General features: G+C 44.8%; 2 protein-coding genes and 2 pseudogenes across 7 annotated transcripts; 3 read left to right on the forward strand and 1 right to left on the reverse strand.

Moving 5' to 3' along the window:
- The first annotated feature begins 928 nt into the window (after nt 1–928).
- RAB35 (RAB35, member RAS oncogene family) lies at nt 929–17597 on the forward strand. Of its 3 annotated transcripts, XM_028116548.2 has the most exons (6): nt 933–1097; nt 6475–6525; nt 9086–9209; nt 13699–13823; nt 13917–14041; nt 15296–17597. In XM_028116548.2, the coding sequence occupies exons 1-6, from the start codon at nt 1046–1048 to the stop codon at nt 15422–15424; spliced, it is 606 nt and encodes a 201-aa protein (XP_027972349.1). In that variant the 5' UTR covers nt 933–1045; the 3' UTR covers nt 15425–17597. The 3 variants fall into 3 exon arrangements, with proteins under 3 accessions (XP_027972351.1, XP_027972350.1, XP_027972349.1); XM_028116550.2 differs by lacking the exon at nt 13917–14041 and having other exon boundaries at nt 929–1097; XM_028116549.2 differs by lacking the exon at nt 6475–6525 and having other exon boundaries at nt 932–1097.
- Nucleotides 17598–19109: 1512 nt separating this feature from the next.
- Nucleotides 19110–114103, reverse strand: BICDL1 (BICD family like cargo adaptor 1). 4 transcript variants are annotated; one of them, XM_028116539.2, is made up of 10 exons: nt 113659–114103; nt 105672–105887; nt 43675–43791; nt 40704–40850; nt 35026–35205; nt 34186–34404; nt 32988–33131; nt 27077–27207; nt 22416–22536; nt 19110–19737 (listed from the first exon to the last, which is right to left on the reverse strand). In XM_028116539.2, exons 1-10 carry the CDS (start codon nt 114085–114087, stop codon nt 19576–19578), a joined length of 1866 nt encoding a protein of 621 aa, XP_027972340.1. In that variant the 5' UTR covers nt 114088–114103; the 3' UTR covers nt 19110–19575. The 4 variants fall into 4 exon arrangements, with proteins under 4 accessions (XP_027972340.1, XP_027972342.1, XP_027972341.1 ...); XM_028116540.2 differs by lacking the exon at nt 19110–19737 and adding an exon at nt 21512–21603; XM_028116541.2 differs by lacking the exon at nt 32988–33131.
- Nucleotides 72010–73753, forward strand: LOC114219098 (chromobox protein homolog 3 pseudogene; annotated as a pseudogene).
- Nucleotides 89681–90136, forward strand: LOC114219099 (small ribosomal subunit protein eS25 pseudogene; annotated as a pseudogene).
- Nucleotides 114104–127055: the final 12952 nt, after the last annotated feature.

A 127055-nucleotide genomic window follows, 5' to 3' on the forward strand; every position in this document is an offset into this window, starting at 1 on the left:
AGTAGCATCTCACTTTTAGGGCAGGTGGGAACTTACTCTAAAACAGGGAAAAAACTGGAGTTGATGATAAACCCAATCCCGCTTAATTCCTGGCGGCCCAGGTCTTCCTAACCACACGCTTTTGAGATGTGACTGTGTAGGCGGTGTAAAATCGAAGCCGAAGGAGCTGCTGCTTCGGGCTCCGGGTGCCGCTCACACCGGCTCGGCGTCAGGGTGGACGAGACTCTGACTCTGGAACTGCCCTCCCCATTTTACCAAGGAGGCAACCCAGGCTCCATGGGGTCACGGGGCTAGTGGTGATTCAAAGGCCACACTCCTCTCACGCTCCGCTCCGCCGGCAACTCGTGTCCCTCAAAACTGGGCAGCCAGCGACCGCCTGGGCGTCCAGTCCGCGGGCCCGGTACCAGCACCCCGGAGGCGGCGTCCGTGCGGAAGGGGGCGGAGTGTCCGGGTCCCGGGTCTCGAGACACCGGGAGCTCGGCGTAAGCCCCGCCTCCAAGGTCACTGCATGCCGCTCTTTCCGTCTCCGCAGCGCCTGCGGCTCTCGAAGATGAAGGAGCCAATCCGTCCCGGGCCACGGCCGAGCTTCTCCGGCGCTCTCGGCGTCCTTGAAGGCTCCACAGCACCCAGGTTCTCCGAGCCCCCAGGCCCGCGCGCGACTGCGGCAACGTTCGCCGACGAGACGCAGGTAAGGCAAGCCCGCGCCCGCGGGCCTCCGCCAGGGCGCCTGCGCGGTGCGCGAGCGCGGAGAGGGCGCGGCTGGCCGCGGCTGCGGCTGCGCAAAGGCGGTGTCAAACGCTGCGCCTGCGCACTGGCGGGGCGGGGCGGGAAGGAGGGAGGCGGTGGCAGCGGCGGCGGCTGCTGAAGAGGAGGAGGAGGAGGAGGAGGAGGAGGAGGAGGGGGGGGAGAGGAGGGAGGTGTTTCTGTCAGTTCCGGCTGTTTGTTCGGGAAGTGGATCCGCCGCTGCCGAAGCAGCCCAGAGGGAGCTGCGGATCGCGAGGCCAGCACCGACCCCGCCCGCCCGCGCGCGCCTCCCCCGCCCGCCATGGCCCGGGACTACGACCACCTCTTCAAGCTGCTCATCATCGGCGACAGCGGTGAGGGCCGCGGCGGCCGGAGGCGGCGTGGGCCCTGCCGGGCGCGGCCCGCGGGGGCCTCGGGGCGGGCAGGCGGGCGGGGAGGTGCCGGCCCGCGCGGGGCGGGGCTGCCCGGCGGCCGCCGGCTCTAGGGACGCGCCGAGGGGCTGCGGGCGGCCTCGAGGTGAGGTTGGGGCACCCGGCTTCGGAGCGGAGGGGCTGGGCGCGCGGGGCGCACGGGGGTCGGGGCTGGGGCGCCCGGTTCTCTCGCCGCGCCTGCCCCTGCCTCACGTGTGACCTTGGTCAAGTCGCGCGATGCATGGAGTTGGAGAGACCCTGGTTCGAGTTCTGGGACTACCAGCTTCCTCACTCTGTGACCTTGGGCAAGTTGTTTCGCCTTTGTGAGCCTCAGTTCCCTCATCTGTGAAGTGGGGACTTGCCTCACTGGGTGGTTGACTATTTGATGAGATAAAGCTGGGAAAGTGCTTAGCGCCCAGCCTGGCGTAAAGTCAGCCCTGGGTAGATGCTAGCTATTGATGTGATTGTTAGTGCCCTTTGTAAGCCTCAGTTTCTTCCTCTGTAAACTGGGGATAATCCCAGAACCTGTCTCATGGGATTATCTCGCACAGGGCCTGGCACATTCCTGCTGAATTATTATCTGTATGGTTCCGTTTCCCCATCTGTAAAATGGTGCTGATAGTAGAATCTGCCTCTCAGGGCTGAGTGAGTATTCAGTGAGATAATGCACACGTAGTGTTGCATGGAGAGTGTGCTCAGTACGTGTTTGCTGCTACATACTGTATACTAGATCTGTACTGGAGTTGGGTCAGCCAGTATTGCAAAAGGGCTCTGACCACGTATACACTCTTGGAGAGCTCCTAGCTCCCTCCGTGCACTGCATCTTCTCCAGGGCCTGGTGCAGTGCCTTGCAACCAGTAGGTGCCTAAAACACATTTGTTGAATGAATGAATCAATGTTAAGTTTCTAGAAAAGACAGGTTGGTTTCTGGGAAAGGGTGGAGGGTTTTAGAGGTGTTTGTAGTGTGGCAGGTAAGCAGGTTTATGGGGTGACCACGAGGTCAGGGAGGCAGGCCCTGGGAGGTTTATGGGAGCATAGGTGAGGCGCTAGGATTATATGATGGGGAAGGAGGCTTGGGAGCATGCCAGGTTTATAGACCAGACCTGAGTTGAGTGTGGGCAAGGCAGTCATATGACTGAAGGCAGAGGCCAGGTTGGTGGTAGAGCCCATGGAAAGGGGGTTAAGAAAGGGGAGTAAATCAAAGGGTTGTAAGACATTGATGGAGGAGTGTTGGGTGACACTGGGCCATAGCTGGCCATGGAAGTGAGTGGGTTTTGATCTCACTGTGAAGTTAGATTGGGATGTGGTTGGTGGTTTGGATCCGGTGAAGGATGGCTGAGGTTTCTGTGGTTACTGGTGGAAGGGAGTGGTAAGGGGAAAAGTTAAGGGCCAACAAGGGAGATGCAGAGTAGCTGTGGTCAAGGAAGGAGTTAGATGGGTGGAGGATGGATTCGTTGTGGTTTGAATGAAAGAAAACCAGATGAGCTGTGTAGACTCACCCTTGGAGATGGACTCTGGTTATTCCCTAGGGTCCCGAGGCTTTCGCCTTTACAGGATTTGATTTCAGCCCCGGCCTTCGTTCCCAGGGGCTGACACCAGAATAATTTCTCTCCTTTTGGAGTTAAAGTAAGCCCACCACCGTCAAGGGTCCTTATCCCTCTAGGGCTTGTGTATTGATATCCAAAAATGAAAAGCATAAATTCTGCAAGAAGATGCAGCTTGTTGGCTTTTCTCTCTAAAACCCAGGGGATGGTTCTGGCCCCCTTTCTCACAGTACCTTTTGCTTGGTGTATTGATTTTTCACCCAGAAGTCAGGTGTGGGAGAAGACTCGCTAAATTATGTGGCTGGCTCCTAATTCAGTCTGAGCTTGTCGAACTACATCAGGTACAGGAGTCAAAGCTGGACCCTTCTGAGCCTGGGAGGTGGAAGTTCAGACTGAGCGTGGCAACTGAGGGAGGAGAACTTCAGGCACCGCCCGGGACCGGCGCCTTATGGGGAGGCTTTCTTAAGGTTTTTCAAATGATTTCACAGACGCTTTCATCTGGTTCTCACCTGCTGCCTGTGTGATTTGTCACATAAGGAAACTAAGGCTCAGAGGCACTGCCTGACTTGCCCGAAGTCACACAGCTCATCATAGGCAAAGCCAGGAGTTAATGCTCATCGGTGCTATGCGTGAGCAGCTGATGTCAGGCCTGTTGGGCCCTCAATGAATGTTCGTTTCTTTCTTTATAAATCTAGAGTTCTTCCCACTCTGCCACATCGTACACGCTTCTGGGATACATTCCCTCAGCTTTGCAGCTCTTCTTTATGGCTCAAGTTCTACACTTTCTCTTAGGTTCTTCTGATCGGCTCAGAAGTGTCACAGCATTTCATCTGAACTGTGGGGCCAGCCATCCTCATTCTTAGAACCTGGAGGCTGGAGTGGCCATCAGAGAACTAGTTAAAGCCTTTTACTTTACAGATGAGTGAGCTGAGGCTCAGAGAGAGGAAGTGACTTGCCTGAGGTTGTACAGTGAGTGGGTGACTGAGCCAGGATTAAAATCGCGAACGCTTTACTCGAAGGTCTAAGGGTCTTCAACAGTCCAGAACTGATGCCCAGACGAGTGAGGGAACTAACTATAGCCCAAGGGAGGAGCAGGGCTGAGGGTGGGGACTTCTGTGGGGGCTTTCTGAGGACCAGAGCATCTGTGTAGGCCGAGAGGCAGGGAGCAGGGGAGAGCGGTGAGGGCTGAGGGACACGTGCGGTGTTTGCCGAATAAATCGGTCTCCTGGCTGCCTGTGGTCTTCGCAGGGTAGGAGGTTGGGGCAGGACCGGTTGGGTTTCGTGCCGGGTGCGGCCCTTGGGAAGCTCTTGACTTCCGCTGTGGGGAAGGTAGATTGGTACTTATCACTTCCTCCCTTCGGCCAATGCTGTGGAATGAATGGAAGCAGCGCGTTTTCCCGAGGAGGCCTCTTCCAGGGATATTTAGGAGAGGTCATTTCTCAGGGCGGGTTTCTCTTCCTTTCAAAGGGAAGAGCAGTGCCGGAGCTTGGTGTCAGGCCCAGAGCAGCAGTTACGTGGTGACCGTAGTGGTCGTTCTGCAGCCTGGTGGTTTTCAGCAGCTCTGCAGAGCACTGGGGTGAGTGCAGGGGACTGGGAGAGGCCAGGTTGGAGGGCACACTGCTGCTTCCTTGCTTCTTGCAGAGAGCAACTCCCCCTTACCTCTTGGATTTTTTATTTTAATTTTTTTTTTAGAGAGAGAGAGAGCAATCGGTGGGGAGGGAGGGGCAGAGGCAGAGGGAGAGAGAGAACCCTAAGCAGGCTGCATGCCCAGCGCAGAGCCCAACGAGGGGTCACGATCTCACCTGAGCTGGAACCAAGAGTCAGATGCTTAACTGACTGAGCCACCCAGCGTCCCCCACCTGTTTTAGATATATGGGATCCAGATAAAATTTAATTTTAAAGAAGGATTCTGCTGCCCCCTGAAAGTTTGAAAACCATTGCTTTTGCTTCTGTGAATGCTGCAGTCAGAGCATCTGATGGTATAGCTGTCAGTGCTATTGGCATTTGTTTGGCCCTAAATTCATTAAGCCATGCTTTGTTGGTGTCGACTAAGTGCTGGGCCCAGCTTCCAGCGCTGTAAATATCCAGGGCAAGGGAGGCAAGATCTCCTTCCTAGAGGAACTCACAGCTAGTGGCCCAGACACAGTTTTTAGCTGAGTAAGCGAGCCCAGAAGGCTCCAGGAGGAAGCCAAGGAGCCGGCAGGCCTGATGGAGTGTCGGCGCCAGGCAGAGCGCCGTGGGGACCCAGCCCAGGGCTTGGGCTCTCCTTGGGCTCAGCAGGAAGCCTCGCAGAAGCGGCGATGAGGAAGTGGCTCTGAGCAAGAGCACTGCGGGCGCGGGGGGCTGAGCAGCAGGTACCGAGGGTGCAGCACCCGTCTGCTCAGAGCCGCGCCACTGTCCTTGGGAAGGGAAGCCCCAGGTTCACTCCATGAAACAAGTTCTGGGTATCTCCGGACCACTCATTCATCGGAGAAGTCCCCAGAAGAGAGCATCAGAGAGGACTGGCCAGAGAGGTTGTCTGGGGTTGGTTAGGTTTCGAGAAACTGCACAGGAGGGGGGCGGAGGCAGCGCCCTCTCAGGCTCTGATGGCTGCTTGTGGGCTCCTCCCCACCAATTTGCACTTAGCTTGGGGACACTTGAGACCCTGGTGGAAATCTCCCGTCTGCAGTGGCAGCACTGCTGCTGCAAATCTAACAGGAGTCAGATGCAGGAGCCCCTTTGGGGTCTTTTTGTTCCACTTTCTGAGCCAGACGCAGGAAGACTGCCTTCGCGGTATATATTGGAGAGAGTGCTAGGGCCCTGGAGCAGACAGCCCCCGATTCCCATCTCAGCCCCGCGCTTCCCTGCGGAGGCCCCGAAGGCCCGCTGCTTGGCTTCCCTGGCTTCCCGCGGCCTCAGGTGCCTCCTCTTCAGCGACATAGTTGGAATGACAGGGGCGTCCAAGTGCCCATCACACACACAGCTCTGTGTGTGCCGATTCTTCCTTCTGGGTTTGGTTCACCCAGTGGGCTTTAGGCTTGGCAGGGGTAGGGGATGGGGTGGGGGAGATAGGGCAGATGCACAGGCTAGAACTGCTCCTTTTGAGATAAAGGGAAGCCAGGCTTATGGGGTTCTGCTTGTTCTTGGGACAAGTATGTTAAGGGGCTGCCGTGCTAAGTGAAATGGTCTGAGCATGTGTGAGCTCTTGGGCTGACAGGTGTAAGGCAGACACCCCCTCCTCACTGATCCAGCTGGCAGTGACATCAGCAGGGGGAGGATGGTTGGCAGTTGGTTTGTGTTGTCTGGGCCTCAGTTTTCTCATCTGTAAAATGGCCTTGATGATCTCAAGGGTCCCTTCCGGGTTCACAATTCCTCATCTCATGCTGTGCACAAACTGAAGCTCCACACACGGTGTATACTTTTCTAGGGACCGTGTGTTTTAGACACACTTTGGGGCCCATATCATTTGGCTGACCTTCCCCCTGCTTTATTTCTGTCGTCTGGTATCTTCCTCTGGGTCTCATCAGCACAGGGCCTGGGCACAAGCCCCTTTCTCTCTCCCCGCGGGACTTGGGGCAGCTTATCTCACACCAGGACAGAGGAAAAGGTCAGACATTGAGTGGGAGAGATGTTCTTGGTGTGTGGCCGGCCGGTCAGAGAGATAAAAAGCAGCATTGAGGTGGGAGATGGGTCTGCTGAGCTTCTTAAGAGTTAGCATTTGGGTGCCATCTCCCTGAAGGACTGGGTTAGAAGGAGGGACCCATGCCCCCTCTCATCTCCTGCTTTCTCTCCTGCAGGTGTGGGCAAGAGCAGTTTACTGTTACGTTTTGCCGACAACACTTTCTCAGGTGAGTGTGCCCCCTGGGATGCTGCTGGAGTATTCTGGGTTTGAGATCCCTTTACCTGGCCAGGCCTTTGCCTAATGTCTGTCTTGTTCAAAAAGTCCTTTTGTAGGCCCATCCCTTTTCTACCCAGAGACTTTTTGTGTCCCAACATTTAAGGGAGGGAAAAAAAAGTTAAGTATTACAAGTTAGTACATGCCTGTATAAAATGTCAAACAGGCAGACTCAACGGGTGAAGAATAAAAGCTGTCCCTTCACCTGCCCCTACTCTGGTGCCCTGGGAGCTTCTGTTCAGCATGGTGTGTGTCTTCCTGACTTTTTTCAACTCTACCTGTGATGGTTTGGCAACTGGCCTTCCCCTCAGCATATCAAGGACCATCCTTGCCCATCTCTAGCAGACCCCTGGTTCTTCTGAATGGCTGTGGATTTTCCTGAGCTGTGCATGGATCTACATCATTCATTGGCAGTGCTCTTGATAATGTGTGTGCTTTCTGGCTGCTTCTATTTTAAGTGATGCATTACTTTGGGTGCATTGTATGTTTATCCTTGTATAGAAGTGGAGTTACTAGGTCGGGGTATAGGCTTTTGAAACTGCCGTCTTGCCTTTCAAAGAAGCTGTGCTAAGTGACACTCCCACTGAAGGGGTCAAAAGTGCCCCTTGTCAACTCTGATTAGCGCTGCATCTTAGTCTTCATTTTTGCTAAGCTAATAGGCAGAAAGTGCCATCAACTTAAATGTGTATTTTCCTGATAGCTGGTGAAGTTGGACACGTTTTTGTTCGTTGAATGTCATGTTCATTGCAGAGGTTTCTGGTTGGCTTGGCCTCTCTGATCAAGGACTGAACGTGACTCTGTCGTTGGAATTCGTGTGCTGTGGTTGAGCAGCGAGCTACAATTAGGAAGTGATTACGTGGCGAACACTTGCCTCTTGGTAGACAATTGGGTTTTGCCCGACGGTAGCCCTGCAGCACCCCTGGTGGTGTGATGTCGGGAAGAGTGGTCTGCCCTGTGTGTGCCCTTGGGCGCCACTAAGTCTCAGCCCATCTGTGAAATGGGACCACTCGGCGTCCGTCCCGCATAGAGTGATTGCGAGGATTACCCGAGATGCCCCGAGTCCTAGTGCCTGGACTAAGGAATCCCCCCAGAAGTAGCAGCCGGGTGGTGTTGCTGTTCTGTTCCATTCAGGGATGGTGCCTGTTGGCAGCTTCCCAGGCCCAGGAGTACCGCTCTTCCTTGTGTTCCTCTTGCTGTCTGCCCAGGAGCTTTCAGCTCTGGTCTCCTGGGCGGTGTCTCCTTTCCGTTTCTACCCCCCGCATCTTAGTCGAGACCCCGTTGGTTCTGGCCCGAAGCGTCACAGCAGCTTCTGCCCATCCCATACCCGACGGCCAAGTTCATCTTGCCCATACGGGGTCTCTGGCCGGGTCTTTCCTGGGGTGGCAAACCTCAGCGGCCTTCTCACGTGAGCAGAGTTTATACCGGGGTTTCTCCAGCTTGGCACCATCGACACTGGGGCCCTGTGCTTCCCGGGGAGGGGAGGGCCTGCTCTGCGTGTAAGGATGTTGAGCAGCATTCCGGGGCTCCACCTGAGAGACATTGGTTGCTCTGACTCCTACCTTCTCTCGGCCTTGGAAATGGTGCCTGTTCTTTGAGCAAGGCCCAAGTGTGACTTCCTCCCCAAAGCCTTCCTTGATCTCTGCCCCACCCTGAAGTTTGACCCCTCCTATAAGCGCACCGTGTAGTTGGGTGTGTGTGGTGGGACTTGTCTGCAGCACCGTGTTACACAGTCAGCCCCAAACAGAGCGTGAACGTGTGCCGTTTGTCAGCCTAGGTGGGACTAGGGCATTGGCTAGATTTTCTCTTCAACTCCATCTTTCACACAGATGCCTGAATGAACTGCTTACAATGCGGCTCAGGCTCTGATTCAGACCCTTCAGTGCCGCCCTGCCACACACCAGAGAAAGTCCAAGCTCGTGGAAATGGCACAAAGGCCCTGAGACCCGGCCTCCGGTCCCCCTACCTGCCTCCCACTGCGTGCCCGACCTCACGTGACCCCCCACCCTCCCCCATTGCTATTTTTGCTACTCTCTCCTCTGCCTGGAGCAGTGTTTTCCAAAATGCAGGTCGTGACTTGTGTGTTAGGAAGTTAATGTTGTGGGTCATTTACAGTGTTGGGAATAGCACAGGAGAAAAAACCCAGAGTGTGTCCTGGGTCCCCCAGCACACTCAGGCCGCTGCTGACACATGCGTGCCGGCCCTTCTAATGCAAGGAGCCTGGCCCCTCCCCGGTCTCATCCTGGTTTAATTTCCTTTGTGGTGCTCCTCATTCCTGAAATTGTGGTCTTTATCACTGTTTCATTATGTCCTGTCTCTTGCCCTCCACCAATGAGGGCTCCATTGGGGTGAGGACCTTATCTTTTTTGTTCAGGGCTGTGTCCCTTGGACATCCAACTGGCTAGGCACAAAGAGCCAGCGGGGAGGGATCTTGGAGGCTGGGGTCCCCTGTGCGGGTGAGGATGCGTCCCGACGGGGGCGCCCCACGGGCCTGGCTAACGTGCGTGTGTGTGCAGGCAGCTACATCACCACAATCGGAGTGGATTTCAAGATTCGGACCGTGGAGATCAACGGGGAGAAAGTGAAGCTGCAGATCTGGGACACGGCCGGGCAGGAGCGCTTCCGCACCATCACCTCCACGTGAGTCAGGCTGGCCTCCCCCTCGCCACCTGCATTTGGATCAGCATCGGGTGTCCCGAGTCACAGAAATGTCATGGGGTGGGCTCCTTGCTGGCCACAGTGGCTGGTGTCGCGCGAGGGGAGGAGGTGACGAGGTGACGAGGTGACGAGGTGGGTACTGTCAACGGGCAGCCGGTGGCTGGGGGCCCTGGCCCTGGGGGCTGCCAGGACAGTACGCGTCAGCCAGCTTGCCCTCTGGCCTTCAGTTCCTCAGTATGTAAAATGGGAGAACGGGGTTGTGGCTCCCTAGGTGGTCACTCGGTGAGTGAGTGACTTATTCGGCCGGCTGTGCAGGCTCCTGTCACCCACCCCGACTTGGGAGGAGGCTTCCCTCTTTTGAGAGGCCTGGAAGGAGCACTGGTACATAGGAGGCCCTCGGGAGGCCTCTCCTCTGCCTCCCCAAAGCCATTTACCAGGAGCCTGGTTCACCCAGTGGGCTGCCCTCCTTTGCAGCTGCAGCACCTTTGTGGTCCTTAGCTGTACAGAGGGGGACCCAGCTGGAGCCCCGGACAGCAGGAGTCCCCTGGAACTGTGGAGGGGCTCTTGGTTCTTGGGCTGTTAATAGAAAAGCTTCCAGGAAGGAGCAGGGCTTTGAAGACAGTTCGGAATTTATATTTCTGTTTTACTGTGTGACCTTGGGCAAGTTGCCTAAACTCTCTGTGCTTCAGTTTCCCAGAGGGTTTCTCCTTAGGATTGGCTTTAATGCTGAGTCCCCTGCGCCAGGTGCTCTGTGCTTGGGCTCCCCACGGGCGACCTGGTTGCGCTTGCTGCCGTCGGTACTGTTGCTTTCCCCATGTTCCAGATGAGGGGACTTCTGAGAGCAGTCCTGCTCCCAGTGAGTGGCAGAGCCCGAGCTCCACCCCGTGACGTGTGCAGAGGAGGAGCTGGGGTCTGGCCTGCAGTAGTTGCTGCTTTGGTAGGCCTCTCCTTTGCCTCCTCCCAGAAGTTCCTCTGTGACTGGGGGCTCTTGGGAAAGTGTGTGAGTTTTACTGGCCAGAGATCCCTTTCTTCCCTTCGGCATGGAAATGGGACAGACCCCAGGCTGCCTACCCATCTGGAGGCTCCTCAGGGTCTTGGGAGCGATGGGACGCTGAGGGGCAAAAAGCCCCCACGGTGGTGGTTGGGAGTGTCGTGGGGGGGAATCTCGGGGGTGCTGGCCAGGCAGGCAGAGGGGCTAGGCCAGTGGGTGGGCTGCCCTGGTTCGAGGGGCTGGAGCCTGAGCAGCCCCTGAGCAGGAGGGGCTTCTGTCACCGGGCCAGCCTTGGTGAGCACACATGCGCCATGGCCTATGATGCCACAGACCCCACGGGTCCCCGGGCCTGGGCGCCGCCCAGTGCAGCGCTGACTACTTGCTGATGAGCTGCCTGAATCCCCTTGTGTCGTAGCAGTTAGCAGCAAGGCCTTAGGGAGGGCGAATGGGTCAGAGGCTCCTTGGGGTAGGATGGATGGCATGGGCAGCCCAAGGGTCCAGACCTGAACAAGACCGCTTGTCCAGGTCAGGAGGTCTGGACACTGACCCCAGATGTCCTTAACTCTGAGCTGGGACCATCGCTAAGGATTTTACTGTATTTATTTCATTTAATTCCAAATAAAAAAAAGTCCTGTGATTATTTCCATTTTATGGATGAGAAAATTGAGGCCCAGAGAGGGTAAAGTGACTTAGTTTGGTTTGTTAGTTAGGAGTTGAATTGAGGCCCGTTTGATGCCAAAGCTCTTGCCTTCTGGCTCGGTCCACGGCTCTGCTCTCTGCTGGCCCCCCCCCTGAGGGCCCGGGGCTGAGGAGATGCTCCAGTGTCTCCTGTGGGTTAAAACCGCTTAGGGAATTGAGGGTGGCCAAGAATACTGGGCTTGTGGCCGTGAGAAGGGCTTTGGGCAGGGCAGTGGGCTGGGGTGCAGAGGAGTCCGTGGCCACCTCGAGGTCAGCTCCTTTCAGGTCAGGGTGGAAGAGGTGAATCGCCTCCTTCATTCTGTTGGGGACACTGGAGTAGCTCAGCTACCAGAGGGCAACATGTGGTGGTTCCGGGGTGCTCGAGAAGGGGGGCAGTGCTGCACCGTGGTGGCCAGGGAGCCCGGGCTTGGCCTCTGCTGGCCACCTTGCCTGTGTTGGGGAAGCTGAGGCAGCTCCGGTGGCTGGGGGCCCTGGCCCTGGGGGCTGCCAGGACAGTACGCGTCAGCCAGCTTGCCCTCTGGCCTTCAGTTCCTCAGTATGTAAAATGGGAGAACGGGGTTGTGGCTCCCTAGGTGGTCACTCGGTGAGTGAGTGACTTATTCGGTCCCCTGCTGCGCGCCTCATGAGGCAGGAGGCGCACACACCATGCGGGGGGTGGGGGGCGCGGAAAGACTCCGCGTCCTGCTGGGGCGGGTGGTGAGGAAGGGAGCCTCGGGAGAGTTCAGGAGTTGTTCTCGGGGATCGGGGCGGTCGGGCTGTAGTAGTATGGCCTTTTCTGATTCAGGGCATTAAGAGAGAAACTAAAACTGCATCCTGTTAGCCTGACGGGGAGCCCTTTTGTCACCGTGTTTCCTCTGTCTCTGAGGGCGGGGTTTGCTGACCCTGAGAGGCGCAGCTGGGGTGCAGGTCGGGGAAGGGTGAGTAACGAGCTGTTGGGTGGTGAGGAAGGGAAGCCCTTTTGATACCTGGCCCTGGCCCGGCAGTCCGGCCCAGATGCTTTGACTTCAGCAGGTCATTCCACGTGGCCTCATGGCCTCACTGGTCAAAAGGGGCGCCCGTGTCTGTCATGCCAGGTCGCTGCAAAGATTAATAGGGCGGTGGATATAAAGTGTTGGGCGCCATGCCAGGCACAGAGCTGGGCAGGGGTGAGTGGGTGTGATTACTGGTGGCGGTGGTGACAGGAGGTCCAGAAGCACTGGTGCGCCCCTCCTCAGAGCTCTGAGCCCCGATCTCATCCCCAGACTAGTTCTCGCCCTTTCGGCACTTCTTGGCATTTCAGTAGTCTTGAACTCAGGAGAGCTTGGAAATGTGTTCCTCGCTCGCACTGCCTTTGCTGGCTGGGGACAGTCGTTTGTCGCCCTGGCCCTGGCGCGCACTCCTGCCCGGTTGGGCGAGGACCTGGCGCTCCCAGCAACAGCTGCTGGGGCACTGCCGAGACTGGTCCCGAGGGCCCGGCGCCTGCCCGGCTTCGCGGTTCGGCCTCCCCAGGGCAGGGACACTGCGTCCCTGGAAGGCAGAGCTGTGGCAGAATGAAGCCCCCGGGAGCCCCCAGCAGGTTTCTGAGGGGGGGCAGAGACGGGGTAGGGGAGACAAGCTGGGCTAGACCTGGGGGCACAGCACAGACTGCTTCTGCCCGCAGCCCTGGTGCCCAGCTCGGGAGAGTGGGTCACCTGCTGCCTTGCACGCTGTCCCTCGGTTTTCTTCCACCTGGGTCAGGGGCCCCAGCTTGTCACTGAAGGAATATTAATAATGGTGAGGAGCCACCATTCCTTGAATGTTGACTACCGACTGGCCCTTGTGGAAACGTGAGTTCTCTCCTTTATTCCTCGCAACCGTCCCAAGAGCAGGTACCATCATATAGTTGAGGAAAGAGGTGCGCCGGGGTGCCTGCTGTAACCTTCCCGGGGTCCCACATCCTTTCAGAGTTGGTGCCAGCGTAGCCTTTGTCCTGCAACTGGGCCTAGCAAGTGAAGAGTTGGCCAGAGCGCTGCTGAGCTGGTCGTGAGAACATCCCCATCCCCCTAAGGCTCTGGTGCCAGGCGTGGGGGCCGAGGGTTCAGGCTGTGATAAGCGGGGGCGGGGGGGCGGGGGGGGGCGGCGGCAGGGGTGTGCGGTCCATGTCCTCCATCCTCCTACCTTCCAGACCTTCTGGCTGACCTCAGGCCATAGGGTCTGTACGTTTGGATGGTGGCACCTCTGGGACACCTTCTTCCCACTGTGCCCTGGGTGCCCATACCGTTTCCATGCGCTCTCTGCCACCAGCACAGATGAGCCCAGAGAGGTGGAAGGGAGATGTCCACCTGCCCCCAGTGGGGTGAATGAGACGTTGGTGGGACTTCACAAATGGTGTGTCTTCTTGGAATGGCATTTTACTAAGAGATTTGAAGAGAGAAATTCTTTCAATGTTAAAACAAGGACAGTGATAATAGGACATCAAATACAAAAATTACTTGGCATTTTAAACCTAAAACAAGAACTTCAAAGAAGGTTCAGGCTAGTGGCAGACTCGAACAACTTGACCGGCCACCTCAGGGCTGCTCCCTCTTCACTGGTGCCTTGGGGACAAGCGTGAGCAACGGTGCTGCTGAGCATCCTGGCTGGTGCATGGTTCCAGGATGTCCAGCCGGGGTCAGACCGAGAGGAGATGCTGGGTGTCTTGCAGGAGAGCATGTGCCCCATCACCATCTCCCTGGCCGCTGTCCGGACACGGGCAGGCTCGGTCTTAGTGAAGGGGCCACTCTTGTCTAGGCTGAAGCTCTGACACAGATCCTGACCCTACAGGTATTACCGGGGGACCCACGGGGTCATCGTGGTTTATGACGTCACCAGTGCAGAGTCCTTTGTCAACGTTAAGCGGTGGCTTCATGAAATCAACCAAAACTGTGATGATGTGTGCCGAATATTAGGTGAGGCTGGACCCACCGGGGTGGGGACAGTGGCCTGGGGGGTGACTGGGGGGTGCTCCTGCAGGGCTGGGCTGACTTTGCTTTGCCTTGAAGTGGGGAATAAGAATGACGACCCTGAGCGGAAGGTGGTGGAAACAGAAGATGCCTACAAATTCGCAGGGCAGATGGGGATCCAGTTGTTTGAGACCAGCGCCAAGGAGAATGTCAATGTGGAAGAGGTGAGGCCTGGGCCCGAGTGGGGGCAGGGCAGGGAGTGGGGCCCAACTGTCCCACCGCCACAGTCCTCTTCTCTGCGTGTCTAGCCTGCCCAGAGTACCCGGGCGGCGGACAGAAAAGCTCCTAGTAACTGCCGTTCCTCAGGGCCTGCTGGGTGCCAGGCATCGTGCTAGGCCTTTTGTAGGTGTTAGCTCATATCTCAACAGTCCTCTGACCTGAGGTTCCAAGTTGAGGACTATCACCCAACTTGTAAGAGGCCAAGTCACCTGGAGCCCAGCCACGCTCAGTCTTCAGCCTCACCGCCCTCCCTGGCCCCACCTGTTACCCCTTCCTGCTCTCAAGGCTTTCCTTGGGGCCTTGGCCTCCCTGCAGACACCTGGTTGCCTCCTTGTGGCCTCCAGAGTTCGGGTGGGCACCTGCTGCGAGTCCCCCAGAGGCTGTTGGGGAGACACGTCCCCCGCAGAGCAGCTGAGCTTCTGGCCCGGGGGCAGCTTCCCTTCCGCTAGGCCTGCTGGGAGGTAGTTGTGAGCCTGTGGGAGAAAAGTGGGACCTTTTGCCACAAGCCCAGGCAGGCCATGCTTGTAGCTTTAGGTGAGTCCTGCCCCACAGTGTGCGGAATCTGGAGACCCAGGGAAGCCAGGATTCCCCACTGCATCCTGGACACCCGATGCACAGTGGCAGGGAGCCCAGGTGCCTCCGAGTCAGGCTGGGATCACAAGACAGGCCTTACGTGTGACCTTGGGCGGTGACTTACCTCCGTAGGTTGCACCTGTTCCTTCTGTAGATCGGGGTGGGGTGAGGGTCCCTGCCTCCTGGGTTGTGAGGAGTAAGTGGAGCAAATTATGTCAGGTGCTTGATACCTTTCCTGGCAGAGTGGAGGAGAGGACTGTGGGTTGGCAGGTGGAGTTCCACTGGATCCTGGCACCGCAGGGACATCTTGGGGGCCTGGAGTGGGCAGGCTCTGGATCCCTCTGGCCCGACACCGGAGCTGGGGCGCCTTCGTCTTGTCCGGATTCCAGCTGGAGAGGTTCTTTCTCTCTTTTTAAAAGAAAGGCTGGAAAATTCCTGAGATTGATTTCCCCAAGACACAGCTCATGGGGCTTTGATGTTCCTTTCTGGCCTTTAGAACTGACCAGCTCCTTTTGGAACGGGTCTGGGGACATGTGTACAGAAAGCCCTGAGGGTAGAAAGAGCAGATGGGGAGCGGGGCCTGGGTGCCGGGTCTGAGGCCCACCCCACCTCCTTCGTCCTCACAGATGTTCAACTGCATCACAGAGCTGGTCCTCCGAGCAAAGAAGGACAACTTAGCCAAGCAGCAGCAGCAGCAACAGAACGACGTGGTGAAGCTCACGAAGAACAGTAAACGGAAGAAGCGCTGCTGCTAGGCACCCCCCCTGCCCCCGGCCCCCCGCAGAGACTGCGCTGTGCCTGCTCCCCGCCCGCCGCTCGCGGGGCTTCTCGGGGACAGTCGCATCTTCGTGCCGTTATTTAAAGAATTCTCTCCCCGTTTTTGTATTGGGAGGCGCCGTCGGCACTTCCTCCCCTCCCCCCTTGAGTGCCAAGAAGGTGTCGGACGACCTGCCCTTCCCTTCTGGTGCCCCTGGCCCGGGCACCTGGGCCCGGCGACGCTGCGGCCAGCCGAGCGGAGTGAGGAGCCAGAGTGTGTACATACGTGTATTGCTTTAACCAGCCGCGTCACCTTCGTCCTGCTCTGGCTTTTGCCTCCTTCACGCCAGCCCGCTGCGGTAGACCCTCCCGTCCGCACCCCTCCGCACCCCTCCCCATCCCATCTTCCGACCCCGCGGCTTCCTGAGGAGACAGGCTCGAGTTCTAGCCACACCTTTAGCCAACCTGGGCTGGTGGAGCGGGCCTTCTTCGTTACATGTTCTCTCCTACAGGCTGTCACCTTCTGTCCCTGGCACATCGGGTTGCCCCCTCTCTCGGGGGGCCTGTGTTGTGTCTCTTCCCGGCCCAGCTCCCTTCCCTCCCCTACCCCGCCCCACCCCCGTAACCATTCTGGCAGCTGGGGGAAACCTGGCCTGGAGGTAGGCCTGGGGGTTCCCATTAGAGGCCTAGCCTTTTGGTCACCAGATTTCTTGTCCTGCCTTCTAGATGCCTCTGAACTACAACCCCAGGGAAACCGTGGCTTTTAATTTATACCAACCTGTTTCAGTTCCAACAGAAAGGTAGGGGTGTGTTTGTGCAGGGAACGGGGCTTGCAGGGGCACCGAGGAGCGTTATTTTAACACATAAAGAAAATGAAGCCAAATCAAATGAATTAAATTCCTCACACTTTCTCTTCCTGAGGTTTGGTTGGCACAGCAGCAAACGTTGTGGCCTCTCCACTTTGGGTCCAGTGTTTTTAGAAAAATTGAATGGCTTCCTGTCATTGTGGGGCTGGGCTCTTGGCAGAGCAGCCTCGCCTTCCTGGCCGTTTCTTGGTGGGAGAGGAGAACGGGCCTCCTGCCCTCGTCTCTGTCGGCCCAGGGCTCTCCACGGAGCTCCCGGGTCTCTGTCGCAGCACCAGGCAGCCCTGGATGTGAGGCGTGGGTGCCAGGCACTGCTGGGCGGTGGGGACGCCACCTCAGAGGTGGATGGCAGCCTACCCTGATCACTGGCGGGACTGTTTCAGTGCGGAGGCAGTGGGAGGATTTGTTAGCGGCTGGGAAGGGTGGCAGCCCGGGGCTGGGAGCCGGCCAGCTTTGACCGTGGTCCCCTGGAGGAAAAAGCCAGGGTCATCTGCACTTGATTACTGTCCCCCTCGGGACACTTCATCATTCACCTTTCCCCTAAAAGGATCACGTAACCTGGGAGTAATTTATTTCAACACCACGATGTGTTTTATTAGATTTCCTTTCCTAGGCGAATTCCAGGCAAAGCCCTGATTGGACAATCACATCACAGATCACACTGCAGATTTTCCATGTTATCACTGTTGATGGGTTTTCAGCCAGTACTGACCTGTCTCTCCACTTCCCCAGACTGCCAAAAGCCTGTGGTTCTCTGGGAGCAGGCCTTCACTGGAACTACCTGACGAGGTGGGGGAGCTCGGGGCCTAGGGAAGCGGGGCTGCGGAGGGTGGCTGTGGGGCCAGGAGCGAAAGTGTGGTCTCCGTCCTCAGGGCTGTGCTGGGTGACCAGAGGTCCTGTGCAGGACGCAGAGAGCTCGAGACCCCTGGGCGGGCAGCGTTCTCAACTCTGAGCATTCACGTGACGTCAGTGTGGCAGTGCTTGCAAATTCAAGCAATAAGGGGAAGGGGTCCTGGAAGTTTCCAGCCTGGGCTAGAAGACACTATGGCTCTGGCCACTGGACGTCCAGACCCAGGTGGTGGGGTGATTTTGGTGACGACAGTGTGCCTGTCCCACTGAGTGTTACACGCATGAATGGGGGGTGGGGGTGGGGGGCTCACAGGGCTGGACTGACGTCCTGGTGGACCTGATGTGAAATTCCTGTCGAACAACAAAACTTTTAAATGGTTTGCTAGGATTATTTCTGTATTGAAAGTTTCTAATTATGCTTTTTAAAAAAATACTAAAAATAAAGGTTCAAGCTGCCAAATTTTCTTCCAGGGTCTGTTTCCTCTCCTCCAGCTGTGCTCAGGGTGGGCCTGCCTTCTTCCCACCCACGGTATCCAGCTCTTGTTTGTCCTGGTCTGAGTCCAGCACAGGTGCCTGTTGAGGCCGAGGGACACTTTCAGGAGCGAAATTTGTTTTCTCCACAAAAGGTTGGTCCAGGTTGAGCTCCCCCCCCCCCCCCCCCCCGCCCCAGTTCAGCAGAGGTTGGGCGTGCACGTGGTAAGATGGCAGGGGAAGCGCCGTGTTTATTCTCCGCGCGGCCGGAAGGATGCAGTGATTGCTCTCTGGCTCCAAGTTCCTGCCAAGCCGTATGGCCTGCTCGAGGCTCGGGAAGCAGGGCGGGTGTGGAGGCAGGCCCCAGAGCGCTGTCCTGCACAGGATGCTGTGCCCTCCGGGGGAGGTGCCCCCCCCCCCCCGGCTGAATCCACTCACCGGGGACCAAGAGAGGAGGTGACCTCCCAGAGGCGTGAAGGACTCCCTACCGCTGCCCCTTCAGAGCGGCGGCTGGTGGCTCTGAAGTGGGAGCTGCATTCTGAGCAGACAAGCTCTCCGGGTCCCCAATGATTGAGGCAGGAAGCTCTTTAGAAATTCATTTTATTCTCAGACTATTTTCAAAAGAAGCAGTGGTGCGCTGTTTTTCTAAAAATATGCCTTTATAGATTTATATATAATATGTATATTATAAAATCCATACATATATTTACATGATTGCTACATACAAAATTACAGCACTGTGGTATGTACATATCTATAGGTACATTCTTTCCGCTCATCCCTGCTGTGCTTTTCCCATGTGAGGGAGGGAGATGATCCTTTGTAAAGCAGCTTGCGGGCAGGCTCAGCCTGGGGTGCCTCTGAGTGAGGGCCTCAGCAGAGGGGGAGAGGGGAGGGCCGCCGAGGAGGGAGCAGAAGCAGCAGGTTGCAGGATTCATCCTTCTGCAGGCCTGGGTGGCAGTTACCTGGTGGCATCTGCCCTGTGGTGCCAGTGCTGCCCTTGAGGTGGAGGTGGTTGACCGCAGACCCCTCTGGGGCCATTCTGTGGCCTGGACTCACTTGGCCGAGCCAAGAACTTGCATGTGTGAGGGGAGCCAGGGGGCCGTGGGCAGAGGAGCAGACCCCCTCCCCAGCTCTGGCCCCATGAAGGGGAAAGGACTGGCTGGCTAATGCCTGCAGAGGGCCCAGGAAAACACCGGCGGGCCTGGAGGCCAGGGAGGGAGAACAGTGGCGGCTGGGGGGCTGGGGAGATGGGGGGGTTGGCAGGGCCCTTCTTCCTCCTGACCTTGGGATGGTGACAGCCAAGCCTGGGTAAAGCCCATTGTGGCCGAATGCAAGAGAACAGCTGCGGCCCGTCAGGCCCTGCAGGCTGGGCCCCCTGCCGCAGAGGTGCATGCACGTGGGTGAGGAGCCGCCTCCCCTTCCTCCGTGGGCCAGAGACTGCGGGTGAGGCGGAGGCTCAGCCTTGGGCCTGCTGTCCCAGAGGACTAGGCCACCCCCCCCCCCCCCCCCCCCCCGCAGCTGAGGCTCGCTTGGGGCCGCGACGGCCTCCATTCTTTCTGTTCACTGTATTCCCAAACAGGAGGGCAGCGGAGCCTGGGGTGGGACGCGGGAGCCACTGAGGGGGTGGGCGGGGTGGGCTGTGACCCCCTGCGTCTGCGCCGCAGAGCCCAAGGGGCTGCTCTGGAGGCAGCCTGAGCCCTGCTCAACAGCGGATCTGGGGGAAGCCCAGGCCGGCTGCGGCCTGGTGGTGGGGACAGGGCTCCTGCCTGTCCCTCTGTCGAGGGCTGCCATCACAGGCCACGTGGGCCCTTCTGGAGACTCGGCCCCAGCGTGGGTGGGCAGTGCAGCTGCGGAGCTGGCCCAGGGGAGCCCTCGTGTACAAGCATGGTGTGCTGAGCCCTCGCACGCACCCCGTTTCAGTCACCTCTAGTCCACCCATCCTTGCTGGCCTGACTCCTCCTGACCTAAATTTTCCTGAAGAATGAGAAGAGCCGCTTGCCTTCGGCGGGGCCGGGCTCGTCCGCACGCCCCGCGCTGTGGGCCCTGGACAGGGCGGCAGCAGGCCGGCTCCGTTCCTTCAGGTGCGTGTCCATCAGCTGCCGGTCAATGACCCTGTGCATGTCATCCTGCGGAGGGCAGAGCGGAGGGGCTGAGCAGGCTGCTGATCGGGGCCCGGGTACGGAAACGTCCGCAGGACGCGGGGTGAGGATGGGATGAGATGACTGAACGGCTGCAGCCGGGGCAGGCCGACCACGGAAGCAGCAAGTGTAGACACAGCAGCCGCCGCCGCCGCCGCCGCCGCCGCCGCTGCCGCCCCGCCCCGCCCCGCCCCGCCCCCGGCCTCCGGGCTTCTTGCGGGCAACAGCTCCTTGACTGGCCCCGCCCCCGGTGTGTCCCTACAAGCCCAGAGCCCGGCAAGCCTGTCTCCACCCGGGCCTTGCCGGTGGCCGGCCTTCTCTGCCCTGCTTCCCTTTCCCTTGGCACCCCTCCCCGGGCCCTAGGGCGACCTCTGCTTGCCAGCTCTCTGGTCCAAAGGGTCAGCCCCCTTCAAGTTTCTACCAGGCTGCGCCGCACGGCCAGGACACAGGCTCCCTCGCCTACGGGCAAGCACACGCTGCACCTTCCGCTGGCGCGGCTCCCGACCTGCGCACAGGCCACAGGCGCCGCTGTCTTCAGGGCCTGCCTTGCTCCTGCTCAGGCCCATATCCCTGGCTTCCTCACTGGGGTAGCACCTTTCCCCAGTTTGGTAAAGTTGCCCAGAAAATGCCCCCCTCACCCCGACTGCCTCAAGGCACAGCAGCTGCACCCCACAGAGGGGCTTCTGGACACAGCAGCTCCGCCCTCTCTCCATTCTAGTGGTAGGATCCCGACACTGCACAAGATTCCGCTTGGCAAAGGCATTCTGCCACTAACAAAAGTATGAAAGCTACTGCTTTGGATATAGAAACAGCCCTGTCTAGTTAACATCAGCAGGAACATAAAAAACATCCACCTGATGCCTTCACCCCTAAACCCAGTGGGTTCTGGGGTGCCCTGGTCAAGACACCAAACCCTGGCTTAACCCCTGGGGTGAGTCGGCTGATTGTGTCCTGCTTGAGCGCCGGACAGCGAGGGCTGCGCTTGGGCGGCCACTCACTTGACAAGGGCAGGAAGTGGGGCTGGCGCCCCCCGCCCCCATCCATCACCTCCTGCGCTCACACCCACGCTCCTGCCGCTGTAGGTTTTAGTGTGAAACAAAGGGACTTTCCTTAGCCCACACCAGGTAGCAAGCACGGAGTGTGGACCTCCCGCTCCCTCCCTTGCTCAAGTCCTGCTTCCTCACACCCTGCTTCCTTCCAGCGCCTCTCCTCCCCCTCACAGAAATAGGGGACACGCTCCCTACCTCCGAGGTCCCAGAGCCAAATCCTGGGCACAGCGCTATGCGCTTAGGGCCTGCTCCATAAAATCTGTTACCTGCAGCACTAGGAATGTTACAGGGCCCTTCAGAAAGAAACCCTTTCAAAGCACGAGGGCTTTTTCTGGGACACTGCAAACTGCCTCTTTTATACCTTAAAATTCATCAGAACAAAGCCCATGAAATAGATCACTTGAGAACTTCATACACATACAGGCGTGAACCGCTTAGAATTCCACACCTGCCTACACTTCTGTGGGCACAGGAGCCCAGTGATGCGGAGGGAGCATCAAAGAACCAGGGCGGAGGCGGTCCGAAATGGGCCGTGGCGGTGGCGGGAGGTGCGCTGCGGGGAATGGCACGACACACACTGCAGAGATGACACTGGATGCGGGCACATACAACACGGCGGGCCACGGGAAGGCGGGGGGGGCAGGACGGTGATGGCAGCGGGGGGACACGGTGGGTGGAATGGGGGTTCAATCTCACCTCAGAGGCAGGAGGGGTGTACAACTAAAGCTGTTGATACGGGAACTGAGAAAGGCCACTAGATCAGAAACCAAAGGAGCCAGATAGTAAAAAGCCCTGAGGAAGCAAACTGTAGCCGGGAGAGAAGAGAGAAGAATGGGCGGTGAGCCGGGGACCGGTCAGTTGGTGGTGGGGCAGAGCCCGGGAGCCAGGGACCATCTCCCCGGGGCGGGGAGGCGAGTGCTCCTGTGGCCGGGCCGGCTGGGTCCTTGGAGGAATGGTCACTGCTAACCTGCCCGCCATTGGGGGGAGCTCTTCACCTGTCTGCTTCGGATTTCGTTGGGAGAGACACGAAAGGCTACACCCATATCCTGAAATTGTCCTTAACAAAAAGCAAGTACAGCCCTGGGCCAGGGGAAGCTGAGCTGGAGCTGGGACAGAGCAGGCTGACTGCACTCTGAAAATAGTGGTCCTAGAGAGAACATACTGACTCATTTTCCCCCAAGGTAGTGCTCTTTGGAAAAAGGAAGCTGGCCTTCGAGAAAGGGAAGGGCAGCAGCTGCTGGTGGCTCCGGGGCTGGGGAACTACATCCATCGGGCTGTGAATTCTTGTCCCGCCATGTAGGGCTTCCGGGGCCCTTTGTGTTAACAGCTGTTTCTTTCCAGCTAATTTAAACAGAGCAGAGATGACCAGTCGAAGGAGGCCACCGCAGCCCTAAATGGCACAGCCTGGGGTTCACCGCTCTCGACAGCATCCTCAGGCCTTCTTCCCTGGGGACTGGGGAAGCACAGGCTCTGAATCGCACCAGGTGAAGGCAGGTTACTACTCACCCACGTGCACAGGACCCTCTAGTGACAAATTCTCCTTATGCTCTGCCTGGGTTCAGCCACTCCTCCCAGAGCCTCGTCTTCCCTCACCCTGGGTCTCAGGGCTCTCCTTACCTGCCAAGCCTCAAGCTGCTGCGAGAGGTTCAGTTTCTGCTGAATGGCATCCAGCAACTGGCTGTTCAGAGACATCATGTCCATCTTGCACTTGGCGAGTTCCAACTCCACAGCATTCTTCCTAAAAACAGACAAGCCAGGGTGAGCATGGACGCCTTGTAGCAGAGGCATCTGATTCTTTACCTGGGGCACCTGGAGTCCACAGGATGAGGAAACGGGCTCTGACCAAACTCACAATAGGAACCGTGACAGTAACTAGGATGTTCCTTGCAGAGGGCTGGAAAGTTCCCAGCATCGGTTCACATCCATTCTCTCAACTGTTGTAACAAGGTGTGGGTGAAGGGATCTGTCCTCCCCATCTCACAGATGAAGAGGGGGCTCAGGGAGGAGGGTAAAGGAGGACTGGAGCCCAGAGGACATCAAAGGCCTCACAGGGCACTAAGGAGCTGCTAAACCTTCCCAAAAGGCCAGTCCCCATGGGAGGTAAGGACCTTGTTCTCTCAGCCCCTCCTTCTCACTAGCAACCTCCCCCCACTTAAGGGATCGGTCCTAAGGGCACACAGGTGTGCACAAGTAGCCACACAGTGGTGATGATCACAGCCTAGCTAGTCATGGTCGCCAGCAATTAGGGCACTGGTGGTAAAGTATGCGACGGGACACAGTCACCAGTAGCAACCATGACGCTGAGTATTCATTATTCACGGACGATGGGGAAACACGAAGAATTGCTGAGTGGAGAGAAGCACCACAAGGCAAAGTCTGGTACGATACTAGCTTTGTCGAAGAAAAAACTGCCCGGTGTTTAAAGGTCATACACAACAATGTCTACGTGGCTCGCTCTGAATGATCAGTGATGGGCTCCCACATACTTCTGCATTTTGTCTTTTCACATTTTAATATGTTTCATATGTTACCGTTTGCCTTTCCAACATTCCTAAATCATAGTTGTTCAATGCAAAAGAAGTTTTTTTTCTCAGAGGTGGGGGAATGGGAGTACGACGTGTGAGAGACTATCTGGGCAGCTTCTGCCAAGGAGGCACTGGTTGCCCAGCTGCCAAAATGGGCATTACTCAGCCCCTGTCATCAACTGCCTCTTGCATTCGAAACGGCAAAGCAAAATGCCTCACGCACCGGGCCGGCGACCACCGTGCGCGTCCCAAGGACGGCTGGAGGACCTGGCTGGAGAGGCCTCAGGGACGCCGGCCTCAGCAAGCTAAGTGCGGCGGGGAGGCGGGGCAGTTGGGGTAAAGCTCTCGGGGCCAGCGCGGCGACCGGCACTTCCTCTCCAGCCTCGAGTCCGACCCGTGAGTCACCTCCCCTGACACCTCAGGGTCGCAGAACGGCGCCCCGCCCGCCTTTCCCAGAGAAGCCATCCGGACAGCTCGCCTCACCCGGGTCCGCCCGCCGCACTGCGGTTGAGAGGACCAGAGCAGAGACCGTCCAATGAGCGCCAGCGTCTCAGATGCCTCGGGCTCCCTGTCACGCCCGCTGCCATTGGCTGTCAGTGAACGGCGGAAATCCTTGCGCGGCCGCGGTTGCCATGGACGCCCAGCCGGCCCCCCCCCCCCCCCCCCCGCGGTCCCGGAACAGCGGCGCAAACCCCTGGCAGCCTCCCGAGCTTCTGGGCGTCTCCCGGCAGGTGGCGCCACGAGAAGCCCGGAGACCCCGGAATGTGCTGACCAAGGCCTCCGGGCGGAGGTCCGGCAGCAGCTGTGTCGCCGGGCTCACAGTGGGTCCCCTTCCTTCCCGAAAACCCCCAAAGCGGGGCCCGACTTGCCGAAATCCGCATTCCAGCCTCGGACTGCACCCCAGAGAACGTTTGCTCACTAGAGAATCTTGGTGCTTTTCATTCAGGAGAAACCCCAGACCAGGAGAGCTAAGCCGCAGAGGCCGCTGATAGATATATTAATCAGAATTTTAAAAAGGAGTATCTCAAAGGGCTGGAAGAATTCCTTATTTAAATGAAACCACTAGTAACGGACTCCCTTCTGTTTTGGGGAGGCAGATTGCTAGCCCCAGATTTTTGCTTTTAGTGAGGGCCATTTACCTGCAAGATACGAAATTGTTACTTAACTTTTCTGAAACTCACTACTGTGCAGGATAAAGAACACCTTAAGGTTTTTGTAGCCCAGTGAGGAGAGGAAAGTTATTTTTCCTGGGGGTTCTCACTCCTGACTACGCACTAGAATCACAGGGTGGGGTAGGGACACTTTTAAGAAGAAGCTCCAAACTAGGAGATTCAGACTGAATTGTCTGGAGAGGGCCCCTGCATCCAGGGAGTTCCCCAGATGATTCTAAAGTGCAGTCAGGATGGAGAATCAGAGATGAGGTGTATGAAAGCATCTTGTAAAACCCTTAAGGTCCTATACAAAGTGTGCTTCCCCCACATTTAAATGATTCTGTAGTCTCAATTCTTTATACCAAGAGTTTAATTTCTAAGGGACAGAAAAAGAGCTAACCTGTGCTGGAGTGATCTAACCCCTTCCCTCAGCACCAGCCTTATTTTGTAGGGTCCATGAAGGACAAGGGCTTCACTGCAGAATTCTGAGTACTCACAGAGGAGAGTCTGCTCTGACACCAGGAGGTTCACTGGGCCTCCTTTGGCAGAAGGCAAAGGCCTGCATTTCAAGGTTTCATGGAGACTTGCTGGCCTCCTTGGTCCCCCAGATGTCACAGCTAGGTTCCAATTATTTTAAAGGAGGGGACTAGACAAGTTCTGCTGCTTCTTCTCTCCTGCACCCTGGTTCTTTCTCTGGTTGTATCTCCCACCTCCTGTGCTGATGGCAGAATATGGTCAGAGCTTGATGTTCAGCTCTCGTATGCTTGTCCAGCTGAGAGACAGCTAACTTCATTCTGCTTTTTATTCCCAACAGGCTTCCACAATTAGCACCTTAATTTTACCATTTTTATTCCCTAACTGTATGACACAGTTTCACCCTTTGTTATTCATGAAAGTATGCTCCCACTCCAAAATATTATAGTGCCATTCAAGTATTCGCTAATGAATCAAATATTCACCAGGAATCCAGTGGCAGAGATGCATAGGTTTGTAAGCCTCACTGAATATACTTCCTAAATGAACTGGAAACTGTCAGCTTCACAGAAGGTCCTGGCCAGACAGGAAAGGGGACCCATAGGTAAAACTAAGTAATGGAGATGATGAAATGATTAGAGCAGAAGGGAGCAGACAAGTGTGTGTGGAAGTGAGAAGGGAAAAGGTGTGGGGCATTTTAAAGTCAGAAATTAAAATGTGTCCTATTACTTTTTAAAAGGTATATAGTATCTATTTACAATTTGTTTCAAATGAGCTCCTTTTAGTTTGCTGACAAGCAGCCTGTGTTACCACACGGGAAAGGATGCGCGGACAGGGGGCAAGAGACCTGAGGTGGAGGCGTGATCACCACTGGCTGTGGAACTGGGGAAAGTATCTCAGTTTCCTCATCTGTAAAAATTGGGATTAAAATTTTTACTTCTTGCTGTGGCTGGGAGGATTAAAGGATGAAGTGTTTGTAAGCAGTAAAGTGACAGATGTTATGAGTGTGCTGCGAAGTGCCTCCTGAGCAGACAACATATTCAGTACCTTTTATCTCCTCACAGTGAAGAGGGTAGATTGAATGCACGATAAAGAAATCATTTGAAGGGGGATGGGGAATATGTACGTATGTTTTTTTGCCTATGCACTTCCAAATTTTTTGAATGCAAGAGAATGCATTTCTTCTCTGTTAAAGAAAACCCAAAACATTATTAAAATACGACCCAGTTTACTAGGAACACAGGTGAGAGAAAACTGTTGAATGACACTCTGAGGATGCATCAAACCCAGAATGTAGAAAAACTCTAGGAGACAAACGATCAGTTTCTTCAATAAATAAATGCAATATGGAAAAAAGATGGAGGGGACTTACGTACATATCAACTAAATGGGGTTTGTGGACTTTGCAGGCTGATTCTAATCAATCATTAAAAGACATTTATGGGCCAGCTGGTTACTATATGATATTAAGAAATTATTGTAAGTTTTTTCAAGTGTGACAACTGTATTGTGGTTGTGTGTTTTCCAGAAAGAGTCTTTATCTGGTAGAATCTATACTGAAGTGTTTATGAATGAGATAAGGGATCTTGTGATTTGCTTCCATACAATCCAGCGGGGAGGGGCACGAGGTGGGTGGGGATATAGATGAAACAGTCGGCCATATGCTGATGAGGGTTGAAACCAGAAGACAGGTAGGTAGGGATTCATCTTATTTTTTTCTACTTTTGTGTATGCTTGAAAATGTCCATAATAAAAAGTAACAACTCCCCTAAAAAACCCTAAAAATAAAGAAGTTGAGGTAGGTCTATATAATGAAATTGAAAAGCTGAGATAGAAAGCTAAGATATACAAGACACACAGAGCATCATCCCACTGATACTTAAAAACCCCAAACAACTCTATTGCACGTACAGCTGCAAACATACAGGAGAAAGATCTGCAGCAAACAACCCCGACCTCCACCAGTAAGTAGCGTCTGTCTGAGGAGAAGAACCAGACTGGGGGTGAGGGTGGGTAGCAGGGCAACACTTTCACTTTTGTCGTCTTCTGTAGGGTTTCACTTTTAAAACTGAGCACATTCTCATGTTGCTGTGACGACAGTCAGCTTCGACAAGCCCTGTCCACTCACTTTGCAATAGCCTCGTCGCGGTCCCGGACGGCCTTCTGAAGCTGCTCCTTTGGCTCCTTGGCCTCGGACGTCACTCTGAGTCGGTCTCTCTCCTCCTTCAGGGCAGTCATCTCGACACTCAGCAACGTCACCTGACGGGAGACCACAAGGATGAATGGGGGGGGAGGGGCTGCCACTGCTGCTGGCCTGGGGGCGTGCCCTTAAAGAGGCAGAAAGGAACAAGCAGCTCCAGGCGGGGTGCCTGTAGCTTCCTGAGGCCCCTGGCTCTGAGAGACGCCCATCTCTTCTGTAGGAAGGATGCCACACGCTAGGCTGGAGCCCACGGATGGTGATGAAATTCAGCCCCGGACGGCAGCCACAGGGCTCAGATCCCTTTTGGACGCAGCACCCCACACCACCACCTCCATTTCAAGGCACTTGCGGGCAACTAATGAAGACCACACATGCATCAGGGCTCTGAAACACATGGTTAGGGGTAGCGACTCAAGTTCTGTTTCCAGCCATCTTCCACTGAGCATGGAATGCTGCTATCCGCAGGGCCCTGCCTCCCACTTCTGTGACAGTACTTGGTGCAACCTGACCAATTCCCTGGTCAAAGCCATATGGAATTCAGACACCCACGTGATATCATCTTTCACTTCAAGCCTGTTACCTTTTCTGTGGGCCATGCCTCAGTGAATGGTCCCACAGCCCATTTATTGGGGGCCATTCTTTGGTGGTAGGGTGCCCTTCCTAGTGGCTCCCTTGGTGACCGCAGCTTACCCCATCCTTTGTATAGGAACCCTCTGTACACCTAGAGCTCTGCAATGGCAGGAAGTGTGCCTTACTCATCTGTGCATTTCAGAGCCTGACTGTATGATGCTTAATCCCCAAATGCTTGTGCAGTAGACAGTTGTCTTTTTTTGGCTAGTCATCCTCCCAAATGCTTTCCTATTTGGGGGACATTCCTGGTTGCATGAGTCTTGGTGGGAAACAGGGGATGCCCTCCCACTAAGGAAGCCAAAGGAGAGAGACATATATCCTTTCCTAAGCACAGAGGCATAGAAAGGTGACCTAGATGTGCCAGTCACACCCCCCTACCTGGGACTGCAGTTCTTGAGGGTTCAGCAAAGCCACAGGCCAGGGGGCAATTATTACACTGACAGCAGATTGCTTCTGTGGCCCCACTTCCCATGGCTCCTTTCTGCTTTGGAGCTTGGTTCTCCAGCCTTCCTGTTGATTCTGTTAGTGATCAGATTTAATTCCAATACAGTCTCTCTCAAGTTAAGCAGAGAGAGTTTGGGTTGTTTGCAACCAGAAACCCTGCTTGGTAGAATTTTTAGTAAATATTTGTTGAATGAATGGAAGGGTGGGAGCCCCTTCTCAGTAAATAGGCTCAGACTGGAGTCAGGATGACCGGCCCTGCCCTTTTGTTAAATATTACACATACTTGGACATTTTTCCAAGGGAGGATCCATCCATACAGGTCTAGCCTTCCCATAAGGGGACAGACGCCACCCTTCTGTGTACTCCCTGACTCAAATTCCAGGCCTAAACAACTTCAGACTGACTGAAATTGAGCAAAGACCCCAGGAGCAAGGCTGAAGATCAAGCTTCCCTGAAGATGCTTTGGACTCCCCAGACTAGACAGCAGAGTTGCCAACTCCTGGGGTAGAGGCACTCGGGAAGAAATCAGAGGACGCCCCACAATGAAGAGGCATACAGGACAATCTGTTGTTACTGGGGGCAATGGATTTCGTACTCTTAGATGCCTGGTAGGACACGTCAAGACCAGGTGCTCTGTGCTTTCATGGTGGGGACAGCTGCGGTGACAGGGCTCCAAGCCACAGGGAAGAACAGGCTGGGGCTCTTGCAGAGGCCACAGGGTATAGCTAGTCCTGAGGCAAGCAGGCAGCGGTGAGAAACCCAGCCTCACCCTACTTAATAGCAGGTTCTGTAGCCTGGTAGGCCAGAAACTCAAGACCCAGAAAGTACCTGGCAGAGAGAGCGCCAGACCTCCTCTGACCACATCAGCCCTAACATGGCCCCGGGCTGGCTGTGTGCCAGACAAGGGTTTTGCCAGCTGAGTAAGCTACAGATAAAACCACATTCCAGGCAGGAAATGCCAACATTTAATAGGCTCCCGAAAAAAACTCTGTAAGAACTTTTTGCTTTGGTCTGGAAAACTTGGTCAAAGTAGAGACCATCAGCTATCTGCCTTAGAAGTGACAAGGGACTTACCTTCTTTGAACTGCATATACTTTTCATAAAAAGCAGGAATAAAAATAACTAGTTCCCACCATCAAGTTGTTGTGAGGCTCAAATAAGGTAACTGACATCAAGGACAGAGCTCAGTGCCTGGCGCCTGGGGGCAAGCTCTGCTCCTTTCTCTTCTCCGCATCGGTGTGGACCTATGGCTGGGGCTGTCATGAGGACTGGCCCAGCCTGTTTATACACTGACTTAGGTTGCAGCCACCCCTAAATCCACTTTTCCCACATAAAGTAAGTGTCCTCATGATTGAATAGGATCAAAGAAAACATCCTGAAGTCATATATCTAGGGCTTTCTTTGCCCTTTCATTTGGTAATATTTTTGTGCCTACTCTAGGTGAGCCCTGTGCTAGATGCTTTAAGAGAAGATAAAGAGAAGTTGGACCTCAAGCTTGTCCTCGTGGAGGTATAAAGTTTAACTGGGAAGATGAGATGTGAGTGAGGGTAATCATGACAAAGCAGGGCTGGGGGCTCCAGGAGGAAGGGAATCAAGAGTTTCAAGGAAGAAGTGAAACTTGAAGGATGAGTAGGGCTGATACATGCAGGTGGCCGGGGAGAGTCTTCTGGGCAGAGGCAAAGGGCCGGAGAAAAGGCCCGGATGTGGGGAAGCACAGGGAGTGTGCGCCATGCCCTTTCATAGTCTATGTTCAATTGACTAAAGCAAAGGAGGGGAGATGCCAACAATGGGGAAGAAGGCTGGATGGCTGGCATGCAGCCCGTCTGTAGGGCCATGAGAGTTCGAGGCTTCCCACCATGTGACAAGAGGAAGTCAATCCAGAACTTGTAAGGGTGTTCTGTTTCCAAGCCGTGCTTCAGGAAGATCAATCCAAATCGTGTGGGGGTAAGTGGGCTGGGGGGAGTGATGACCAGAGCCACAGTGTGAAAGAAGGAAGGTCTGAAATAGGGCAATGGCTAGGAAGCCGGAGAAAAGAGAACAAAGAGAGATTTCACCCAGGAGGAGTCACCAAGATTTCCTCAGTGAAGGCCTTCCGTGTTCCCAGTACCTGCTCCGCTGTGCTGTCATGCCCCTTGGGGGTAAATGGCTAGTGCTGCAGTCAAGCCCTATAAAGGAACCAAACACAGGACTGGGACTATTTGTTTCTTTCTTTTTAAAGATTTATTTATAAATAAATCAATACTATTTATTTGAGAGAGAGAAAGAGCACACATAAGCAGGGGGAGGAGCAGAGAGGGAGGGAGAGGGAGAAGCAGGCTCCCCGAAGAGCAGGGAGCCCCACGTGGGGCTCCATCCCAGGACCCTGAGATCATGACCTGAGCCAAAATCAAGAGTCAGCCGCTTAACTGCCTGAGCCCCCCGTGCTCCCCAGGCCTGGTTCTATTTCTCACTGTACTTCCCAAAGCCTGGTTTACTGGCCTGGGAATTGGTAGAGGGCTCCCCAGATAACTGGTTTTCCTATTGTTCAGAACGTCCTTCCTGCCTCCCAGCAGCAGATCCAGACCCCAGTGAGCCCTGACCAGGAGGGAGCAGGAGTCTGCAAAGCTGTGGGGACTGAGAGGGGGCTCTCCATGGCATAAGGGTGTGGGGCGCTCTTCAGGTCTGGTTTTAGATTCTTGTCTCAAACATAAGTATCAGTTAAAATTAAACCTGGGCTCTCTTTTATTTAAAAATTTGGATAGGCTTCAGAGGGGCTGGTCACTTCACCTTCCAGGTCCCACACCTTTTACCTGTGGCTCAGTTTCCAGGAGAAAAAAAGAACACTCTTGGGTAGGAAAGCAGTGGGCTTGGAGGCTGGATCATCCCTTGGATGAGGCTGCACTCGTCTAGGAGCTATCTGCTGCAACTTCGGTTTCACATAACCTTGTCTGGGCTCTGCCCTTCCTCCCCGCAACCCCTGCCCCCGCTCCCCACCCCGAAGGGAACAGAGCTAGTCTGACTCGCCTCACAGTTCTAGGAGAGGTTGTGGAGCATGAGCGCGCAGTCACATCCATCCTGAGCGTCTCAGGGACTAGTGTAGTACAGTGCAAGTGCACGGGGAATGCTCAGGAGCTGCTGCACGAACTGCATGAGGAATGCTGGGCCCGCTCTGAGGGCCACCGTCTCCACTGGCATGCTGCAATTCAATCTGCGTCCTACCCACTGCCTTGGGAGGTCAGGGTTACTCTCACAGGATGGTTCTGGATAGATGTAGTTTGGCTGAGAGATCTGCTGCTTTGTCTGAGCTTTTGGGAAGAGATGACCCACTCAAGAGGCCCAGTTCTATACCCCATGGGACTGAGCGCTTAATGAGCTGAGAGGGAATGCACAGGAAATGGCATTAACCACTTATCAGCTGAACTTTTCAGGAGAATCCCCTGGTGGAGACAGGCTCCGAAAGAGCTGTGTCCAGACCCTCAGCAACATGTGCCTTGCTCTTGTTTCTCAATGATGCCCTCTGCTGTTTCTAGTTCTGCTATCCTGAGAAGCAACAAAACCAGCCAGCCAGTATCAAGAGCTGATAAGAAGCACCCCACAAAAATTTAGGCTTTAAAGTAAATAAACTTTTATTAACCCAAAGAACTTTTAGATCCACTTTGTCCTGTTTTGATTCTTACAGTTTGAAGACCTGTGCTGGTGTCTGAACTACTCTCTGGCCAAACGACCGCCTGAGGGACTTTGGCTTTGGGCATGACAATGTCTTTGGCTGCCCAATCCCATTCTTCAGGGCTTGGTCGGAAATAAGCTACGCTCTCAGGAGCATCTTTCTACCCTATCTGGTCGCTCCCAGAAAGGAGAGCACACAGCAATAGCTGCAGGAGGGTTCCCCAATATCTTTCAAGAGGATTATGTTGGGGTGTCTCATGGGTATGACCCCCAAAAGGAGTTTATTTCTATAAGGTCCTTTAAATTTAAGAAATACTGACTGAAGCAAAAGCCAGGCTTAACTTCCATCTCTCAGCGATCTGGTGCAGCAGGAAGGGATGACCAGCTCTGGACGAGGGAGGAAGGGGGCAGGCTGGGTGGGGGCAGGGTTTAAAATGCTACCTGTTTGGTGTCCCCCACAAGTGGGACAGAACACTACACATGGCCCTTGTCAAAAGGAAGCGCCTTATCTATTGCCTAAGACAGAATTTAGAAGCTCCTTTCTGGGTGGGGGCTGCTCCTAAGCCCTTTAGAACTTTTCAGATAGGAATATAGATGCCCTTCTCCAGGATTCTCGAGAGAGATGAAATCATGATCAAACAGGAATGGAACAGCAAGAGAAGCAGTAAGTGCTTCTAAAGCTGAAAATCAGGCTGGCAGAGGTGATGGCATTACAAAGAGAGAACAGGCCTACAAAGATCAATTGCTTCTTGGTTTGCAAACTTCCCTGCTTAGAATCTGCTGGAAAAACATCCGAGAACGTCCTGAGAGCTAAGGCACTTTAAACTGTCAGAAGCCAGGGGATAATCTGGGCTCTGTGGAAGGCAGCATGTCACTGGAGGAAATGGAGGGTCAGCTATTCTTATCCCTATCAATTTTACTTTGGGATAAACCAGAGGGTTGGCTTCTTCTCTTGAAGACGCCCAGCTTACCTCAACTTCAGGTCACCGTCCTTCGAGGATCTGTCAGAGGAGAGCCACTTCTCAAATAGACATAGGAGAGGGAAACTCATGAGGGTCCCAAGAAACCTTGGGGGGCACATGCACATTCCCTGCTCGGGACTGAGGATTGGGGTGCTCACCTGACTGTGGAGTTGCTGTAGCTCCTCTAGGCTTTGCCTCAGTTTACCCCTCTCTCCCTCCATGAGTTCCCTTAGGGCTCTCGAGTCCTCACTGGTCTGCCTTATCTGTTCTTCTAAGGAGTCATCGTCAATTCTCCGGGAGCTCTGAGAGCAAGAGAGAAAGCCCTCAACCCGAGAGATGGTGCAAGCAGGGGTGGGTGTGGTGAGATGGTTAGTGGGAGAGAGGGAGAGGGGAGGTACGGGGAGGGAGTAGAGATGGGTCGGTTTGGAGGAGAGCAGTATAGAGGAGATGGGGGCGGGAAGGTGGAGGGAAAGGGAGAGAAAGAGGAGAGACACAGGAGGGAGGAAAGAAAGGGTCAGAGGAGAGAGGTTCTCTCGCCCAATCTGGATCTGCAAACATCAGCTAGATGTTTATTTTTCTTTCAGGCTTCAGGGGAGGGAATTTTCGTGGCGTGAACAGCACACCTCATTCTGATAGCTCCCATTCCCCACGACTACAGCACATTCCACAAATCCACGCGGCATGTTCAGGTAAGGACAACCACCCTCTGACAGGACTTCATCTAATATGGGTAGAAAGATGGTAGCTATTCTGTAGGAGGTTGGGCCCTGAAGACAAACAACTGCCTGCCAGCCGGGGTTGCGAACAGAGAGGAAGTCTGGCAGAAATTGGTCACGGAGCTGAAAGAGATGCCCATCTGCCCCGGAGGCCCACAGGAATATTCTCCTCCATAAGGGGAGCCACATCTGGAATTCTAAAACGCCCCTGTTGATCTTCTCAACTTTCTGTTCTTGTATCATTTTAGCAGAAGCTTCAGGTCTTTCAAGTTTGCCTATTTGCAGCTAACTCCACCACCAGGACCAATGAGCTACAGAAAAACGCAGTTTGCACCTAAATCCCTTCTAAGGAAAGTCCTTGACCTCGAGGCCACCATGGCCTGGACTTAACTACATGGAGAAAGGACTCCACTTGTACGCCAGTGTCTTCAGGAAGATGACTTTGGAACTTCCATTCCCTGACACTGTCCCTCTGCCCGGTCACCAGTATATGGTGCTCTCAGACAACAAGGGCTCAGACGGCATTCTCACCGACTCTGCAAGTTGCCCTTCCTGGGTTAACCTCATCCCCCACACTTGCTTTTAGCCTTCCACCAGCCAGGCTGTGTGGGGTGAGGAGCTTCTCGGCCTGGCTGCTTACCGTGGGCTCCATGCCATCCACAATGCTCTGTATCAGCCTCTTGAGCTCGCTCAGGGCCGTGCGCAAGCTGCCAGCCGGCACATCCTTGGCGGATGAAGTTTCTGAAGACTCGTCCATTGAGGAGTCCGTGGAGACGGCCGAGTCGGCACTGTCATTCCCTCGGAGGTGCGCGCAGAGGTAGCGAACCTGGCAGTAGGCCTCCCAGAGCTGCAGTCTCAGCTGCTCCACAAAGAACCATTCTTGATTACGGACTCTAGAGAAGCCTGCCACCCGCTCATCTTTTTCTAGTGTAGGAACCCAACATACTGACACTCAAGAGACTAGTTTTAAGAGAAAGAGTTTTTCTTTTTTAAATCACCTGTCCAGGAAATACTGGTCCTTATTCTGGGCCCAGTACATCTATCCAGACTCTAGCCCTCTACTCCCCTCCCATTTGTCATATAAGCCATTCTTTATATAGTTGGTTACTTTGACAGGAGTCAGGATTAGGGGAGTAAGTGGTTAGGAGTAGTATGAAAACAAGCCTTTGGTTGGACTGTGAGTGTTCTAGAGCCCAGTCAGTGTAAGAGGTATGAGGCTGAGGATGAGCCAATAAGCATCTCCTAAGAGGCACCGGGGCAACAGTGAGCCCGGGACAGGCTTTGGGCAGGGCCTGCTTCCCGACGGCTCTGGCCAGCAGGCGTAGGCTTCTGCAGGTGCAGGGCCACAGGCCCCCACCGGGAGGAAGCTGAAACGGTAGGCACTGGGGCCACAAGGAGGACGGAGAGGCTCCCGCGGTCCGGGGCCTGCCCCCGCGATCCCTGGGCAACCTCGCATGCCAGAGGGACAGGACGTCAGCACCTGCTCTCTCTCTTGCTCCAGCTCCTCAGCCTCCATGCTCTGCTCTATCTCGGACAGGAGAGACGTGCTGGTGGCGGCGGAACTGTGCAGGCTCCTCTCCTCCGTGAGCTCTTCCACCTTCACCTGCAGCTGTCGGGAGGAGAGCCGCGCCTCCTGGAGCTCCAGCTGGCTCTGATGCAGCTTTCAAAAGATACAACGGTGGGTGGGCCGCTCGGGAGGCTTCCCCCAACCAAAAACAAACACGAAAAACTGACCCCAAACCTGATCATGCTGCTACCTCCAACCACCAATGTACAGAAACACACAGAGGAGAGAACATGCTAGATTACATCAGGGGTGTGCAGGCAGTAAACTCCAGATTTGGGAAATTCTGCGAGACAAACAGTTCAGCTTCTTCAATATATACATTTTAAGAAAAAAAGAAAAGATAAAGGGGGAACCTATAGATTAAAAGAGACTCAAAAGACTTATTAACCAACTGCAATGTGTAGGCCTATTTTAACTTGCATCTTGATTCAAGTAAAAAATGTAAGGACACAATTATGACATTTATAAGACAATTAAAAATTTGAACACTGGCTATTTGATATTAAGAAAATATTGCAGGGCACCTGGCTGGCTCAGTCAGGAGAGCGTGCAACTCTTGATCTTGGGGTCATGAGTTTGAGCCCCAACTTGGGCATGGAGCCTAATTAGAAAAATTAAAAATTTTTTAAAAAAGAAAATATTGCTTTTTTCCTTAAGTATAATAGTCCTGTGGCTTTTTTTTTTTTTAAGATTTTATTTATTTGAGAGAGAGAAAGGGAGAGAAGAAGCACAAGCAGGGGTAGTAGCAGAGGCAGAAGGAGAAACAGACTCCCCACTGAGCAGGGAGCCCAACACGAGGCTCGATCCCAGGACCCTGGGATCATGACCTGAGCTGAAGGCAGACACTTAACTGACTGAGCCACCCAGGCGTCCCCTGTGGCTATGTTTTTTTAAGTTCTTATCATTCTTTATTTACAGATGAAATTATAAAAATTCTGGGATTTACTTCAGAATAATACAAGAGAGAAGTAGATGTAATGATACCAAGTGCTGATGAGGGTGTGGAGCATCCGGGACTCTCACTGCTGCTGGGAGTAAAGATGTACAACCACTCTGAGAAACCGGCAGTTTCTACTGGGTGAAATACACAGCTGTCCCATGACCCAGCGGTTCACTTTTAGGTGCAGATCCAACACAAATGGCTGTGTATGTGCACGCAAGACAAACAGGATGTCTACAGCATCATTATTCTTGAGAGCCACAAATGGGAAACAGTCCAAATGCTAACAGAGAATGGAGAGAGTCCCATGCTGGAATACTATATAGCAGTGAAAAAAAGAACACACTGCTACTCTATGCCATAACATGGATGGATTTCAGAGACATAATGTCAAGCAAAACCAGGCATAAAACAATATGGAATTAATTTATAAAATATTCTAAAACTTCATTGAGACAGAAGAGATGAAGGTGGAAGAGGCAGTGTCAGGGTACTGACTGGGAAGCATGAGAGGGAGGCCTGTAGGGTGCAGATAATGGGCTTTATCTTGATCTGCATCTGCTACACAGGGATGTACATTTGTAAAAATTCACTGGGCTGTCCACTTAAGATCTGTATGCTTTACTGTATGTATGTTGTATTTTAGTGAAAAAATTTAAGGGGAAACGGGTTGTTTGGAAAGAAGCTGAGGGTAGGATTTGGTATAACATTTGGGTAGAAATACCAAGAATTCCCAAACCCATGAGAAGAGAGGTCTCTGTACTTTCTGTGTCATACCTCACAGTTTACAGAGAAGGCCCAGGCCTGGGAGAGGCTTACGGGGCGTGGGAGGCTCAGAGAGGGAGAGGGGTGCCAGCAGTAGAGGGGACAGCAAAGCAGCTATCACAATGTAAAGGCCAGGGCTCGTTCCTCTCTCTTGCTGCTGCTACTTCTCTCCTCTCTGCGTTCTCTGGGGTCCCATCCCCGTGGAATCCAAACAAGGCCCCATTACCTGGTGAGCTTACTACTGCTGAAAGTTGACGCCACCATGGCTGCTAAGCGCTGTATGCTCCTAGTGCACTCCACCACTACACTAGCTCTTAACACAACAGACCCTACCTGCAGAATCTTCATCTGCTCACCAACCGCTATGCACATGTCCACAGATGACACCTGCACAAGAGCAAAGCTTCCTACTCCTGTATTTGTGGACTGCCCACCCCTTTTAAAAGATTTACGGGGGGGGGGGGCGAAAGAATTTCCTAGGATTTAAATTAAACTAATTTATCCTTTCATAACACAGGATTTCTGGAGTCACCCCTGTTCATTTAAAATAGAGCAGACACGGTTCTGTCTGTTCCAGACTGCTGGCCAGATAGGCTTGTGGCTCCTGCAGAGAGGCAGACACTGGGCAGCAGTGGGTAGCAACCCTGAGCTCTGTAGTTCCCATGAGTGGAGCAAACTGCCTTGCAGAACCTCCAGCCCATCCTTTAGGTGCCCTAGGGCCTTGCCTCTGCTGGTCAGTATCAGACAAGGGCTGGCTAATAGCACCAGTGATCGGATGCGCCTTTACTAGGAAGAGTCTGGAGCCTGGCTGCTCAGAGAATGAAAAAGGAATGGGCAAGCCTGCTCTGTCTGCATGGATCCCATGGATCAGCAATACCTGCTGGTCCAGTGGGAACTCCTCCAGCCCCAGTTTTGAGAAAACTTAGAAGAAATTAGGGTTAAAAAAAAAAAAAAAAGAAGACATTCCTAGGAAGCATTTGGCACAATTACAAATGGCATACTAAGTTGGCAAAATGCTTTACAATTATTTTCTAGGCAACTCCACATACATCTCAGCAGGAGAACTTCAGCACAGACAAGTTCTTATGCACTGGACAAAATTAGTTCAATTACTCATGTACACTCGAGGGTGCTTAATTAATTATAACAGCAAGAGAACAAAAGACCAGGACAGGTCTGCCCTCTCTGGTCAATATGATCCACAAGCATATGCAGAAAAACCAAACCAGAGGAGTCTATTAAATGTAAGAAACCTCTAAAATAAGAAATATCATCCTTTGTATAACAAAGATGACTAAATAAATAAATAATAAGGAAGACACCAAATGCCTTACTTAGTTTAAGCTTACAATACTCATGCCCCTCAAGTTGATGGAGGTGGGAGCACCCTCCCATTTCTCACTGAGGGAACTAAGATGCTATGGTGTTAATTGTCAGAGCAAAGTCTATACTGCAGGCCATCTGCTTCCTGGGTCACCCCACAGAGTGGAGCCTATGCTTTCTGTTGATGAAATCCTGGGACAAGACCCCTGCACACATCTGTAAGATGCCCAGGTGGGTATGAATCGTACAGGGCAGTTAAGTGGTCCTTAGAGGGACAAAATCCTTTACTGGGTATTAAGAGTTTAGCAAAATGTCCAGTTTTTTAATTTATTGGGTATTCAACAAATAATAATTTTTATACCTACTGTCAGTCTGAAAAAAAAATGAGAGCTAGAGTTGATCAGTGATTTAAAAATCTGCGCTAGACAGTAGAACCCCAACTACATGGTGGACTAGATTTAGGAGGGGCTACCCTGGTTGTGCAGGCCTGACGCCCTGCCTACTCAGCCTTCTTCTCATCCTTTAGCTGAAACAAAGGATTAAAATCATGGAATTATACACATTCCAAGGACACAAGCTCTACATTTTGCAAGTCTGATTGAGACCTCTCAACTACCACCTAAGCAGGCATTTTTATTTCTGTATCAGTACAGGCCATTTTAGCAATAGCAAGGGCTTTCTGGAGGATACTGGTAATTAGCAGCGGCTTAAGGAAAATTTCATATGAGCTGAAGGAAAAGAATCACAGAAAGGTGGGAAAGATAAAAATTCAGCCCATAAACACAGATTCTCCAAATCAAAGTGTGCACTGCCTGACTTGATATAGGCCATGCGGGGAGTGACACCCTCTCGTTCTTGAAGAAGCCCAGTCGGAAGACAGCGGATGTGCAGATGGCAAGGTTGTGAACGTGGTGTGACCTGGGGCTCTTGCTGCAGAGAGCGCGCAGCCCATGGCATCAGCCAGGGGGACACTGGTCCTGCTCTCCGCTGTACTTTGGTCCCCAATTCTTGGTTTGAAATAAGGACTTATCATTTGTGAATTCAAGCGAGACTGAAAAGGTCTTTTAGGCAGGGGTCATTTCTGCATTTTTTTGTATTTCTTTTCCTTCTCCTCCATCTTCTACCTCAGTAACCTCAGGAGAGTGCCTTAAGGGGATAAGAAATGCTGGCGAGACGCTGACTTGCAGAGGCAAGGGATGCGCTAGACGTTGTCACTGAGCACCACGTGAAGAAGGTGGGAGGCTCTAATTTTAATTCTAACAAGGACTTACTATACTACTTTGGTAAATGATTCACTTTTTTCTAAGCCTCAGTTTTAGAATGTTTATAAAAGCACTCTGTACCCTGTACAGAAGTATACAAACATTCACCACTATTAACCACCGTCAACCTTAGAATATGAGTCAACTCCTTTCCATCTTGTAAACAGCTGTGAGGCTTTAGCCAGCATCATTTTCTATTCAACATTTACGGAATGTTGCCTGCAACGTTCCAAGCTGAAGGTGCAAAAAACTTGGAGGGTGGAAAACTGCTCATTTGCCCTTAAGGAGGTTAATCACTCAGGTGGCAGCTTAGCTGATGGTGTCAATAACAAGTGATGTTAGCCTAAGATGTTTCCTTATCCCACATCCTAGAGTCTTCCTCAACAGCCAACCACTGAGCCCAGTGGGGCCTGCCATGGCCTGGTCTTTGGGGAGGAACCTGCCTGATGCTCGCACACATTTGGCTGACCACCCGCACACAAACGACACTGTTGCAATCTCCCCCACTGCCTGGCACCCTCAGAGGGTGCCCAAGGGAAGCGGTGCACTCTTAGCCACTGGCCCCAGGTGCTCCTAGGCCACTCTGGCAAAGCCGCCTTTGTAGCACATGTCACACTCTGTTTCTGGGGAGGCTAGGGGCAATTATCTTTTTGTTTAGGGGGTTGTCAAGTGTGAGCCTGGGGATTCAGCTGAGGACTGGTGGCAGGTCCCAGATAAGGACAAATATGGCCATGAAGTGATTTCCTTTAGGAAGGAAAAAGAGGCCAATTAGGTTCACAAAGGGTCAGCCTATGCCTTTTCTAGCAACCGTTAGAAGCAGGATGTAAGTCCTGCTGTGTTCAGCGGGCAGCTTCTTGATTTCTGCTCAGTGCAAGCTGACTAAATGCATCAGCCTAGGAAAGCAGCAGCAGAGAGAATTGTGAGCAAGCACAGAAAGTCACAGGCTCCCTCTGAAACCTCTGGCAGATTTCACAAACCCTAGGAGGCAGAATGACACTCCTCATGTTCCAGTCATGTTAATAGCCCAGAAAGAACTCTCTGAAATTGCTCCAGGGGCCAGTGGCTCAGAACAAATTGGAAGGATGACCTGTGGGTAGTGATGCATTTGTTTTCAGCAGAGCCAGACTGGCCAAGTTTGTGAGTGCCCAAGGAGAATAACAACAGGGCCAAAAGAGAGACCTCGGCTTTATCCCTCCTGAGCCCTACGGTGGTGCTGGCCCCTCAGCTTTCCTTCTGGCTAGGCAGCTACATGCTCCTTTCCTCTGGCCCGGCTCTGTAGGGCAGCTTCTCTGCCTCAGTACCTGTAGGTCTTTGTCATGGCCTTGCCTCTCCAGGATCAGCACCCGGTCCTGGAGCTCCTCCACAGTCCCCTGGAGCAGGTCGTTCTCCTCTAAGGTGGTCCTGAGACGATGTTCCAGCTCCCGTTTCCGATCCGACAGCATCTTGATCTGAAAGGGTGGAGTCACAGGGGTGGTGTGCGGTTACACCCAGGCTGATGAGTAGGAAGGGAGGGACTAGCCCCAAACATGAAGGCAGGTGTCTCCCCAAGTGCTCTGCCCAGCGGCCTGGTGCCCCCATCTCTGACAGAACAGCTGTGACTCCCAAGCTGCAGAGAAAGCCCCTCCCTCCTAGAAACCTGTCTGGGAAGGGATGGGAGATGAGCTTTGGGGAAGCTGGAATGTGGGATGCCAGGCAGAGGAAGGGAAGGTCAGTGTTCTGGAAATTCCACAGATAAGACACAGAAGGGCTCCACCTTGCCAGCCTATAACTTCACCTCAACCCCACAATTTATGGGGGAGTGGAACCCAACCTGCGGTTCCATCCTTCCTTCTCAAGTCACAGGCGCAGGAAAATGCCTGAGACAGCCTCTTGAGCCACAGTCTTGTCATACTTTTACGGGTCTCTTCTGTACTTTCCCCCACTGCTAACAGGTCTGGCTCTAGAGGTTGCAGTTCAGAGCCAGTGTCCCAAGTTAATGGGGGAGCCGGCAGGGTACAGAAACAAAGTAGTGCCTGCCTCAGCCTTTGTCTTGGAAGCAACAGGACACAGACACAAGTGAGTAACTGATTTTACTCAAAGCGTCTTTTTGCCTGAGCCAGTCATTTGTGAATAGGAGCAATTTCACTCCTTTTATTAAACAGGCTGGTGTGTTTGTACACTGCATATCTAGCCAGTCTCAGGAGATATAAATCTTTTAGGAAGGCCTGTCAGTCTCTTCAATGTCAGTGAGAAAACAAAGGAAAAGAGGAAAGAGATGCCAAGTCTTCTGGCTGCGAGGTCTGTAGGCTCAGGGGCTGGGCTGGCACTCCACAAGACCAGCGACGCTTCACCCCAAGAACACTGCCTTGCTAAGGGGCCACGGGAGCCTTCCCAAGTCCTGCATGAAGATCCCACTGGCTCCTCCCGTCTATCAGTTCCCTGCTGGACTCATCTCTCACCCGGCTTCTTGCTCCCAACATGGTTAAGATGTTCCCCACGCTCTCCAGTTTGGCTTGGAGAACAATCCATTAAGGAGACCCACCTCCAACCCTTTCCTGGGGAGATTTTGAAATGAATGTGTAATATGTCTGAGGTTCTCTGAAATCCACCTTTCCCTCTGTTTTTTGTCTGTTCTCGTTTTCCACGCTAGAATTCTGTTCAGAGGGCACAGATCTTCCCTGGCCACCAATCAATCAGATAGGATGCTGTCCTGGGGAAATGAAGTATGTGGCCTTTGTCCAGAGAGATCAGGTATCTGGCCAAACAAAGAAATACTGTCTCAAGTGTGCACCTGGGTGAGGGACAAAAAGGACTAAGTCTCTTCTGTGAATGGGACCACTATTCCCCACACTGAAGCACGTTACCTGCGTGAAGGAATTCTTACTCTAGTTGATTTTCATTTAAATACCCTCTGACCTTTATATTTTCCTTCCATGAATAATCTTTCTTTCTCAAGTTCCACTCAGTGAAATAATGAGGTAATACAGTTCTGATAGACAATCCTGGTCCCTTAAAAAAAACTTAGAAGTTCAGAGCTACATGAAGTAACGTGCTTAACCAACTTCATAGATTGGCTTTTTAAAGTAGCAGTGTTACCGGATGAAGCAAGGCATCGACACTCCATCACCCCACCCTATATACCCTGAAGCTTGTGACCAAATCTGCCAAATTAACATTCCTGGGAATGACCCTGAGTCACGAGGGTCTGAAAATAGTAAGCAGAGGGGAGAGGAAAACAGGCAACTCGAAGGAGTCAGAGCTTGGCAAAGGCAGTTGAATGGCAAGTCATGCACACAAGTGGTCACAGACAGGCATGCCAAACCCCACCAGAACCAACTACTTACTTCAAGAACCTGCTGCTCAATACCAGTAGTATTTCCAAGGGAAGGGAGAAAGGAAGGGAATGACAGGCAGGAGAAAAGAGAAGATATTGACAGACTTTAGGAAAAACATCTTCAGGTCATTTCCAAAGCAGGGGAGCAGCCATCTGGGCTTCTCTGGGCCTGACCACACCTACTGATTCCTTAACCACAGTGGGGATGTGATTCAGCTGGCCCTAGTCTAGCCCTTCAGGTGTAACTTAGCCAAAGGTTTGCTGTCCAGACAACCAGCTTAGGAGCCCTCAGGATCAGATTAGGCGGAATCCTCTGGGGAAGGGGGAGGCCCCCCCCCCCCATTTGGGCTGGTGATAGGACTCCCCTTTTCTCACCTCCCACAACTGGGTTCTCACAGAGTTGTCCCCTAAGTGCTACTTTTTCTTTCCCTCTGGCCCACTGAGGGCCATAGACCCTGCCTGCCGTGATCTGGCTCATACACTCTGCACAGAGTGCTTTCCATGTATTAACTTGTCAAACACAACAACCCTATGAAGCAGCTACTTCTATTACTCTCATTTTGTATGTGAGAATATAATAGGTCCCAATAAGGTGGACTGAACTGGACCTAAATAGAATGGAGCAAGGGAAAATTCTCTTTCCCATCTTCTATTTAGGATTGGCAAGAATGTTTTTGGACCGATCAACATATTCAGTAAAAGTAGGTCATTCATGATTTCAACACACTCAGCAGTAACTCTGAGCAACCTTATTCTTCCAGACAAGAGGCTACCCAGTGGAACTTGAATCAAGTGCTCCCCATTTAGTTTCTCACAGATACATCTCTCTTTAGAGATTTTTAGATAGAGCAGGGTTTTGTTTCCCAATTCAGAGGACTCCTTATCCGAAAGATCTAGTGGAGTGCCTCATTGAGAAAAGCACTTCCATCTCCAAGCACCGCCACACGGGGGAGGCTCACCTCAGCCTGAAGGCTTTCAAGCCTGATGATGTGCTGGTTGGTTGATGAGTTTTTCTCCCGAAAGTCTTCTCTGAGGGCATGGACTTGCATGGAGAGTTGTCTCTCAACTTCTGATGCCTGCAAACAGAGGAGACCTTCAGGGTGGATTCAGAGGCTGTGCAAAGGGCATCTGTTAAGATTTTTCTGCCTTTCGTTTCCCAAGCTTCTCTGCAACTTGCTACTCTGTAAGGACTATAGGATGAAATGCTGGCTTCCCACCCCTGGTCCATGTGTTCCCTCGTGCTCAAATAAGACCAACCCCCATCTCTACTTCCACCACGGATGAGTCTGTCTCGGTAAAGATCGCTTTGCTAGTCAGAGGAAACAGGCTTAGAAATAGTAAGCTCCCAAATGTTCGATATCATCATTATTACTCTGTACACAGCAGAAGCTCAGCAAACATCTACTAAATTGAGAGAAAGTCTCAGTGTTTTACACAAAAGAGTAAGAGATAAACCTACTACCTTAGAAACTCCTTTATTTCTCTCTTAGAAATTTACTTACTTATATTCTCTCATTCCTTTATTTCCTCAGCAGGGCCAAGGTAAATCATCCCTCTCTCCATTTCTCATTTCCATTCAACATGGGCACTATTTGAAGTTCCCTGTCATGTCTGTTAAGATTTTTTTAATTTTTATTTTTAAAAGATTTATTTTATTTTGATTTTTTGATTTTTATTTATTTATTTGACAGAGAGAGAGATACAGTGAGAGAGGGAACATAAGCAGGGGGAGTGGGAGAGGGAGTAGCAGGTTTCCCGCCGAGCAGAGAGCCCGATGCGGGGCTCCATCCCAGGACCCTGGGATCATGACCTGAGCCGAAGGCAGACGCTTAATGACTGAGCCACCCAGGCGCTCCTTACAAGATTTTTATTTGAGAGAGAGAGAGAGGGAGAAGCAGACTCTCCACTGAGCATGGAACCCTACATGGAACCTGATCCCAGGACCCTGGGATCATGACCTCAGCTGAAGGCAGATGCTTAACCGACTGAGCCACGCAGGCGCCCTGTTAAGAATTTTTTTTTTTTTTTTTAAGATTTTACTTTTAAGTAATCTCTATACCCAGCATGGGGCTTGAACTCACAGCCCTGGCATCAAGAGTCGCACACTCCACCAACTGAGCCAGCCAGGCACCCCAATGTCTGTTAATATTTTTGCCATTCAATCCTCAAGGACATCTTTTGCAACTTCTAATTCTCTGGGGAACACTGGCTGAGGCACTTATTTCTCACCCTAATCCATTTATTCTCTAATGCTCCAACACAGCAAAACACCTAATACATTTAGTGTATCAGCACCTTCTCTTGAATATACAGGAGAGTATTTTGAAAGAATGCTTCCTTGATAAGATTTGAACTCTAGTCTTTCTCAAGGAGTCCCAGCCCAGCTCCCAGTGTGCACTGGCCCTGAACACTGCCCAGGAGACAAGAGCCACAGGATAGGTTAATTAACTGCCTCAGTGCTTTTTTGAGGCCAAAAAGGGGTCAGTAAGCTTTATGAGTTCTTGGGAGAGATCACTGTGTGCTGAAATGGTTAGGAGGTGGGATGGTTAATAATGTTGATATGGTAGGCTAGCTGTTCAGTGAGGCTCTCACATTAAGAGATACGTGTCCAATAGTTGTTCTTTTTCTTAAACTTAAAAAAAAAAAGATGTATTTATTTATTTTAGAAAGAGTGAGCGAAGGTTGGGGGAGTGACAGAGGGAGAGAATCCCCAGGCAAACTCCCTGCCGAGCATGGAGCCCATGCAGGGCTCAATCTTATGACCCTGAGATCATGACCTGAGCTGAAACCAAGAGTCAGACACTCAACTGACTGAGCCACCCAGGTGCCTCTCAATAGTTGTTTTTATCTTCAAGTGCTATATAAGCAACTGTCCATCTTCGCTTTGGTCCCATAGATTCAATAAATGTTGCTCCCCTGAACTAGATGGCAACGTAAGAATCTCAGCCTAAAGTTCAAATTTTTCAACAGTTACAAAACACACAACAAAATAAAACCAAACCACCTCTTTTTCCTTATTCTAAATTTAATTTCAGACACCACCAGCTTGTTTTAGTTTTCTTAATCACTTAGAAACACAATGTTAGTCATCCTTGCCTAAAATAACAGTGAGGGGTGCCTGGGTGGCTCAGTTGGTTAAGTGACTGCCTTCGGCTCAGGTCATGATCCTGGAGTCCCGGGATCGAGTTCCGCATCAGGCTACATGCTCAGCAGTGAGTCTGCTTCTCCCTCGGACCCTCCCCCCTCTCATGCTCTCTCTATCTCATTCTCTCTCTCAAATAAAAAAAAAATCTTAAAATAAAATAAAATAACATTAGTGATATGTACTGTGTACTTACTATGTGCCAAGAATTGTGCTAGATGCTTTAAATGCATTATCTCAATTGTCATAACCAAAGTAGTGCCTATCATGCTCAATTTACTAATGAGGGAACAGGCTCAGGGAAGTGAAGGAACTTGCCAACTTCTCAGTAAATGATGGCATCAAAATGGTAAACTTGTCAAAATGGGTTATCTTATCTCCAAATTAGGACTTCAATATAGGAATACCCTTTTGGCTGCACTTTGCTTTATTGTACTCTGCAGATACTGTGTTTTTTCCAAATTGGAGGTTTGTGGCAACCTGCATCGAGCAAGTCTACCATTACTAGTTTGCCAACAGCATTTGCTCACTTTGTGTCTCATGTGTTGCATTTTGGTAATTCTTGCAGTATTTCAAACTTCTCCATTATTATTATATTTCTTTTGGCAATCCGTGACCTGTGATCTCTGATGTTACTACGGTAGTTATTTTGGGGGTGCCACGAAACATGCCCGCAGGAGACGGCGAACTTAATCAATAAACGTTGAGTGTGTTCTGACTTCTCCACTGCTCTCCTGGCAGCCACTCCCCCGTCTCTCGACCTCTCCTCAGACCTCCCCATTCCCTGAGAGACAGCAATGTTGACATCAGGCCTCTAAGTGCACAAGTAAAAGGAAGAGTTGCACATCTCGTCACTTTAAATCCAAAGCTAGAAATGATTACGCCTAGTGAAGAAGGCACGTCAAAAGCCAAAAGGGGCCAAAAGCTAGGCCTCTTGCGCCAACCGGTAGCCAAGTGGCAGATGCAAAGGAAGAGATCCTGAAGGAAATGACAAGTGCTACTCCGGGGAACACACGAATGATAAGGAAAGAAAACAGCCTTCCTGCTGACCTGGAGAAACTGTGCGTGGTCTGGATGGAAGCTCAAACCTGGCACAACACTCCCTGAAGCCAAAGCTGAGCCCAGAGCAAGGTCCTAACTCCCTTCCATTCTGTGAAGGCTGAGAGAGGTGAGGAGGCTGCAGAAGAAATGTCTGAAGCTAGCCGAGGTTGGTTCACGAGGTTTAAGGAAAGAAGCCATCTCCATAACACAGAAGGGCAAGGTAAAGCAGCGGGTGCTCATGTAGAAGCTGCACCAAGTTCTCCAGAAGACCCAGCTAAGACCATCCACGAAGGTGGTCACGCCCAACAACAGATTTTCAGTGTCGATGTAAGAGCCTACTTTTGGAGGACGATGCCATGTAGGACTTTGGTAGCTAGAGAGGAGAAGTCAGTGCCTGGCTTCCAAGCTGCAAAGGACAGGCTGACTGTCTTGTGAGGGGCTAATGCAGCGGGTGTCTCTGAGTGGAAGCCACTTACCATTCTGAAAACCCTAGAGCCCTGAAGCATGATGCTAAATCTACCCCGCCCGTGCTCTGTAAATGGGATAACAAAGCCTGGGTGACAGCACATCTGTTTACAACAAGACTGCCTGAATATTTCAAGCCAGCTGTTGAGACCTGCTGCTCAGAAAAAAAGAGATACCTTTCAGAATATCACTGCTCATTGGCAGTGCACCTGGTCACCCGAGCGCTCTGATGGAGTGGAGATGTACGAGATTAATGTTGTTTTCATGCCTGCTAACACAACATCCATTCTGCAGCCCGGGGACCAAGGAGTCATTTCAACTTTCAGGTCTTATTATTTAAGAAATACATTTGAAAGGCTAGAGCTGCCGTAGATAGTGCGTCCTCTGATGGGTCTGGGCAAAGTAAACTGGAAACCTTCTGGAAGGGGTTCACCATTCTAGATAACACTAAGAACATTCCTGATTCACGGGAGAGGTCAAAATAACAATGTTAACAGAGCGTGGAAGAGGTTGATCCCAACCTTCGTGGAGGACTTGGAGGGGTGCAAGACTTCAGTGGAGGAAGTAGCTGCAGATGGGGTGGGAACAGCAAGAGAACTAGAATTAGACGTGGAGCCTGAAGATGGGACTGAATTGCTAGAAACTCGTGATAAAACTTGAAGCGAAGAGGAGTTGCTTCTCGTGGATGAGCAGAGAAGTTGGTGTCTGGAGATGGAATCTACTCCTGGTGAGGATGCTGGGAAGACTGTTGACACGAGGACAAAGCACTCAGAACGTTCCATACACTTAGTCGATAAAGCAGCAGCAGGGCTTGAGAAGACGGACTCCAAGTTTGAAAGAAGTTCTGCAGTGGGTAAAATGCTATCAAACACCATTGCCTGCTACAGAGAAATCGTTCGTGAAAGGGAGAGTCAACTGATGTGGCAAATGTCGTGCTGTCTTATTTTAAGAAACTACCACAGCCTCCCCAACCTTCAGCGACCACCACCCCCATCAGTCAGCAGCCATCAACAGCGAGCAAGACCCTCCACCAGCAAAAAGAGGACTCGCTGAAAGCTCAGATGATGGTTAGCATTTTTTAGCAATAAAGTATTTTTAAGCTGAGATACATAAATTTATTTAGACAAAATGTTACTACACACTTAACAGATTATGTGTAGTGTAAATACAACTTTTATGTGCACTGGAAAACCAAAAAAAATTTATTTGGCTGGCTTTACTGTGGTATTCGCTTTACTGTGGTGGTCTGGAACCGATCAGCAATGTGTTCACAGTCTTCCTGTAACATAAAGTTTAGGTAAAGAGCAAGTTCCATGTGTCTGAACAAAGATAGGATGAATTAGTAAAGCAGCACAGCAGATGTCTACAGCCACACCGTCATCATGTAACAGCAAACACTTTATGAGAACCCAAGAACACAACATGGATTATGTGGATAAGCATCTGCCTTTACAGACATTGAACTTTGGGTTTTTCAGAAAAACAGATTCCTATTAAACATTAAAATGAAGGGCTTGGGGGCACCTGGCTGGCTCATTAAGAAGAGCGTGCGACTTTTGATATCAGGGTCGTGGGTTTGAGCCCCACGTTGGGTGTAGAGATTACTAGAAAATAAACGAAATTTGGAGTGCCTGGCTGACTCTGTTAGTGGAGCATGAGACTTGGCCTCAGGGTCATGAGTTTAAGCCCCACGTTGGGCATGAAGCTTACTTAAAAAAAAAAAAAACACAAAGAGTTTAATAAAATAAAATGGGGGCACCTGGTTGGCTAAATTGGAAGAGCACGCAACTCTTGATCTCAGGGTCATGAGTTCAAGCCCCACTTTGGGTGTAGAGATTACTTAAAAATTAAAATAAAATGAAAGTCTTGAACAAAACTGCATTTTATTCTGTTAAAATCTTTAATTTTTCACTTGAAAGAATTGTTAGATGTATCTGTGTTTGCTCTGGCTTGGTAGTAAAGTTATGCTTTGCAGAATTTAAAGAGGATGCTCTGTATTATAAAGTGAAAATTAACTTGCTAGGAAAACTGATTTTCTAATCAGAAAATATAAATCATTCATTCTCCAAATATGCTCCAGACACCAATGATGTGCTAAATAATGTCCTGGATACCAGAGCTCAAGGTCTGGTAATCTGTCAAGGAGACAGATTAAAATAATTAGTAGAATATGCTTCACACTAGTTGAAACCTAAGATGAGAGACCAGGAAAAGAAAATGCTTTCCTTTGGGCGCCTGGGTGGCTCAGTTGGTTAAGCATCTGCCTTCGGTTCAGGTCCTGCTCCCAGGGTCCTGGGATAGAGTCACATATCAGGCTCCCTGCTCAGCGGGAAGTCTTCTTCCCCCCTGCCCCTCCCCCCTGCACGTGCTCTCTCTCTCAAATAGATAAAATCTTTTTAAAAAAATGCTTTCCCCCCAATCAAAAGACACAGGCTATCAGATTGGATTAAAAAACAAGACTCATCAATATGCTGTCTGCAAGAGACTCATTTCAGACCCAAAGACACCCCCACATTGAAAGTGAAGGGGTAGAAAACCATTTGCCATGCTAATGGACACCAAAAGAAAGCTGGGGTGGCAATCCTTATATCAGACAAATTAGATTTTAAAACAAAGACTGTAATAAGAGATGAGGAAGGACACTATATCCTACTTAAAGGGTCTATCCAGCAAGAAGATCTAACAATTGTAAATATCTATGCCCCTAACATGGGAGCAGCCAATTATGTAAGGCAATTAATAACAAAAGCAAAGAAACACATTGACAACAATACAATAATAGTGGGGGACTTTAACACCCCCCTGACTGAAATGGACAGATCATCTAAGCAAAAGATCAACAAGGAAATAAAGACTTTAAATGACACACGGGACCAAATGGACTTCACAGACATATTCAGAACATTCCATCCCAAAGCAACAGAATACACATTCTTCTCTACTGCCCATGGAACATTCTCCAGAATAGATCACATCTTAGGTCACAAATCAGGTCTCAACCAGTACCAAAAGATTGGGATTATTCCCTGCATATTTTCAGACCACAATGCTTTGAAACTAGAACTCAATCACAAGAGGAAAGTTGGAAAGAACTCAAATACATGGAGGCTAAAGAGCTTTCTACTAAAGAATGAATGGGTCAACCAGGAAATTAAAGAAGAATTAAAAAAATTCATGGAAACCAATGAAAATGAAAACACAACTGTTCAAAATCTTTGGGATACAGCAAAGGCAGTCCTAAGAGGAAAGTATATAGCAATACAAGCCTTTCTCAAGAAACAAGAAAGGTCTCAAATACACAACCTAACCCTACACCTAAAGGAGCTAGAGAAAAAACAGGAAATAAAGCCTAAACCCAGCAGGAGAAGAGAAATAATAAAGATCAGAGCAGAAATCAATGAAATAGAAACCAAAAGAACAGTAGAACAGATCAACGAAACTAGGAACTGGTTCTTTGAAAGAATTCACAAGATTGATAAATCCCTGGCCAGACTTATCAAAAAGAAAAGAGAAATGACCCAAATCAACAAAATCATGAATGAAAGAGGAGAGATCACAACCAACACCAAAGAAATACAAACACATCTCTAGGAATGCATCCATTTCTTCCAGGTTATCTAATTTGCTGACATAGAGTTGCTCATAATATGTTCTTATATTTATCAACTACCAAAATTGAACCAGGAAGAAATAGAAAACCTAAACAGACCTATAACCACTAAGGAAATTGAAGCAGTCATCAAAAATCTCCCAACAAACAAAAGCCCAGGGCCAGATGGCTTCCCAGGGGAATTCTACCAAACATTTAAAGAAGAATTAATACCTCTTCTCCTGAAACTGTTCCAAAAAATAGAAATGGAAGGAAAACTTCCAAACTCATTTTATGAGGCCATCATTACCTTGATCCCAAAACCAAAGACCCCATCAAAAAGGAGAATTACAGACCAATATCCTTGATGAACATGGATGCAAAAATTCTCACCAAAATACTAGCCAATAGGATCCAACAGTACATTAAAAGGATTATTCACAATGACCAAGTGAGATTTATCCCTGGACTACTAGATTGGTTCAACATCTGCAAATCAATCAACGTGATACAATACATTAACAAAAGAAAGAACAAGAATCATATGATCCTCTCAATAGATGCAGAAAAAGCATTTGACAAAGTACAGCATCCTTTCTTGATCAAAACTCTTCAGAGTATAGGGATAGAGGGTCCATACCTCAATATCGTAAAAGCCATTTATGAACAACCTACAGCGAATATCATTCTCAACGGGGAAAAGCTGAGAGCTTTCCCCCTAAGGTCAGGAACGCGGCAGGGATGTCCACTCTCACCACTGCTATTCAACATAGTATTAGAAGTCCTAGCCACAGCAATCAGACAACAAAAAGAAATGAAAGGCATCCAAATCGGCAAAGAGGAAGTCAAACTCTCACTCTTTGCAGATGATATGATACTGTATGTGGAAAACCCAAAAGACTCCACCCCAAAACTGCTAGAACTCATAAAGGAATTCAGTAAAGTGGCAGGATATAAAATCAATGCACAGAAATCAGTGGCATTCCTATACACCAACAACAAGACAAGAGAGAGAAATTAAGGAGTCGATCCCATTTACAATTGCACCCAAAACCATAAGATACCTAGGAATAAATCTAACCAAAGAGGCAAAGGATCTGTACTCAGAAAACTATAAAATACGCATGAAAGAAATTGAGGAAGACACAAAGAAATGGAAAAATGTTCCATGCTCATGGATTGGAAGAAAAAACATTGTGAAGATGTCAATGCTACCTAGAGCAATCTACACATTCAACGCAATCCCTATCAAAATACCATCCACTTTTTTCAAAGAAATAGAACAAATAATCCTAAAATTTGTGTGGAACCAGAAGAGACCCCGAATAGCCAGAGGAATGTTGAAAAAGAAAAGCAAAGCTGGCGGCATCACAATTCCGGACTTCCAGCTCTATTACAAAGCTGTCATCATCAAGACAGTATGGTACTGGCACAAAAACAGACACACAGATCAATGGAACAGAATAGAGAGCCCAGAAATGGACCCTCAACTCTATGGTCAACTCATCTTTGACAAAGCTGGAAAGAATGTCCAATGGAAAAAAGACAGTCTCTTCAACAAATGGTGTTGGGAAAATTGGACAGCCACATGCAGAAGAATGAAACTGGACCATTTCCTTATACCACACACAAAAATAGACTCCAAATGGTTGAAAGACCTAAATGTGAGACAGGAGTCCATCAAAATCCTAAAGGAGAACACAGGCAACAACTTCTTCGACCTCAGCCGCAGCAGCTTCTTCCTAGAAACATTGCCAAAGGCAAGGGAAGCAAGGGCAAAAATGAACTATTGGGACTTCATCAAGATAAAAAGCTTTTGCACAGCAAAAGAAACAGTCAACAAAATGAAAAGACAACCGACAGAATGGGAGAAAATATTTGCAAATGACATATCAGATAAAGGGCTAGTATCCAAAATCTATAAAGAACTTATCAAACTCAACACCCAAAGAACAAATAATCCAATCAAGAAATGGGCAGAAGACATGAACAGACATTTTTCCAAAGAAGACATCCAAATGGCCAACAGACACACGAAAAAGTGCTCAACATCGCTTGGCATCAGGGAAATCCAAATCAAAACCTCAATGAGGTACCACCTCACACCAATCAGAATGGCTAAAATTAACAAGTCAGGAAATGACAGATATTGGCAGGGCTGCAGAGAAAGGGGAACCCTCCTACACTGTTGGTGGGAATGCAAGCTGGTGCAACCACTCTGGAAAACAGTGTGGAGGTTCCTCAAAAAGTTGAAAATAGAGCTACCATACGATCCAGCAATTGCACTACTGGGTATTTACCCCAAAGATACAAATGTAGGGACCCGAAGGGGTACGTGCACCCTGATGTGTATAGCAGCAATGTCCACAATAGCCAAACTGGAAAGAGCCAAGATGTCCATCGACAGATGAATGGATAAAGATGTGGTATATATACACAATGGAATATTATGCAGCCATCAAAAGGAATGAGATCTTGCCATTTGCAATGACGTGGATGGAACTGGAGGGTGTTATGCTGCGTGAAATAAGTCAATCAGAGAAAGACATGTATCACATGATCTCACTGATATGAGGAATTCTTAATCTCAGGAAACAAACTGAGGGTTACTGGAATAGGGGTGGGGTGGGAGGGATGGGGTGGCTGGGTGATAGACATTGGGGAGGGTATGTGCTATGGTGAGTGCTGTGAAGTGAGCAAGACTGTTGAATCACAGATCTGTACCTCTGAAACAAATAATGCAATATATGTTCAGAAAAAAAAAAGAAGAAGATAGCAGGAGGGGAAGAATGAAGGGGGGTAAATCGGAGAGGGAGATGAACCATGAAAGATGATGGACTCTGAAAAACAAACTGAGGGTTCTAGAGGGGAGGGGGTTGGGGGGATGGGTTAGCCTGGTGATGGGTATTAAAGAGGGCACGTTCTGCGTGGAGCACTGGGTGTTATGCACAATCAATCATGGAACACTATATCAAAAACTAATGATGTAATGTATGGTGGTTAACATAATAAAAAATTTAAAAAAATTAAAAATGCTTTTCTTTGAATATTTGCAAACATCAGTATTACTCCACTTGCTATGCCTCAGATTTTTTTGTATTTTGCTTACTTTTTACTGGGCTTCTTAAGGATTGAATTGGTGTATTCATCAGTTAGATTATCAGCAAGTATCTTCTCTCCTATTTCCTCTGCCCTTTATGGATCTGGAGTTTATACTTAGAGAGCATATGCTGACCTATCTTCTGTTTCCCATCTCTGTCTCTGTACTGTTGTCTGAATAATGCCTTCTGACTAGTCTTATTCCTTCTGATGAGTTTTTTAATTTGGTAACTTGCTCTTCAGTTGTTTCATGTGTTCTTAAGCTCTGTTCATGATGTTTTAAGAAGCCGCAAGGCTTTTGTCCAAAGTGGGTTTTGACATTTTATACTCCCACCAACAACGTATGAGAATTTTAGTTGTTCCACAATTGCCGGCATTTTGTGTTGTCAGTCTTTTTAATTATAGCCTTCTTAAGGATGTGTCAAGTTATCTCATTGTAGTTTCAGTTTACATTTCCCTGGTAACCAGTGATGTTGGGCATATTTTCATGTACTTTTTGGCCATTCATAGGTCTTCCTCTGTGACATGTCTATTCCATTTCTTTGCCCATTTGAAAAATTAGGCATCTTTTTATAATTTAGAGGTTTTTATATATTCTGGATACAGGTCTTTTGTCAGATGTAGGTGTTGCATATCCTTTCTCCCAAACTGGACCTTACAGATTTATTTTTTTAATGATGTCTTAGAAGTCTTCAATTTTTATATTACCCATTGGGTTTTAATTTCAATTATTATTACTTTTTCTTTCTAGACATTTGCCATTGGATCTTAATCTTTTATGTATCTAAACAAAATCAACAAAGTTGTCTTATAATTTATATCTGATAATTCTAGGATCTAAAGTCTTTGTGGGTCTGTTTCTGCTGGTTCTTGCTCATGAGTCCTTGTTTTATGGATATGTTTGGCTTTGTTTTTATTTTACTTATAATCTGATTATTTTATTAGAAAATTGTGGAGATAATTTGAACTTTGGATGGAGGTACCATCCTCCAGAGATGATTTATTTTCTTCTGCCATGTGTCTGGGGGCACTATCAATCTGATTTTGTTTTTTTAAATAGTGTTAGACACAGAGAAGTTAGAAAAACAATATAGAAATTTTAATGGGGTGCCTGGGTGGCTCAGTTGGTCGAGCATCCAACTCTTGGTTTTGGCTCAGGTCATGATTGCAGGGTTGTGAGATCGAGCTCAGCATTGGGCTCAGCATGGAGTCAGCTTGGGATTCTCCCTCTTCCTCTGACCCTCCCCCCACATGTAAACACACGCTCTCTGTCCCTCTCTCTCAAATAAATGGATAAAATATTTTTTTTAAGATTTTATTTATTTGACAGAGAGAGACACAGCGAGAGAGGGAATACAAGCAGGGGGAGTGGGAGAGGGAGAAGCAGACTTCCCACAGAGCAGGGAGCTTGATGCGGGGCCGATCCCAGGACCCCGGGAAAATGACCTGAGCCAAAGGCAGATGCCTAATGACTGAGCCCCTAGATAAAATCTTTTTTAAAAAAAATTCTCATAGATCCTTCATCCAGCTTCCCTTAATGTCAACATCTTTTGGATCCATAGTACAGTACAGGAGATTAACACTGAGACAATAATGTGAACTAATGTGCATACCTATTGGGATGTTGCCAGTTTTCCCACCAGTGTTTATTTTCTGGCCCAGGATCTAGTTCACGCTCCCCTATTGCATTTAGTTGTCATGATGTTGTGTTGTTTTGTTTTGTCTACCTCCTTGTCTGCAAAAAAAGGCCAGCGATTCAAATAAGAGATGTAGGTTAAAAGCCTTCCCTGGGCACATCGGAGGAGTCAAACATTTAAAGGAGACACATTATAGCTTAGTGGTTAAGAGCTCAGACTCCGGAGTCAGGCTACCTGATAGGAAAAGACCATTTTTACCTCTAGGAAGATCACTTTGAGAGGAGACTAGTGTCCAAGAGAGTCTCTAATATAGCTTGGGCTACCTGACCGCCTTCAGACCATCTTGGCCTTAGTTAAATCTCACGATTCCTGTCAAGCTGGTGATATTCAGAATAAGGTCAGCTACCTGAATTACCCAGTGCTTTTTGCAAATCTAAACCTATTTGAAACCTTGACAGCCAGGTGAATTCAGTACAGGCAATCAAATTGCAGCATCTGTTAGAGGGAATTTTCCTTATGAGCCCTAAATTCTATTAGAAGAAATTTCGAGAATCTTAAAATTCCTTAGCATTAAAGAAGAAGGAGAAAACAAAGAAAAAAAGCCTTCATAACTTGGACTGGTTAAACTGTTAAAAATTTGGTTTTAATACTGGGACATAGAAACAGGAAAAACTGTTTTCAAGGTACAAAAAAGCAGTACAGGCCTACCTCAGATATATCACAGGTTCAGTTCCAGGCCACCACAAAGAAGCCAATACCACATTGAAGCGAGTAAAATGAATTTTTTGGTTTTCTAGTGCACATAAAAGTTGTATTTACACTACACATAATCTATTAAGCGTGCAGTAACATTATGTCTAAACAAATTTATGTATCTCAGCTTAAAAATACTTTATTGCTAAAAAATGCTAACCATCATCTGAGCTTTCAGCGAGTCCTCTTTTTGCTGGTGGAGGGTCTTGCTCGCTGTTGATGGCTGCTGACTGATGGGGGTGGTGGTCGCTGAAGGTTGGGGAGGCTGTGGTAGTTTCTTAAAATAAGACAGCACGACATTTGCCACATCAGTTGACTCTCCCTTTCACGAACGATTTCTCTGTAGCAGGCAATGGTGTTTGATAGCATTTTACCCACTGCAGAACTTCTTTCAAATTTGGAGTCCGTCTTCTCAAGCCCTGCTGCTGCTTTATCGACTAAGTGTATGGAACGTTCTGAGTGCTTTGTCCTCGTGTCAACAGTCTTCCCAGCATCCTCACCAGGAGTAGATTCCATCTCCAGACACCAACTTCTCTGCTCATCCACGAGAAGCAACTCCTCTTCGCTTCAAGTTTTATCACGAGTTTCTAGCAATTCAGTCCCATCTTCAGGCTCCACGTCTAATTCTAGTTCTCTTGCTGTTCCCACCCCATCTGCAGCTACTTCCTCCACTGAAGTCTTGCACCCCTCCAAGTCCTCCACGAAGGTTGGGATCAACCTCTTCCACGCTCTGTTAACATTGTTATTTTGACCTCTCCCGTGAATCAGGAATGTTCTTAGTGTTATCTAGAATGGTGAACCCCTTCCAGAAGGTTTCCAGTTTACTTTGCCCAGACCCATCAGAGGACGCACTATCTACGGCAGCTCTAGCCTTTCAAATGTATTTCTTAAATAATAAGACCTGAAAGTTGAAATGACTCCTTGGTCCCCGGGCTGCAGAATGGATGTTGTGTTAGCAGGCATGAAAACAACATTAATCTCGTACATCTCCACTCCATCAGAGCGCTCGGGTGACCAGGTGCACTGCCAATGAGCAGTGATATTCTGAAAGGTATCTCTTTTTTTCTGAGCAGCAGGTCTCAACAGCTGGCTTGAAATATTCAGGCAGTCTTGTTGTAAACAGATGTGCTGTCACCCAGGCTTTGTTATCCCATTTACAGAGCACGGGCGGGGTAGATTTAGCATCATGCTTCAGGGCTCTAGGGTTTTCAGAATGGTAAGTGGCTTCCACTCAGAGACACCCGCTGCATTAGCCCCTCACAAGACAGTCAGCCTGTCCTTTGCAGCTTGGAAGCCAGGCACTGACTTCTCCTCTCTAGCTACCAAAGTCCTACATGGCATCGTCCTCCGAAAGTAGGCTCTTACATCGACACTGAAAATCTGTTGTTGGGCGTGGCCACCTTCGTGGATGGTCTTAGCTGGGTCTTCTGGAGAACTTGGTGCAGCTTCTACATGAGCACCCGCTGCTTTACCTTGCCCTTCTGTGTTATGGAGATGGCTTCTTTCTTTAAACCTCGTGAACCAACCTCGGCTAGCTTCAGACATTTCTTCTGCAGCCTCCTCACCTCTCTCAGCCTTCACAGAATGGAAGGGAGTTAGGACCTTGCTCTGGGCTCAGCTTTGGCTTCAGGGAGTGTTGTGCCAGGTTTGAGCTTCCATCCAGACCACGCACAGTTTCTCCAGGTCAGCAGGAAGGCTGTTTTCTTTCCTTATCATTCGTGTGTTCCCCGGAGTAGCACTTGTCATTTCCTTCAGGATCTCTTCCTTTGCATCTGCCACTTGGCTACTGGTTGGCGCAAGAGGCCTAGCTTTTGGCCCCTTTTGGCTTTTGACGTGCCTTCTTCACTAGGCGTAATCATTTCTAGCTTTGGATTTAAAGTGACGAGATGTGCAACTCTTCCTTTTACTTGTGCACTTAGAGGCCTGATGTCAACATTGCTGTCTCTCAGGGAATGGGGAGGTCTGAGGAGAGGTCGAGAGACGGGGGAGTGGCTGCCAGGAGAGCAGTGGAGAAGTCAGAACACACTCAACGTTTATTGATTAAGTTCGCCGTCTCCTGCGGGCATGTTTCGTGGCACCCCCAAAATAACTACCGTAGTAACATCAGAGATCACAGGTCACGGATTGCCAAAAGAAATATAATAATGGAGAAGTTTGAAATACTGCAAGAATTACCAAAATGCAACACATGAGACACAAAGTGAGCAAATGCTGTTGGCAAACTAGCAATGGTAGACTTGCTCGATGCAGGTTGCCACAAACCTCCAATATGGAGAAAATTCATTAATTTCAAATTGCAATAAAGCAAAAGCATAGTAAAATGAGGTATGGCTGTACAAGGATGTTCCGTATAGTATTGTTTTTAATAGTAAGAAGCTGGAAGCAACCTAAATATTTGCTATTAGCTGACTCGATTGAAAACATTAATCAATGTCGTGGAATGCTATATGCATCTACCTGTATTAATATGGAAAGATTTCACAATGTAACCTAAAGTAAAAAACATAGCACATTCGATTCTAGCATACAAAATTATGAGTGTGTATTTATATGTACACATACCTATAAGAATGCACACTTGTATAAGAATGTCTGGAAAGCCATTCATCAAAATGTTATCTGTGATTACCTCTGGGGGACATTAGATTCCTATAGATTTTCACTTTGGAAAAAATTATTTTTCTGTAATGTTTGAATATTCTATAGAAATATGTATTAATATTGGGGAAAATAAAGCTATTTTTATTTTCTTAAAATAAGTAAATTCATAGGATGACATTCTAGGGAGAAAAGTGAAAGAAAGAAAATAATATTGTAAACATCAAACCAAAGATCAGTATCTTCAGTAATATGAGGCTGGGGAGAGTGATCAGTAATCACAGGGAACCTCAGACAGCATGAACTTAGAAAAATTGAGGGGGGAAGAGAAGATATCTATTTATTTATTTTTTGACTTTTAAGTTTGAAAATTGACAAAGTTTCAAACCCCTATGAGGAATATAAAGAAATATAAGATGCAATCTCCATCCACAAATAGCTGAAGGAGAGGAGATGAATACTCATGAAGCAGCCAATATAAGTCACAGAATAAATATTTGTATATATGGAAGATGGTATGAGAAGTACACAAGTAACTTGAGACAAAATATAGTAAGTCTTGAGAGGAGGAAGAACAAAGTAAACAGCTTGGTGACCTTGAGAGATTATATAACCACTACATCTCAGCTTCCTCATCTGAAAAGTGGTAATTAAAAGACTTTTAAAGTTATGCCAGTATTAAAATGCAATAACATGGACAACACGTTTAGCACAGATTAAATATGTAGTGTGTTAGAACTATTACTATTAATTCTAATAAAGTAAAAACTCCAAATAGAACATGCATTCATTCAAAGGAAAACATGCAATTTGGAAGTTAAAACCTCAGAGACCTTCTGGTTTAAACCCTGAAGACAGCACATGATGAAACAGAGGCGCGGGTCAACAAAATCAGGCCTACCAGGACACGATGTGAGCAAGTAATGGCAAGGGCCTTACCTAAGATCACAGAGTTAGTTAGTTCTCGACTCCTCTTCCAGTTTCTTTCCATTTTATTACCATTTTTATAAAAGACAAAAATTAATAGTCACATAGCCAACAATTTTTAGGGACGCTGGAATGAGGCAGGTCTGACGCTACTAACAATGTTTATTACTCATGTGAGGAGATGCCTGATAAAGTCAATGCATGACTGTTGGTCCTGCTTATACCAAGTATGTGCTCTTTAACATTTAGAAGGTGCACTGAATGAGACAGGGACAATGCTAATTTTATTTGAACTAACTTTAAAATTAGAGCATTATAATGGTTTTATTATCATCCTTTTAATCATGGTCACAAACATAATCCCTCAACATCAAAGACCAGCAATTCTGGCAGCACAGGATTTAACTGAAAAAGAAAAATGGACAAATGTCAATCTACTTTTGTTGCTGAAAGAGGGTCATTATTCAGTGTCAGATCCCTACTACCAGTTAAGAAAAAATGTTTCAGAAGCCAGAGAGAAGAGACTAAAAAGTTTTTATTTTTAAATGTTCTATGAGGACTCATAATAAAATAGGCCCAGATATTCCCAATATACTGTATTCACAGAGTTTTGATTCACTCTTTGTCCTCTTTTTTTTTTTAACCAAAAGGACACAATCCTCTGTGTTAACTTGATGGCCTGGCACTTGGCGCTGATTCCAACATGGATGGAACATTTGTTTTTTATACTCTGAATTGAGGATGCAGAGATGAGTAAGACTCAGTTCTTGGGGGAAAACTGCCTTGCTAACTCAGGGTCTGAAACGGAACGTGGTCCTCCTCTACCAAATACCATACTGTGTGAGCTCAGGCAGACTGCTTAACTCTTCATGCTTTTGTTTCTTTACCTGTGAAGTGAGGATAAAGTGGCAGCTATCTCAAAAAGCTGTTGTGAGGATGAAATGAATTAAGAGAGGTAAAGTGCTTAGGACAGTGTCTGATATAGAGTAAGTACTCTATGTGGGAGCGCTTGTTGCTACTGCCGTCATCACTAGCTCTAATAATCTCAAAGATCAACCCTGACTGGAGATCTGATGTTTAAGTTATTGGCACAAAAAAGTCTAAAAGATTAAATGTAAATGAGGGAGGATCTTAAAGAGCCTAAAGAAAGAGACCAAGAAAATTTGGCAGAGGGATTGATGGAGGGTGGGGAGAATGACAGCTCAGAGTTGCCAAAAATTTAGGCACTCTCTTTCATCCGTGGATGGTGGTATGGTAATAATAGAGACAACCTGAAAGTTCTTAGGGGCAAAGGGAGGAGCGGATATGAGAAGGGAACCAAGGTAAAGATGAATTACTATCTAGATAAACCGAGGCACTGTGAACATGTGTATTTTGGACCAGGCTTTCCTGCTCCCTCAGGGCTGAAAATACTGAGTACCAAGGATTTCCTGCAATGTGAAATATTTATGCTTTCAAAAGAAAACTGCTTGAAGATGCTTGGAGAAGAAATGGAGAACCTTGTCATAATAAACAGGAAGGCTGAGGAGAAGCCAGCTACTTTGAATGATGTTCTATTTAGCAAAAGTTTAATTTAGGACAGTGATGGGAATAGGCTGGGGTAAACTGTTGTGTGTCTTTCACTAGAAGACAAATGGTGTGACAGGGACCCATTCAGGATGCCCCTAGAAAATAAATGTCATGTCTAAGCCTAAGAAAGAAAGAAAATTCCAGTAATTTTAATTAATTTTTGTTTATTTATTTACTTATTGGTCTTTTGGTCAGATGGCTCACCAGGGAACTCATCAAGACCTCAAAAGGTTAGAAAGTTAAAATGTTCTTGTTTGGAGCTGGAGAAGGGTTAGGAAAAAAATTGCTTTCCAAACTAGTAGTCACTTTCTCCTTCCCACCACCACAAAAACAAAACTACTATATTAATCAAATTATGCCTTTTTCTTCTTACCCTGAAGATACCTCCATGATTTTGCTTACCGTGTGCTCCCTTTTTAGAATTCTTTACCTGAAATTTTTTACTGGATCAATTCTAAATCTTAACAGCCCAGTCCAGAGGTGACTTCTATATTGCTTTTATAATCTCCCAGGGTAAAATGACTACATCACTTTCAGTATTTCAGCACTCAGCATACACTCTATTTTATTTGTTTACATGTCTGTTTTCTGTCTTATATAGTGAAGAATTTAAGGAAAGGAGTTATACCTTCTAGTTATCATTGTTTCCCTAAAGAAGTACATGGCACATAGTAGGTGCTCAAATATTCATTATATGAAATGAAATGTGAACACCTTAAGTGAGTACTTTTTGAGACAGTCAAGCTATGATTATAGAAAATAGAAGTGGGATTAAGCTAAACCCCAAGAGTGTCCCATTAGTAAAGTTCCACTAGGATCATCAGGGAATTAATGAGATAATTCCCTTTGATTTAAGTAGTCCAGCCCCAGTAAAGGGCACTATTTCCCTCTATAGGTCATCACCATGGCTCATGCGGAGTTACTTAGGCTTTGATGTAAATTACCCATGACTGATCGGTGGATTTGCAGCCTGGTGCTTCTACCTGTACCATCACTGCTTTTGTATGTGAAACCTTTTAATACTCAGAACCTACAACTTCTTTCCCTGTGCCTTCTATAAACTTCACTGGAATTCCTTCTTTTAAAAGATTATCATTTGATAAGAAATAGATTTGAAATCCCTTTTGGGGAGATTGTTATTAAATAGGCACCACCAAAAAAGCATATGTGGGAGTAGGCTTTAAGTTCAGATTTATTTTATCCTGGAAGAGAAGCTCATGTTCTATATTAGTTTGGGTTGAATGCAAGAAACTAAACCTGAGGGGTGCCTGAGTGGTCCTGGGATCAAGCCCTGCATCGGGTTCCCTGCTCAGCGGAGAGTCTACTTCTCCCTCTCCCTCTGCTGCTCCCCTTGCTTGTGTGCTCTCTTTTTCTGTCAAATAAATACATCTTAAAAAAAAAAAAAAAGAGAGAGAGAGAGACTAAACCTGAAAAAGGGGAAGATAAATATTTATTAATGCACTTCCTATGTCCAAGCACTGCTCTAGGTAATGTACAGTTATTTCATTTAATCTTAACAATACTATGGGATGAGTCCAATTAACCCATTTTATAGATGAAGAAACTGAAACTAGAAGAGATTAAGTCACATAATTGAGGTCACTTAATTAGTAAACAAAAGAGCTAGTATTCAAATGCAGGTCAATGAAAATGCCACCACATGACCATGCCTAAGGGAAAAGACCCCTCATATCTACTTCCGGTTAGGTTTAGCAGCAAAAACCAGATATCCAGTTGGCACTTCTTCCAGAATGCTTTGAGACTTCTTTTGTAATTTACCTCCAGCACTGACCTCTTCTCTGACTTTAAATTCAGATATCCAACTACCTACTCAACACATCCACTTGGATAGCTACTGTGCATCTTAAACTCAATATGTACAAAAACCAAACTCCTGATTCCACCCAAACATGCTTCTCCCAAGTTCACCTTTTTTCAGGAGAAGGCAACTCCATTCTTAGGAGTTTTAGTCCCAAACACAGGAACCATCCTTGACACCCTTTCACCCCTTAACACCCACATCCAGTCTATCTACAAATCCTGTGGGCTATACCTTTGAAATCAACGTCAGAGGACTGTTATGAGCATGTATGAGCTGGTGTCTAAAAAGCTGTTAGAACAGTGCCTGGTTTATAATAGACACTGAATGAGTACTTACTGAGAAAACTAAATATGCAGCAACCCACCATTTCTGTCTCCATTCTTCCACCCTAGTTCCAGCCAGCATAATTGCTCACCTAGACTACTGACCCCAGCAATCACCTAACTGGTCTTTCTGCATTCAGCCTTGTCCTTCCACAGCTCATTCTCCACACAGCAGAGCAATCCTTTAGAAACCCAAGTCAGATCATGCCCCTGCTCAAAACAGTCTAGAAGCTTTCATCTTACTCAGAATAAAGTATGATAAAGTTCTTATCATGGCTTAAAGGCTCTACAAGATTCCTTCCCAACACCAACCTCATCTCTCATCTACTCTTATCCACTGTATTCTTTCTGTTCCACTCACACTGGCCTCCTTCCCGTCCTCAGCCCTGTTGAGTATGCTCTTACATCAGATGTGCGTGTTTGCTATCCCTCTGCCTGACACTCTTTTCCCTTAGCTATTCACAAGCTGTTCAGTCATGCACAAAGGTCTCGTCTCAAATGTCATCTCATCAGAGAGGTCTGCTTTGTTTACCCTACGCTACACGTGTCAGTCTCTATTCCCATCCTCTGTTTAATTTTTCTCTATGGCACTTACCTGACATATAGCTCTTTGTTAATTGAGTTACTGCCTCTCTCTCTGCCCTTGATGTCAATTCCAAAAGGGCAGGGCCTCTGTTTCATTTGCTGCTCACAACCCCACTATTGAGAACCGTACCAGGCACGTAGCTGACAAATTTGTTAAGTATAGGGAAAACATGCATATATTCACTCATGTTCAACCTTCAGGTTGTCTATAACACACTCCTGAATGTCCCAGGGAATAAAACAAATTCTATAAAATCTGCATATTACAGAATGAGTTCAATTTTCAGCAGGAAATTTTTATTTTTAAATATGAAGAATTATATTTTTAAATCTTTCCTTTTGTTTAAGTAAAATGGACAGAAGACAAATCATTTTTATCTCTGTCCCTAATTACTTACCAAGAGTCACAAAGACTCTATGTAAATTAGATATAAAATCTTTTCTTCCTCTCAGATTTACCTTATCTGTTATGTCTATTGTGTAAAAATGCTATTTCCTTATAAAAAAATTCATGGTAAGATTTTTTTCTGAAAAAAATATCTCCTACTAAATTTTCAAACACGAAAATGTGGAAAAGCAGGGTTTAAGATTCTGGAGACAGCAGCTAAGTAGTTGGGCAATCTCCCAGTGGGACATTTTACCAGTAAATTTGGGCATTTGTTGATGAAAATATTTCTCACATCTTGCCCCAGTAACATACATCATCTGATGGTTGCCATGGAAATACTAGTAATGCTAACAAGGATTAGCCCCACAGGGTTTTACCACTGGGTGCAGAATTACTTTCTGAGAGGTCACTAGAGAAGCAACACAGATATTATGTGGGGACAAAAAGCTGGTGAAACCCCCTGTTAGTGGGGGAGTGTCAGAGTGGGGGAGGGCCTAACTCTTCCCCCAAATCAGCAGCTCCACTTCTTACCCTAATACTACTACAGCTTGATCATCTAAGTTCTGAGCCTCTTTCAATCCTACATCTTCCATGAAGCCTTTCCTAATACACTCTAGCTATCGGTTCCTGCTGTCTCTTAATTCACACTTTAAAAAAAGGGCCCTCAGGGGCACCTGGGTGGCTCAGTTGGTTGAGTATCTGACTCGGGTTTGGCTCATGTCATGATCTTGGGGTCACAGGATCGAGCCCCTCATGGGGCTAGCAGTGGATGCAGAGTTTGCTTGTCCCTCTCCACCACTCCCGTTCTCTCTCTCTCTCAATAAATAAAATCTTTAAAAAACCAAAATAAAAAATGTCCTTCATATCATAATTTAAGACTCTAATGATAGTGCCCTGCATGGTTCCCTACATCCAAGTTGAATGAACAGTAGTTACTGAGTGCCTACTCTGAGCCAGGCACCAGTGCTAAGTGCTCTTACATGAATTATTTCACAAAGTCCTCATAATAATGCCTGTTAGAGAGGTATTATTAACCCACTACCTAGATGAGGAAACTGAACTTTGGAGAGGTTAAATGACTTTCCCAATACAAGCGATTTCCTAAAACAAGCCTTATCACCAGCACTAGACTACAGGCTCCTTAAAAGAAGGGCTGGCTCGCCATCTCTTGCCAGTTCTCCAGTATTCAAAAAGGGCATGGTTCACAACAAGCAATCAACTAACAAAAAATGATTTTTTTTAAGTTTTTTTTTTTTTTTAAAGATTTCATTTATTTGACAGAGAGAGACACAGCGAGAGAGGGAACACAAGCAGGGGGAGTGGGAGAGGGAGAAGCAGGCTTCCCGCAGAGTAGAGAGCCCGATGTGGGGCTTGATCCCAGGACCCTGGGACCATGACCTGAGCTGAAGGCAGATGCTTAACGACAGAGCCAACCAGGCGCCCCTAACAAAAAATGATTTAAAGAAAATCAACAATGAAAAAAATACAAAGAACTACATTTTAATTAAAAAAAAAAAAAAAAACTTTTTTGGGGTGGTGCCTGGGTGGCTCAGTCAGTTAAGCGTCTGCCTTCCCTCTGCTTGTGTATGCTCTGTTAAATAAATAAAATCTTAAAAAAAAATCTTTAAAAAAATTTTGTTTGAGAGAGAGAGAGAGAGCACACACAAGAGTGGAGGGAGGAGCGGAGGGAGAAAGAGAAGCAGGTTCTCCGCTCAGCAGGGAGCCTGATGGGGAGCTCGATCCCAGGACTCTGAGATCATGACCTGAGCCGAAGGCAGATGCTTAACTGATGGAGCCACCCAGGTGCCCCCAAAGAACTACATTTTATGTGAACAGGTGGAAGGCCAGAGATTGCTGTGTGTGTGTTCTTAAGAAATCAAATGTAGCAAGAGACTTCTAACAAAGCCCATCTACTATTTTGAAAAACAAAAATTTTTTTTAATCTTACATAAAACTATAACTATGAACATTATCTGTGTTTGGTCATGATCAGTTGTGAGATATATGTTGCATGTCACTTGTTATTACTAATAAAACAATGAAGTAAATACTTCAGAAATATCAATAATAGCAAATTCAAAATGTTCGCTTACTATGTTTTCTCCAGTAGAAAAGGAAAAGTATAGTCACAGCTAGCCCTCTGGGCAAGACAAACACTGTGTAAGCATTTTGAGCATGTGTCTTGATGGAAAAAAGGTTAGGAACCACTAGTAAAAAAGTATTAAGACAGGGATCACCCGTCACTGGACCCCATTCCTAGCTGTTCCTGGCTCACTGGTTGAATATAAGCAATTCAGGTAAGCAACATGGCCTCTATCTCCTCAGGACTTCAAAAACATGGGACAAACCAGTTCCACCTATTGCCAGACTATCTTTCAGGGGCAATTAGACATTACTTAGTGTTCTGAGCTGGCGTTTGTTCTATTTTCTTGTTTCTCCGGATGGTAAGGGGGCAAGAGTAGCTTACTACTTGTGGAAACTGCCTAGTGGATTGGCTTTGTGAAAAGGAAACCAGTAAGCTCGGAAGCAGACTCAGTTGTCTCCCTCTGAGAACATGGAAGGTCTAAGGATGAGTCTCTTTAAAAAAAATCAGATTAAAAAAAATAGAATGTATTATGTAAACCAGTTTACAAAAAATGTCTCTATGATTTTAAACAGAGTAAGCTGTTCCCAAGTGAACATTAACTTCTCAGAGAGAGTTAAGAGATTAAAGGCATATAGGCATATCTCACTTCCTCAGCTTTTGATACATAAAACTCATTTTCTACTTCTCCAAGGTGCTAGAAAATTGAATAGTTAATGTCTGTGAAGGCTTTCAGGTATACAGTGCTATCTTACAGCTAAACACTATTCTATTTAAACTTGTTTCTGCTTCCTTTCTGTCAGTCAACTACCATGTCTGTCTGGGATGCCACGAAGGAGATTATTAATTAACTGCAATCATATAAGCTTGAAAATTCTCAGAAATTCTCTATTAAAAAGATAGAAATGAAAATTTGGGGCACATTCAGACAGAGGTTCATTTAAATGCCAGAATAATTATCCCAAGCCAAAGAGAATTCAAATGACCTGTCATCTCAGAGTTCCTAGGTGGGAGAGAAGGTGCTCCGTAAATCAAAATGATCATTCCTTAATAAACCTAACATATTAAGGAAGAACAAAAATACAACAGACAACAATTCAAAATAATGTAGTATTCCAATACCATTTCAACATACAATTACTGAACATCTACCACAGGCAAGGCAATTATGTTAGGCACTAAATAAGATGCAGAAAAGTCATGATACACTAGGGATCACATTTGTTAAAGTAAAAGCAACAACACAGAAGCACTTATATTAAAACATTCAATTGGTAAAACTTAAGTTCTGGTTAGTGAATCCTCAAAGCATACTGAATCAATGTCTTTATGTTTGATCACTGTGAATTTTGACATATGCTAATTTTATACAATGAGATTCACCAACAGTTTTAAGCTTTCCGGACAATCAGCCATAACAATAGTCTATAATGCAGCATGAAATACAGCGTCTTAAATTAATTAATTTATTTATTTTGAGAGAAAGAGAGCCAGAGCCCGTGAATGGGGAGTAGGGGCAGAGGGAAAGAGAAAATCTCAAGCAGACACCCCGCTGAGCGTAGAGCCTGAGGCAGGGCTCAATCTCACGACCCTGAGATCATAACCTGAGCTGAAATCCAGAGTCGGACACTCAACCAACAGAGCCACCCAGGTGCCCCATGAAATACATTTTCAAATGGCTATAGAGAAAAGCAAGTCTGATGCTCCCAAGTATAAGGAAAATGCTTACTGATTTTATAAGAGTTTGTTTCCACAGAATGAACAAAGTGTAGCTGGTCTACATTGCAGCAGAAAGAATTAAACCTGCATAGAGCTTATCCTACCGATTACGGAGTAAATTCACAGAAGTCCTGAAACCTCCCCATGGTTACACCTTCTGATCCATTAATTTTACTACTAGGAATCTATCCTCAGGAATAAGCAAAGAAGCTGTCAAAGATTTACATACCTAGCAATTTCCTAGGTGTACAGCCTACAGAAATGTGTGCTTATGTTCACCAGAATATATGGTCAAGATGATTTATTGTAACAGCATTATTTGCTAATAGCTAAAACCTACAAACAACCATTACCAGTAAACTAGGTATGTTACATATTCCTTCAACAGAATACACACCAGAGCAAATGAATTATTTAAACTATACATATCAAAGGGTGCCTGGGTGTCTCAGTTTGTTAAGCGACTGCCTTCAGCTCAGGTCATGATCCTGGAGTCCTGGGATCAAGTCCCACATCGGGCTCCCTGCTCAGCAGGGAGTCTGCTTCTCCCTCTGCCTCTCACCCCTCTCATGCTCTCTCTCATTCTCAATCTCTCAAATAAATAAATAAAACCTTAAAAAAAATAAAAAAATAAACTATACGTATCAACAAGGATAAAATGTAAAAACAAAATGTTAAGCAAAAGGAGTCAGACACAAAATAATCCTCACTGTATGATTCCATTTATGCTCAATACCAAAACAGGCAAAACAGAACAGTATTATTTATGAATGAACACTTAGGAAGTGAAAGACACTATAAAGTAAAGGGCTGATTTTCATAAAAGTCCTGGATAGTGACTCCTCTGGGAAGAAAGGGGTTGTTGGGCTTTTGAGACCATGCAGAGGACTCAGTTAAGCTGTGCCCAATTCCTAACCACCAGTAAAAATGGTATAATAAATAAAAAGTTTGCTGATCCCTGTATCCCTTGAAAGAAATTGGCATATGAAGCCAACTGGATGATCTTAAGTCCCAAACAGGGTCATAAAGTCACATGTCATGCTCTCTCCAGGGATCAACTGCCCAGGACCAGATGCTTCTATTCAAGCCCAGCACTCCCAATCTAGGGAAGGAGATGCACTGGCAGACTGAAGCTCTCAAACCCCTTTGTATTTAGTTAATTGTGGTATAATTTTAGTTAAAAATGTAGTCATGTCTTCCTGAAATTACACTTAAGTAGCCTTGATTGAATTTTATATGTTCCCAAACCTGTCCTATTAAAAGACAATTCTTGGGACGCCTGGGTGGCTCAGTCAGTTAAGTGTCTGCCTTCAGCTCAGGTCATGATTTTTGGGTCCTGGGATTGAGTCACCCAACAGGCTCCTTGCTCAGTGGGGAGCCTGCTTCTCACTCTGCCTGATGTTCCCCGATTGTGTGCGCTTTCACTCTGACAAATAAAATCTTAAAAAAAAAAAAGACAGGGGCACCTGGGTGGCTCAGTCATTAAGCATCTGCCTTCGGCTCAGGTCATGATCCCAGGGTCCTGGGATCAAGCCCCGCATCGGGCTCCCTGCTCAGCGGGAAGCCAGCTTCTCCCTCTCCCACTCCCCCTGCTTGTGCTCCTGCTCTCGCTCTCTCTCTCTCTCAAATAAATAAATAGAATCTTAAAAAAAAAAGACAATTCTTGGTTTATTTCTAAAGAGGGCACATATCATCTTCCTAATTTCATTATTAGACATAAAGTATAATTTCTATTAGTCTGCAACTAATACTGACTCATTTTTGAAATCAGAACAGTTAAGTTATATGGACCAAAAGCATGTAGGAAAGTTACAAAGTTAGTTGCTGATATGCTATTTTCATCAAGATGCTCAATGACCACAAAGGATGAGAAATTGTGTTCCAGTATTTGGTGGTGTTGGAAGAAGAATCAATGCATGAATAAACCATGGAGCACTTTTCTTGACAAAAGGGGGAAAACATAACTGAACAATGGAGAATCAATCTCACATCACTGCCATAGTCCAGGTTATCAATGTCAGTATCATCGATGGAAGGACAACCAGCTATGTTGTAATACATTCGATGTAACACATCGTAAGTGCACATTTTCTAGCCAAAATCCATCAAGCTTTTAATATATAGCCTCCAGTTACAGGAAATGCAGGGAATAGAAGAGTGAACTAAATGTCAACTATGAGGGAGCAACCAGACAAATTCAGAAGCTGGAACTTTCTACAGGGCAACTGGCCCAGTTTTTTCAACATGTCAATGGAAAAGAGGAATTGTACTAAAATAAATAACACTCAAGGGACCAGACATAACGCAACAGATATAATGCATGGTCCTGGACTGCATGCAACTGGATTTGCAAACCAAATGTAAAGGACATCTTCTGAGGTCAACTGGGGAATTTTGAATATGGACTTGGATTAGAATAATGAAAAGTTACTGGAGTGGAAAGGTGGAGATCATGGATTTAAAAAGCAGGTTACAAAATAGTATGTGCAGTATATGATATGATTTATGTTTAAAAAATTATAGTTGCTTTTACATATGTCTAGGAAAAAGGTCCCTAAAGATTTGCACTGAACTGTTCCAATGGTCATCTCTAGAAGGTAAAAATTTTTAATTATTTGAATTGTTTCTATTTTCTAACTTTCTTCAGAGCACATGTACTGCTTTTGCAATAATGAAAGGTTAAAAAATAAAACAAAATCTCCAAGGCAGTGAATATTAAGTGCCAATAAGTGATAGTTGAGTTGAGATGAAGCAATCACTGTGCTAGCATGGTGACGGAAGCTTTCGTGGTGGAGATGAAGTATCAGCTGGTCCTGGAAAAATGGGCAGTTGGACAGGCAGAAACTGCTACTTCTTTAACCCATCAGTCAGCCTAAAAGTGACAGGTATGTATGGAGGACAGCTTGGCTAGGCTATGAGATACTTAGGCCAAAAAGCCCTCTCCCTTCAAATTCTAGTCAGCTGTTTCTGGTTTCTGCCATTGCTCATGATCCAAAAAGCCACTGCCAAGAGACGAGCACTGATTTATCCTGGCCTCATTTTCCCAAAAGATGCCCTCTTTCTGGCTTCTGAGAATGGAATGTTCTCACACAGGCATGTGTGGGGCTCTGTATACATGCACTGGGCTGAAGAGAAGATATGGCAGAGGGAATTTTGAGACTGTCACGACAGCAGACATAGTATGGCCTTGTGGAACTGTATAGGGTTCTACCACTTTTGTGAATGTGCACCCTCCAGTCTTCTTTCTCTTCTTCGTGTTTTGACCTGATTGAGTCATTTACACATTCAACAGACATTTGAGAAGCACCTATCATGTGCCTGGCACATAAAAAGTTACACACACAAACACAAAAGGAACTGTAAACAAATGCTGAACTCTAGTTAATGATATATATTCTGAAATATTAAGGAATAAAGTGTACTGATGTCTCCAACTTACTCTGAAATGCATCAGAAAATAAGATGGAGTGATATAGCTTTTACTTCCAAGAGCATGTTAACCAAGTGTTGAAGAAATATTAGTTCAAAAGAAGGTTGGTAGAGGCAGACCCGGGACCTGGAGCAGCTCGGAGGCGGTGAATAATAGCTCTTCAAGTCTGCAATAAAAAATGGCCTCCAATAAAACTACATTGCAAAAAATGGGAAAGAAACAAAATGGAAAGAGTAAAAAAGTAGAAGAGGCAGAGCCTGAAGAATTTGTGGTGGAAAAAGTACTGGACCGACGTGTAGTGAATGGGAAGGTGGAGTATTTCCTGAAGTGGAAGGGATTTACAAATGCTGACAATACTTGGGAACCTGAAGAAAATTTAGATTGTCCACAGTTAATTGAAGCATTTCTTAATTCTCAAAAAGCTGGTAAAGAAAAAGATGGTACAAAAAGAAAATCTTTATCTGACAGTGAATCTGATGATAGCAAATCAAAGAAAAAAAGAGATGCTGCTGATAAACCAAGAGGCTTTGCCAGAGGTCTTGATCCTGAACGAATAATTGGTGCCACGGACAGCAGTGGAGAATTAATGTTTCTCATGAAGTGGAAAGATTCAGATGAGGCAGACTTGGTGCTGGCAAAAGAGGCAAATATGAAGTGTCCTCAGATTGTAATTGCTTTTTACGAAGAGAGACTAACTTGGCATTCTTGTCCAGAAGATGAAGCTCAATAATTGTTTGCATTGTTTTTTATATATATTTATATATATATATATAAAATCTGGGTCTTTGTTTTTTGATTTATTAGTGTGAAGAAATAACATTCTAATGAAAATCAAGTTCGATATGTTTGTTTTGAAGTAGTATTGGCGGAGTTGTTGGGGTTTTTTTGCATCTATAGCACTGGTTACTTTGAACAAATAAAAGCTTTCTGTAGTTGCTTCCTTTATCAGAAAAAAAGTATTTGAGACCATGGTATATTATCCCCCTGCATTAGAGAACACCTTTTCTAAATGTTGGGGGAAATCTTCATAGTCGTTACTCAGTCAGAATTTGTGTTTAACTCCTATATGCCTAAGGACCATTCTGGATTTTTTATTTAGGGGGTTTTTGTGTGTATACTTAAAATACATACATAAATGGTTTTTGTTTTTTAACATTCACCAAAACAAAAACAGCATTTATAACCATGGATAAGCCCGTGTTTCCGGGATGCTATCATTTTCAGCAACTTAAGAAATAAATTACTTAAAGTTAAACTGAAGTTTTTCCTGAAGCCTTAACCTTTCAGATTTTTAAATTGGACAATTTAAAAGCAGCCATATCAGAATCCGTATTCATATCTACAGTCATAAATGCAAGTTCATTTGCAAGATCCCTGAAAGGAAAATTTTATCACCACCAACAACCTCCCCACCCAAATGACAAAACTAGACAAGTCCTGGTGTGTTTTAATTAGGTAAGCAAAACTTAGTTAAATGGACATTTAAAGGTTCCTTCTAGTGAACCATTCCTTTTCAAGAAGTTGAAATCTCTGTGCTGTATTGACTAAAAGGTCATGATTCATGGAATGTCTAAGACTTTGTTCATGGAAACCTAATCATAATCAGATGGTTAGAGATGTTGGCAATTTAGCACCTGTTGGAATAAATGGGTGAACAGACTTGTATAATCCAAATTCTTAACCTGCATGTATTTTCTTTACCCCAACTCGTTCCTGACATGTAGGCTCAGTCTTCTCAGTACTTGAGTTACTGGTTCAGCAGAAACCAGGAAAAACAGTAACTTTGTAGTCAGAATGTTATCCAACTGTATATTGTTTACTTTATTGTAAATACTGGTAAACAGTGGTCAATAAATAGTTTTATATTCCTTTAAAAAAAAAAAAGAAGGTTGGTAGATATTAGTGACAAAAAATTCCAAAGTTAAAAAAATTTGGGAAACACTGGATCAAAGAGATTTCTTTACTGTAAGACTCACAAAAATCTTTTAGCTTACTAATAATACACACTGCAAATCTTCAAGAGAGGGATATAGTATTAAATGTTTCCTGGACTCATTTGACCATGGAATCTTTTTTATTCCAATCTTTTTTATTTTCTTGGGACTGATGCTATAATGGCACACTGGGGAAAGCTGCTGTAAACACTGGAAAATTCTAAACAGATTTACATTTCAATTCAGGGCTCCACTGATTGCAACCAAGTTAAAAACAAAACAAAAAAACCCCACTCAATTATAATAATGACAATGTCAGAGACTGTTTTATAGAATGAAGCTGAGCAAACTCTGTCCTACCTATTGAGAGGAAAAATGCTGCTAACCTTTAAGTGAAATTACAGCTATGCAATTCAGGGCACAGAGAATATTGCCCTGGGGGTTCTACAGTACACTCTGTTCTGCACCTGTTGTGATCTTAGCATGCCTACCTTGTATGCCTTAGAGCAGATCCACTGTGAGCCTCTGACCACAAGCATTAAGAGCCAGGGTTCTAAGGCCCCACATTCTCAGCCCCTTTTTCAGTAGGCTTTACTAGAGCCTCCTCATTGGCTTCTTGAATCAAGATCACCTTAGCTATCTTTTTTTTCTCCTTTCCTTTTACACGAAGGCTGCTTTTTCCTGTTAGCTGGCTGCCCTCTGACTTGACTCCTTGTTTACCTGTAACTATGGAATCTGCAGACTCTGTCTCAACAGCTAGGCTCCTGGCCACTCCTGTACCATTGCTGCCTATTTCATAAAACAATATATTTTCTTATTTTCAATATTCATCATTTTTGGGGGAACCAGTTCTCAAATAGGTGACTCACAATGGGCCTTTGAAACATTTGGTGAAGCCAATGAAATAGAAGAGTTAGAAGGTAGAGAGCAAAACCCAGAATTAGAGAGGTTTTCTTATTAATTAATTAAAACTCTAGTAAGAATGAGACTGGGAGAGACCACCAAAGTGGTATTCCTAATAAAGTCTGTAGTTCCAGATAATGTTAGAGCTACATTCCAATTCCAGAGCCTTGACTAAGTGAATAGTCATGACCTGGTGATCACATATTAAGAGAAAAACAAAGTCATTTAACAGCTAGTCTTCCAAAATAGCCAATTTCCTGAATGAATTCTGAGTTAACAGCTTAGTGTTATGGTAAAGCAGGGTGAGATTAATACCCACCACTGCCTCGATTAAAACTGTCTTAAAAACACCCAGTTACAAACATGACAATCAACATTTTAGTGCTTCTGAATCTGAATCTTCTTGTTGTTTGCCTACCTTGTATTATAATTGCAAATTTAGAGTAAACAAATCTGCTAATTAGGAATAGTGGTGTTAAGAGATGTTAGCCTTTGTCTTGGATGAAAAAAAGCTAAACTAGTCCTACAGGGACCAAAGATATTTTGGATACTAGCTACACTACGCCCAAGAGAAAATTCTGGGGCATAAATTGTTCCACAAAGAAAGTCATATTTTCAACAACACCTGGGGAGTGCAAATTAGATTTTTAAAGACTCAAAGAAGTCTGAGGAAAAACAGCAATGATAGAACACAGAAAGTGATAATAATATGACAGTCTGGGCAGGAGCTAGCTGATTGACTGTCTGGGTCTCAGTTTCCTTATCTGCAAAATAGGGATAATACATAACTAACTAGGATATTATTCCTTTTTATAGAAGAAGAAACTAACAATACAGTTTTGAGTCTCAAATTAGATAGCATGAAAACAGACCAAACTTTAAAGCACAAAAATGTTTTTGCTAAGCAATTTCAAGGTAAAAGTGGTACTTGAACGGAATAGGATAAGATTCAACCTTTATTTCAAAGGGATGTGATCCATCATTCTCATCTCATATCAAGCATTGACACAGCCAGTAATTCATATTCTTTATATGATCCCAATTTCCTCATGGAATTCCCACTACAGTCTAATACCAACTCCAACTGAATTGGATGTGGGGAAAACAACTTTTTGTAGCCCCAAGGCTCTGTCAGGCCATACATAGCACAGGGATCTCATACCAATGAGCACATTCATAGACAGCAAGTAAAGCAAGAAAGCTGAGTAGCAAGCTAAAGCCTAGTGACAATGCAGCAGAAACCACCTTCTCACACCCTTCTCACACACACAACGCAATGTTGGGAAGTCCAGTTGGTTACTACTCCTTGCTTCTAGAGAAATCCATAAAATCCCAAAGGTGAAGTAGCCCTTTGCTTCTGTTAGTAGTGTATTTCCTTGTTATAGGTGCTTTACATTTATCTTCTACTGTTTTTGCCCTTTTTATTTTTTTCCCCTTTAAAACATTTTGAAGCCATATGAACAAGGCATATAATGCCATTTATTAAGTTCACTCATCAGTGTTTTGTACTTTTTTCTTAAAGATTTTATTTTTAACCAATTTCTATACCCAATGTGGGCTCGAGCTTACAACTCCTGAGATCAAGAGTCACATGCTCTACCGACTAAGCCAGCCGGGTGCCCCTTGTACATTTTGATATACAGGTCTTCCGCATCTTTCATCAGATTACCTAAGTATTTCACATTTTTTGATATTTTAAGTAGCATTCTGAAAATTCAATTTCTTATTGGTATTGTTAGTATGCTAATTACTCTTTGTATATTCATCTTGAATCTTGCAATCTTCCTAAATCAATTTTTTAGTTACTCGTAGCTTTTTTGTAGTTCCATCAGTTTCTACATGGACAATCACATCATCTGTGAAAAAGACATCATTACTTCTTCCTTTCTTTTCTGGATGCCTTTTATTTCTTTTTCTTTCCCGACTGTACTGGCTAGAACCTCCAGGACGATGCCAAATACAAGTGGTGAGAACAGACATCTTCGTCTCATTCCTGACTTTAGAGAGCGGTCTTTCACCATTTAAACATAACCTTAGCTGGAGGTTTTTTTATTTTGCAAATGTCTCTTATCAGGCTGAAAAAGTTTTCTACTCCTAGTCTTCCTGAGAGTTTTCATCAGGATTGGAGATTAGATTTTGTTCAGTGTTTTGTCTATGTCTATTGAGATAATCAAATAGTCTTTAATTTTTAGTTTGTTAAAATGGTGAATTATATTAATTTTTGAAGGTTACATCAACCCTAAATGTGTGGGACAGATCTTACTTGTTCATGGTTTTTACCCTTTTAATATATTGTTGGTTTCAATTAACTAAAATACTTTTTAATGTTTTTGCATTTATGTTCATAAGGGATATTGGTTTGTGGTTTTCTTGCAATGCCTGTCTGGTTTTGGTTATCAGGTTAATACTGTTCACATACAGTGAGTTGGGGATATTCCCTTCTCTTAAAGCTTTTGGAAGAATGTGTGTAGAACTGGTATTATTTCTTCCTTAAATGTTTGGTCCTGGACTTTCCTTTGGGGAAAAGTTTATAATTTCAATTTCTGTAATAGATACAGTTAAGACTGCTCCTGAGTGAGATCTGGTAGTTGGTCTTTCAAGGAATTTTTCCATTTCACTTAAGCTATCAAATTTATTGGCATAAAGGTGCTCATCATATTCCTTATTTTCTGGAGCACCTGGGTGGCATGGTTGGTTAAGCCTCCAATTCTTGGTTTTAGCTCAGGTCATGATCTCAGAGTGCTGAGATCTAGTCCCACATCGGGCTCCATGCTCATCACGGAGTCTGCTTAAGATTTTCTCTCCCTCTGCCCCTCCCTGCCTGTGCTCTCTCTCTTTAGAAACAAATAAATAAATCTTTTAAAAAATTCCTCATTTTCCTTTTATTTGTAGAATCTGTGGTGATGGTGCCTTTCTTATTCCTGACATCAGTAATATGTGTTTTCTCTCTTTTTTCTCTGCTCAGTCTGGCTAGAGGTTTATCAATTTTATTGATCTTTTTTTTTTAAAGATTTTATTTATTAGAGAGAGCGAGCGAGAGCAAGAACACAAGCAGGGGGAGTAGAAGAGGGAGAAGCAGGCTTCCCACCGAGCAGGGAGACCGATGCGGGGCTCCATCCCAGGACCCTGGGATCATGACCTGAGCCAAAGGCAGACACTCAACTGACTGAGCCACCCAGGTGCCCCAAGTACCAGCTCTGGGTTTTACTAATTTTATTTGCTGTTTTTGTTTTCTATTTCACTGATTTATACTTTAATCTTTATCTTCTTTCTTCCACTTACTTCAAATTTCATTTATTCATTTATTAGTTTTTTTTTTCCTAGTTTCCTAAGGTGGAAGCTAAAGTCAATGATTTAAAACTTTTTTCCTTTTCAAATACAGATCTTCCTCAACTTATGATGCGATGTCCCAATAAAACCACTGTAAGTTAGAAATACTGAAAAAGCATTTAATACACCTAAACTACCAAACATTATAGCTTAGCCCAGTCTACCTTAAATGTACTCAGAACACTTAAATTAGCCTACAGTTGGGCAAAATCATCTAACAACATAAGCTTATTTTATAATAAAGTGTTGAATATCTCATGTAATTCACTGAACACTGAACTGAAAGTGAGAAAGAGAATGGTTGAATGGTTGTGTGGGTACAGAACTGTTGTAAGTGTATTGGGTTGTTTACCCTCATAATTGCATGGCTGACTGGGAGCTGTGGCTGGCTGCCACTGCCCAGTATCACAAGAGAGTACTGTATCACATCTCACTTGCATGGGAAAAGATCAACTTTCAAAATGTGAAGTATCATTTCTACTAAAAGTGTATTGCTTTCACACCATCATGAATTTTTTTTTAAAGATTTTATTTATTTGACAGAGAGAGACAGCGAGAGAGGGAACACAAGCAGGGGAAGCGGGAGAGGGAGAAGCAGGCTTCCTGCTGAGCAGGGAGCCTGATGCGGGGCTCGATCCCAGGACCCCGGGATCATGACCTGAGCCGAAGGCAGACAATTAACGACTGAGCCACCCAGGCGCCCCTCATCATGAAGTTTTTCAATCATAAATTGAATCATAAGTCAAGGACCGTCTGTATAGGCATTCAGTGCTATAAATTACCCCAAGTACTGCTTTAGTGACATCCCACCAATTATGATATGTTTTCATTTCATCCAGTTCCTAAAACTTTCTAATTTCCATTTTGATTTACCCTTTTATCCATGGGTTATTTAGAAGTATTGTTTACTTTCCAAAGGTGCCTGGGTGGCTTAGTCAGTTAAGTGTCCGACTCTTGATCTCAGCTCAGGTCTTGATCTCAGGGTCGTGAGTTCAAGCCCCATACTGGACTCCACACTGGGCTGGAGCCTACTTAAAAAAAAAAAGTATTATTTACTTTCTAAATGTTTTTGGATTTTCCAGAGATCTTTCTGCTACTGATTCCTAATTTAATTCCATTATGGTCACAGAACATACTTTGTAGGACTTGAATCCTTTTAAATTTATTGACTTTTTTTAATGGCCCATAATAATGGTCTATCTTGGTAGGATGTACACTTGAAAATAATGTACATTCTGTTGTTAGGTGGAGTGTTCTACCAGGTCTAGTTCTAATTAGGATAAGCTGATTAATAGTTGTTTCAAATCGGGCACCTGGGTGGCTCAGTTGGTTAAGGGACTGCCTTCGGCTCAGGTCATGATCCTGGAGTCCCGGGATTGAGTCCCACATTGGGCTCCCTGCTCAGCAGGGAGTCTACTTCTCCCTCTGACCGTCTTCCCTCTCGTGCTCTCTCTCTCATTCTCTCTCTCAAAATCTTAAAAAAAAAAAATAGTTCTTTCAAATCTTCTATACCCTGGCTTATTTTCTGTTTACTCGTTCTATTAGTTGAGAGAGTTGTATTGAATTGTGAATTTATTTAGTTTTGCTTGTAGTTCTATCATTTTTTGTTTCATGTATTTTAAAATTCTGTTATTCAAGCATAAACGTTTACGATCACAATGTCCTCTTGATTGACCTCTTCACCATTATGAAATTACCTTCTCTATTGCTGGCAATATTCTTTGTATTTGATGTTAAACAATGTTTCTACTACAGTTTTTTACTATTGTTTTTTCTTAAAGGTTTATTTGAGAGAGAGTGCGTGAGCAAGAGAGTGAGAGAGAGCATGAGCAACAGGGAGGTGCACAGAGAGAAGCCGACTCCCCGCTGACCAGGGAGCCCAACTAAGGGCTTGATCCCAGGACTCCAGGATCATGACCTGAGCCAAAGGCAGAGCCACCCAGGCGCTGACTGAGCCACCCAGGTGCCCCTTGATTTGTGTTAACATGGTATAATTTTTCATTTATTTATTGAAATTGATATTTTTGATATGTTCAGGTTCAAGTCTGTCATCTTGTATTTGTATTCTATTTGAGCCATCTGTTCTTTTTTTTTTTACTGCCTTTAAAAAAATTAATGGGAGTATTTTTATGATTCCATGCTTATTAGCTATAATTCTTTGTAATTTAAGAGGTTGCATTGAAAGTGTATAGTATTCATCTTTAACATATCATACCCCTTCACATATAGTATAAGAACTTTATAATAGTATACTTCCATTTCTCCCCTTCTGGCCTTCAGGCTATGTTGCCATGCATTTTATTTATGTTATAAATCCCATAATACCCTGTCATTTTTGTTTGAAGAGTCAATTACCTTTTGAAAAGATTTATATAATAAGAAAAAAACATTTATCCGTATAGTTACTATTTCTAGTCTTTTTCATTCCTTTATAAATAAGAACTAGATTTCCAACTGGTATCATTTTCCTTTCACCTGAATGGCTTCTTTTAACATTTCTGGTAGTGTGGGTCTGATGAATTATTTCAGCTTTTTTTACAGCTGAAAATGTCTATTTCACCTTCACTTTTGAAATATATTTTTATTGGATATAAAATTCTAGGTTGACAGGTTTTTTTCCTGCTCCCAGTTCAGAACTTCAAAAATGTTGCTCCATTATATTCTCACTTGCATTATTTTTTATGAGAAATCTGATGTCATTCATATCTTTGTTCCTCTTTAGGTAGTGTCTTTTCCTCTGGCTGCTTTTAAGATTTTCTTTTTATTACTGGTTTTGAGCAGTTTGTTATGTGCCTTGGTGTATGTAGCAGTTGGGTCAAATCAGGAGACAGAAATCACACAGTAGACTAAAAGGAGAAATTTAAGACAAAGGATTATAACTATAACAAAGAGTAACTAAAAGAAATAAGAAAACCCTATAGGGTACCCATAGCTGACTGAGAGTACCCATAAAGGACAAAGCTGGAAGGGTTCAGATCTCATTGGAAGATAGTATGATTTAGCCCCCCTGGACAGCAGAGAAGTTTGCTGGTTTGGTCAGGCGAGAGGTAGTCCCGAGTTCCTGGGCAAACAATAAGCTACCCTCTGGAGTAAATGGGGAACAGGTAATCAGAAGGAATGACATGCATGGGGGTGGGGGGGTTCTGAATGTCAGTGGGGGCAGGAAGCCTTCAGAGCACAGGGCCACAGTGAAGTTTCAATTTATATGCTGAGAACACTGAAAAAAGGAGTGCAAACACTACAGAGAGACCATATTCTGGGGAAGGCTCCACTGGATATCCTCACATCCACTCCTCCAACACCCAGCCTGCACTAGAAACGAGAGCTTTTGTCTCCGATAATGTCCCTCCAGCACCAATGCCCTATACTAAGAAAGCTTACATCATGCACTCAACTTTAAAGAAGAAAAACTTAAAAGAATTCCTTTTTCTCAGAGCTTGATATTGAAGGATGCATCTGGAGCCAAAAGTCAGTAAACTGATAAATGAAAGTATAGTTTTCTTCATGTTTCTTGTGTTTGGGGTTCACTGAACTTCTTAGATCTGTAGGTTTATACTTTTCATCAAGTTTGGATAATTTTCAGCCATTATTTCTTCAATATTTTTTCTCTACCCCCTCTTTAGGAATTCCCATTACACATATATGAGACCACTTAATGTTGTCCTAGAGTTTACTGATGTTTTCTTTCTTTCTGCATTTTATTGTGGATAATTTATATTACTATGCCTTCAAATTCCCTAATTTTTTCTTCTGCAATGTCTAATCTGCCATTAATTTTATCTAGTGTATTTTTCATCTCAGACATTGTAGTTTTCATTTCTAGAAATTCTACTTGGGTCTGTTTTATACCTTCCATGTCTCTACTTCCTTTTGAACATACGGAGTGCACATTATAACAACTCCTAATATTCTTCTCTAATTCTAATATCTGTGTCAGTTCTGGATGAGTTTCAATTGACTGATTATTTTCTTTTTTATGGATGTTTTCTTGCTTCTTTGCATGCCTGATAATCTTTTATTAGATGCCAGACATTATAAATTTTACCTTGTAAGATGTTGGATATTTTTGTATTCCTACAACTCTTCTTGAGTTTTGTTCCATGATACTGTAAAGTTACTTGGACACAGTTTGATCCTTTTGAATCTTGCTTTTAAGTTTGCTAGGCAGGTCCAGAGCAGTACTCAGTCTAAAGCTAATTATTCCTTACTATTAACTCAAGACCTTCCCAAGTACTCTAATGCCTCATGAATTACAAAAGTCTCCAATCTGGCTGGTAGTAACAGTGCCTAATAATACCACTGGTGTGAGCACAGTATATCAATCCTTCTAATCTCTTTGAACCCCCTTGTCTTGAGTAGTTTGCTCAAATGCTTGTGTTGATCAGTCTCTTCTGAGTGCTCAAGGGAGACCTTCTGCAGATCTCTGTGGTTCTGTGTATCTCTCGTCATTCTGGTATACTCTGTCCTATGAACTGTAGTCGCAGGGGTCTCCAAACTCACAGCTCCATGTCAACTCAGGGAGTCTTTTGGGTTCTCCTTCAGTTCCTGCTCCTGATACCAGAGTCTGGAAACTCAAGGCAGAATGGGGCAATTTCAGTACAGGCTCACTTCTTTTGTTTGCCATCTCTCAGGGATCACTGTCCTTCATTTCCTGATGCCCAGTGTCTTGAAAACCATAGTTTCATACAGTATACTATTTTGTTTGTTTGTTTTTTTAAGTAGGCTCTATGGCCCAACATGGGGCCTCAACTCACGACCCCAAGATCAAGAATCACATGCTCTACTGACTAAGCCAGCCCGGAGCACGAGTTTGTCGGGTTTTTTTAAGCAGGAAGGTAAATCTGGCTCCTGTTATTCCAGCTTGGCTGGAAATGGAAGTTACCAGTATATCTCTTAAAGCTAATTTGTTCAAATTAGAATCCACACATTGCATTTGACTCTTATGTCTCTTAAGTCTCTTTTAATTTTGAATAAATTCCCACCCTGTACCTCTTCAGTTTTTCTATGAAATTGAATAGAGCCAGCCAGTTTTTGCTGTAGGATGTCTACTTTCTATATTTGTCTGATTGCTTCCCCTTAAAGTCACTTAACTTGTTCCTCTAACTCAGGGCTGGCAAATTTTCTTTAAAGATCCAGAAAGTAAGTATTTTAGGCTTTTTGGGCCACATAATATCTCTGTCATATACTCTTTTTTGTGTGTTTTACGTTGTTTTTATAATCATTTAAAAATGTAAAAACCATTCTTAGCTCAAGAGTTATACAAAAACAAGCCTTGGGCTGGTTTGGCCTGAGGGCCGTAGTTTGCCGACTCCCGCTTCTGTAAACTCAAAGTCACTCTAAAAGCCCCGAATTAAGTCACGCAAATGCATCACAGGTGAAATTGTTTACCTTATAATGCATCTCAATGAGAAGCACATAATGTCTAGTTGTCCCACTATTCATGATGCCAAGACAGATCACTAGGTGAAGATGATCCTTCTATTGTAAAGTTGAAGTAATCAAGTAATCTGTGGGGTGATATGTCCGGTTCTCTACCTTTTACCTAATTATTTTTATCATCTATAAATATTTTTGCCTGAATCAGTTATTTTCTTAGGAGTTGAAATGGTGATTCTCTATATCATTACTTCTACAATTATTAGCTGGCATTCTTATGAAAGAGCATTCCATCATCACTTAGAGTTACTCAGTTGCCTTAAAAAAACTGTTCCTGGAAAAACGCTCAATTATTTCCTTTTATCAATATTTAGAGTAATGAGCTAATATCAGAGGAATTTTTAATGCTGACAATTGTGTGTGGGGGGAGCTTTCTCTTTTCTGATTATGGACTCCTTTTTTTTATATTCATGTGTATAAGTTAATTACAGCCATTATTCTCCCTAATGCTCCAGTTCTCCCAACTTTTGCCAGTGGGAGTTCCTTCAAACAGATTTCTGTGTCCTTCTGACAAAACTCCACTAGTTTATTTTGAATTGAAGTATAATTATGCCATTAGACTTTGAAAGCGTTCTTATATCTAACACAAGATGTCTCGGGCTCACCCTGTCAAGTTCCTACTTTACTTGGAATTATTTTTCCAAAGAGCCCTAGTTTTTTTGTTTTTTTGTTTTTTTTTTTAGTGGGGAATGCTTAGAAAGTAAAATATGGGCATTAGGGGTACTCATTCCTACTAGTATTTCATTGCTTCTAGGTCCTTTGAGGACAAAGCTAGGAATAAAAAATATGTGATGAATTGTACTTATATATTCTGATTTGGGCTTATCTGTCCATCCTAACCTGTTTTTGACCTCTTCCCTGATTACTCACAGCTGTTTCTCATACCCATTCTCTTGCTAACATCACACTTGCTGTAACTACTGAAACACTGCTTGCTAAATAAACACTGAGGTGCTACTATTTTTGTCCCTGAGTTGTATGACATTGCATGACTTTGACCATGAATCTCACTGAACAAAAATGAAGGGATAATGTCATTAAAATAATGTGTAGCAACATTAGCTGAGCATGACTGTTATAATGCCACATCTGTTATTTACCTATGAGATTTTTTTTTTTAAGATTTATTTATTTGACAGAGAGAGACACAGCGAGAGAGGGAACACAGGCAGGGGGAGTGGGAGAGGGAGAAGCAGGCTTCCCGCGGAGCAGGGAGCCCGATGTGGGACTCCATCCCAGGACCCTGGGATCATGACCTGAGCGGAAGGCAGACGCTTAACCGACTGAGCCACCCAGGTGCCCGAGAGATTTTTTTTTAAAGATTTTATTTGAGAGAGAGATAGCGAGAGCGAGCACAAGTCGGGGGCGGGAAGAGGGAGAAGCAGGCTCCCCAGTGATCAGGGAGTCTGACGTCGAACTCGATCCCAGGACCCTGGGATCATGACCTGAGCCAAAGACAGACACTTAACCGACTGAGCCACCCAGCCGTCCCTACCTGTGAGATTAAAAAAAAGCAAAAACAAAACAAAGATTTAAAAAAGAATTTGGTTTTCTATATCATCATCCAATTTTATAACTTCCTGAGCATAGGGCACTATGATTGACACTGGAGATCCAAACCAGTCTAAGACGGTCTCTAATGTCACAGCCTCTGGGCCTTTATGCCCAGTTGGTGAGACATAGCACGAGTACCAGTACAAATGCAACTGCTATTTACTACACCAGAAGGTATGCAAAGGACTTTATACAGTCTATAACCCTAACAGCCCTGCAAGGTATATAGTACGATTTTGCTTTTATTTCTTAAATAATCCCTATTTTTTCCAGATGAGGAAAATGTGCAATTGCAAACCCTCTGAATCTCAACATAGCTAGTGATCAAGAGAGCCAGAATAAACCCAGATTCATCTAGTGCCACAACCTGAACCCATTTCACTATGCCACAGTGCCCCTTAGAAGGAGTGACGATGGATGAAATGTGCGCTTACTTAAGCAAGGTTTAAGGTTTACTGCTTTCATTCCATATCACCTCCTTTCAGTCACTGACTGTGCTACTTCTGTGGAGGAAGGGCTTACCTGAGAGGTTCCTCCAGTGGCTTGTATCCCAGGGACTCCATTTTGTTAAATTCCTTTACCAATGAAGGAATTAAGATACTTATAATGTTGGCTGCTAACGCTAAATTAGGCAAGAACAACTGTCACCAATCCTGGTTTCACATAGAATAGTAATTCTCATCCTTAGCCACGCATTATAATCACCTGCTTTTAAAATCCTGATGCCCAGGGGCACCTGGCTGGCTCAGTCAGAGGACCAGGACCTCGGGGTCATGAGTTCGAGCCCCATGTCAGGTGTAGAGATTACTTAAATAAACCTATAAAAAATAAAATAAAATCCTGATGCCCAGGTCACATCCTAGAGCAGTTAAAGCAGAATCTCTGGGGATGGGACCCAGTTCAAAAGCTGACCAGTGATTCGAATTTGCAATCAGGAATGAGACTTAAAGTTTTAGAATACAGGGATAACATTTGCTAAGTGACTGATAAATTGGAGGCAAGAAGACGACTCCTTTACAAAAAAAAGATAAAATTAAAGGAAATGGGTACATGCAAACGGCAATTTGAAGTCAGCAAGAAGTATGGAAATAGGTGTTTCCAAGAATCCAGAGTTTCCATTCCAGGGTAGTTTGAGTGAAGGAGAGACTGCTGTTAAGTTAGCCTGGTTCAGGTAAGTTAGCATTCTCACCTGTGTGGCTCCAAAGACAACACTTTCTATTAGGTCACACTGATTCCTAGTAGTAACAGCTGTCATTATGGGCCAAATGCCTGACATTTTTTCATACAACTTGAGGAGGCAAGCCTCTATTTTACAGATGATGCATAAAAACAGACAAGACAGCTTATGTTTATTTCTAATTTTTTAAAAAAATTTCATTTATCTTAAATTTTTTTCTTTTTTAAAGATTTTATTTATTTGACAGAGAGAGACACAGCGAGAGAGGGAACACAAGAAGGGGGAGTGGGAGAGGGAGAAGCAGGCTTCCCACAGAGCAGGGAGCCCAACATGGGGCTCGATCCCAGGACCCTGGGATCATGACCTGAGCCGAAGGCAGACTCTTAACAACTGAGCCACCCAGGCGCCCCAAGATTTCATTTATTTTAGAGAGAGAGGTAGAGAAAGCGGTGGGAGGGGAGTGACAGGGACAAGTAGACTCTGCACTGAGTGCAGAGACTGATGTGGGGCTCGATCCCACGATCCCAAGATCACAACCTGAGCTGAAATCAAGAGTCAGACGTCCAACCAAATGAGCCACCCTAGCGCCCCAAGACAGCTTATATTTATTTCTAAACAAGTTATCTAGACTAGTAGCTCCTGACCATGGATCCTTGGGAGACATTGAATTTCTGTAAGAATGTACACAAAGCACTGCCTGTAGCTTGAATACATCCTATCATTAAATGTTATTGTGATACCCTATGACCCAGCAATTGCACTACGGGATATTTACCCCAAAGATACAAATGTAGTGATCCAAAGGGGCACGTGCACCCCAATATTAATAGCACACTAGCCAAACTATGGAAAGAACCCAGATGTCCATCAACAGATGAATGGATAAAAAAGGTGTGGTGTATAGACACAATGGAATATTACACAGCCATCAAAAAAAGAAATCTTGCTATTTGCAACCATGTGGATGGAACTAGAGGGTATTACGCTAAGTGAAATAAGTCAGTCAGAGAAAGCAATTATCATATGATCTCACTGACATGTGGAATTTAAGAAACAAGGCAGAAGATCATAGGGGAAGAGAGGGAAAAATTAAACAAGAGGAGACCAGAGAGGGAGACAACCATAAGAGACTCTTAATCTTAGGAAATGAATGGAGGGTTGTTGGAGTGGAGGGGAGTAGGAGGATGGGGTGGCTGGGTGATGGACACTAGGGAGGGTATGTGCTGTGGTGAGTGCTGGGTGTTGTGTAAGACTGATGAATCACAGACCTGTACCGCTGAAACAAATAATACATTATGTTAATTTAAAAAAATGCAATTGTGGGCGCCTGGGTGGCTCAGATTGTTAAGTGTCTGCCTTCGGCTCAGCAGGGAGCCTGCTTCTCCCTCTCCCTCTGCGTCTCTCTTTCTGTCTCTCATGAATAAATAAAATCTTAAAAAAAATGCAATTGTGATTACAGAATGTAAATGTTTCTAAAAATATTACTAAATCCTTAGTAATATATCATCTTTATACTTTTTATCAATCTGCACATACTAAAACATCTATTATCAAGTGAGAGTTAAGAATTTTTTTAATTTAAAAATTAAAAAAAAATTTAAGCGCCCAACACAGGGCTCAAACTCACCACCCTGAGAGCAAGACCTGAGCTGAAATCAAGAGTGAGACATTTGGAGCGACTGGGTGGCTCAGTGGGTTGAGAACCTGACTCTTGATTTGAGCTTGGGTCATGACCTCAGGGTTGCGGGATCGAGCCCCACATCAGGCTCCACACACAGCACAGAGTCTGCTTGTCCCTCACCCTGCTCACATGCTCTCATGATCTTTCTCTCTCTCAAATAAATAAATAAATAAAATCTTAAAAAAAAAGTTGGATGGTTAACCGAGACACCCAGATGCCCTTGCAATTTTTTTTTTTAAAGATTTTATTTATTTGAGAGAGAGAGAGAGAGAGAGCAAGAGAGGGAACACAAGCAGGGGGAGTGGGAGAGGGAGAAGCAGGCCTCCTGCGGAGCAGGGAGCCCGATGAGGGGCTCCATCCCAGGACCCTGGGATCATGACCCAAGCCGAAGGCAGACGCTTAACGACTGAGCCACCCAGGTGCCCCAATTTTTTTTAAATTTTAGAAAGGGTCCTCTTGTGGAGAAACTGGAACCCTCCCTTGTCAGTGGGAATGTAAAATGGTACAAGGCTTTTTGAAAACCAGTTTGGCAGGTTTTTTTTTTTTTGTCATTTTTATTAAGTTTTTTAATTCCAGTATAGGTAACATACTGTTATATTAGTTTCAGGTGTACAACATAGTGATCTAACAGTTCTATACATTTCTCAGTTTTCATCGTGATAAAGATACTCTTTAATCCCCTTCACTTATTTTACCTGTCCCCCCCCACCTCTGGTAACCATTGGTTTGTTCTCTATAATTAAGAGTCTGTTTCTTGGTTTGTCTCTCTCTTTTTCTTTTGTTTCTTAAATTTCACATATGAGTGAAATCATATGGTATTTGTCTTTTTTTAATGGTTTTTTTAAAAAGATTTTATTTATTCATGAGAGACAGAGAGAGAGAGAGAAGCAGAGGGAGAAGCAGGCTCCCAAGGAGCAGGGAGCCCGATGCGGGACTCGATCCCAGGACCCTGGGATCATGACCTGAGCCGAAGGCAGACGCTTAACCATCTGAGCCACCCAGGCGCCCGGTATTTGTCTTTTAATGACTGACTTATTTCACTTAACATTAAACCCTCTAGCTCCATCCATGTTGTTGTAAATGGCAAGATTTCATTCTTTCTTATGGCTGAAAAATACCCCCTATATATATATTTATATTTATATATATTTAAATATATATATATCACATTTATCGATGGACACTTGGGCCACTTCCATAATTTAGCTATTGTAAATAATGCTGAAATAAACATAGGGGTGCATATATTCTCTTGAATTAGTGGTTTTTTTAAAATTCTTTGGGTAAATACTTAGCAGTGCGATCACTGGATCACAGGGTAGTTTTATTTTTAATTTTCTGAGGAACCTCCAGACTGTTTCCCACAGTGGCTGCACCAGTTTGCATTCCCACCAACAGTGCACGAAGGTTCCTTGTTTCCCCACATCCTCACAGTTTGGCAGTTTCTTGAACTGTTACACAGAGACATACCATACAGCAATTTCACTCCTAGCTATATACTCAAGAGAAACAAAAACGTATATCTACACAAAGGCTTATAAATGAATATTCATAGCAGCACTATTCATAATAGTCAAAAACTAGAAATAATCCAAATGTCCATCAATGGGTGAGTGAACAAAATGCAGTATAGCCACACAACAGAATACTATTCAGCAATAAAAAGGAACTACTAATATGTGCTACAACACAAATGAACCTCACAAATATTATGCTAAGTGAAAGAAACCAGACACAAAAAAACTATATGCTGGCCTTTTTTTTTGTCCGACATCTTAGCGAGGCTGCAGGGGTGGACGCTGCTCTCCCAGCTTCGCTATGCCGCCCAAGGATGACAAGAAGAAGAAAGATGCCGGAAAGTCGGCCAAGAAAGACAAAGACCCAGTGAACAAATCTGGGGGCAAGGCCAAAAGGAAGAAGTGGTCCAAAGGCAAAGTTAGGGACAAGCTCAATAATCTGGTCTTGTTTGACAAAGCGACATATGACAAACTCTGTAAGGAAGCTCCCAACTATAAGCTTATAACTCCAGCTGTTGTCTCTGAGAGACTGAAGATTCGAGGTTCCCTGGCCAGGGCAGCCCTTCAGGAGCTCCTTAGTAAAGGACTTATCAAACTGGTTTCAAAGCACAGAGCTCAAGTAATTTACACCAGAAACACCAAGGGTGGAGATGCCCCAGCTGCTGGTGAAGATGCATGAACAAGATCCCACCAACTGCACATTTTGGAAAATAAAACTTTATTAAATAAAAAAAAACCAAAACAAAATTATATGCTGTCTGATTCCATTTATACGAAATACCCAGAGAAGGTAAATCAATAGACAGAAAGCAGATCAGTGTTTGCCTGGAGCCAAGGGTGGGGGCGGAGACTAACTACAAAAGGACATGAAGAACCTTTCTGGGCACGGGGTGAGGTTACGGAAATGTTCTGAAACTGGATTGTGGTAATGGTAGCACAACTCTATTATACATTTGCTAAAAATAACTGAATCGTACACTTCCAACGGGTGAATTTTATAAAGTGTAAATTATACTTCAATGAGTATAATTACAAAAACATTGTAAAAGGTAATTGATTAGATTATTTTTATTTTTTTAAAGATTTATTTATCTATTTCAGGGAGAGAGAGGAGCCCAAGCCTGTGCACGAGTTGGGGGAGAGGCAGAGGGAGAGGGAGATAAACAGACTCCCTGCTAAGCAGGGAGCCCAACACGGGGCTGGATTCCAGGACCCCAGATCATGACCTCAGCTGAAACCAAGAGCTGAACACCTAACCAGCTGAGCCACTCAGGTGCCCCTTGATTCGATAAAGGCAAGGGTCCTCATGCTGAAAGACTGGAAGCCAGTGATACAGACAATGGTGAAGGAATTCAGCAAGGGTGAGTGTACATTTGGTGATCATTCTGCAATATATAGAAATATCAAATCATTATGTTATACACCTGAAACTAACATGTTATGCATCAGTATTATCTCAATAATTTTTTAAAAAGTTAATGAAAATATTTCCTAAGAAAAAAAAAGACTGTACATTAAAGGAAGTAAAATATTAATTCTCCGGGTGGGTAAAATCTTTCAGTAAACACTCAAATTTGTTATACATTTGAACCACAGAACCACCTCTGTGGGAGGTGCCCTGAGTGCACAGCCCTTGACGGAACAGAGTTCAAGTACATCAATCAACCATAATAGATGGTTGTCACTTACAATGTAAGTGACAAAAGAAAGGTACTAAAGTGCTCTTGCTGGTTAGTAGGAGAGATGAAAACTGGCGCGGGAAGAAGAGCAAAGGCCTCATGAAGGAAGTGGCAAGTACACTTGGCCTTAAAGACTGGGGAAAATCCCAACAGGTGGCAATGGGAGGAGACAACGTGAAGTGGGAAAGCACAGTACATTCTCAGGAAATAGGCCAATTTGGTTGAAGCATGGGGCTCAGAAAGAAAGGTAATGGGAGACAAGGCTGGAAATGTGTGTTAGGTCCAGATGGTACAGGGCTTTGAAAGCCATACCATGGAGCCCCAACTTTATTGAGTAAGCAAAGGAGGAGCTCCTGAAGAAAATGAGTTGTCTGAAACATCCATGGATGAAGGTCATCTGACAATGGGAGAAAATGGAGGGGCAGAGCATCAAGGCAGGGAGATATATGGGGGATTACTGCATGAAGTTCAGAGAGCCTCAACAAGGGATACGGCAGTAAGAAGAGAAAGGAGGGGGCAGACCCCGATTCTCTAGTCCTAGGAAAGAGGGGAGGTTCATCTTGAATTATACTTCATCTTTTGAGGGCTACTGCTTTGTTGCTTTCCCCAACTCTCAGGGATTTGTCTGTGTCTCCTGCTGACAGTCCTTAATTGATAACTGCAGCAATCTGTTTCAGAAGACACATTTTCATTCATCTTGTTTTTTCCTCAAACAAAAGGACTCTATTTGGTAAATAAATTCCTTTCACTTAGGGAAGCACCACCATATTTAAGGGATGACTTTTTTTTTAAGATTTTAATTAATTAATTATTTTGAGAGAGAGAGACATGAGCGGCAGAGGGGGGAGTTCAGAAGGAGAGGAACAAGCAGACTGCACTGAGCACAGAGCTAGATGGGGGCTGGGGTGGTAGTCTCAATCCCACAACCCTGAGATCATGACCTGAGCCAAGATCAAGAGTCGGAGGCTTAACCAACTAAGGCACCCAGGCTCCCCCTTTTTTTTTTTTTTAAGATTTACTTATTTGAGAGAGAGTATGCGTGGGAGCATGCAAGCATGCACACAGCAGGGACAGAAAGAGTCTTAAGCAGACTCAGCGCTGAGTGCAGTCATGCAGGGCTCGATCCCACCACCCTGAGATCATGACCTGAGCCGAAACCAAGAGTTGGACACCTAACTGACTGCGCCAGCCAGGCGCCCCAAGGGATGACTTTTTTTAATTCAAATTCTGCAGGTTTTAAAATAGGATGTTAATTTTGAAAGACTGGCCTCAATCCAATGCTATGTTCAATTTCAATCTGGTTTTGAAGAATAAGCCAAATAGTTAAGTAGACTACAAGGCTTTGAGTTGACACGAAATAAAAATTGGTATACTCTTCACAGAGCTCCTGTTAAACACTGAAATTCCTCTTTGATATTTACCAGCTTTTTAAGTAAACAAGTGAAATAAAACAAAATACTACTGTTTAAGTAAACAGAATTTTTTTTACTGCAAAGATTTTAAAATCTGTTTTTACAGACTTTTTATAACAAGTTTATGTAAGCCACAGCTTTACTTGCTCTGTGACCTTAGATGAGTCACATCCTCTTAAGGCCTTAGTTATTTCTTCAACTGTGAGATCAAACAGACTAGTAGCAGCTAAGTAACATAATTCATACTATAATACTATAATATGAAAGGATTCTCACTAACTTAAAACATGCTAGAAATCCAAAGTCAAATTAATAATTGCCTACTCTTTTAGTCTTTAGAACATATCAATAAGCCTTTTATCCATAGCTGCCACGTGTATGGCACTATACTGATCATTGTTGGGGACAGAAACCAGTTAAAGATAGTCCCTTGCCTTCATGTTGTCTAAAATAGAAGAAAAACAAACATAACCATGTGTGATATTAAATGGCAATAAAATTTAGACCACAGGCTTTATCATTTAGACAAACTGAGTTTGACAAATATCATCCCCAAATGACCCTAACTTTGAAGGCAATGTAAAAAGATAATGATTACATTCCATGGCTAACACATGGCTGAAGAGGCAGCATGCTGGTGTGGAACATGAGCTGGACACAGTATGGCAGGTTTCTCATTCATAGTTCATAATGTTAATTTTACGTCTGTAAAATAATAATGGAATAAAGGTCCTAAGTGATGGAGGATGTTCAGGATTCAGTTAACATCTCATTTCTTTAATTTATACAATGTTAGAAGACATGGAATTGATATCTATTACTTAGACCTTATCATCAACGTAGAGGAAAAGCTATATGCTAAAACATCTCTGACATCACAGTTACATCTTGCCTGCACTCTGAGCTTGACCAGAACAGTGTCCTAAGAGGAGGAATAACTGGTATCCATAGCAACATCCCAGACTGGGACACTGTAAAAAGCTGTAACCTAGCAACTGATGACGAGAGATGTGTGTAGGGGGAATTCTCCCAGTTCTGCAAATGACAAACATGCAGCACTGAATGCGACTTATAATATTAGGGCAATGGGGAAAATCTGACTTATTTGTAGAGGGTTGGGAATGTCAACCTCATAAAACCTTAGTACTATGCTGCATAATTTTAAAACAGGAAAAGCAAGCAAACACCTCCTCACTGCCCACAACAGCAGTCGTGTGCAGGGAAAGTACCTTATGTGTCATGACTGAAATGGAAAATAAATTTCATTGCGGCACCAAACATCTCAACCTCCCTCTGGTTCTCATTATATGGAGGCACTGAATTTTGGTGAGAGGGGAAGCTGCCCCTGGTCCTAGAGAAGGATGGATAGGTTCTGTACGCAAAAAACACAGCATTACAAAGCTACCAGACTCATAACATACCACATAATGTCAGAATGTCCCCTTAAGAATCCTGTTTTTAAAAGAAATCACATACATATATGTAGACATTTAGACAATGAAAGAACCATCTAGTTCAATCCCCTTGTTTTACGGGCTCAGAAATTGAGACCCAGAGTGAGGATTTATTTAAGGTCAGAAAGTGACAGAGCATGGGCTAGAACTGAGGTCTTCTGTTTTCCAGACCAATTCTACCCATTAAAACATGATGCTATATTTTTTTCCTTATGTTAACAGGAACACTGTTCGGACTTTATAGGAATGAGAAATAAATTTCTATTATGTAAAGCCATTGAGAACTTGTGGTTTGTCTTTTATAATAGTGTTATTATAACCATGAATGGGTCTATCCAACCCCAAGATAATCTAAAAAATATACCCACTTTAAAAAATTTTTATGATTCTGGATTAAGTCACAGTGTCATAGGAATTTACCCAAATCTGTGATTACCAGAGATCTTTCCTTAGTACAAAAAACACAACAGCTTCTCTAGAACAAAATGGTATACGTGTTGGGGCACCTGGGTGGCTCAGTCAGTTATGTGTCTGACTCTTGATTTCGGCTCAGGTCATGATCTCAGGGTCGTGAGATCGAGACCCACGTCAGGCCCTGTGCTTAAGTTTCTCTCTCCCTCTTCCCCCACCAAAAAAAAAAACCACAAAAAAAACAAAAAAACAAAACTAAACCAGTAGTTTTCCAAATTATGTGGGTTTTTTGTTTTTGTTTTGCAGAACTCTCTTCCATATGAAATCTTATGAGAAGCCTCAATAAACAGATACAGATAAAGGTAATCTTTCATTAATATTAAATATTTTATAAATTTAAATGTATACAATTTTTAAACTCAGTAAGAACATGAGGCTTTTTAAAAGCAATTTAAAATTAGGCAATAAGGATGACAGCGGCAGCTTTACTCAGTATAATGTATCTGTGGATTTCATTTTGATTTAAAAGTACTGAAAACAAATTTTTTATTCACCCAGGGAAGTAGCTACAAATGCCACCAGTTTTTACACAGCTCACCTTACAACAGCACAGAAGAGATGGACAAGGAAGGCTGTATGCTAAGGTCTCCACAAAGGCAAGTTACACTGGCAGCACAAACTGAGGAACCAAATACCTTTCATATGTAAAATGTGGCATCATCTACTTCAAGAGACTACATGATATCTGTTTTGGTAATGGTTCTTCAAAATCATACAAATTCTTAAAAACAATCAAATTTGCAAAATCTCTGAAAAGCAAACATTTTATAAATCACTGGTCCAGCTAGGCTAGAAGTCTTTTTTGGTTCTGGAAATTATGATGAGAGTTGGATTATTGTCCTAGACTCCAATGAAGAGCAATGGAGAAGATGCTATCAGAGTCAAACATGATCTGCTTTTCTGCTGATTATGTTTACTCACTGAATACAGATATTTCATTTTTCAAGGCAACACTATTTAGGGGCCAGAACCATGGGTTACCATAGGTAACAAAAGAGTGCATAGTTTGCTGCCAAATTTTTTTCTCTGCCAATAAACTCCAATCTTCTTGCCACCTGCAACCCATTTGCCAGGTATAAAATCTAAAGGCCCCACCTCACATCAGGGCAGGGTCAGCTCATTTAGCTCTACTTCCAACATGATACACTAAGCTGTCTATAGGGGAGGAGAGAATCTAGATTCAATGTCAAAAAAAAAGGTTGACTGCCATTGTATTAAGTCAAATCTAGGAGCATTAAGAAGATCTACTCCTACAGTGATTTATCTGAATTTTGGGCCTTGCAGGCCTCCAAATTTAGAGAATATGCTAGAACTTTAGGCTCTCCCCTTTTGAAAAAGATAATCAGAACTAGATACAGATGTAAATAATACAACCAAACTGAAGACTCCAGATTCAGGCATGGCTCTCTTTGGTAAATAATTAAGAACAGGTTCAAATAATCAAGACATGAATCCACTAATAAAAACACCCATATGCTGAAAGAATAAGCAATTACCACCCTAATGTGTTTAACCTACTAATTGCAATAGTACTAATCTGGAAAAAGCTGGAAATGCTATCTTCATAGGGGAGAGCTCCTAGAAGCAAAAGCCCCTTTTCTGCTCTAGCTGAAGTGATACTCTCAACAAATCATCTTCAATCCTTTTAGTACACCCTGACATAACAAACAGAAATTGCTAAAAGTGGATGCCAACCTTTGGATTCATTTTACTCAGTGACTGAAGTTAAGAGGCATCCAAGACAATAATACCCAGCAAATATCAACTAAAAATTAAGTCAACAAGATGGAAATACATGTGAGGAGGTTTTTATTTTTGATTGATTACCCATCCTTCCGAAATGTACAAAAACCTATCTTCAAACCAGTGGTTAACCTGTAACCAGTGTAGGCCTCGGGCAATGTCACTAAACCTCTGATCCTCAGTATCCTTTGTCAAATAAAGACTAATTAGTACTACTTCCTAACAGAATAGGTACCATGTATGAATGTCCTTTGGAGATTGAAATTACTGTTATTTGGTTGGGAAATAATCTTGTTTTCCTAACTTCTTTCAGGGATAGGCTGACTAAAAACTGTCACATCTTTTTCTACAAAAACCTGTAAATAAGGCGGACTTTATGAAGAAAACAAGTGGGACGCCTGGGTGACTCAGTCAGTTAAGCGTCCGCCCTTGGCTCAGGTAATGATCCCGGAGTCCTGGGATCGAGTCCTGCTCAGCCGGGAGCCTGCTTCCCCCTGTCTGCCACTCCCCCTGCTTGTGCACGCTCTCTCTGACAAATAAATAAGTAGACTCTTAAAAAAAAAGAAAAAGAAAAGAAAACAAGTAATAAAGCCCCCACCCCTAAAAGTACAAAAGCACATTCAGCAATTAAAACTACTTTTGGTGAGCAGCTGTTCACTGTAAAGGGCTCTAGAAGCAAGGATGGCTACATGTCACCCACCAGCAGCAGAGCAACTGTTGACACTAATGGCAACTATTTAAAAGCCTTTAACCCAGAGAAGGAAACCAGCAAGAAATTTGCTTCAAGAAGTGTGCCAGATGCGGAGCTGAGAATCCCAAATGAGCTGTTTAAAGAACAGGGATCTGTTTACTCTTCAGAGGAAAATTAGTCTTTTCAGGGAAGATTAGCTCCAGCTAGTATGCACACTGTATTCTTTGTGTGTGGGGAAGATGTTAGAGGCAGACTGAGGATACAGCTCCCAACAGGCAGGAAACAGACAAAGCACCTGTTTGCACCAACTTCCTCCCACATGTGTCACTTCAGACACCAACTCAGTAAGAGTGGCTCTCCTGGGAGCTTAGAGTGTGGGGGTGGGTGAGGAGACAGGGCATCACAGAGGGCAAAGGTCAGGAGGGGGACTGGGCAATCATCAAAATACAGCTCCAGCCACTCTCAATCAGTTAATTCTTAGGTGACAACCTAACAAAAGGTACCAGAACACAGTCTCAGGACATTTAAATTTTTAATAGATACTATCATTGTGCTGTGCCCCTCCCCAAAATGTTTCATAGTTTTATTCTCCCTAACATTTATCTTTAAATAGGCTGAAAAACCTATCATTCTTCATGCATAAGCAGTAAAACTATAAAGAAAACTGAGGTAATTTTTATCACAAAATTGAGGATATTGGTTACCTGAGGAGTGTGAAGGGGAGAGGGTTGTCATCATGGAAAGGTGCTTGGGAAGGAGGCCTCTGGGATATCCTACTTTCTGACGTTGGTGGTAATTAAATGGATGTTTGCTTGACAATTACTTCTTAAACAGTATATCTATGTTTTAGGTAACTGTCTTTATATATATCTGGTAATAAAAAGAGAAAGTCATTTGACAAATATTTATGGTGTGTACCTGCTGTGTATGAAGGCACAGATACAGATACAGAGATACTTCAAGATCCTGTTTTAAAACAATGTAGGCGGTTGACAGTAAAGAGAGAAATACATAAGTAATACAAATCAGGAAGTGGTAAGTGCTATACATAAAATATAGCCAGGTAAAGGGAGAAAGTAATAGCTGTAAGGACAACTCAATTTTGGATAGGGTTGTCAAGAAGGAACCTTTGAAGAGGTGAGGTCTGAACAGACCCTTGATAGATAAAAAGGAGTGCAAGAATATTCCAGGCATTTAAAAGCCTAGGAATGAATGAAAAGAAGAAACACCTCAAAATGGTTGTTGTGGGTTGAAATTCTTATGTTGAAGGCCAAACTCCAGTACCTCAGAATGTGACCTTTTTGGAGACAAAGTCTTTACAGTGGTAATCAAATTAAAACACAGTTATTAGGCTGGGCCCCAATCCAATATATTGTTCTTATAAGGAGAGGAAATTTGGGAACAGAGAGTTACATATGGGGGAAAGAGACAGAAGGAGAAGACAGCCATCTACAAGCCAAGGAGCAAGATCTGGAACAGATCCTTCCTCCATAGCCCTCCAAAACCAACTTTTATGACACCTTGATTTTGGATTTCCAGCTTCCAGAACTGTGAGACAATACATTTCCGTTGTTTAAGCTACCCAGTCTGTGGTACTTTGTTATAACAGCCCAGCAAACCAATACAGCTTTCTACAACCTTCTAAAGTTTTTAAGTTATTTTGGCTCTTCAGTCAAGAATAAATGTTAGGATTTTTTTTCATTAAAAAAATCCATAGAGCATTAGAAATCCATGGGGAAATAAACAGCATTGAGACAGTAATCCACATAGAAAACATAACTGGATTCCTATGTCATATCACACTACAAAGTTAAGGTCTAGATAAAGATCTAAATGTAAAAAGCCTTAAGTTTTTGTAATTAACATGGGAAAATATCTTTATGACTTGGAAAACAGGATAAAGCAGAACACAAAAGAAGAAATCATAAAGGAAATGACTGATAAATTTGACTTCACTGAAAGGACACACTTCTGTTCAGTAAAAGACTCCATAAACAAAGTGAAAATATAATAGTATCAAGAACTTGTAAAAACACATTTATACACCAGTAAGAAAATAGGTGAAGGATACAAACAGGTGATTCACAATAAACATAAAAACAAAGATGCCCAACCTCACCAGCAATTCATGAAATAAAAATTAAGACAATAAAAATTCAAAAAACTCACAACAGTAAAAATTCCATTTCACATACCGGAGACTGACTTTTTTTTCAATAGTTTAAAGATTTTTATTTTTTTCATTTATTTATTGAGAGAGAGAGAATTAGAGAGAGCATGAGAAGGGGGAGAGTCAGAGGGAGAAGGAGACTCCCCGCCGAGCAGGGAGCCCGATGCAGGACTCGATCCCGGGACTCCAGGATCATGACCTGAGCTGAAGGCAGTCGCCCAACCATCTGAGCCACCCAGGTGCCCAGGAGACTGATTTTTAAAACTGGACAGTAACCAAGTGCTGGTGAAGATGTGAACAATCACACCTACTGGCTCTCATACACACTGCTAGGTAAGAATGTAAATTTGTATAATTTTGGAGAGTCATTTGGCAATATCTCATGAAGCTGAAGAGGTCTTTACTCTTGGACCAAGCAGTTCCACTCCTAGATTTACCAGAGTAACTCAAATATATGTACACAAGAAGAAAAGGTACAAGAATAGTCACTATAGGAAAGTGTGTAATAATGAAAAATTGGGAAAAACTTAATATCAACAAAAGAATGGAAAATATATTGTACTACATTTGCACAAATAATAAACGATTGAAATAAATGAACTAGAGCTGTATTTATTAATATAGAGCTGTAAATCCCTAAAACATAACCTTGAGCCAAAAGAATGAGGTATAGAATGATGTGAATATGATGCTGCCATTTATTTAATGTTTGAAACGTGCAAAAAATTATTATACATTGTTAATGGATATGGTATACATAATGGAATACATATGTCCATATACATGCACACACGTGTGTATGTGTGTAATATAAACACATGAATAGGAAGAAGAGTAAAGGAAAAGTGGAGAAGACACAAGACCCTCAAATGTTATCAATTACGTTTTATCTCTTTAAAAAATCAGTATGACAAAATGTTAAGATTTTACAAAGGTGGATTTGTATTATTCTCTGAAGTTTTCTGTGTGCTTCAAATACATCATATTCTTTTTTAAAGATTTTATTTATTTATTTGAGAGAGAGAGCGCACGCAAGCACAAACAAGGGGAGCAGCAGACAGAGGGAGAGGGAGAGGCAGACTCCCCGCGGAGTAGGGAGCCCAACATGGGGCTCGATCCCAGGACCCTGGGATGGAGCCCAACATGGGGCTCGATCCCAGGACCCTGGGATGGAGCCCAACATGGGGCTCGATCCCAGGACCCTGGGATGGAGCCCAACATGGGGCTCGATCCCAGGACCCTGGGATGGAGCCCAACATGGGGCTCGATCCCAGGACCCTGGGATGGAGCCCAACATGGGGCTCGATCCCAGGACCCTGGGATGGAGCCCAACATGGGGCTCGATCCCAGGACCCTGGGATGGAGCCCAACATGGGGCTCGATCCCAGGACCCTGGGATGGAGCCCAACATGGGGCTCGATCCCAGGACCCTGGGATGGAGCCCAACATGGGGCTCGATCCCAGGACCCTGGGATGGAGCCCAACATGGGGCTCGATCCCAGGACCCTGGGATCATGACCTGAGCCAAAGGCAGATGCTCAACCGACTGAGCCACCCAAGCGCCCTGTTATGGTTTTTTAAATGGAAAATGCAAAAATCTATACAATTATCCAAAAATTATAACCCAGTACATAATAAACAGTCACTAAGGATATATACATTCAGTCCTGCAGTCTGAAGCCCTGACCCCCTGTAGAGAAAATGGGATTAGGATTAAGCATATGGGTCTGCTGTTGGTAGGATTAGGGGTGAGGGAAGGACAGGGGAGAAAAGGTACAGATGATATTTCATGTATAAAACTGCAGGGGAAAAGTGTAAGAAAATTCCCTAGCCAGTTCCTACAAACTCTAGAACTATGTTATTTCAGGGAAGGAAAACTTTAGTGGTTCCTGAGCAATTTTAAATCCTCCCCCTCTTTTTTTTTTAAAGAAGGAATCAATCATTTTTCCCATTCTTTGGTCAACAAGTGCTCAAGTCTGACCTTAGTGTTTACAAGGACGTTTGAGCAGTGTTTTATTAGTAAAAACTGTGAAAATGACTTAACTCTTACTGAAGTTTCTACTACTACTGAGATTCATTTTGAAAATATCTTATGTCAACTGCTTCTGTAGGCTGAAAAGGCTAAAGAAGCTTGTTATTACTGACATTATTATTATTATTATGAACAAGACTGTTTCTATACTGTTCAAATCACTATTTTGACTTGCTGCCCTACACACAAACTATAAGAACTTTCCACAGTGCCTAAACTGTGGTTAAGCTGTAGCAGGTTAAATTAGTGAATGATCACTTTAGAACACTTTAACACTGATCAAAATACTCTGTTATCTTTGCTGCTACTGTTGGGGAGAAAATCATCTGGGGGCTCTGGAGGATTCTGCTGTAATGCTAGTGAAAATTACTGTATTAGGTATGTGTCAGAGGGAATCTCAAAAAACCTCCATTTTAAGTTTTACATGAAAATACTCTTCTTAGGTGACAAGCATGGCCCATGTCTCTCCTCTTCTCTTCCTGAAAGCAAGGCCCACTGTATTCTTTCTACTTTTGAGATAGGATGATAAATGTCTAGCATGCCCTATCAAACCCCATTGTAGGGATGCCTGGGCGGCTCAGTCAGTTAAGCATCTGCCTTCGGCTCAGGTCATGATCCCAGGGTCCTGGGATCAAGTTCTGCATTGGGCTCCTTGTTCAGCCGGGAGTCTATTTCTCCCTCTGCCTGCCTCTCCTCCTGCTTGTGCTCTTTTTCTCTCTCTGACAAATAAATAAAATCTAAAAAAACCCCCAAAAAACCAAAACAAAAACCCACTGTCAATGCCATCATGGTGTTACTTTCTAACTCATAAAGTGAACTACACTTTCTCCAAATATGTCAGCCTGAGTTTCACAAAAATGAAACTCACAGAATTTTAGAAGCTAGAAGAGAATTTAGAGGGCATTTTGTCCAAATGAACAAATAAACTCAAATAATGGTATCCCCAGAGTATATGAAGCAGTGTCTAGGGGATACGAGATGCCATAGAATGAACCTGACTCACTCCTAGAAGGATCATTTTTACTCAAATATTTCTGAATAGAGATTTAACTGCAAGACAAAACATTTTCAGGCACTAATATATGCTGGGGACACTTCAGATTCTTCTGCCATCAGGTTAGAATTCCAATGTTTGACTAGATGCAGAAATCCAGTCTATGTGAAGAAGACATGATAATTATAAATCATGGCTACCATTTACTGAGCACTTACAATATGCTAGGCACTGTGGTTAGAGTTTTACATATATTATCTCATTTAGTCCTCCTAACACTATCAGGTAACAGTAATAGTTGTTTGTTTCTATTTTACAAAGGAGGAAACTAAGCTTAAAAAAGGTGAAAAACTTTCCCATGTTCACCCAGCTAGTAAATAGCAGAGCTGGTGTTTGGCGCAGGGCTGTCTGGCTCCAAAACCTTAATTGCCGCCTCAGAAATCTGAAACTGAGGCACAGGAACCATAAGTCTTAAATTAGAAAAGCCTTAAACAAGCCATGTGTCTTTCTGTCCCTCAAGTTTTCCCAGCTACAAAATTGGAAAACCTATCTCTTCCTTCATGATAATGAGGATCCAGAAGCTCATGGGTTATATATGCCCACAGCATCCTATTTTAGAGCTAAAAAGAAGCCTGGTCACATAAAAACATGTACATGAATGTTTATGGTAACCTTATTCCTAATAGCCAAAAAGTGGAAACAACCTAAATGTCCATCAACTAATGAATAAGCAAACTGTGTTATACCCAAGAATGGAATATTCTTCAGCTGTAAAAATAAGGTATTGATATATGCTACAATGCAGATGAACCTTGAAACATCATGCTAAGGGAAAGAAGCCAGTCACAAAGAATCACGTATGTATGATTTCATTTATATGAAATGTCCAGAACAGGCAAATCCATAGAAACAGAAAGCAGATGAGTGGTTACCAGGGGTCAGGGCATGGGGTAGGGGGTTAGGAAGAATGGACAGTGACTACTAATGGGTATAGGATTTCTTTCTTTGGGGGGGTGAAATGTTCTATAATTAAATAGTGGTGATGGTTGCACAACTCTGAATATACTAAAACCCAGTGAATTTTATACCTTTAAAAAGTAAATGTTATGGTATGTGCATTATATCTCAATAGAGCTGTACTTAAAAAAAAACAAACAAAACGTGGATGCCATTGTGGCAAAAGAAATATACTTAAAAATACTTTGAGGGTACTTGGCTGGCTCAGTCTGAAGAGCATGCAGCTCTTGATCTTGGGATCATGAGTTTGAGCCCTGCATTGGGTATAGAGATTACTAAAAAAATAAGCTTAAAAAAATACTTTGGACAAAAGCATCACAGAAATATTGTACTACACTTTAGATATTATACATTTCATGCTTATAAAGGCATGTTATATACATCATAAAAAAACCTGGCCTTCTACTACCTCTGCTGGTTTTCTTATCCAAGGCGAATCTTAATTCACTTCAAAGTACTCAACTCCTCTAGTTCCTGAATACCCAGTTAATAAAATGATAAAATACAATCTAAACTGGCTATTGATGGAAACCCCAGGGGCTTGTCCTGCTTAAAAAGAGAAAGGGAAAAAAAGCCACAAAACTCACCAAGAGCCTACATTCAAGGCCAGAAAGGATAACAAGAATCTAGATCTAGTGGAAATGTTATCCTCCTATATCCTTTTGGGAACAGCTTATCAGGATTTTCTACAGAGAAATTAGGCAAAGGAACCTCAACTATAGAAGTACTATTAGTAAAACAACCCACCAACATTCATACACTGCAGCATAACAAACACATTATCTTACTTTTGTTTCAACACTTGTATAAGGTTTGGATTTGTATCCCCATTTTATAGGTAAAGAAAGTGAGGCACAAACAAGGCCATCCAGTCAACGAGAAACAGAGTCAAGATTCAACATGCATGTAAATTCCAAGTTCTCTGCTCTTTTGCTATGTCATGTTAATATCTGCTTTCTCCCTTCATCTCTCTTGGCCACCTATCTTTCACCAGATCAGAGAGCGGAGTGGAGTCTGTTTCTGCTCACATTATTTTGTAACATGAACTTACCCCCAAGAAATAATTTCCCCTTTAATTGTTCTGGTTTGCTGTATTCCCTGCATGGATGTCCATAAGAAACACTGGCTCAGAATAAGTATTAAGTCAATGCTGTTGAACAAATAAATAAATCTGGCTAGGTGTATCCAGTTAGTTTAATCTTTCATGAATAATGAATAAAGACTCAAAACCTAAAAAATCTTACAAAATCCCTTTCCAGTTATTGCAAAAGGTTTTAGAACAGAGTCAGAAATGTTGCTACTGAACTGGCCTTGAAATGACTTCTTGAAGAACTGTCCAACTCTTCCCTTCCAGCCAATCAAACGGTGATTTAATCCCTCAGATGGGAAGCCTGCAGGCAAGATCTTTAGCTCTACTTATCATCTGTACTCTCATCTTTCACATGAGTTGATATTTCCTGCAATTAGCTATTTTCCAAGTTACCAGGCATCTCTTTTTTCCCTTCCTTCTTCCTTCCCTGTCTCCCTCCCCTCCTTCCCACCTTTATTCTCCCCCCACCTCTTCTCCCTTTCTCTAGTGGGAGCATTTACCTCACACTTCCTAGTGAAGCACAAAGGTACCCATGGGAAGCAACTATGACAAACTAATGAAATAACTTCACATGGTATTACCCGCTGAATTAGTGGAAATGCCAAGAATTTACCATGTGCTGCTCTAGCTAAGCCTTTTCCAAAAACCTAAGCATGACCTATGGGATGAGATCAGACTACGAGTTCTTTTTTCCTCTGACAACTGAAGAATTAATAGTTTTATTTTCAACACATAAGAAGGACTGAGGTACCATAGTAAATCCAGCTCTTAATTTTCAAAAGTAGGTGGATTTAAAGACCAGGGCATTAACAGCATTCCTGCATTTGTTAAAAAGGTATGTTCTGTATTTAAATTAGATTTCTACCTATTCAGCCCTCAAACTCAAACTTACAATGATTTCATAGTCTTAACCTTGGTTAATTAATACTTTCATGACACCACCCTATAAAGGTAACAAGTAAAGAATTTTTACTTAATATGAAATAAAAAGAACAAGTTTTAAACACAGATATGTATATACCTCCTTTCACATTTGAATATGAAGAAATGTACATTCACAAATGTAACATCAATGAAAATCTTTAGCTCTAGTAATTTTCCCTAAGCTTTTCAGTTTAAGGATGGCATCATTTGATATTTGAACTAAATGTATTAACATAATTTTACTCATGACAGACTTTCTCTAGGTAAGGAATCATAGACTTTTAGTGCTTTCTGGAATGTCAGAAATCATTAGGCACAATTCTTTCATTTTATAAACGAAAAAATTTCCAATTTAAGTGTTTTCAAAGTCTAATGACAGGTAAGGATTTTGGCTCCTGACTCCTAGTTCACACAGCTAAAGTTCTCATTAGGTGAAAAATATTCAACTTGTCGATATCAACACCAAAGGCAACAAAAATCAGAACTCCTATTACCATATGTATGACTGACATCACACAGCAGCTCTGGTTTCAACTTTCAGTATTTTTGTACCATAAATTCTTAACTTGTGACTTACTCTGCTGAGTTGATCCAATAACCTCTGGTTCTGTTCTGATAATTCCTGGACAGCCCGTGTTTTTTCTCGATCTGCTTCCCGTAGATGAACCTGCTGCCTCTCCAACTCATCCTGAAGTTGTTTCACATCACTCTCCAGCTCTGACACACGCCCTTCCCATTCCCCTTCTCGGTTCTCAAATCGTCTTCTTAGTTCGTGTTTCTCTTGTTCTAAGTGCTGGGTGAGAAGCAAAGAGAATTTAAAAACTGTTCAAAATACACAGCCTTTTGCTTTTTTCTCTTATCACACTTTCCTAACTTCTTTTTCTCAGCCAGTCAGCACAACAAAACACTCTGCCACATGGGAAAAGTTGCCTATTTCACAGCTACAAAAACATTCCTTTCTTGCAAAGTAGGGAAGGAGTTTGGCTTCACAAAGAAAATGCCATTCCTATTTAAAATGCTTAATATTACTACGTTTATTCATTTTCTTGAGAATGGGATTGTGGACTTAGGAATTCACTTGAAAGTCAGCAAGTCACCCAGTTAACTGGTGAACTATACATTTAAACAACTTAAGACAAGTCCTTAAGGCTTCTTTTGGAATCATCTATTATGCTTGACATAATATTAGGCACTCAGAATCAAAGGTCAATACTAGTAAATGGCAGAGCTGGGATTTGTGTTTAAGTCATCAGACTCTGTTAGTGCTCTAAATCACAATTCAATAAATATTTGTTGTGATATAAAGCATTATATTTTGATAACAAGCAAGTTCAGCTTCAGATCTACTTTAAATCATGGCCTATTAGCCTTGCACATTTATTTCTGATCCATCCATTCATTTTTTTTTAAAAGATTTTATTTATGTATTTGACAGAGAGAGACACAGAGAGAGAGGAAACACAAGCAGGGGGAGTGGGAGAGGGAGAAGCAGACTTCCCACAGAGCAGGGTGCCCAATGCGGGGCTTGATCCCAGGACCCTGGGATCATGACCTGAGCTGAAGGCAGACACTTAACAACTGAGCCACCCAGGCGCCCCCCATCCATTCATTCTTAAATACCTACTATGGGTCAGCCACTGTGCTGGGGACACACTGAAAAGTAAAACAGACATGGTCCTTGCCTTTATGAAGCTTTCATTCTAGTGGGAGAGACTGATAAAAGTAGGGAGTTGTGTGTGACAAATGGTAGGCAGTAAAAATACAGATGGCTTGAGGTAGCAGCTCAATAAAAAGGATTCTTTTGAAGGAAATAAGAGTATCTTTTTGTTTCTGTGAGACAAATACGGATGTCTCTTTACAGAGGCAAGTATGCTCTACTTGAAAAGCACATTATGTACAAGAAAGCAAAGTCTATACCCCAAGGAGTATATTAAAAAGAAGTTAAAGCAATGGTCCTCAATTTGGGGGGCTCTCAGAAAAGCTCTGATATGATTGTTGAAAATACACCCTCCTAGACCCGAATCCCAAAGACTGTGATTAGTTAAGAATGGGATGAACCCTAGACATGCATCTATCTATCTATCTGCCTATCTATATTGGCTCTACAGGAAATTCCGATGCACTGAAGGTTGCTATCAAGCACAGTGATAGTTTCAACAAGCTAAGATGAGCATATGAATCTTCTTCAGGAGTAGTCAGTCATCTTTTCTACTTGGGAAGCTACGTTCTTATTCTATCCAAGTTCTCACTCTTTGAATATTTTTTGGAATGCTTCTTTTGGAAAGCCTTAAGGGCCAGTGTATACTTATACATGAAAATGAAAATCAGTCCTGTTACTTCACATCTAATAAGAGTCTAAAAAAGAGATCACCCCATTTCATCCTGTCATTTTATTCCCCTCTTTTGCTCTGAATGACTTGTTGATGTTTCTTAAAGTTGAATTTATCCCCAAAAGATAAAAATATACCATGACTGAGCAGTCAAAATAATGTGCCGAAAGATGAAACCAGTGAAATGAAAATTCTGATCATATCAGCGAAGGCAATTTTTACTATAATAAATGTATGGCCTCCCAAGTTGACCACTTCTGGGAGATAACTCACTTGGATATAATCACTCTACTATATTTGTTGAAAAAGTCGCATTATAGTTATACTTTATACAGCCTCAATTTGGAGCATGCAGGGAAAGGAAGGACAAGGGAGGGACTTCTACTCATCAGCATGAGAACTTTCTGCTCTATGCTTCCCTCAACATTGCTAAACTCCAAAAATGAAAATGTTTTAGTCACCGTAGAGACTTCAGAAAGATGAAATGCAGAAACAAATGCTAATTGCAATCCTAAAATTGTGATACTTGGTTTTATTCAGTTTTTCCAAAATGAAAAAGATTGAGCAGAAGGCAACAGCAAGAACTCAGTAATCACAGTGTTACTGAGAGGCCAGATAAATTAGGCTTGTGTTCTAAAAGAACAGAGAGACTTAAAAATATTCAGCAAACAGCTGTTAGTTAACAGCCCAACCAAGCAACTAAAACAATCCAATCCACTTGGAGTTGGGGGAGGGTTTGAGACAGGTGGTGCTGATCAGTCTATTCGGTCCTTACAGTTCTTTGATCACGTGACAAATTTCCTAATTCAGGTTCCCCTGAACACTGAAAAAAATCAATCAAGACTTTGCTATTAATGAACATACAGAATTTAACCTTTTGTTTACTCAAAAAAAGGTTTTCTAGAATTGTATTTTCAACTAAGTGAAATTAACCAGTAAACTCTAGGCAGCATATTGGGAAGTATGGAGGTCGGGGTTGTATGTTATTCATTTTATATGTTATATTTATGTTATGTATTATTTTAAAAGTTAATATCTACCCCTGAAACTAATAATAATGTTACATTATATGTTAATTATACCTCAATAAACAAAAGAAGGAAAGTTAACATCAAAACTGTCAAGGTCATCAAAAACAAGAAAAGTCTAAGAAAATGCTACTGCAAAGAGGAGATTAAGATAGGAAAACTAAATGCAATGTGTTCAGGATGGGGTCCTGGAACAGGAAAAAAAAATAAGTAAAGGCTAAGGAAACCTGAATAAACTGAGGAGTTTAGTTAACAATGTATCCATATTGATTTTTTTTTATTATGGCAAGTGTACCATAATATGTTAATAACAGAGGAAACTGTGTGCCTGGCATATGGAGACTTACTGTACCATCTTTCCATGTTTTCTGTAAATCTGAAACCATTCTTAAAAAAATAAGGTTTATTATTGAAAACTCTGAAAAAAATAAGAGTTAGTATCATTAGCTCATCTAAAATTGGTTGTTACAGAAAATGGATTTCTGCAAAGAATCAAAAAAGCAACACCATTCTCCTAAGTCCAGGATATACAATGAAAAAGTACTAATTTTTAAGTGGACCAAGCACTGAACACAAGTAAGGACCTCTGGGTTTGCCTTCCCAAATCTACTAGTGACTCTCATTATGTGGTAATTTTCACTTTACTTGTTCTGCCCTTTAAAAAAACTGTCCTAGAATCCTAAGAATTGGCCTAAGGAAGGGAGAAGAAAATGTAATTGAGGGAAAAGACTACCTTTGCAGTAAGAAAAAATTCACTCTAAGCTAGAATAGGAAAAAAGGGGATCTTGTATGTTAAAAATGTTTTTAAAAACTAAGTATTTAATTTTTGAAGAAAAAAGTATATAAATAAATGCAAGTTAATATCTTAGTTCATATTCTGGGAAAAAAACTAAGGACTTAGCTGGATATAAGATTTAAAAGCAAAAGGGCAGGGGCGACCAGGTGGCTCAGGTGGTTAAGTCTCTGCCTTTGGCTCAGGTCATGATCTCAGGGTCCTGGGATCGAGCCCCCCCATCAGGCTCCCTGCTCAGTGGGGAGCCTGTTTCTCCCTCTTCTCCCAGCTTGTGCACTCTCTCTCTCTCAAATAAATAAAATCTTTTAATAAAAAAAATAATAATAAAAGCAAAAGGGCTCACTGTAGATGCAGATTATTTTTTTAAAGTAGGCTCCACCCCCAGCATGGAACCAAGTCATAGGGCCTGAACCCACCACCCAGAGATGAAGACCTGAGATGAGATCAAGAGTCCAGCGCTCAATAGACTGAGCCACCCAGGTACCTCCAGAAGAAATAAATTTTTTTAAAAGATTTTATTTATTTATTTGAGAGAGAGAATGAGATAGAGGGAACATGGGGGGGGAGGGTCAAGGGAGAAGCAGGCTCCCCGCCGAGCAAGGAGCCCGATGCGGGACTCGATCCCGGGACTCCAGGATCATGACCTGAGCCGAAGGCAGTCGCTTAACCAACTGAGCCACCCAGGCGCCCCTGGAAGAAATAAATTTTTAAAAATAACGTTAGGAGTGGGGCACCTGGATGCTGCAGTCAGTTAAGTGTGGGACCCTCGGTTTTGACTGGGGTCTGATCTCAGGGTCCTGAGATGATGGGAGTCCTGTACAGGGCTCCAGGCTCAGCGGGGAGTCTGCTTGGGATTCTTTCTCCGTCTCCCTTGCCTGTGCCCCCCAACCCCACATTCTCTCTAAAATACATAAGTAAATCTTTAAAAAAATAAGTTTAGGGGTGCCTGGTTGGCTCAGCTGGTGGAGTATGGGACTCCCGGTCTTGGGTTGTGAGTTTGAGACCCAGAGTGCACATAGAGATTACCTAAAAAATAAAATCTTAAGGGGCACCTGGATAGCCAGTCAGTTAAGCTGCTAACTCTTGATTTCGGCTCAATCATCTCAGGGTCCTGGGTTCAAGCCCCAAATTTGGCTCTGTGCTCAGCAGGGAGTCTGCTTCAGAATTCTCTCTCCCTCTGCATCCCCCACCCTGCTCTCTCTCTCTCTCTCTCCCTAAAATAAATAAATCTTTATTTTTTTTAAGATTTTATTTATTTATCTGTCAGAGAGAGAGCACAAGCAAGGGAACAGCAGGCAGAGGGAGAAGCAGGATCCCTGCGGAGCAAGGAGCCTGATGTGAGACTCGATCCCAGGACCTTGGGATCATGACTTGGACTGGAGGCAGATGCTTAACCGACTGAGCCACCCAGGCAACCCAAGAAGTAAATCTTTAAAAAGAAATAAAATAAAATCTTTAAAAAAAATAACTTTAGAACTCTAAGCATATGAAAATGTAATTCAGTGAATGAATAAAATACAATATAGTCAATTTAAGGGTGGAAAAAATGACCAAATCTTCCAGTCTTTCAAATTAAATTAATCTTCAGAGATTACTCTGAGATATACAGGTAAAAAAAATTCTGTTAACCTTTAAACCATTATAGACTTTAAAGAATGTGCCTTTAAATGAGAGTGCAGTATAAAATCAAGACTTTATTTTTTTTAAAGATTTTATTTATTTATTTGAGAGAGACATAATGAGAGATAGAGAGCACGAGAGGGAAGAGGGTCAGAGGGAGAAGCAGACTCCCTGCTGAGCAGGGAGCCCGATGCGGGACTTGATCCCGGGACTCCAGGATCATGACCTGAGCCGAAGGCAGTCGCTTAACCAACTGAGCCACCCAGGCGCCCCAAAACTTTATGTTTTAAATGACAAAACAAAATCGTAGGTTTGGCACATAGAACTGGAAATCTATTCAGTATTAACTAATAAATAGGTAGAAAAAAATCTTGACAATGGCTTGTCGGTCCTGAAGTTAGAAATGTGCCAATTTTGAAGTAGTAAGGGAACAGAGGGGACTAAAACAAGACCACTCTCATTATTTAACAGTCAAGCCAACATTCTCTCAGAGTCCACTCGTATTAATCTTTCAAACCAACCTGTGAGAAAATGTGTTTGACTCCACTGACAGTTTGTGGAAAATTACAAATGCTTTTTGTAAGGGCAGGTCCTCTACTCTTAAATATTTAATTTAATTGAAAATATAGCAGAGTGGTGGTGTTAAACTTAAGACAGTATTTTGTCTAAGCAGACATTCTAAAATCTAGGCTGCTTAAAAAAATATACTGTGAGGAAAATTCATTGCAGGTATCACATGAAATCGTCCTCTATTAGGTTTCAGTCAATTAACAAGAATTTAAAGAATTAACAAGGAACTAATGACAGTATCTTCATGAGATATTTTTAAATGTACTTTTTAAAAAACCCCAAAATTTTTAATGATAATCTTCAAATATACCTTGAAAAAATAGTATAACTAAACCCTCCAATACTGATCTTCAGTAATGATCAGTATTTGGCTTTTAAAAATAAACAGTTTAAAAATGTAAGTATATATAACTTAAAATTTACCATCATAACCATTTTTAAGTGTACAGTTGAGGAGTGTTAAGTACATTCACGCTGTGGTGCAACCACAACCTCCAGAAATTAGAATAAATTTTTAACACTAGAGTTCATATGGTAACCTGTAGAGCAATGAAGATTTTAAAAACTAAAAGCTTTAAATAATTTATTATTGTCTATTTGGTCAATAGCAAAAAGTCAAAGGTAATTTACTCTTTTACAATAGAACCTTTCTTGTTACACAATTTTTAAATCTTTTTCTTTTGTTGAAGAAATGTACAAAGGCTCCACATGGAACCCAGGATGTGTGTAATTGCACACTCAGGATTACTCTGAAATCTATCAGTAATCAAACTGACTGATACGATGTTCCTTTCAAGTTACCTGTCTCTTCAATCAAGTCCCTCACTGAAGGTATTTCAAATCACAAGTATAAATCTCTGCAGCAGTACTTTTACATAGAGTCATGTAACCAAATCCCATTTTTTAAAAAGACACCCTTTTATTTCTAGACCTCTCCTTCAAGTGAAAATTAATTCAATTCATTGGGTTGCTTTTTTGGCAGTCTACCTATAGGTTTCACAAACCACTTTTCAGAGAGGTATCTCAGGGGTTCATCGCCTGGCCGACCTAGTTAACAGGCCAACTGAACTAAAGGGCACTCACTGGTTTCCTTTTTTCCCCCCCTGATTTACTTTTGATATGTCGCTAGACTACAAACACACTTAAATCTTATTACAGAAAAGTTTCTGAATCTACATTCTGTTAAACCAGTAGCAGAGATATGGAAACCGACTAGGGTCAATTTCAGACCTTGTTCAGAACTGTACTATTCTCTTGTAACTAAGAATAAAAAGAACTGGTTGCAACCAAACTGGGTAACAATAGTAAATGCACAGGCAAACAAAAAGAAGCTCCTCTCCACTGCCACAGATGCCCCCCCCCCGCCCCCTTTAAAAAAAAAATCTCCTTAATTTAGAAAGGCTGGCATTCCATACCACTTTCAAGGCCCTTTTCCAGTAAAGGGCAAGAAAACAAACAGGCATAGCTCTGAGAAAGACTTTGGTCCAGAGAATTGGCAGAAATCTTACAGACACTTTAAGAGGTATTTATAACAGTTAAAGTAACATGGTTCTCCTAGGTTGCATGCGGCCATCAAAATGCATGCATGAGGCCCGAACACAGAAGCATACTAAATGCTGAGGTCCAAATTAAATCCACTACCAACAGTCACATGCTGAGCCCAGGCTTGCCTGATTTCTGCAATGGAGCCACATTTCCTAATCCCTGCGTATTTGAAGGCTATATAAAGCTCCTTCGGGGGCACTTGTTTCCCACAACTCTGAGCTGCCGGTAAGTTAAGACAAGGGCATCTGGAGGCCTTCACGCCAAAACTGGAAGGCTTTAGGCTAACACCCTGATTAGAGATTAACTACTCTGAAAACCTGGAGCATATTTTAAATGCTTCCCGACTTTCTCATTTCTCTGTGTGCAGACATCACCTCAGCGCTGTATAAATTAGTCATACTGTAAGCTCTATTTTAGATGCAGTGTACAATACATATATAGAATGGCCCACAGCGGGGCTGGGGCTGTGCATGGACACATTTGCTGCTGAAGTCAGATGGATTCAATGTTGCCCTGGTCTGATAACTGAAAACCCTCCAGCCTACCCCTCCCCTCAGGTGGTTTTCTGTTGAGGCAGCGTGAGCACGGAAGGAGTGGGGTGGTGAGTGGCTCCCGAAGCTGCCCAGGGCCAGGCGGGCTCCCCGTGCTTCCCACCTATCCCACGAGGGACGTCCTCACCTCCAGCTTGTCTGTCAGCTCCTTGTGCATCTGCTCGTACTGCCGGCTCATGTCCTGGTTCCTCTCGAGCAGCGCCTTGCCCAGCCGGGCCGCCAACACCAGATCCTTCTCCTTTTGCCGGATCACCGACAGCAGCTCGGGATCCTGGGCGGGTGGCGGCTGCAGTCCGGACCCCTCGGCCGGAGGCCCCACCTCGGCCTGAGAATGCTCCCCGGGGTCGGACGGCCGTTCCCCGGCCGCCAGCAGCGCCAGCTCCTCCTCTAACGCCAGTTCCAGCTCCCCGGGGCCCCCGGGGAAGGAGACGAGGGCAGTGGCGGCTGGACTCCCGACTGCGTCCGCGACCGCGGCGGGCAGCTCCATGCAGCAGGCGCTGTCCGGCTCGGCGGGTGCTGAAGCGCGGCCGGCCAAGCCCAGGCAGAAGGCGGACATGGCCCGCGCGCGCGGAGCCCGCAGCGGTGCGGCCCGGCCGGCGCGCGCCAGGCTGCAGGGGGGAGGGGCCCCGCCGCGCCGCCCCGCGCCTCGCCCCGCGCCGCGGCACGCGCCCCCCGGGTCCCCGCGAGCCCTGGGCGCGGCGCGCGCCGGCCCGCCCCTCCCCCGCGCCGGCGGCACGCGCCCCCTCCCCCCGCCCCCGGGCTCAGCTGCTCAGCGCGCGCTGGGGAGGCGGAGGGGGTGGCAGAAGGAAAGGCTGAGGAAGGGAAGACCGAGGGGCGGCGAAGCGGGAGGGGAGGTTGCGAGGAACGCTGCCGCCGCCGCCGCCGCCGAGTTTTCAGCCGCCCTGTTGCTGCTGCTGCTGCTGCCGCTGCCGCCGCCGGCCGGGCAGCGCCTCACGGGGCCGGCTGCGCTCCGCTGTCGCTGCGACGCTCGCTGCTGCTGCTGCCGGCGGCCGCTCTCTGCAGCCGCGCTCCATGTCCCTCGGCTCGGCGGCAGCCCCAGCAGCGGCAGCGGCGGCGGCTGCTGCAGGCGCCGAGGCGGCGGCTCCACATCGCGCGCCGAGCAGCCCGGCGAGCTCCTTCCTGCCTCCCTCAGCTCCTCCCGCTCACCGGGCCGGCCGCACCCCGCCCCGGGCTTCCGGCCGCGCCCCCTGTCCCCGCCCCTTGCCGGCGCCTGACGCGCGCGGGCACCTGTTCGCCGCGCCCGCGCGGGATTCGCCGGCTCGCGGGTCTCCTCAGCGGCGCCCAGGTGGCGCCGGCGGCCTTAACCCCTGCGCTGCCTCAAGCCCGGGGATGGCTGCGCGCGCCTCCTGGGGAGGCGGCTGGCGCATCCCTAACGGTCGGGGCGGTTCCCCAGCGCGGCCACGCCCCACGGCCTCGCGCCCTCGGTCGGGTGTTGGGCCCGCCCCCAGCATGATCACCTCGGGGTGTGGCCTCGCTCTCACCTCGGAGCACGGCCCCGCCCCCGGCCTCCTTCTCACCTCGATGCGCGGCCCCGCATCCGGGCTCGCGCCCACTCGTGGGCTGGGGCGTTTCTCCGAGTCCCGTGGGGATCAGTTTTCTCGCGCCTTAGGTGGTCTCCAAGAGGAGTGGGGACGTTCTTCCAAGGCCGAGCCCTGACAGAGACTCGTGGGCACGGATTTTTGGTCTAGGCCCCCGCCAGAGCTAAGCAGACTGGAGAGGGAGCCCTAGACAGCAGGAGGGGGAGAGATGACTTCAGAAACCCGGCATTTTAATGATGATGACTCAGGGATACGAGGGACCAGATGCCTTCGAGATCAACAGCCCCGAAAGAAAGGGTTATGTTGAGAAAAAACTGAAAAAACTGCTCACAGATGGGAACATGAAGCAAAGAATTGCCGTGATAATGACTTCTGTGTATTAGGTCTTAGTATGTGCCGTGGCTTGTGCTGAGTGCTTTGTACGCATTATCTTAGAGAATCCTAACAAGAACCTGTCAAGTAAGTGCTGTCGCTCTTTCCATTTTACCGGAAGGAAATTGAGGCAACGAGAGGTGGAGTTATCTGCCCAAGTCATCACATCCAGGCAGGCTGACTCCAGGGTTCCCGTAAATCATTATTCTTTACTTTCCTCGCCCGTGAGAAGTCTCGAGGAAGAGAAATGCTAATTTGTAACCAAGATGGCTGGGTGGATATAGAAGGTGGTATCAGGAAGCTTCCTGCAAAGATCAAAACAAGAATTGAAAGCCTACTGGGAGACTCCAGGCAGTTCTTGCTCTGACCTCACTGGTGATGCTGTCTCCTATTTTCAGAAACAATCCCATCTGAAGCTAGAATTGGTCCCTATTCTTTTCTTTTCCTCTTGAAAACCCATTTTTGAGTTAGATCATACCCTGATTATTTTCATCACAGCGAGGTGGAAATTTCAGGACACCAAGAGGCTGAAATTGGTCAAATGGCTTCTGGTTTTTATTCTTTATTAAATTTAGAACCCATCAATATTCTGGTGTAGACATGAGACTGAACTTCGGGTCTGGTTTTGGTTGCTTGTTGATTGGAAAGGAGACAGACAAGGAAGGGATTCCCTCGTCTATCTAAAAGCTAAATTTAGGAGGTTGATCCTGGTACTGTTCCAGCAGCAATGGATTGTTCTAACATCTTTTATTATGCCCCTTGAGCAGAAATTGTGGGCCCATGGTGAGATCCAACTGCAACTCCCTTTGGTCTTTTTTGGTCACAAAAGGACAAATTTCTCCCTAACCTACTTTATAGAGAAAGAAATATCAAGAGCAAACGGGATTCCCAATCAAAAAGAGTTTCAGAGAGGGAAAAATCTTTCTGATGTCTTTAATGAAGCATATAAGTTTAATATCTACACAGATAGTAATATTATGTAGGCATATAGATGTACAAAAAAGGGGGGATCAGCTCTTTATTTTTCCTTGATGCAGACTTGGCAGCCTATGTTTCCTGAAAGGTCTTTGATTTACCTTTCTTGAACTCAATGGCTCTACTCTGTTAGACTTACCTGTTACTGTGAGAATGAACTACAATTAACTCTAGCTCCTGAAGATTCTTCTAAACAATGTTCCCCCACCTAAACAGACTAGGAGGTGATGATTTCCTATTGTAGATTTGCCCTAAGCCCTATCTTTCTGTAAACAGTCAAAGGAGAACAGCTCAAGTTTGGAGAACTATTTAGAATCGTGGTTGTTACAGTTTTTCGTCTCACAACCTCTTTATACTCTTAAAAATTACTGAAGATCTCAAAAACCTTTGTGTAGATTTAGATATTTATATTTACTTACACAGTAAAAATTAAAACTGAGAACATTTAAAAACATTAATTCATGGGGCACCTGGGTGGCTCAGTAGATTAAGTATCTGGTTCTTGATCTCAGCTCAGGTCTCGGTTGTGAGTTCAAGCCCCACGTTGGGCTCCACCCTGGGCTTGGAGCCTACTTTAAATAAATAAATAAATATACTTAGAATAAATTTGTTACATGTTAATGTAGTGTATTTTATGAAAAAAAAAATATTCCCAAATAAAAAATGAGTGAGAAGAATGCCAGTATTTTTCATTTTTACAAATGTCTTTAATGTTTGGCTTAGTAATAAAAAACTGGATTTTTATATCTGCTTCTCCTTTGATATAGTGATATTTTGTTTAAATTGAAATATACGGAGGTGAGACGACTGGATGGCTCAGTCGGTTAAGCATCTGCCTTCAGCTCAGGTCATGATCCCAGGGTACTGGGATCAAGCCCCACGTCGGGCTCACTAGGGAGCTTGCTTCTCCCGCTGCCCCTCCCCCTGCTAATGCGCATGTGCTCTCTCTCTCTTTCTCTGTCTCTCTCTCAAATAAGTAAGTCAAATCTTAAAAAAAAGAAGGAATGTACAAAGGAAATCTGGTCTCACAAAGATGTAGTTGAGAAAAGAAGGAATGTTTTAATAGCCTTTACAGATCTCTGTGAATTTTTCTCTTTGATATTACATCAAAACTCGGCAAGTAATAGCTTCTTAAAGGTTAATTGCCATGTGCAATCTAAAACCTTATCAAGGAGGGCGCCTGGGTGGCTCAGTTGGTTAAGCGACTGCCTTCGGATCAGGTCATGATCCCGGAGTCCTGGGATCGAGTCCCACCTCAGGCTCCCAGCTCAGCGGGGAGCCTGCTTCTCCCTCTGACTCTCTCCCCTCTCATGCTGTTTCTCTCTCTCTTGCTCTCTAATAAATAAATGAAATCTTTAAAAAAAATAAATAAAACCTTATCAAGGAAATGCACTAATCTATATTTCATTTTGAGTGTATCTTTTAGCCATGTATGATTGATTCTGTAACAGCACATATTGGTCATTTGGAAAATGTCGGTTCACTAAGCTATACAGATCTTCCAAATATTGTGACATGTCATTATAGTATATTTAAAAAAATCGCAGTTATTAATATCATCACTGATCTCATCAGAAAAGTCTTCAAGTATTGGCAAGCTATCAAGCTCACTGAGGTGGATATGAGTTTTTCAGAATTCTAATTTCCACTGAAAAGCTCCAATCTTATCCTTGGTACAATATTGTCAATTATTTTCCTTGAAGTAACAGACTTGCTTCATTAATTTTTGAGAAAATATCACCAGATACACAAATCTGAATACCATAGTTTGTCAGTCATTCATTCATTCAAGTAAGGCAGGTGTTTCATGACAAACATGGCTAGTTCAGCTCATAACTCAAATCGTGGTACAAGTGCTTTATCTTAAGGCAAACATTGTATTTGGGTATACAGCTGAGTGCTTTATGGGTACTTCCCATTTCATCACATGGACTATTAAAATATGTACGTGCTTGCTTTGGTAGCACATATACTAAAAAAGAGTTATACTCAAGGAATAAGGATTTAATAAAAGTACTGCTTCATCAGGGACATTCCTAAGTGAAACTAGTTTTTTTTTTCCCCTGTGAGCACATGCTAGTGAAGAATAACAGTTAACTTTGGTACCACTGTCTTGATTCATGCTAAGGTATCATTAGTGTTATCCACCAATGTTTTCACCCCATCAGTGCAAATGTCAATGCAGTGAAAAATGAAGATAGTTATTAGACAATTAGTATTATTAAGAAATTAGTTTTGCTATTAATTAATAAAGTTAGAATTACTAGAATTGCAATTATTATGAAAAGAGTGTTTATTTCACAGATTATCTGAAAGGGTCTTCGGGACCTTCTGGAGTTAGTGAATCACACTCAGAACTGTTGGTTTAGAGCCATTCAAGACCCTCAGGTCGGCCTTGACCTAGAAGAATGAACAAGGACCTTGCCTACATGGAAATTAGTGCCAGGAATCAAAACTCATCAAAGCAAAGTTATGAAAACCCTCAAGCTTCTCAGAAGCTTATTGTTTAGTTTATTCCGCTCCATACTAGATATGATAATATCCAAAATGTATTTAGCATTGCATTCCTGACATTCTTTATATGACATCTGATTTAATCCTCATAATAACTCCATAATGCTAGTATGGAACACCAATATATACTACTACATGATACTGTGGTGCAGTGGTTTAGGCCCATCTGACCCTAAAGTGCTTGCTCTTAATTTCTTTGCCTCACTTTACATTTTAATCATTTATATATTCCTTTAAATATATTTGCATTGGGCTTTGCTTTTGGTGCCTCAATTCCCTGGTTGAACTTGGGTACAACCCATCTTAACATACTGTGGATGGATTTCTGCATCAAGTGCTGTTACATCACTAAGGGCAAACCATGAAATTGTCTTTCTTTGGAGATCCTGATATATCCAAATACAACAACACCCATCGAATTTCCCCAAAGTTGTTTATTTTTATTAACATCTTGATTTGCAAAAAACTGGAAAGTGTAAAAGACAAAATATTTCCTGGAAAATTTGTTTTTGAAAAGTCAGGTGTTGAAGAAGCATGAAGAACTGGCAAAAACATGCAATAAAGCAGTTTTGCGCTTGGTATTTTCATTCAGCAATTACAAGAGCGTGTGCGCCTTTTAAGTTGTATATTTTATTTATGAACTAGTCATGGGAACATAAAAGTCTCAAAAATTCCTCAAATGTTACCCAAAAGCTTTTTATATTTTTTGGAGATGAATTGGTTCAAGATTTTGCAAAATGTGGTGTGTATGCCCCTAGTGATTCTCAACTTGATTTTTAAGGGTAAAACATTAATTTCCATGGCTGGTGTTCACCAGCATCAGCCCTGCCTGGTGTGGGAGTGTGTTCTCTCTGCTCCCCACTGCAGTGCCCCAGCTTGCCCTGCTGGGACCCCTTCCGAGCCCCACCTAAACCCCAGCCACCCCTCTCAGCAATAGGTTCTCAACTTGACAGCCCCCCTCATATCTTTCCCCTTACCCTTCCTAGGGTCCTCTCCTGAACCTGAATGCCCAGGTGAGACAAAAGGTATGTCTCACCTTTTCCCCAGACCAACATTCTGCCTGAATTTCCACTTCCAGCCTCCCCATTTCCCCATCCTGCCAAGCAGCTGGTTTCTCTCAGTAACTGGTACTCTACTTATTTGAAGTCTCATTGTGCCCCTGCTCTGATGCCCTCTCCCCTCAGCTTCTGCCCCCTCCCTTCACTATTCCTGCCCACTTTTTCAGGTGAGAAGTCCCCTCTCCCAAGGATTTAACACCTCGAGTCCCCTGTCTTTTTACCTCTGCCCATTATTTCCTGGCTACCATTGTTTTCAGCCCCAGAATCATTTCCCTCCTTTCTCATCAAGCATCTCTAATCTTTCCCTTTATTGATGAAGAGCGTGGACTCCTGAACCAGATTTCCTGGACTGGAATCCCAGTTCCGCCACTCATGAGTCGGGTGATTGACCTGGGACCTATATGCCTCAGTATCCCCATTAACAAAATGAGGATATCCATTCTTACCTAATAAGGTTGTTATAAAGACAAAAACATTTCTTTCTTTTTTTAAAAATTTTATTTATTTGTCAGAGAAAGAGACAGAGAGCACAAGCAGGGGGAGCCACAGGCAGAGGGAGAAGCAGGCTCCGCACTGAGCAGGAGGCCCGGACACGGGGCTGGATCCCAGGACCCTGAGATCACCACCTGAGCTGAAGGCAGCCACTTAACCGACTGAGCCACCCAAGTGCTCAGAATCTTTAAAAAATAAAATAAAGGCATTAAGCTAAAAAATGAGCCAACTCAAATTTTAAAAAATTATAATATAGGTGGCCATGGGAATGGCAAAATCAGAGTGGCATGCAAATGATTAGAGTTGGTGTATAGTGGAGTTATTGAAAGTGATAATCAGGTTCCTGGATGAGATCTGCTACTGACTAGCTAAGTACATTTAAGCAAGACATTTGACATGCTTGGGCTTTGGTTTCCTCATCTGTATGGTACAGGGTTGGGCTGGATGACCATCTCTTCATCTTCTAAACCAGTGGTTCTCAACTGGGGGTGATTTTGCGCCCTGGGAATATTAGACGCTATCTGGAGATATTTTTAGTGGTCACAGCTGAGAATGGGGGTCGCTCCTTAGCATCTAGTGGGTAGAGTCCAGATATGCTGCTAAGCACTCTACAATGCATAGGATAGCCCCACAACAAGAATTATCTATCCCTAAATGTTAGTAGTGCAGAGGTTGAGAAACTGTTCTAAAACAAGGGTGCCTGAGGTGGCTTAGTTGGTTAAACAGCCGACTCTTGATCTCGCTCAGGTCTTGACCTCGGGGTCATGAGTTCGAGCCCTGCATTGGGCTCCACGCTGGGCATGGAGCCTACTTAAAAAAATAAAATAAAATAAAACAACAAGCTTCTAAATTTGACCATGTTGTTGCCTGAGAAAGATATAAATGGGCTATGCACAAGAGAAGCTATGATGTAAGCCCAAGGGTGTTTTGGGCTGGTTTTAGGAATTCTCACTGGGAAACCAGCCCATCACAGAGCCATACCACTTAGGTAAATAAATACATAAGTAACAACAACAAAACCTCTTTTGTTTTGGGCTGACTTGCTCCCTGTTCTCCCCTCCCTCTTCTAATGATGTGGCTGTCTTCATTGCCCAAACTCATCAGAAAATGACTGTTTTATGTTCGAGAGTTGGCTATTTTTGGTTCTTCCAAAGCCCACATCTAGAAAGATTTGTGATTTAATTTTCTTGGTGTTCACGTTTTCCTGCTTCTTTTCAGCGATCCTGGCCCTAAACATACTGCTGATGTGTTTTTGCTGCATATATATCATTCATCTGAAGCTATTTTTATACCTTTCCTACTTTTATTTCATTTCAAGAATTTGCTAAACATTTGTTATGTCTTGTTCCTCCTGCATCACGTTCTGGTTTAATCTGTTTGGCAGGCAAGTTATTTATACCTATTGATACTGCTCATACTAACAATGTCTTAAGTGAATTTCCCCCATTTTTCCCTTTTATTTTTCTTTGTCTATTTAGAAGAAACTGACTATAGAAATAGTATATCATCCAGTTGCCAGGCCAACTGAAAACTTCTGCTGGTGGGTAGGTAAAATGACTTTAATCTATTTTTCATATTTTGTGTTATCATTGTTACTACTGTCCTTCTTCCTTTTAGTAAAAAGCCTTTGTGGGCCTCTTGATGTCTTCTTGTTATCAGAGAAATTGTCATTTTCTGAAAAGCCAGGGTTTCACTGCATGTCCTACAGAATGTAGCTGTATTTGTGGTTGGAGTGTATATGGAGCTGTGAGATATGTAGGCATGTTAAGTGTTCTTGGAAGATAGCTGGAATAACACACCAGCTAATATAATTTAACTTATAGTTGACAGTGACTGGAAGAAATAAGTTTTTGATTGGTGATTAAATATTTATATGGGTGAATTAATTTTTTTTGAATTCACAAATTATAGGGGTGCCAGGTGGCACAGTTGGTTAAGCTCCTGACTCTTGGTTTTGGCTCAGGTCATGATCTCAGTGTTGTGAAATCGAGCCCTGTGTTGGGCTCTGTGATCAGCCTGGAGTTTGCTTGAGATTCTCTCTCCCTCTCCCTCTGCCCCTCCTGCTCATGCTCTCTCTCCCTCTCTCAAATAAAATAAATCTTTAAAAAATAACAATAATAAAATTCCCAAATTATAAGAAAATTCAATGGATTGGTTATTAAGGCAGTTGGCCAGTAAGTATTTACTGAATAACCATCAGAAGTTTTTATGGATTTGAAATTAAAATATGAGACCTTAGGATTTATGAAAACATGATCCCTATCCTCAAGGAGGATTCCATCAATGATTGTGTAAGAGAGTGTGGTCAGGCTGGGATCCAACCACTGTGGTTTGTCTGTAGCTTACACCAGAGGAAATATATGTATATAGTGGTTAAGAACATGACTTCTAGGGGAGGACCCATTTTCAAATTGAGGCTCTCCCAGTTACTAGCTGAATAACCCTGGGCAAGTTAGTTAACCTCTGTGACCACCAGGCATTGTGTAAATACATAATTTTGTTTATTAATGTGTTCTTAAGACCTAGCACAATGCCTACCATATAGTAGGTACTGGATAAATTTTTATAATGAGTGAATAATGCGTGTAAAGCACTAAGGCATTACCTGTACATAGTCAGTGCTCACTCAATAAGATTCTTAAAAAGAAGAAAAGAAAAGAAGGAAAAACAAGATTCTTAAAAAAGAATCTTGATCTCAGAATGCCAGATTTATTACATATTAACACGTTCTGTATAGTTTGTATTAAGCTCTTCATCTACTTTGAACATTTATTGTTCTTCAGTGTTTGGTTATTATATAGGGGAAACAGAGGCATATATGCTGTGATACCTGACTCAAAAGGTTTATAATTTAATAAAGGATAGAAAACATGAACAGAAATAACTATAGGGGCACCTGGGTGGCTCAGTCGGTGAGGCATCTGACTCTTGATTCCGGCTCAGGTCATGATCTCAGGGTCCTGAGATCAAACCCTGCATCAGGCTTTATGTTTAGTGGAGAGTCTGCTTAAGATTCTCCCTCTCCCTCTCCCTTTGCCCCTCCTCCTGCTCTCTCTCTCTCAAATAAATAAATCCTTAAAAAAGAAATAACTATAATTATACAGTTGATGCGTCAACAACATGAGTTTGAATTGCATGGGTTCACTTACATGTGGATTTTTTTGGATAACTACAGTACAGTACTATAAATGTATTTTCTTTTCCTTATGATTTCTTTTTTTTAAGATTTTATTTATTTATTTAACAGAGAAAGACACAGCGAGAGAAGAAACACAAGCAGGGGGAGTGGGAGAGGGAGAAGCAGGTTTCCCACTGAGCAGGGAGCTGGATACGGGGCTCAATCCCAGGACCCCGGGATCATGACCTGAATGGAAGGCAGACTCTTAATGACTGAGCCACCCAGGCACCCCGTATGATTTCTTTAGTAACGCTTTTCTTCTCTAGCTTACTTTACTGTAAGAATACTTTATTGTAAGAATATTGTAAGAATACTGTGCCCAGGTGGCTCAATCGGTTAAGTGTCTGACTCTTGGTTTCGGCTCAGGTCATGATCTCAGTGTGGTGGGATTGAGCCCCGCATTGGGCTCTGTGCCCAGCATGGAGTCTACTTGGGATTCTCTCTCTCCCTTTCTCTCTCTGCCCCTTCCCCCACTTGCATGTGCACTGTGTCTCAAAATAAATAAAATCTTTTAAAAAATACAGTTTATAATACATATAATATACAAAATATGTGTTAATTGACTGTTTATGTTATCGGTAAGGCTTTGCTCAATTTTAGGCTATTAGTAGTTAAGTTTTGGGAGAGCCAAAAGCTATACACAGATTTTTTTTACTGCACTGGGGGTTGGCAATTCCTAACCCCTGTGTTGTTCAAGGGTCGACTGTAAGTAGTGTCAAGTTATAGTAAACAGTATACGAAACACCTTATAAGTCATACTATATATTTTTTGGAATTCAGAGAAGGAAGAGATTGCTAGATAACATTGGCATAAAACTAAAAGTCGGTGTGCCTTTTGTTATCACTATGAGCTGGCAATTCTAAACAGTGTTAGTGACAACAAGCTGTCACCTCCCCTTGGCATGCCATTGACACTATTTGACAAAACTGATCAAGGAACACGTTGTTCATGAGATTGACCCTTAAAGGGCACAGAAAATTCCAGGGACAAATATGGAAGGCAAGGCAAGTAGGGGGAATAGCTTCTCCAAAGGCACGGAAGCCAGAACAGCAAAGGAGGGGAAGAATAAGTTGTAAAAAGGGTAAGTTGGCACTGGCTTGAGGCAGAAGGAAAGACGTCATTCATTGAGTGCCTACCCTGGGTGGCCAAAAGATTGGCTTACATTATCTTGCTTGAACCTTACAGCAAACCTTACAGATGGGTATTTTTACCCATATACTATAGATGAGGAAGTTTTGAGACGGTGAGAGTCTTACCCCAAATCTTGCAACCTGTCAAGGGCAGCATTGGGAGTTGCTTATAAAGCCTGTGGTCTTTCCATCTTTCTAGCATTGAAAGTTAAATCAAAGACAACAGGGAGCCATTGGAGATTTTAAAACTGGAAAGTGATCTGAATAAAACTGTAGTTCAGGGAGATTGGTGTGGTGCTGGTGTGAAGGAGGAACTCAAGGTGGAAGTTGGGAATCTGGAAGCCCAGCTGGGCTGCTGCTGGAACAGTCTAGGTAGAAGTTACAGTGGAAATAAAAAAGATGTCAGAGAGGTTGTAAAGAAAGAATTGCTAGGATTTAGAGACTGATTGGATATTTGGGAGTGGGCGTGAGGAAGAAGGAGGATGCTGAAATGCCTCTGAGGTTACTAACCTCGGCAACAGAAGGATGGTGCTATCACCAGAAACAGGAAAGCCAGAAAAAGAGAGATTACAGAATTAGGTCCTTTGATCTGGCTATGGCCAAGGACATCTGGCCTAGGCAGGGAAATAAGACAAGTATGTAATCAGTATAAACATAGCAATTATAAGAGTTGGTTGTTGATGAGATATTGGGTCGGGAATTGTATCAGTGGGCTTGGAAACGAAGAGTTTTATCATCTGGAAAGAAACTTCTTAAAGGAAGTTACACTGGGTGGAGAAGGACTAGAATATTTGACAGGAGGAGGAAAGTTCTTCTCTGTGTTTGGAAAACCACTGGTAGAGACCTAGTAGTGGGAAATAGAGAGGTAACCATGACTCCTTGCCTTGGGAATTGCGAGCTCCTCTCCTTAACCAGGCCTGTGTGATCATGGGCAGAGTGACCACGCTCCCCATCTTCCCAGAGTCCCATCTGCAGCATAGCACATGGGGCTTCTCTTCCCGACGGCCCACTCCACCCACCTGCCCCCAATCTAATAAAGGAAAGGATTAGGAAGAAAAGCTGGCCTTCCTGATGGGTTTAGAAAATAATTGCATAGAAGAAAGCTATATGGGTGTTCTATTATACATTTGCAGTTAAAAAAAATCAAGAGTCTAAAAAAATAAAAAGAATAAAAAAAATCAAGAGTCTGCAAAGGCTTATATTCAAGAAGACATGTGATATTACCCAATTAAAAGAAAGGATGGCAAGGACTTGAAAACTGGTTACAGAATTTAATTTACTTGAAGAAAAAAAAAACAAGCAATACGTCAAAGGTATAAATCTGCATTTCCCTGGGGTCTCAACTGAGTGATTCAGCTTTTTTTAGTAAGTGGGTCAGAAAACTGCTAATCCTATAATGATTTTGTTCAACAGCACTCAGCTGGTAGATTGTTCCTTGCAGATCTAAAAAAAAAAACAAGTATGTAAGATGGCGAAAGTGGATGTCAATCCACAATCAAATTGCTTTATCAACCATGAATAATGTATTTATTTTTTTGATTGAAAGTCCATCCTTTTATTTTTTTTTAAAGATTTTATTTATTTGACAGAGAGAGACACTGCGAGAGAGGGAACACAAGCAGGGGGAGCGGGAGAGGGAGAAGCAGGCTTCCCGCGGAGCAGGGAGCCCGATGTGGGGCTCGATGTGGGGCTCGATCCTAGGACCCTGGGACCATGACCTGAGCTGAAGGCAGACGCTTAATGACTGAGCCACCCAGGCGCCCAAAAGTCTATCCTTTTAATTGGCAAGTAGGGATAATATGGTATGGTTTTCCTTGAAATGTTCTGTACTATGTTGCACAACTCTGTGGTATAGCTGATACAGTGACATCATAGAATAGGGATCCTTCTTCTTTTTAAGATTTTTTTTTTTTTTTATTTGACACACACACAGAAAGAAAGCAAGCACAAGCAGAGGGGAGCGGCAGGCAGGGGAGAAGCAGACTCCCTGCTGAGCCGGGAGCCAAATGCAGGACTCAATCCCAGGACCCTGGGATCATGACCTGAGCCCAAGGCAGACGCTTCACCCACTGAGCCACCCAAGCGCCCCTAGAATAGGGAGTCTTAAACAGAATGAAATCCAACAGGACAAGCCATTGCCCTAAATGAGGACAAATAGAGGAGTTGATATATTGGTTTTGTGGAAACAGAGATCAGGTTTAACAACACAAGCCCTGAGTCAGCGTGGAAGAGGTTTTTGTTTGGT

Source organism: Eumetopias jubatus, unplaced genomic scaffold (genome assembly GCF_037043125.1).
Source record: "Eumetopias jubatus isolate StellerSeaLion01/CBP00866 unplaced genomic scaffold, mEumJub1_p1.0 scaffold_16, whole genome shotgun sequence".
Lineage (NCBI taxonomy): Eukaryota > Metazoa > Chordata > Mammalia > Carnivora > Otariidae > Eumetopias > Eumetopias jubatus.

Bases quoted from the DNA above. Each gene is read 5' to 3' on its own strand.
- RAB35 (XM_028116548.2), top strand. From the start codon at position 1,046: ATGGCCCGGGACTACGACCACCTCTTCAAGCTGCTCATCATCGGCGAC. The intron at 9,210-13,698 runs GTGAGTCAGGCT...CTGACCCTACAG, and splicing joins TTCCGCACCATCACCTCCAC to GTATTACCGGGGGACCCACG. The intron at 13,824-13,916 runs GTGAGGCTGGAC...TTTGCCTTGAAG, and splicing joins TGATGTGTGCCGAATATTAG to TGGGGAATAAGAATGACGAC.
- BICDL1 (XM_028116539.2), bottom strand. From the start codon at position 114,087: ATGTCCGCCTTCTGCCTGGGCTTGGCCGGCCGCGCTTCAGCACCCGCC. The intron at 105,888-113,658 runs GTGAGGACGTCC...CTTCTCACCCAG, and splicing joins AGCTGACAGACAAGCTGGAG to CACTTAGAACAAGAGAAACA. The intron at 27,208-32,987 runs GTGAGCACCCCA...GTCTCCCGTCAG, and splicing joins TACAGCAACTCCACAGTCAG to GTGACGTTGCTGAGTGTCGA.